Here is a 135,230-nt window from a genome sequence, read left to right as displayed (position 1 = left end):
TTTTAGCTTTTCGCTCTCCATCTAGAAGGCTAGTTTTTTGCCAAAACTTTTTTTGGCGTTTTGAGGTCTGAATCAAAAACCGTAGCAGTTATCAACATGCCGTCTTCAGTTTTATGCAGAAGAAGGATTTATCTACAAACTGAGCTTTAAACTGTTTTTCTACGTGAATGTATGCCAACACAGTGAAGCGCTGTTTTTTATGCTGTTTTTTTCCTCTCCCCATTCATTTCCTATGGGAATTTTTTGCGACGTTTTCGCTAATAATTCGCAAACCTTCGGACTAATGAGAAAGTTTTATACAAGCACGCATCGCCCCATTGGTCTCTACGCGTGTGCCAACTTTGGGCCCGATCCGACGAATGGTGCGTGACTAGTTACGCGCCGAAGTTTTTGGTGGCGAGGAGAACTATAAGCTATAATAAAAATAATACGCGGAATAAATATGTGAGATAGTAGTAGGTGGGCCATGCCTTCGGCATGTGGCCCCCCTAATAATACGCGGAATAAATATGTGAGATAGTAGTAGGTGGGCCATGCCTTCGGCATGTGGCCCCTCTAATAATACGCGGAATAAATATGTGAGATAGTAGTAGGTGGGCCATGCCTTCGGCATGTGGCCCCCCTAAATATCCTGAGTGGTCAACTTTTTAACCCTGCAATTTCATTGTTCAGTTTGCACTGCAGCTGAGTACAATAATTGAAAATAGCATTCAGTGTTCTGATGAAGATTCCCAGTCATCCAGGTCATAGTCATTCCGTAAAAGTTTAAAAAACAATCCACTGGACTTGGCTTCCAAGCTTTGTAGACGTTTCGCTTCCCTTCCAGGAAGCTTTCTTAATTCAAATGTCTGGATCCGCAGTGAGTTTTAGTCTTTATAGAGACAAGGCCTTGTATTGATTGGAAACATGCAAATGGAAGCGAATGAGTGGGTCGTTTGGTTCCATTGTTAGCCTGTATTATCTGAAACCTGTCTATGATTCTGAAGGTCAGTCGTTAAAGGGGGGGGGGGGTTGTCGTTAAAGGGGGGGATTGTCTCCTGTAATACCTGAAACCTGTCTATGATGGTTAAGGGTCGGTCGTTAAGGAGGGATTGTTCACCCGCTGAAGAGAGGAGGTACTTTGTTCCTCTGTGATGGGGTGGGGGGTGTGGTGCAGAAAAAGGGCAAGAAACAGTAATCATTTGTTTCTAATTTATAATGAACTATCTCATGTTCTATCACATAAAATTCCCATGAAAAACATTTAAATTTGTTATTATAAAGTTAAAGGTTCAAGAACGGTAAACACTTTCTAAAAGCTCTGTATGTGCATCCTTTTAATTTTGCTAACAGCATCACTTTATTCTAACGCCTTTACTTTTTTTTCTGCCCTGAAGTCAATTTTCTTTCACACAAAATTACCAGCAGCTGGACCCTAATTAAAGCTTTGTGGTCAGAGGATCTTCTTTTAACTTATGCCCCTAGTTCTCCTGAGCTCAGTGTATGTAGGTCACAGCAGCAGTGAACCTCAGGGTTCAGTAAATTGAATGCTTTAATGGATTTAAAGTATTTTTCTGATCATTTTTCACATTACCTTTATCCGTTACTCCTTTTAAACGTCACAGCAATTTGAGATCCTTAGCCCCCTGTACCAACCGAGACCAGCATTCTGTAATCTTCCCAAGAAAAAAATACCTTATAGCATCATCAATAACAATCAATCAATCCTATCGCAGGAAACATACATACATAATGGATTTCTCTGAGAGGAGCTGCAGGCTTCGACTAATTAGTGTTTTCTGAAACTCTACTAAAGTACATCTTATATGCAACCCTTTTTAACTGCATTGAATTCACTATCCCAGAGCTTTATGTGCTTGGTTATGGCTCCCTCCTTTTCTTCCCTTCAGCTCGTCGAACCTCAGCGCCCCATGGGATCAGGTGTGAAGAGTGGTAAATTGAAAGGTCCCAGGCAATCATCCAGCAGTGCTACTCAGCTCATTCAGCTGGGCAATTCACTGTGGGCCAGGATGAAGAAGCAAGCGGCCATACTCATAAGCTCAGGCTGCCGATCCCGCGCTGTGGCTATAATACCCCCTGCTGCTCCCATACATAGCAGTCTGTGATTGACTGCGCCGTCGACAGGAGCAGCTGCTCCCTCCTATACCGCAGGTTCCCATCCAAACTAGTCCTGTGCTATCCAGCTTAGTAGTGAAGACTGCTTTTTCCTTGGTTTTATTCAAGTTCTAATGTCCAAAATGAAATAAAAGAGTCAAAAATATTTTTTCTTCCTTTGCAGCTACGAACAATGGCCATAAAGCCATAAATAACAGGAGGGGTTCTGTGGAGGGGATCTGAAAGTGCAAACAGGCAAGCAGTTCAGTAAGTAAAGATGAAGCCTAGTATAATGAACCTGACTTGACAAGAGATGAAAAACAGTATTTACCCATCAGGATTGAATAGAAAAACCAAAAGATAGAACAGAAGAAAACAAAGAACTAATTGTGTGAAGAAAGAAGGTTGAAGCAATAATACCAATTAGATAACTGAAGCATGACTACAACTAACCAATAAATGGGAGAAGAAAAATATGATCAGAATAGAAAATGCAAACCAGGTCAGAGAAGGGCAGCTAGGCTGAGCTGGTCTTGGGGCATAGAATGTTGTCTTCTTGACTTTGTTCCACTTGAAAATATTTGCTGTGGACTGAAGGTGTAAGAATGGCCTTGGGATCTTATTCGGCATCAATAACGGGCAGTTGCAAATTCTCATGAAATACTAAGCAGGCTAAACCTCCCCTCTAAATTTAGCAAAATTATTGGTAACCATTAGACATAGATCTCCCCTCCGCTCTGCAGCAGCAGGACACTGCAGGTCAGCATCTATGACAAATGCCTATAGAGGTTTAAGCCTTACTCTACTGAGATGAGCATAAAGAAAGTAGAGCCCTGATTAGAAAACATGCCAAAATAATTCATTTCCTGTAAGGCTAAACCTTTCGGGAGGTCCATGGAGCAGGGTAGAGTGGTGAGGCTAGCTGCTCTATGCTGACTGGCAAACATACTTAAGAACAGTGGCCTAACAGCAAGGTCTTCCTCATCAGTCAAGAGGGAAATGCGATCATTCAGAGGAATAATTTCATTGACACTGAATTCATGTTGGTATCAGGTGACCCTTTTTCAACTACTCTGACAGCATCATTGTAAAGGGATTTGTCTCTTCGTCATTTAGTTGCCAAAATTGTCAAGGCTCAGAACAGGACCCAGTTTTCAAAGCAGACAGTTGGATTTCTCAACAACATTTATTTAGTAAACTGATCTGCAGTGAACAGCGCCGGCTTCTAAGACCGGAACCGCAGGGAAAGAACACAGGTTAGTGACCACATCTATCTGGCAGAGGATGATGATGAACTTGTGAGTCACTAACCTGGTCTTAAAGTTCAGTCCGAGCCCTGACAACAAGGTTTGTTCCAGCCTGTCCGTAGCTGACAGGACACGCTGCATGCTTCCCATAGAGTTCCAGACACTGAAGTCATGGAGGTCAGAGAACAGGCAGGAGATCCGAACCGAGCAGACTAAGGAAGGCAGGATAATCTAGAGGGCGAAGCCAAAGCTGGTGTTGAGGACCTACTCAGGAGTCAGAGCCAGGAGTTTAGAGACCCGACGAGGTACAGAAGAAAAATCCAGAACGTTGTCAGGAATCAGTTCCAGGGTCGGTAACAGGCTGAATTAAGCAGGATTCCGAAGACAGGTCTGGCAAACAGAACAGAACAGGAACAGGCAGGCTAAGAAGGTCCAAGGTAAAATGGGTCAGGCTTAGGCAATCAGAAATTAGATATGCTTGAAAACTCTCACCTAGGGCTTCAATAATTTGGAACTAAGGACTGGTTGAAGGCAAGTTAAATAGAGGCTGGAACAGGTGCATCAGATGAATATTAAAGAGAAACTGGGCGTAGCTAGGCAGGTCAATGAAATGAGTAATCAAGCCAGTCATCAGTGCCAAGATTATGACAATCTTACATTGTTTTTGTCCCTTTGGTTTACTGGTGTTATTTTTTGTAGCTGATTTCTCGCTAGATCTTTCTTAATTCTTCTGCCTCTTATTTATACCCTTTTAAAAAGCTTTCTTTTATAATCTGTCATCAAAAAGCCAAATGTTAACCACATAGGCTAATAATGAAACATACTTTCAGCTAAACAAAGATTTATTAAAAATATATTTCACATCTAATAGATGATTGTTTTATTGTGTGTCACAAAAAATGGTTGAGAAAGTCAATGGGATCTTTGGATAGAGTAGGATGTTAATGTTGTTTTTTTTATGTTTTTAAGGCATACGTCACTCAGAAGATAATAATCATAAAGAATGTATTCCTTGCCAGATGATTTTAGAGTGGTTTTTCATTATTAGGGAAAAGCTATGTTATTTTGGTAATAATCCTAATAATCCAAAAGTTAATAAATAAAATCCATATACAGTGTGTAACCCAGGCTACGCTGCCTAGATGTATGAGCAAACTTATATGGATGTAGAACTCCAGAATCTAGATGCAGTCTCTTTTAGACATCTTACCCCAGAAAGATCTGCCCTGCCTAGTTACAGTTGCTAAGATAGGATTGGAAAACCCCTTTTCCTGAGAGGTCAGGTTAATACGTTATAAGACTGTTGGTGAACAACTAAAGATTTGGAATAAGACCCTCATCCTTAAGGATCAGCATGCCCACTGTGTCCTGACAGAGCTCTCATTCCGACGTGGTCACTGAGCTTTCACCTCCCTGTCAGCAAAGCCTGATTGCTTTCTTGCTGTTGTCTAGACGAAATCATCTTGGCGCTCTGCCTGGTCACTCCCACAGGGCTGATGGAAAATGTGTTCATCTGGTTATTTGCATTTGCAGAACCTCATCACATTTCCACCTTTCTGTCTCTATAAATGAAGAATTAAAGATTTCTTCAACAAGTGACATTTTTAATGATTTGTATAGAATTCTTACTCTAAGTCCTTTATTTTTAAGATTGTCTTGTTTAAACAGTGTTTCATCCATAGCCACCATACATTTAAAACCATGAAAGAAATGAATCTGTAAGTGAGCTTTAGTCTAATAAAAAACTGATACCAATTTCAGCTGTTTCCCTGACTAAAAACACAAACATTAATCCCCCTGGCCCAATCTGCACTTCTGTTGTCACTAAAACACTCCTATCAGGGGCCTGTCCTTCTGGGATTTATTCCAGCTCATTCCTCTGCCACCACACATGGCTGCATAAAGCAGAGCTTCATTAACCCAGGGGATTTCTGACCTAGCGACTCAGACGGGTGAGAGGTCACCAGTGCTGCAGTTACTCACCACGCAACATTTGCCTTAGTTTTGGAATGTGAAAATTTAAACTGGCGCAAGGTTTATAGACCAGAGAGGCATCCTCACATACTGATGTAGAAGAAGCTCTTAAACAAGCCTATATAAATCTAACAAAGCTGTTTAGTCTAAAGCTCTGCACACTAAAACATGGGCTGAGCCAGAATGTCTTCATAGCAATCAACAGAAACCATGGAAAGCAAACATTTTCTGTATGTTATTTATGGACATTTTAAAGGAATTCAATTATAGTAATAGCAACATTATGCTTTAGGGTGCTTTACTTTGGCAGAGAATGGAAGGTGGATATGAGCTAAATACACAGTTAATATACATTAAAATAAGTCAGTGGGTTTAAAATGACATGAAACCAAAGTCAAGGTTCCGCTTCGAGCAAGATAACAAACCTTAACTCTCAGCCAGAGCTACAAATATGACCATGCCATCTTTATATATCACCTTAACTGGATACTGATCAGACCACTTTACATTGTTCCAATCTGTAATTCCTCAATTTTAACGAGCCATTGTGAATGGTTGCCTAACTTCCTTTCCTTAACTGAAAGTGGTCAAGTCTCAGATTGGGTATTTTTCAGTGACTGTTAGGGCTTTAACAAGTTATTTTTCAATTCAATTATTTGACAGAAAAGGGCAGTAAAAGGACAGTAAAAGGTTGTCTGCTCAGTGGCTACCATTGCTGCCTTGCAGCAAGAAGGTTCTGGGTTCTATTCCTGCCCCAGGGTCTTTCTTCAGGTAATTTGCATCACCCTAAGCATGTGTGGGTTCTCTCTGGGTACTCTGGCTTCCTCCCACAGTCTAAAAACGTGATTGTTAGGTTCATTGGCTTCTCTACAGTCCCCTTAAGTGTGAGTGTGAATGGTTGTATGTCCTGTTTGTCTCTGTGTTGCCCTGTGATGGACTGGCGACCTGTCCAGGGTGGACCCCTCCTCTTGCCCATTGACTGCTGGAGATAGGCACCAGCACCCCTTGGGATAAGCGTGCTAGAGAATGGATAAACACTAACCCTTAGCACTAGTCTTCTGGTTTTGTGTTCCTGTGGAGGGTCCACCACATTGATGGTCATCCCAAACCACTTAGTCGGTTGGGGCGAGTGGACCATTAAGCCCTTAAATACCAAGTCTTTATCAGTGTAGGTTCGCTTGAATTTTGCAGCGATTGTAACACTGAACTAATGGCGGAGGAGACACTGGCATTCAAATATAAGCTACACTGGTTTGCTGCAGCTTTATCACACTGACAGAAAATTACATTCCATGAAAAAGAACTCTTAAGGTTATCTAGATAAACTCTATTTCAGATGACTAGTCAACAAGTCAGCTTTTTGGTAAATGTCCTAGAGCTCATCTGCTTCTAGGTTGGCCATTGAAAAGCTGTGTTCCCTTTACCAAGGTTTTATTAAGTAGGTTTATTTAAAGAATTGTTGCCTTTTTGTCACCTCCAACCATTTTGCACATTTTCTAAACTCTGACATCCAACAGGCATCTTAATCCACACTGCAGTTACTCATTTAATATGTTCTTATATTTAGACCGCTCTATATAAACTTGAACAGAACCAAATCACAACAGAGCACTACTTTCTCTAGAAAACCTCAAATACCCCTGTACACACCATTGCAATATTATTACACCAGGTCTACATGCCTAAATGCATCACACTGCTGCCAAGTAATTGCTTGATTAATTTTTTTTTGTTATTAAGTAGGTGAAGCTAAAGCTGAGGTTTATGTATATTTGCACGTTTGCACAGCTCTGTCTGCATACCTGTCTGACTCAATTCAATTCTGTTTATTTATATTGTGTAAATTCACAATATATGTAATCTCAAAGAAATTTACAGAGACAATTCAACCAGATAATGTCGTCAGATTGGTTAAAAGTTTTCTATCTAAAGGTAGGCATTCACTATACAATTCTTTTGCCCTCTTCCGGCCGATTATCCAGTCGTACAAGCTTTACTTGGATCAGGCCGAGTTTCAGGCTCGTCATGCGTCCTGCGCCATATAGTATACAGGGGCGGTTAGCCTCCCGCGACCACCTCCTGATCATGAATCATTAGGTCAGGAGAAAATCATACATGTTTGAAATTCAGTCAGCCCTCATGAGGTGTTTGTAGGCAAATCCTGTTGTTGAAGCAGAGCTACAAGAGTCGATTTACCTAAACCTTATGGACTGCACATCTGCAAGTAAAGAAATTCTTCTTCTTCTCGATTGACGAGTCCGACCAGCACCATTGTGTGGTTTTTGGGCATACAGTGTGAGCCGCAAGATCACATCACAGCATTGGAGAGTACAGTGTTGTACAGTTGTGTTGTACAGTTTGTGCTGTAGCAGGGTACAAAGACTGAAAATATTGTACAGTGTATGCCCGCCTTAAGAAAAACCATCTGATTACATCAACTCATTGACTTGACAGCAATCCCTCAGACAACCAGGCATGCAGCAACAGTAGAGGGGAAAACTCCTTTTTAACAGGAAGAGAACCTCCAGCAAAACCAGACTCAGTGAAATCTGCCATCTGCCAAGGCTGACTGGGGTTCAAAGAGACAGAAGCAGAGATATAGAAAGAAGCAGACACACAAAAGACAACTACCCACAGGTGACACCGTCCAGGAAAGAGACAGCCATGCCGACGAGGTCTGCATCTCAGAGGATGAAAGGGAGCACATACTGTTAGTCAAAGGAATATACAAAAAAAATTTAATAAAAAAAAAAAATAAATAAAACAGGTCCAACTCCAACATCTATAAGCAAATGTATTGAGCGAAACAGGAGAAGCCAAGATCAAGCTACTATGAAGGGATCAGTAGGGAAAACATAAAAGTAGGGGTTGAACCAACAAATACTGCAGAATTGGAGAACAGAGATAGAATGAAGCAGAATGATGAAAAGTATTCTTATGTCCTCCAGCAGTCTAAGCCTTTAGCAGCATAACTATAGAGATAGCTCAGGACAACCTGTAGAACTCTAACTATAAACAGTATCAAAAAGTAAAATTTAAAGCCTACCCTTAAAAGTAGACAGGGTGTCTGCCTAATGGACTAAAACTAAAAGATCTGCCTCCCATTCTACTTTTAGAACTTCTAGGAACCATCAGTAAACCTGCAGATTGACAACAAAGTGCTCTGTTAGAAACATAAGGTTTCTTGGTTGTTTAGGGCATTTAGAAGGAGGATTTTAAATTATATTCTGAATTTAACAGGAAGTTAAGATAGGAGAGATATGAGCTCTCTTTTGAAAATTTCATCGGAACACATTTTGGATCCGCTGAAGACTTTTACCTACAGTTATGGACTTCCTGATTACAGTAATCCAGCCTTGAAGTAACACATGCATGGACTGGTTTCTGAGCATCACCCCTGCACAGGATATTTCTAACAGCACTTGCATAGCTAGGTGAGTTAGATACTTAAGCAACCATAATTCGTACCAAAGACAATATCTCATTTATCTTAATTTAACTGGTAAGAAGTGTCGGCTGCAAACAAGAGGATTTTTGATGATTGTTTATGTCCATTCCCCTTATTTTATTGCTTTTAATAAGAGACGTCTGGAGCTCTGCTTTCAACCACAACTGACTAGTTTTTTCTTCAAGTGGCAGCAGTTATGCGATAAATGAATCAAAAACATCTAACTGTGTACTCTGTCAATTCTGGCAACTAAAAACAACACGATATGCTAATTTAAGCTCCTTGTGTAGCTGACTTTATGCCATTAGTTGTTGGTTTATTTTTGTTCCAGGTAACACTATCACATGCAGTTAATGTGACACAGAGAGAAACTGGTATGTTTGACAAAAATCCCAGTATTAAAACAACTAAATTTAGCCTCGCTGACAAGAGGCCCTTACCTGTGTGAAAAAGCCCACTCTACTGCAATAAGGCTGTACTGGATAAAAGGTAAAAGTCTGTCTGTCGGCTTAGTGTTTTGGAAAAAAGATAAAAACTTTTCCATTTCGCAAGGTTTTTTTTTTTTAGCACTTGTACACGGTATTGGCAAGAACTAAAATGTCAATACTTGTTCTCCCACTCAATTAGAAGAAAGCTGGTATTGGAATGTCTCGGGTGCAAATGTTAAAACTTTGCAGAGTCTGACTTGATGTGGCAAACCTTAAATAAAGAGTAGCTGAAAGGACACACATAAATACCTGTTCTTTGTGAGGGAAGCAGCAGTGAGAGCAGAGAGACATAGTTTGTCCTTGTCTGTCAACTTGCAGACAGTGTCTGGAAATAGAGGAATAATTAGACAGTGACAAGGAAAGGTGTTCAGACATGTCCCATAACAATAAATGGGATAGGGACACAGCATCAGTCTGAAGGAGTGGAGAGACTGTCCCCCCTTGACAAGAACATTGATCTTCTGCTAGTTACATTTGTATCCTAAGAAAAGTTATAAAAAAAAAAAAAAAAAAATATTAATGGGCACCATGCCAGTTGTTAATATCAACCCTAAAATGAAAAAAAAAAGAATCCAAATGAACAGTTTTATAAATGGATTCTTTTAAATTATATTTAAAAACCACATGGTAAGCCTCTACATTTGAAGACCAGACTATGGATTTCCAGTATGTGGGACCTGTTAGCTGTGACACCTGATGACTGTATAATAATTGTGAGAGTCATAAACAATCATATTAACACTCCTAAAGAAAGGAATCTTGGACATTTTGTTTTGATTCATCCTTGTCAGAGAGAAAACGCAAAAACAAGGACATATTTTGGATTTGATCATCACTAAAGGTCTTGATCATCACAAAGAGACACCATTTTCAAGGTGTTTGTAACTAATGCTTCCCTATTCTACCACTTTTATGTTGTTTTTGTGAATATAATTTCGAATGATTCAGTCTGCCAAAGAGACATTATAAGAAAAATATTATTTAAGGATGGTGCAACCAGATTTATGCCTCTACCTCCACTTTGCCCTATAACTCTGTAGATGACCTGGTATATATCATTTATTCTAATTTGTAAGACATCATTGATTCATCCATCCATCCATTTTCTATCACACTTATCCCAAGCGGGGTCACAAGGGGTCTTCAGCTGTCTACGGGCAAGAGGCAGGGTACACAGTTCACCAGTCCATCGCAGGGCAACACAGAGACAAACAGGACAACAACCATTCACATACACACACACTCACGCCTAAGGAGAATTTAGTGAAACCAATTGACAGTCATGTTTTTGGACTGTGGGAGGTAGCCGGAGTACCGGGAGAGAACCCATGCAGGGAAAACATGCAAACCCCTTGCAGAAAGAGCCTGGGCCGGGAATCAAACCCACAAAATCCTTGCTGCAAGGCAGCAGTGCTACCCACTGCAACTGTGAGCACCCCCATCATTGATTCAACTGCAACAATTAAAAAGGTCAGTTCTGGGAGGAAAAGTCTACATAACGAAATTACCTGCCAGTCAAAAGGGAAAACGTGGGAGTATCGAAAGACTGAATAGAGTTATAGGAAAACTGGACTCCCAGTTTACTATGACATCTATAACTAAAAAAAACTGTAAGTAAAACAACTGAAAATGTAAGAGAATCATTCTTCTATGAGATCATCAACAGAAATATTACAATAATACTCCAACTTTGTTTGTCACTGTAAAAAGGCTCAAAAACCCTCCATACTATGTAGTATCTAAAGTCTACCAGTGCATGCAACAAATTTGCTAACTTTTACGCATCAAAAAAGCTAATAGATTAAAGGGGCAGTCTGTGAATCCATATCAAATTTAGTGCCAGAGTTGTCTCAAACCAAAGCTGATATTCAATATTTCTGATATCATCATTAAAATTACAAAGATGTAAAAGAAATCTCACACCAACTTAGCTTTTCCTCTTGCTCTGTTAAAACTTTTGAAGTATTGTAACCCAATGGAAACAAACTGAATGTTAAACCATTATACAAGACTGGACAGATGACTCAGACTTATGTTTATCCAATTTGAATCTACTCACTATTATTATTAACTTTTATAACAAAGAACATAATAATACATTTTAATTTTCCATTATAGAAAATCTTTGCAAAATGTGTTAGTCCCTAAATGAAACAGAAGAAAGTAGCTTTGCAATTATGCCAGTTATTTCCTTGGTTTTCACATAAACAAGCCAGTAGCACAAGCATAAGAGGCAGTACAATGACTGGGGCACCAAGCATGTGGTTTTAGACACAACAATGTCAACAAATCAGCACAGAATTGTGAAGATACTCTTTGGACATGTACACAGCACAGCAGGACATCTATTTCCACAGTTCATTTGCAAAAAAAAAAAAAAAAAAAAAATCAATTAGATTGAGGGGTGAGTAGGCTTAAGCTGAAAATCCAACTTTTATTTCATTTTATTTTAGATTATGTCAGCATTATCTTTTCTATTTATCTTTTTTAATCATTTTTACTAATTACTTAATTACCTTGATACATCTGCAATGTATGTTTTCCATTATGTCTCTCTTTTTTTATTCACAGCCCTTTGAATTGTCTTACTGGATTCAAGTCTTGCATAAGACAGCTGTCAAAGTGTATAGAGACTCTGCTGCAACATGAGAAACAAACTGCTAGAACAGGGATGGGTATTGGAAGATTGTAGAGGGGTCTCCAGAATTGCCAGAGGCACTTTAGAGGGGTATTTAGAAGACTTCAGTGATCAGTGATTACATCATAAGTGACAAAGCAGGACTAGTCATTGAGGGATAGAGTCAAACACAAAACTCCGGTGGTGGATTTGAGGTGGTTTAGTATCACCGTCTTAGTGTAATGGGGCTTTGTCTAAAGCAATGGTAGGGTGGTAGCAATATATCTTTGCTGTAAGACACACATCTAGTGTTGCAGTTTGGTCTTGAACACCACTTGAATGTCAACTAAGCTGTAAATGATGAAATGGCTAAGAGTATGTGATACCAAAATGTAAATTGTGACTGGAGTAGAATTTTAGGGCAGTGTTTCCTAACCTTTTATGAGATGTGTACCCCTTTGCAAAGTTTGTCGTACCATGAGTACCCCTCTCAGACAAAAGTATTGGTGATTGTTAAAAAGTTGAACAGACAATATTTATTATACAATAAAAACTATTTTACCTAATCTTTTAATTTGAGCATTTAATTCTTAGACATTTTGTAGTTGCCATCTCAAATAAAAGAATACAACATAAATATGTTGCCTGGAAGTCAGTAATGAATCGAAATAAATATAAAATAAAACCATGTTATAAACCTGTATTTATAAAACTAGAGCTCCCTTATAGTCACAATTAAGCTTAATAAATTAGGAACAAAATAGAGAACATAAATTATAGTCAGAGTGACTTAACTAGTTTTATTTGTTTTCATCAAGACACCTGAGCTGCTTTGATGAGCTCCGATAGCTCAGTGTGAAAAACAGATGATCACAGGCTGTTCTCTACATCCAGTTATCATGATCGATTTAAGAGATCTAACCCACATGCAGAGAACCACTCAGAGAACCAGGGGAACAATTTAACAGGTTAATTGAGAAGTATGTACAGGAGTAGAATCAGGAACTCAGAGAACTGGTGAACCGGAACTGGAAAATCTGGAGAGGAGATCACAGTGATCAGTTCAGGGGCCGTCGGAAAAATTGTCTGATTCTTTAGTACTGTGGAAGCGGGACTCACATTAGAGGGGGTTCTTATTTTTCCTTGATCCAGTTGGTGTGGGTTTATCCAGAGAAGAGGGAACTCGTTGGGGAGCGGACATGTAGACATTCGTTGGACCCTAAGGAGCAATGGAGCGGACTGTCACTTGGATTTCCGAAAGGGACTTGAACGGCTCGTGTGGATGTTTTCCTCAGCTCAGTGTGAACTCAGTTAATCCTTCCAGGGGGAGAAGGCCTGGCATCCAGTTACTCAGGAAGGCTTCCTGCCGAAAAGGCAAAGACAGAAAAACAAAGTTAGACTCAGAGAAACAAAGGCTTAGATTATACTCAGCTAAACTCAGCTTGGCTAGAGTACCCAAAACTGACAAACACTCTGGCGTCGAGGTAGTGGCAGTCCACCGCTCAAATACTCTTCAGTGATGAACCAACGAGCCACAGGTGTACAGGAAGGCCAATGAGAACAGGGCACCACCTGGTGGTGGAGGGAGAGAAAAACACACAAACAACCAATACAAACTGGATTCCTAACACCAGTCTGTTCCTCTGCTTGGTTTTAATGTTTGTCACGGCTGAAGGTGAACTCAAACATATAAAAAAACATACATTTTGGTTGATAAAAGCTTTTTTTCGATTGGGTCGTCAGTAAGCAAAACCGATCCCAATCATATTTTATTTTATTACCTAAGAAATTAAATTTTTTTGTGTGCTCCTTTGAAATGCACTCATGGACCACTAGGGGTACGAGTAGCCCCGATTGGGTATCACTGTTTTAGGGGATAGAAAATGACCTGAAGGAGTGAAGCATTGTCACTGTAAACTTTACTCTAAAGAAGGAAACTTTACATTCACTCTATTTCCAACCTATATTCACCCTCCTGTGTTACAGAAGTCATTTCGGTGGATAACCATTGTCTAACTGGACAAAACAGACACTGAATCTTCGCCTGTTTGCCTCTGATATCCACCATTATAAACTTCTGCAATCTTTATTTAAAAAAAATGAGGTTTAAAAGTTTCTCAAATTATCATTTAAACTATCATTTTTTTCTCGTCTTTGAACTTTTGTATATTCTTCTCCAAAGAGCTTGTCTGTGATCTCATCTTGTTAGAATGAGCCCAATTATAACTCTCTGAATTTCAACTTGAAAAGATCAGCATGTTCATCCAAAAAATAATCTGCTAATTGGCTTTTATTCTTCGACTACAGGGAGAGGATGTTTATAGGGTTAAGAGTACTGGTTTAGAGTTTAATTGAATACATTTCTTTTTTTAATTTAAAAGGAGATAAATGTTCTTAAAGACACCTTGGATCCTTGTGAGAAGTATATTTGCTCCATGCAATTATATAATAAATTAGTTTTTAATAGTTTTTCACAATCCAGGATGTAATTATCATACACCAGTGTTTTATTGTATAGCCTTTATTAAGCTGCAAAGAAACATATTCATACACAGATGTTCTTTTCCCTTGGTCCATTCTACAGTTCATTTTAATAACGGACGTTATTCGGTGTCAAAACAAGCAATTGTATCCAGAGTTGTGAGACAGACTTAGGATATACAGTAGTATTGCATTCAGGGCCATAACTACCATTAATGACACCAAGGTCATGTCTCTGGCTTTTATTAATTTATTGCTTAAATAATTTGATGTAGACTAAAATAAATTACAGTGAAACTGACTGTAAGACGATTATATTGGTCTCCCAAAAACTTTGAGGTGTTTTATATTTGAAGAGCCAAACATAGTGCGACTGTTTATTCACTGTAAGTCATCGTCAACACGCACTGTCGCTATGGTAACTGCCAAACACAACCTACCGCCTCCTCAGTCCGTCAGTCCCTGAACACAGCGAGCTGCTGGTGGAGAGCAGTTTGTTGATGATGAGAAATTAATGCATTTTCATGTGGAAAGATTTTAGCCCAGTCTCAGACAGCATGGGAAAACTGAACCAAAGTTGATTTAACTCTGTCGGTACCAGTCCTCCGTCAATTTCCAACGATAGTATTAACTTCATTATGCAACTGATATGTTAGCTATGTCTTCGGCTGAAAATGAAACCTTTATTCGGCAATGGTTTCTTAGTAATGGATGTTGAACTTCTTTTATATTTCTGCCGAATTTATAAAACAAGCAAGGCCACACGTAGCAAAAATAAAATTAAACATCTGGTCCATTTTCAAAATAATTATTTTCTGTGGTCAACTGCCCGTACTTCATGAGTCTCCATTGTTCCTAAAAAAGCCTTGATATCCCATTTTATCTAAAACTGCTGTAAAGTTGTAGACAGGTTCAGAGCAGTCCTTTGATCAACTAGAATGCCTTTAGAAATATTAGAGGGTTTTTTATTATTATTATGGCCATAATGAGGCACCTGACATGGCTTCTTGAACTCTTGTTGCTGGTGGAAAAGAGGACCATAATGTTTGGGATTTATTCTGCTTGTTAATGTCGTGTGGGTGGCCATGTTTTGTTAATTCGTGGTGACAAATTCTAGGAATATGCTACATTTTAGGGACTTAAAGGCACCTGTGAAGTCCAAAACTTCCCAAAGTGAAGTTATACCCCTTTCCCACTGGCCAGAAAAACCCGTTTAAACCCAGGAACAATGTAAAAAAAAAAAAAAGACTGGCAGTGGTAACAGCTCTCTGATGCATGTCTACTCCGGTCCAACAACTCGCCAAGTGACACGTGTTAAAATCGCCTCGGTTCTGATCAGTATACTGTTGGAACACCAGACCCGGGTTGACCCGCTTATTTATGTCTCACCATTCAGCGCAACCTACGGACATCAACTCAAGAGGCTCTAGGGTGAAGGTTAGGTTTCAGACTAAGTTGTTAATTGAGTTCAGGTTGGGTTTAGGGTTAGATATATTTTTATTAATTTTAACAGTTAGGCTAAGGATCTTGGCCATTCCAAATAAGGGAAAATGAGCTGAAGTGAATGGAAAGTTCCCAGCATGCATTACTGCTGTATATATATCTAAAAAAAAAAAAAAAAGGTTTTGATTTTAAAATTATTTCAAAGTACACATAGCCAGTAAATATTTATGTCACTGATTCATTTGGATGCGTTTGAAATTCTGAAAGGATTTATATTTCAATTTATTAGTTATTATCTGACAAATTAACAATGGCTTATGCCAGGCTAAACAATGGCCATTGTTAATAAACCAAAGGGAAAAAAGGATATAAGTAAGAAACTAGACACAAAAAAAATTAACCATTGTGAAAAGACCCAAACAACAATGACCACAAAACTGAACAGGGGAAGTATTTAAAGGCATTAATTAATCCATAAAGATCAGGAAACAAACAGAAAAGTACCTACTAATATAATATAAAGATAATACCTCTAAATGTCCATTCTAAATGTCAATAACTACTTGAGTAATACTACTAATGGACAACAACGGCCTGGCTTTATCCCCAAAGGGTTATGTGATCATTTATATTCATATAATCTCCATCAACATGTAGCTCTATTCTGTGAAGTTTGGTTCTACCTTGGTGCTGAAATCAGGGTCTCAGTGGAGTAATCCCTGTTTGTTCCCTGACTTTGGCCTTGCTCCATGACTCAAATATTGCTTCCCAGACCTATCCCTGCCCTTGCTTTTCATGTTACATTCTATCTAAAGTGTAATTGCAGTCTGAGCCTCGCCACCTGAGACTCCCTGTACCTCCCTAAGTACAAGAGTAGAGTGAACATAAGGGAATGGGATTTTTTTTTTTTCTTCAACTAAATCAGTACGTTGACAAGTAGGCCACTCAGCCAGCTGGTACATTTTTGATAACAGCTGAAATTCTAAATGAAATTTAATTATTAATTCAATCAACTCTACTGTTACCAAATTATTTCAACACTGACCCTTTTAAATGCCATTTTACATCCCATTTGTAAGCGATGATGATTTAGATCATACTAAGTTGTTTTAAAACTACATGTATGCATAAAATGAGACAGTTCTTTCTTCCTTTTATTCAGTTACCAATTATTTAATGATCATTTATCTGAGAATATGATGAAATCATACGTAGATACAATTCTCTTTCCTCACTTATTGATCCATTTTCACCTACTTTGTTAACCTTTATAGTATAACAGTGAAAACAAACTCCTTCACTCTAAAATAGACCTGTAAAAAAATAAATACTGGATTATATTATCTAGCCAAATGCTGGGTAATTAAATTTTCACCCATTATGAGTTATATTAACGGTAGTTTGGAAATTTTTATGGGACTGGGGTTATTTTTATTGTCCAACCCATGCTGTGATTCAAAATGTTTTTTGTTTTTTTTTGTTCGTGCTTTCAACTCATCGCCTGGAAAGACGAGCTCACACACAATGCCCATGATTGAGCCAAGATACATGCTCTATCAACTATTAACTCCCCCATTTGGAGCACCTGAATGAACATTTTCATGGCAGTTTATCAAGAAAAGGGTTGTGCACACTACATATCTAATTTACAGTGTCTGTGAAGTGTAACATATTACACAGTAAATTCCACAGTGTTAAATATGCAGTGTCTAGAATTATTATTAACAACTGGTGTAAGGTATATATAGATCTCCTCCCAGTCCTGGACTCAAGCACCGGCCAACTCCTGGACAGTCTGTGGTGCAACGTGACTTTGGTGGATGATTTGAGACATGATGTCCCAGATGTGCTCACTCAGATTAGATTAAGTCATCATTAGATGATATCAGGTAGATGAAATAACAAGTTATAAAGTTAAAACTATTGATTCAATCCTTCATTTGGGTAGAGGCTAATAACAAATAGGTTTTGATAAATGTATCCACATTTGCAATTAATTAAACTCATAATTTGGGTAGAATATCATAACCCATTTGTTGGGTTATAAAGGACCAACCAGTCTTGCTGGGTCAAATGAACTATAAAAGCCTGGTTTGGATTATTTCTGTCCCACTTGTAGGAAATCGATAAAGAAAATGACATCCCTGAACCATACTCAGAGGCATTAACTCTTAAGTTGAAGCAGGAAAAATCTTGAATGACCCATCTAGCCCCAAAAGAAACGTTACTCTCTACATAGCACATATTATCGTTTAAAGGTCCCATATTATTCTATATTTGAAAATAAAAAATATTATCATTGAGGCCCCCAGAGCATGTTTTCCCTGTTTGTGCAGAATAATTCCTCCCAGATTAGGCAGCTAGCCTTTACCAAAAAAAAAACTATTTAGCCCTTCTCTTGTCAAGCAGTTATGTCTTTCCACACCGCAGTCCTTTTGAAGCCTGCAAACCTACTACCCACAACCATGCAACCATGACAACTAGTCAGAATTCGTAAAGGTGAGTGGACTTCACACACAGGGTTCAGGACACGTATGACTGTTAGAAAATGTTTATTAAGTGATTCTTTTTTTGCATTCTATGGGTCCTTTTGTCATGGTTTTGGTTTTTGGTTATTCGAGCTGTTTGGTGAGAGTAACTCTAGCGTTCTGAATATTGCTCTGATTTTCCGGTTGTGACATGTTTTCTTGTGGATCCTGAGTTCTGTCCTGTCTGCTCTATTATTCTGAAATATTCTGGACTGATTCCTGGATTCTTCCTTCTTACCAAACTGTGACTGTTCTTCTGACCTCGGCTTTGATTCTCCTTCGGTGCCTCCTGAGCTCTTTGATCTTCTGCTCTGTCCTTCTGCTCTGTCCTTCTGCTCTGTCCTTCTGCTCTGTCCTTCGACTGCAGCTCTGGATATTCCCATCAGGATACTGTTGCTCTTTGGCGTTGACTGGCATCAGCTCTGCTCACCGCTCGGAGCTCTGGGAGCAGCACCCGCCGCAAGCGGTGGACAATCTCCCTCTCGGATTCATCTCCTTCCTCTGGGATCGGACTGAACTCTGAAACAGGTTAGTGACTATTGCTCTTATTAGTTATCAGCCTTTTATTCTGAGTCACTAACCTTTGTTTCTACTCCTACCGAGGATCCGATTTACCCGCCCCAGCTGACGAACAGCTGCATGCTTATTGTTTAAATAAAGGCTTTTTTTAAATCATCCAGATCTGTCTGCTTGAATATTTGGTCCAAAGTTTCGAGATTCTGACACACAATAAGTGTGGATAATAAAATAAAAAATATGAAAACATCCTTCAAATTGAATCTGAATTCTTGGTCATAAAAGGGATTTTAGGAGTTAAACTAAATTGTGGAAGCTTAATGGAAAGTTGTACTTTCACTTATCAGGGGAATCATCCAACTTGTAGGACAAGATTAAAAACAGTAATGGTTGCACGGGAAATTAACAACATAAGCTCGGTAGCAGATGTCTGGGAAAACTGACAAATCTTTTTTTCACAGACTCTTAAAATTGATAACTATTTTGGAAAAGTCTATTTAAGCGGGCAAAGTAACTTTTTAGCTTTGACCAGTGAAAGTATTCTAGATTTTTAACAAGATAGGTAAAATTCAGTCCTCAATTCCTTAAAAATAATAAAAAAGATTTGTATTTTTAGAAGCCTAGATGTGGATGCTAACATTAGCTCTTTATGCAGCAAACATTTGGTTACATGTGGCAATGTGGAAGTGGTAGAGGCTTTTTAACTGCTTGCGTAACCAATTGTAGTCTGCTAGCCTAATAAACATACTCTATTACTCAGTTAACAAAACAAGGCAATCCCAAAACTACCTCTCTTTTTACTTTAAACTAAAAACCTAAAGTAATAATGTAGATTTTCAAGCTTAAAGGCCCCAGGGCATGGAAATAATTTTTATTATCATAAACCACAAGCTTTTATGCTAGTAAAAAAAAAAAAGATGAAAAAACTCACATTTGACATAAATATGACAAAAAGGAAACATATTGGTTTAGTTATAACCCTTTCATATTTGCTTTGTGCTGATATGCCTTTTTGCTGCATTGAGTATTTACAGAAATAAATCATTTTACAACTCTACATCTTACTGGAGTTTCAACATCATATTTTGCTGATTTATCGCTTATGTCTCAATCTGCAGAATCAGAATGTGGCTTTATGACATATGGCTCTAAAGAAGGAATATATATATATATATATATATATATATATATATATATATATATATATATATATATATATATATATATATATATATATATATATATATAAGATTGAAAAGACACCGAATGATGAATTATATCTTTAAGATGCCGTAATGGATAGGGTTAAGGTCTGTAGGAGAGAGAGAAACTGAAATAGTGTAGAGGTGGATGTATAAGACATTTTTCACCATCAATGGTTGAGTATTTAGGAATTTCACCAAATAGCAAAATGGATACAGCATTATAGGCACCATATTAAATTGAGCAGAGGAGAATTTTATCTATCAAGATTCTGTTTTGTTTTTTTTTGGTTTATAATAAAATTAAAAAATAATGAAAACAGTGGCTATCCCCTTTAGAATACTGTTAGTTTTTGTAGCCAGGGATGTATCTTAGTTTTTACAATCTCTGACTTATTTTATGTTCCTTCATCGCCATACGCTTCTTTTGGAAGCGGGTCACGGGGGCAGAAGTTTCAGTAGAGATGACATACTTCTCTCTCCACAAACACCTCCTTAAGCTCTGCTGGGGGATGACCACGGCGCTCCCAGGCCAGCTGAGAAACAAAGTCTGTCCAGTGTATCCTGGTCGTTCTCTAGGCCTCGTTGTACTGGGGATAGCTTGAAACACTTTCCAAGGGAGGCATCTAGGGGGCATCCGTAAAAGATGTCCAAGCCACCACAGCTGACTCCTTTCAATGTGTAGAAGCAGCTCCACGAATGACTGAAATCCTCACACTATCTCTAAGGGAATGCCCAGCCACCCTGCAGAGACAGCTCAGCTCGACTGCTTGTATCTGGGATCTTGTTTTTTCAGTGATGATCCACATTCCATTACCATAGGTGAGGGTGGAAACATAAACCGACTGATTAATCGAGAGCTATGTTTTTGCTCAGCTCTCTCTTCATCACAACATTAGGTGCAGTGTTTGTATTATAGCAGCAGCCGCACCCATCAATATCAATTTCCCATATAATTCTCTCCTCATTCGTGAACAGAGCCAAACATGCTTGTACTGCTTCACTTGAAGCAAGAACTCTTCTCTAACCCTCTAACCCGAAAGGGAAAAGCCACCTTTTTATTTTTTATTTTATTAATTTTTTTTACAGTGTCCCGTCTGGCAATGTGGCAATAAGAATAATTGTCTTGATGCCAAAAAGAGCCCAACAGATTTTACTTTCACAAGTGGAGCAGTAGGGCTATCGCCATAGTGTTCCGCTTGTTTCATGCATATAAATTGCTTCATTATAATAATGCAGTGACTTTTACAGATTATATGGACACTGCAATGTAAATAGCATCGAAGAGGAAAAACTGAATAAAAGGAGAAAAGATGAAAGAAAGAGGAGATAGAAAGGAGATAATGATAAAACATTTTTAGTCTGCTTCATCACCTGCAACGAGATGTAAAAAGATCAGCACAACCGAAAGACATGGTAAGAGACATACGATAAAAAGTAAAACCTTGAAACTATCGCTAAGGTAGTATCATTTAATCTGACATGTACTCTGTGTTACCTGAAGATAAGAATATGGGCTTCCTGCATGGAAGTAAATCTCTGAGTACCTGGAACTAAGCACCTGTAGTTGTTTGTGAGAGTGTACTTGTGCATGTAAAGTTTATCCAAAGAAAAAATGCTCAATAGTGGTTGTGGTGAGCCGAAGACACGCCCCCCTAGAGCGCTGAGTCCAACGCCGGGAGACCCAAAGCCCCAGATGCTCAAAGGGAGCCTAAGAACGAAGGCACCAAGGAGAGGCCAGCCCAGGGAATCAGACCCCCACCAAGGGAGGAAGAGAGATGACATGGTGGAGAAAAAATATGGTCATTTTAGTTAGTTTTTTTGTTTTGTTTTGTTTGTTTTTTTGAAAAAGATGTCAAAAACTGTATTTCCTTAAGATGTGGTTACTTGCATGCATATATTCATGACATTCTACTCTTACACAAAAGGTTAAAAAGTGGCATTATTTATCACCTTCAGCTACAGCTTGAACTTTTCCTACAAGCTGTCTTAAAGGTTTAGAAGGTTCTTTATGGTATTTTTTAGTCATTTTCTCAGAGATCATAAGACATTGTTGTATTACGAGAAGGCTTGGGACCAGTAAGCTGTAATTCATCTAAAAGTAGCTAAGACTGAGATTAGGATCTATTCACGTTGATCAAATTATGTCACGTTGTACTTGGTTGTTATAACTTCATGGGCCCTTCTTTAAGTAAATTTTACATGATCGTTTTGGGAAATGAAGAAGCCATAACCAAAAAGTTTTTACGCATCAGGTGTATCCTGAAGGATTGAGAGTTGTAGTGAATTTAACAGCCAAGCCCAACTACTAATAAGTACAGTGGTAGCCATTTAAAACTTCCTTACTTTCCTTGATGGCGCCTTGGCTGGTCCTTGGCGGTTCCACTACAATTTCCTATTTAAACATCCATCTTTGTACTAAAATAGTCCTCCTGTCATAATTTGTGGACATTAAGATCTAAAGAGAAGCTTCATATTTTTGTCAGACCCTGTAATTCAGTAAAAGGATGAATTTAGAATTTAAAAAATGCACCCCCCGGAGAAGGCCAGTGGCTCGAAGTTGGAGGGGATTTTGCTTTACTGAAAAAAAGAATGCAACCGTTTTTTGTATTTACTTAATCATATTTAGTTACTTTAAAGCTGCAGTCTGTAACATTGAGAAGAAAGCAGACTTCGACTGAAAATTTGAAGAAAAACAGGTTTCACGCCACTCCCCCACCCTCTCTGCTTCACTCATGCCCCACCTCCAAGCTCCACCCCTCTCACAGCATCTGCGCGGCTACCGCATGCGACCAGAAGCGTCCAAGCAGCGTACGCGGCATGGAGTGTGAACCGGTAAGAGCGATAACACTCACCTCCAAGCAGCTAGATGCTGGTTATACCGAAGTTTGCCGTGTAAGCAGTTGTCGGCAGGGGCAGTAAGGGCAGTTTCTCTTTCGCTGGTTGGCTGTCGCTCCGCCATGACTTCCATGCGCGTCCTCCTGACTGCGGCAGCTGGGCGGCAGCGGCAGGTTAAGCCGTGGGGGGGGGGGGGGGGGGGGGGGGGGGGGGGGGGTCAGCGTGTGTGAGCTGTGATTGACACTCCATCAGACGCTCCTCTGGCTGTGATTGGTTGTTTTGACTCGTCCCGAATTATTCTTTCCAGATTGAAATACAGGCAGTATGCGGGACCAATTGAAGCAGTTTTTTTCACAGGTTACATATCACATGTACTGCTGTCTGGGCATAGGGACAGTTTTAGCCAATATGACAAAAAAGTGATTTTTAAAAACTTACAGACTTTAGCTTTAACATAATTGTTTCATGTTAGCAGGGTAGGACATAAAACAGTTGTGTTAAAGTAACTACAGGTGCTGGTCATAAAATTAGAATATCATGAAAAAGTAGATTGATTTCAGTAATTCCATTTAAAAAGTGAAACTTGTATATTATATTCATACATTACATACAAACTCATATATTTCAGATGTTTATTTTGTTTAATTTTGATGATTACAAATGACAACAAATGAAAATCTCAAATTCATCATATCAGAAAATTAGAATATTGTGAAAAGGTTCAAAATTGATGGCCCCTGGTGCCACACTCTAATCAGCTAATTAACTCAAACCACCTGCAAAAGCCTTTAAATGGTCTTTCAGTCTAGTTCTATAGGCTACACAATCATGGGGAAGACTGCTGACTTGACAGTTGTCCAAAAGACGACCATCGACACCTTGCACAAGGAGGGCAAGACACAAAAGGTCATCGCTAAAGAGGCTGGCTGTTCACAGAGCTCAGTGTCCAAGCACATTAATAGAGAGGCGAAGGGAAGGAAAAGATGTGGTCGAAAAAAGTGTACAAGCAAGAGAGATAACCGCACCCTGGAGAGGATTGTGAAACAAAACCCATTCAAAAATGTGGGGGAGATTCACAAAGAGTGGACTGCAGCTGGAGTGAGTGCTTCAAGAACCACCACACACAGACGTATGAAAGACATGGGTTTCTGCTGTCGCATTCCTTGTGTCAAGCCACTCTTGAACCACAGACAGCGTCAGAAGCGTCTTGCCTGGGCTAAAGAGAAACAGGACTGGACTGCTGGTGAGTGGTCCAAAGTCATGTTCTCTGATGAAAGTAAATTTTGCATTTCCTTTGGAAATCAAGGTCCCAGAGTCTGGAGGAAAAGAAGAGAGGCACTTCATCCACGTTGCTTGAAGTCCAGTGTAAAGTTTCCACAGTCAGTGATGGTTTGGGGTGCCATGTCATCTGCTGGTGTTGGTCCATTGTGTTTTCTGAGGTCCAGGGTCAACGCAGCCACATACCAGGAAGTTTTAGAGCACTTCATGCTTCCTGCAGCTGACCAACTTTTTGGAGATGCAGATTTCATTTTCCAACAGGACTTGGCACCTGCACACAGTGCCAAAGCTACCAGTACCTGGTTGAAGGACCATGGTATCCCTGTTCTTAATTGGCCAGCAAACTCTCCTGACCTTAACCCCATAGAAAATCTATGGGGTATTGTGAAGAAGAAGATGCAATACACCAGACCCAACAATTCAGAAGAGCTAAAAGCCACTATTAGAGCAACCTGGGCTATCATAACACCTGAGCAGTGCCACAGACTGATCGACTCCATGCCACGCCGCATTGCTGCAGTAATACAGGCCAAAGGAGGCCCAACTAAATACTGAGTGCTGTACATGCTCATACTTTTCATGTTCATACTTTTCAGTTGGCCAACATTTCTATAAATCCTTTGTTTTTATTGGTCTTCAGTAATATTCTAATTTTCTGATATGATGAATTTGAGATTTTCATTTGTTGTCATTTGTAATCATCAAAATTAAACAAAATAAACATCTGAAATATATGAGTTTGTATGTAATGTATGAATATAATATACAAGTTTCACTTTTTGAATGGAATTACTGAAATCAATCTACTTTTTCATGATATTCTAATTTTATGACCAGCACCTGTAAGTAATTGCAAAAACCTGTTGCATTCTTTTCTTCAGTGGGATTCACAGGGGAATAGGCTGCCATTCAGCTGGTGTTTGACTGGGAGGGGCCATTTTTAAGGGCTGCTACGGTGGTTCGACACTCAAGCCGTTAGCTTGGTGCCAACCACAAAAACCAGACTGGTCCTTTGGATTACCAGACTGATGGTTCGTCACTCCAGACCAAACATCCCCCTTCCTCAAGAGTTCATGACCTGTGGGATTTACATCAGCACTTATTACAATTTGCATTGCAGCAGCTCTATACACTGTTATGGAGCTAAACTAAATGTATGAACTCTGGAGGTCTACAGCTTTTGTATTTGCAATAAAAAAACAATATATGTGCACTTTGTGCCTCAATATCTGCAAATACTATGATTGTACATTACCTATCACTCATGGGGCAGTTACAGTCATTCCTTATGACTTCCATAACTGGTTTAATGGCATCCTATCATGGTACCACATTTTAATTCTCTGAGCCCATATTCTCTTAGAGTGACCTTTCCTTTTAAAAATGTTTGTTTCATAGAGAATACAAAATAACATAATAACTCAAAGTTTTAAGAAGGAATATCAAAGCATTAGGGTAGAATTATGAGGAAGAAGCTTTATATCTGTTTTAAGTTTCCCCTTCAAACATTCTTGCATGGGGGGGGGGGAAATGTGATTCAAATACCTGTCTCCCATTTATCCAGTTGGTGAAGGTTTCTTCATGAGCTCTCAGTTTGCTGCTTCTGAGCCTGCAGCAACAGTCTTTGGAATTGATTAATGATATTTGTTGAACTAGAGCTCAACAAGGCTGAGTAGGGCAAAAGGAGTAATGACTCCCACATGCTGGAAGATAACGGCAAGTGTCTCAATCAGTCGGGGACATAAGAGTCATTGAAGCACTGTGGTCATTATTGCTAGTTGTAAATCACATTTAAGGAAGGGATGGCTTTCTGCCTCATTTATGGTTAGTATATTAAAGAAGCAGCTTTGACATTCTGCAATGACATAGTGAAAGAATGACACAGGGTTTGGTTCAGCTTTTTGCAACATTTTCTCTCAATAACATTTATTAAATGCTGACTCACATTTAGTCATTTAGTCAAACATGTATTGTAAAGGTTCACTTACAAGGAAAACCGCAGCTACTCAACCTTGACACTGATTGTCCATTTCTCCAAATGAGAGACATTAGAGCCATGAGTCATTACAGGTGATCATAATCAGCCAGAGGGAGTTGGTATCAGCAGAGACAGAGGAAAAAAAAAACCTGAGCGAGATGAGTTAATGAGGGTCTGATGGGGGTGAGAGGCAGTGATAAGAGAGTGATCTCGGGGAGCATATTCCACCAACCAATGAGAGACATTTCTGAGGTAGAAGCTGGATGTGATGAGCCACATCCTCTCCAATGACCTGGACACACCGGTCAAAGGGCTGCTTGGATTTTCCCTTGCTGTCTGTCCCTGTTTGGGCAGGCAGAAATAAGGTGCCACAACCGGCTTTAAATTTCAAATTTACATGAGAAAATAATCTCAACTTTAGCACACAATATATTTCAAAGGTTGTCAACACTTTGGAGAAATAGGATCCCATAAGGCTAAACTATAATGGTGCCTTGGAAAACAAAATGCTATGATTGCACTACTAAAGACAGGAAACTTGTTGTCATAGTTCAACCAAACAATACCACTGGGTGCATTTTATCTGAGTTTTCCTGACCTTATGATGACAGCGCCAATACTACCAATTCAATCTGATATCTCTAAGTCAGAGCTAATGCAGCAGATAGCCTTCAGAAGTCATCTAATGGGAGGAAAAACTGATGCTACTGATTTAGTTCCTGATCTATTAAGATCCCCAAAAAATAGCTGAGTTACAGTAGTTCAATACAAAATAGCACAGGCTTTAGTAGACGTGTTGCGGATGATCTACTAAGATTTCATGTGTACTTTATATACAGGCTGACCTTTTTAAATAACAATATTGATTCTGCTGCTGCATATAGATTTATAAGATGTTGGGAGTGCAAAGTGAATATGTTATTGATGTATGAACTTAATAGACAGGAAAGTTTTCTCTTACCAGTGTTCATCATTCCTAATGCACAGCTCAGCAAATAGAACATTTAAAAGCCCCCAACACAGTCTGTGGGTTTTCAGCACCACAGTTGTGTGAACAGTTCCAATAACAGAGTTGCACACAGAGAGAACCTATTCATTATACAATATTATAATGCATTTTACCACTGATAAACACTGAGGAATTTCAACCCATCCCTGTGGAAAAAGGAAGTTTTAAATTTTATCAGCACCAGTTCATAATTTAAATAACTTTTTAAATATTTTTATTTATTTCAAGCTACTTGTCCACTTGATGGTTGTGGTTAAAAGTATGTATGAACAAGTGCAATGTGTCAAAATGCCCTACAGGTCCTTATGACTAAAATGCATCCAGACCGGGTGGAGAGCACAGCAGAGAAAATACCCCTGGACACACCATCAACTGATGTGCTTGAGTGATGCATTGCCTTCATGCAGAATAGGTGCTAATTATCATAACCTGTAAAATACTGGGAGGAAGACATGAAACAGTAATCATTAATCACAAGAGAATTCAGTGTTGCAAGGATGTGTTAAATAGGTGATATGGCATGGCTGCTACGTGTGACTGGTTCAGTGTCAGCCTTTTCAGCCATCTAGCAGCTCAAAAATGGAATGACAGGATAGGCATAACTCCATAATATGTACACTATTCCAGATAGCCTAAATCTGCGTATATACAATGAGAACTGTTCCTCCCCATTGTCTCTTGTCTGTACCTATTCCTCCTTATGGTCACAATGGCACCAGAGATGTGTTATTCATTTTGTCCTAGTTTAGGTTGCCAAATGATTCCAGTTGCATATCTTTATCTGCTTTAATCTATAAAAACACACATGCTAAATAAAAATGGCTGGTTCTTCTATTTTGAACATGTCACAGACACACTCTTCATTGTACCGGGTTGGTAGATCAACTTCTTGCACTATGAAGTTTACATGTGCTGTCTTACAAATAAATTTCATGTGATTTCTAAACTGGTGTGTAGCAATACAAATACCAATACATTTAAGTGAAACACACAAAAATATATATATATATAAAATGTAAAATTATATAACATTAGTAGGATTTTATTAGATTTCAAATTATACCAAAATAGAAATGATAAGAGTTGATCTTGAATAACAAAGTACCAGTTTGTGGCAGGATGTCTGCTATAAAGACTCTATTCATATTTGGGAACAGTTAAATGCAAAAGGTAAATAGTTCTAATCTCAAGCTTATGTTTATTAGTGCTTATGATGTTTAACAAATTATGCTCATAAAGAGCATGATTTAGAAATAAGCTACTTAGCTCATCATTCTGATGTACTGTACAGCGGCCTCATCATCACTGTAACTGATTGAGAAACTTTATTGTTATATGTATATATTCTGCACAGTTTTGGTGCTATTGTTTAAAGATGTCCAGTGAAACAAACAATCATGTCATTTAGTTCCTAAAAGGTCCTCATACACATCGGTATTAAAAAATCTGTATTCACAGTTGTTGTTAAACCTAAATGGTTATATCAAACTTTTTTATATAAATTAATTATACACCTGATTGTTATCTAACCTCAGAACAAATCTAGCTGTTTTATAAAGACCTCAGAGGTTTGTCACACAGCAGTTGTGAAAACAAAAGAATCATGAACACAAAGAAGAAGCTTTTTGCTTTTACATTTGGGAAGTTCTCATCTCAATTACATTTTTAGATAGGATAACAGATGCTGTTGTACTTGTCTAGAGCTGCGTGGGTACATTGGAGATGGATAGTTATTAATGATCTAAATATGAATGTTCTAAATTATGCCCAAAAGCACAAACTGATTAACCACATGTTGCCTACAAACAAATATGATTTTGCAGCAAAACACAAATATCATCAAAATAGGATCTCATGCATTCAAGTGAGATCTCTGCAAGTTGCAAATATATTTAAACACAAACTCACCGATGGGTAAATACCGGGGTACCTGGGAAAGGAATGTGCTGAGTAAGAAAAACTGTGAGTAAAACTTAGAAAGTGAATGCTGCTTTAAAAAAAAAAGCCCCTTACAATGCACGGAGGTTGGTTTTTTTGCAGAGATGGGTGTACTAAGATATAGCAGAGATCAGCAATTTTCCCTGAAGTTGTGAAATTCATTGTCTTTCTTTTTTTTATTGTTTTTTTATTGCTTTGAAGATTTGCAGTATGGCTTTGCTAAGCTTTTTTTTACAAACATTAGTTTATTGTAATGCTGGTGGTTGACACATATATTTTATCAATAACCAGTTGAAACCTTATAAGGAAAGCCATTATTAATAGCTATAGATAAATCCACCCTTATTCTTTCTTTTCTTTATATTTTTACATTTTCATCCTTGTGTCAGTTTATACGCTTCCATGTTGACTTTCACATGGCTCTTGGAGGCATACATTAAAAATATATTTCTGTTCTTTTTCATTTTATATTTCACAGATAGTTATTCAGTTCTCTATTTACACTCTCATTAAATGTTTTGCAATAGAAAAAAAAAATTCCAAATGCAAATTATATGAATCTGTGGAAACAGAAATGCAAATAAAGACTATAGTTTTAGATCAAACATACATGTATGAGCAACCACAGGTTGCAGTTTAAAGTATAAATTCAAATATGAAAATGTTCATAAAAAATGGGAGAGTAAAATTAGATTTTTGCTTGTGGTTAGCTAAAGAAAATCAGATCCCTTAAAACTGGGGGAGTATTTTCTTCTTTATTAGGGTGACTCTTTTACCGCTTACCTTGTTTTCTTTACAGATTTTTCAAACAGTCAGAGGGGGCTCCATCAAAGAAAATGATTTACTCCCATTAAGTCCAGTCTACTCTTAGTACTTCAAGTGAACCTTTTGTCTGTTATTCAAGTTAGCTTTAGACCGAACCTGTAATCACTAGATAAGCATCTAAAGGTCTCTCCCTTTTTTTTTTTTAAAAAGGTCTCTGCCTCAGTATATTTTCAAAAATACCTTAACTTGTTGCCATTCCTGAACAACCTTTGCACTGTTGGCAACATTTCCCCTCAACTTATCTATCTCTAAGAAACGGTCCTGACATTTGTTGTGCTGTGTTACAGCTGTCTTGCCAGTTATTTAACTTCTCCCACTATAGATCTTGATAAATTATTGATTTGTATCCTTTCTTTCTGGGCTTTCTGTTATTGACTGTGGAGTGGTTCTGATGCAAAGCAATGGTGACAGAATGATATTCTTTCCTTATAATTGCTTTTCCCCTTCAAACCTTTAGATCGTTAAAAGCACTCTAACAAGACAGTGTTCAAGGTTTTTGTGTTTAGGTAACATTTAAATCATTTTAAAAGCTTTAGAATTAGTCAAATTTTAGTTTATCGACCTTTATAACAACAAGCTGTCTGTGTGCTTTTGACCATGTGACATGAGTGTGACATGAATCTATACAGACAAAGAAAAAGTGAAAGAAATAGGGGCAAGATGCAGGAAACTGCTTGTCTGCTTTTCATGCTCAGATTTATTCCCCTTAAAGGTCCCTCAGGTTTTTTTAAGCAAACAGGAGAATTCTCATACCTGTTTGTATATTATAGTGGGACCATCCTCTCTGAAACTAAATGTTAGCTCACAGATAATTTATTCATACCTTCAGAATTCATTCAACTTAATGAAAGAAAATATATTTTACAGCCCAGTAGACTTATTTAAATGAGGCTCTGAGTTGGAGGAAAATGTATCCAGAATAAAGCTTTACCCCTGACTAGGAAACATTATTACTTTCCCTGGTAATGGTTTCATTATGTAACTCTGGCTGCTGCTTTTACAGTCCAATTGAAATTGTGCACTGTAGTAAAGGTACTCTATAAAGTTAGCCAGTAATATAATTGACATGTTCCCCTTTATTGCTCTACTTTGATGTGCTTTTGTGGAATAGACTGGCCAGTTTTTTTTTTTTTTTTAAATAGTAAAAGTTTGTGACATTTCCCACAATTGAAATGTCACATATCTGCTCCATCCTGGTTGATGGAAGATTTTTAAGTGTTATGTTTAATTTATGGATCAAACTTGAGAGGGTTCACATTTGACATCTTAGCAAACCTCATTCCGATATCATGCAGCTTATATTACTGTCTGATAGTCTGGTTTATTGTGGTAAATGTTGCGGAAGGTAGACCTTGTTTGGCCATGTTTTACAGCTTATTGCCTGTAGAACTTCTCAATATCTTAATGGCAAAGATTAAATGAGGCTTTAGAAGCATTTGCTGGAAATATTTTAATCTAATATGAATATGATCCTATTCAAGTTTCAATTCAAATCTGGTTTTCAAGCCAACCATTGTACTGAATTAGCACTATTTAAGGTTTTCATTTCCATTCTTAACCAAAGTGTCAGGATTTGGTTGAGGTTTGTGGACCCAAATTCAGAGGCAGGGAGGCAGAGGTGAGTTCCTTGATGATTTAATAATAGGTAAACAAACAACTGAGTCAGGAATCCAAAATTCAAACAACAAAACAAAGTGAAACTAATCAAAACAATGGAGACATCTGGGGGAAACAATCAGGAGGAGGAAGATTCAATGAGACAGTGTAGGAAGAAGTTTGACGAGGAACCAACACTGACCCTGAAATCCCACATACTCCATCAGCGCTCCGCTCTGTCCCGCTGCGCTAAAGACCGCCTGCGCAAAGCAAAGCCTACAGCCTCCACTGTGGCTCCCGTCCGCTCCGCTCTGAGTTCCTTGGAGATGGTAGAGGGCATGCGCCAGATGAACCAGGGTTTTATTAAAAATAATTACAATTCATTATTTTTTTTTTTTAATCAAGGCCTTAATTGGCACTGAAATTAATTAAATATGTTTATCGTGGCATTTATAATTCTTCAATAAAAAATGTTTATAAAAACAATTTCGTCAGATATATTACATCATGATTAATTTGCGTGGAACTGATCATAAAGCTGTATGTTCGGAAAGGAAGCTCGAGGCGGAGAAAAGGCTAGAAAAAAAAAAAAAAAAAAAAAAAAAAAATATATATATATATATATATATATATATATATACTGTATATATATATATATGTGTGTGTGTATGTGTGTGTGTGTTTCCATACATACAAGAGTCGTGGAACTGTGCTTACAGCTCCTTCATATTTCATGTACACTAATAACTTGTGTACATGGTACTTGTTGATGCCATTAAAATCATTTCTAATAGCATTAAAATAGCATTAAATTAGAGTCACTCAATCCTGTATAAACCCTGTGAACGCTTAATTTACTATGGCATATTAAAAAAATCCCATCATCATCCAGCATATGTTCAGTTTCTGCCCAAATATTTATTTATTTATTTTTGTTTTTGTAGATTTTTGTAACGGGGATAACTAGGATCATTAAAAAATTCTTTTTTTGAATGAACTTTGTTTTTTCTCTACTCCCAAACTCAGCATCTCTTCATCCATTCCTGTAATAAGAAGTTTCTTTTGAATGGATTTGATTAAACTTTAAGTCCCTCGGTATAAAATAAATATTTTGATGGAGATGAGTGAGTAAATAACCAATAGTTTGCATCCAATCATTTAAATAAACAGTGTTAGTTTTTTATATATATATATATATATGTATATACACTCACCGGCCACTTTATTAGGTACCCCATGCTAGTAACGGGTTGGACCCCCCTTTGCCTTCAGAACTGCCTCAATTCTTCGTGGCATAGATTCAACAAGGTGCTGGAAGCATTCCTCAGGGAGTTTGGTCCATATTGACATGATGGCATCACACAGTTGCCGCAGATTTGTCGACTGCACATCCATGATGCGAATCTCCCGTTCCACCACATCCCAAAGATGCTCTATTGGATTGAGATCTGGTGACTGTGGAGGCCATTTGAGTACAGTGAACTCATTGTCATGTTCAAGAAACCAGTCTGAGATGATTCCAGCTTTATGACATGGCTCATTATCCTGCTGAAAGTAGCCATCAGAAGTTGGGTACATTGTGGTCATAAAGGAATGGACATGGTCAGCAACAATACTCAGGTAGGCTGTGGCGTTGCAACAATGCTCAATTGGTACCAAGGGGCCCAAAGAGTGCCAAGAAAATATTCCCCACATCATGACACCACCACCACCAGCCTGAACCGTTGATACAAGGAAGGATGGATCCATGCTTTCATGTTGTAGACGCCAAATTCTGACCCTACCATCCGAATGTTGCAGCAGAAATCGAGACTCATCAGACCAGGCAACGTTTTTCCAATCTTCTATTGTCCAATTTCCATGAGCTTGTGCAAATTTTAGCCTCAGTTTCCTGTTCTTAGCTGAAAGGAGTGGCACCCGGTGTGGTCTTCTGCTGCTGTAGCCCATCTGCCTAAAAGTTCGACGTACTGTGCGTTCAGAGATGCTTTTCTGCCCACCTTGGTTGTAACGGGTGGTTATTTGAGTCACTGTTGCCCTTCTATCAGCTCGAACCAGTCTGGCCATTCTCCTCTGACATCTGGCATCAACAAGGCATTTCCTCCCACAGAACTGCCGCTCACTGGATTTTTTTTCTTTTTCGGACCATTCTCTGTAAACCCTAAAGATGGTTTTGCATGAAAATCCCAGTAGATCAGCAGTTTCTGAAATACTCAGACCAGCCCTTCTGGCACCAACAATCATGCCACGTTCAAAGTCACTCAAATCACCTTTCTTCCCCATACTGATGCTCGGTTTGAACTGCAGGAGATTGTCTTGACCATGTCTACATGCCTAAATGCACTGAGTTGCCGCCATGTGATTGGCTGCTTAGAAATTAAGTGTTAACGAGCAGTTGGACAGGTGTACCTAATAAAGTGGCCGGCGAGTGTATATATATATATACAGGAAAAAGAACATGGAGAAATTCCGGGGGTGAGGAACTGAACAGAGAGTGTATTTATGGGAGACTGAAACAAATAGAGGATTAATGAGCAGATTGGGAGCAGGTGTGAGCAGAGCAGAACAGGAAAAGAGCTAGGGAAAAAAGAGAAAACAAGAGGGCAGCAGAGGGCAACAAATAAAAACCTGAAAACTGAAAAATAACTAAAGAAAAGAGCAAAATAAGATTTAAACCACTAAAGCCAGAAAACATGGAGCAAAGTAAAACTGTAAACTCAAAAGAAAACATAACAGAACCAGAACGGTGACACAAAGATTATTTCTCACTGTGTTATTATAAAGCTGTTTAAGCTAAAAACGGTCTTTAACACAATGGACCTTAACTCAATTTACTATGTTAAGGATGTTGTTGAGTTTTTTTGCTTTTTAATGAATAAAGGAGTGATGTATCATTGTTTAAATCCAGTGATGTTCAGCAACCATGCATATCTGTCCTTAGACACATTATGTGTCTTATGATAATTAAATAAAACCCTGGACAGTTACTTTTTATATACAGATAAAGTTGAATCAAAATCTGCTGTTAATTTCTGATACAATTAAACAGACAAAAACCATTTCTTTCACTGCATCCTTTAAAGATCTTAATGTATGCTTTTAATGACTCAATTAGACTACCAGAGGCTCAATAAGGGTTGATCAACCCATAAATTCAAATACAAAATGAATTGGTATATGCTAAGGGGATAACCACATTTTAACACCTGGGAGCACATTAGTTAGTGAATCCATAAATAAATATAATCATATTTGAATACTATATGTTGTGTTTGCTTGTGTTACCTTTGATATCACAATAATTTAATGATCTGAAACATTTAAGTTTAAAGCAAAAGCAAACAAATCTTAAAGAAGCATTTATTTTATATCACAGGATTTTACATACCGTTAAAGAAAATTATAGGCTTAGCTTATATGTGTAATTCAAGGTGTAAAGCATTTAGACAGGCAGGATATAGTGCAAAAAAAGAGGCCATCATTTGAAACTTCTCAAATGAATTATTAAACAAGTGACCCCCAGGCTGGGATTTATGGGTCCTGAGACATGTGGACTCAAAATAACAATCAGACTGCCTTCTGCTTTGAAATGAAACAGAATGTGCAGATCTGCTTTTTATGAATTCAGCAGCTCATTCTAAATGAAACAGCTGAATGCAGGGCCTGTTCACAAAGCTTCTGCATTTTTATCCTCTCATAGCTGCCTCCAACACAGAAACAAATGCTACATATATACCGGTATATCTATATATATATATATATATATATATATGATAAAGACTCGTATTTTGGTATTTGCGTATGACCTGAATCAGGAGTGTCACCCTTCTATACTCTCATGCTGACTATGCAAACTCGGGATGATGGCACAGGTCCAGGTTTTATCCCTCTGCTTCTGTTGCTTGTCCCAATTCATTCTTAGACACCTCAAGCTCGAGACGCATGGGTCTCAAAGGTCATCACATTTGATGAGATGTGCTTCACACCGTCCTTGCAGTTTACCCTTCTAGAGCTTCGAGGCAGAATACGAGTGAAGGAGTGGAGGTGGTCCTCTCAAAGAGACATTCTGCACAGAGCGAGCCCTCCTATTTTCTCTTACAGCAATATTATAGATCATCCTGAAGGTGACATAGAACCTTGGATCAGGAAAAATAAGGCCCGGGGATGCATCCAGGACCAAACTGTGTGTCACAGGCATGATCTGTGGAAACAGCCGCCCTGTATCGATCATATCCTTGCCCCACAGAGGACATAAAAATGGGTGCACACACTCAGAGCAAGCAAGGTTATGAGAAATGCACCTGGAAGTTGCAGCAGTGAATAAATCACCGTTATTAATTATAATGATAAAAGCTGAACACTGAAAGAGAAATATGATGAGAGATGAAACTGGAAGACAATATAATGCTTTTAGGGATGCTGCAGCATAAAAATAATAATAAAGATTCAATCTCTTGCAGTATATCTATTTGGATGTTGATGTGTATAAATGGATAAAAATCTAAAACTATTTAATTGAAAAACTTGTAAAGATTACACCCCTCACAGGTAGGGAGGAAATTTATAGCACTAAGTTAATAGGTTTAGAAATACTAAGTTAATAGGTTTAGAAATACATTTTATACAGACTGAGGAAGCATGTGCCTATATAGATAAATAACGATGTATCAACTTTCTAAAAGAACCACAGATTATACTTATTAATTACACATACTCAGACCTCTCTTGCTGTTCCTACAGCAAATTAGCTTAACAAAAATTTTATTCCACTTTTAAGATAATTTTTTAAAGATATTTTTCTTCTGACTAACACATCTTATTGAAATAAAATTATATAAAGTATTGAAAATTATGGTCTATGAGCCTGAGATCTCTGAAATGTGCTTACTGGAAAAATTTTCTTGATTCTGTAGTTATCCTTTTGCTTGTTCACTTTCTTTTTTTGAGTTTTTATGGCAGTAGTGGCTCGTCTTTCCAATTGTAGGCTGACAGGAAAGGGGGGTATGAGAGAGGGGGAGAGACATGCAGCAAAGGACTACAGGTCGGATTCGAAACTACAAAAAAATTAAAATCCCTCTGTAAAAATAAATCTATTGTATTCAGTATATGAATGCTGAAATGCATGACCATTCCAGATATATTCTATATATTAAAGTGAAATTGTGCATGGTAAAAGTGTTGCAAGCAGTGACTCAAGACAGATAGTTTTATCACCTTGAGATACAGCAATAGTTTCTCCACCTTTGTATTCCTGCTAAGTATCACCATGACGCACAAAAAACTCTCCTTCCCACCTCCATTCAATAGCAGCAGCCCAGTTCCCCTGGTAGCAATTACAAAAACACTGGTCTGTCAGCTTACAGACTGATCAACTTTGGCTGTCAGTGATTAGATTCTCCTTCTTTAATACAGGTGCTGGTCATAAAATTAGAATATCATGAAAAAGTAGATTGATTTCAGTAATTCCATTTAAAAAGTGAAACTTGTATATTATATTCATACATTACATACAAACTCATATATTTCAGATGTTTATTTTGTTTAATTTTGATGATTACAAATGACAACAAATGAAAATCTCAAATTCATCATATCAGAAAATTAGAATATTGTGAAAAGGTTCAAAATTGATGGCCCCTGGTGCCACACTCTAATCAGCTAATTAACTCAAACCACCTGCAAAAGCCTTTAAATGGTCTTTCAGTCTAGTTCTATAGGCTACACAATCATGGGGAAGACTGCTGACTTGACAGTTGTCCAAAAGACGACCATCGACACCTTGCACAAGGAGGGCAAGACACAAAAGGTCATCGCTAAAGAGGCTGGCTGTTCACAGAGCTCAGTGTCCAAGCACATTAATAGAGAGGCGAAGGGAAGGAAAAGATGTGGTCGAAAAAAGTGTACAAGCAAGAGAGATAACCGCACCCTGGAGAGGATTGTGAAACAAAACCCCTTCAAAAATGTGGGGGAGATTCACAAAGAGTGGACTGCAGCTGGAGTGAGTGCTTCAAGAACCACCACACACAGACGTATGAAAGACATGGGTTTCTGCTGTCGCATTCCTTGTGTCAAGCCACTCTTGAACCACAGACAGCGTCAGAAGCGTCTAAAGAGAAACAGGACTGGACTGCTGGTGAGTGGTCCAAAGTCATGTTCTCTGATGAAAGTAAATTTTGCATTTCCTTTGGAAATCAAGGTCCCAGAGTCTGGAGGAAAAGAAGAGAGGCACTTCATCCATGTTGCTTGAAGTCCAGTGTAAAGTTTCCACAGTCAGTGATGGTTTGGGGTGCCATGTCATCTGCTGGTGTTGGTCCATTGTGTTTTCTGAGGTCCAGGGTCAACGCAACCACATACCAGGAAGTTTTAGAGCACTTCATGCTTCCTGCAGCTGACCAACTTTTTGGAGATGCAGATTTCATTTTCCAACAGGACTTGGCACCTGCACACAGTGCCAAAGCTACCAGTACCTGGTTGAAGGACCATGGTATCCCTGTTCTTAATTGGCCAGCAAACTCTCCTGACCTTAACCCCATAGAAAATCTATGGGGTATTGTGAAGAAGAAGATGCAATACACCAGACCCAACAATTCAGAAGAGCTAAAAGCCACTATTAGATCAACCTGGGCTATCATAACACCTGAGCAGTGCCACAGACTGATCGACTCCATGCCACGCCGCATTGCTGCAGTAATACAGGCCAAAGGAGGCCCAACTAAATACTGAGTGCTGTACATGCTCATACTTTTCATGTTCATACTTTTCAGTTGGCCAACATTTCTATAAATCCTTTGTTTTTATTGGTCTTCAGTAATATTCTAATTTTCTGATATGATGAATTTGAGATTTTCATTTGTTGTCATTTGTAATCATCAAAATTAAACAAAATAAACATCTGAAATATATGAGTTTGTATGTTATGTATGAATATAATATACAAGTTTCACTTTTTAAATGGAATTACTGAAATCAATCTACTTTTTCATGATATTCTAATTTTATGACCAGCACCTGTAGATTGACCTTCTATGGTGGCAAATTGGTCAAAAATAAACTACGGTAGATATCGAAGCACAGAAATGCATGGCATCTCTCTTAGATGTCCTCCCTTCCGGTAAAATTCAAAGCACATAAAGAAAGGTAGATTATTTAAAATCCTTTTGTAATTTTGATGTGAGATTAATTCTTCTAATTTAAGTGAGAAAGCAAACATAGTTTAGGGAAAATATACTTTAAAAGTGTAATTATAAGTGCACACACCTCTAAACCAAAACTTTCTCCAAACACCTAATTGTGTCTCAGCATTAGACAAAGCATTTTAGAGTTTAATTTGACTGTAACTTGTTGAATAATCAACAGTCTTCTGTTTTTAGTTCTGGCTCTGATTAGTTTTTATTACTTTTTTGGGGAGACTTCCGCTATAGAACACAAAGTCCATTCTAAAATAGCCTCTCAAATCTGGCCAGGTTTCCACATGGATCATTCTGTCTTTTTCAATTACTTTTTTTGACACTTATGTAGATAATATTCACCTGTTTATCTCCTCTAAGCTTGTAAGCTCCCAGTAAGCTTTGCTTCATTATCTGAAAAGTGCTTTAAATCAGTCATACCTATTGTAACCCATTCTCAGTCAGATCTCAAGATTAAGGAAAAGAATCAGAGAAAGAGTAATAAAGCTACAGCCTGTACACATGTAGTTAGCCAAGCTTTATCTGTCTAGATTAGGTCTAGGTAAGCAACTGTGTTTAGGGTCGTACTTGCTCAACTCCCCCATATTGCTTCTTTCTCTTTCAACTTCAAGCCTACTTTGTGATGCTGCTTCCCTGTGTATGGTGGTGCTATGTTAAAAATAACACAATATATGCTTTTCTTGCACAGGAGCGTGGATGACTTATTGCAAGAGTCTATGAGAAAAGATTAACTCAGGGCAGAAATGCATGACCAATCAGACAGCATCCCGACTGTAGCCAAGGTTTACTAATCATTTACTATAATATCATCATCTGTCTTGCACAACAACCAAAAATACATACCATATTTTTTATAGTGTTTATTCAATTCAGCTCCATATAGCTTATTTATATAATGCAAATTCACCAAACGTTATCTCAATGCACATTAAGTTTTTATCAATGAAAACCAGCTGATTGAATCTAGTCACTGTGTGGGCTGTGCACTCAGATCGTTGCGATATCCTGTCACAAACTCTGAGAAAAAATTTTTTCCATATTTGGTGGAGCCTAAATAATCTTTATTTTGGAAAGGTTGGTTTTAGAAATATTATAATTTTTTTAAAGAGAGACCTGGACCAATAATGGTCACTACAGATTGCAATTTCACTAGGTTTTGTTACATTTGTATAAACGTGTGCGTCCATTGTTGAGTATAAACTACTCTATTATATTCTACTGTGTTTCTACTGTTTCTATTAAACCAGTGGAGAGAGCCAGCTCCTGACACTCAAGACTGATAATAACAGGGGCGTCTCTAGGTTTAAGAGACAAGGGTGGCTCAGCCCCTAGAAGATAATGCGCGCATAGCACGCGCCGAATTTTTTCAGTGCACCTGCTAAGGCGTTGTCTAAGACAAGGGTGTAACTTTGTGTTGAAAGTTGTTGGGGACGGCTCATAAGGAAAGGGAGCTACCTGTGCGACGCCTTTTTTTTTTTGTTGGAAAGGATAAAGCCAAAAAAATGCGAATAACATTTATCAATTTAATGCTTACAGTTGAAAACATAACTGTTACAATATTCACTTATATATTTTGTGCAAAAAATATCACATAAATCTAAACAGACAGTACAAATCAAAGAAATCAAATAAATATATCAATTTTGTAGAACATTTATTGACAGTCAATTTTGGGTCACTTTTTAAAATTAATTTACTTTTAAACCAGGACTCGGACAAGATCTTATGGGACCTTAAGCAGAATATGATTGAGCAACTCCGTCTTTCTGTCAAGAACATCCACCAGCAGGGTATCCAGGGGGGGGATTTACCATTAGGCAATACTAGGCAGTTGCCTAGGGCCCCAAGTTCCTGGGGGCCCCATAAAACTCTGTTTCCAGTATGGTTAATACAACTAATCCTTATTTGTGCACATTAATTATGTTTTTGATAAAAATCCTTTGGCTAAAATGCCATCAGAACGCTGATAAATAGAGAGGAAAAAGGGACAAGAAGAGAGGGACAAAACCTAGAACAAATAATGGATGTCTATTCTATTAACATTTCTCTATCTGTAGAATGGGTCTGTTTTATGGGTTTACTTCTCAGGGGGCCCCCTGCCTGTCTTTGCCTAGGGCCCCAAATTTCCTAAATCCGCCCCTGAGGGTATCAATACTGATTTGATAGAATCTGGGAGAGCGGACTATGTTCAACCATCCATTTTCTTTACCCTTATCCCTCAGTGGGATCAGGAGGTGCTGGTGCATATCTCCAGCCACGTTCTGGGTGAGAGGTGGGATCACCCTGGACAGGTCACCAGTCTGTCGCAGTATGTTCAACCAGCTTAAAAGTAATCGGTAATCAGATTTATTGTTTGCACTTTTACTAAGTGAACTTTCTAACTCCCTTAAATCTGAAATTCCAATGCCAAAATTGTTTAAATCTTTTATCTTTGGACCCCCTGCAGAGTGACGTCACACCTGCAAGATCCTATCCTTACCTTCCTGCTAGATTGCAAAAAGCAGCTTGCTCATGAGTTGTCAACTTAACACGCTAAATCTTAAATGTACGTGTACATATAAAAGAAAAAGGGATGCAGTACTTGCTACTGAATGGCAACACTATTAAAGTCAGGAAAAAGTTTTAAGTAAAGCCGGGATTAAAACAGTAGCTACAAGAAGCTTGAAATAAAAGGTGTTCTTTATGTTCAACCTAAACACCAACTCCGATAGACCATCAGTAGAGCAGGTGTTTAAATTAATCAATCACTGCTGCGAAAGCTTATAGCAGTGAAAGCTAATATACCACAGCCATCACTTAATAAACGCAAAATAAACAACCCTCTAAAAACGGAAAACTGTAATGGACTGAAAGTCCTGTTTTTTATTTGGGAAATTATTTGCGTGTGTTTTAGTATAATTCTGATATATTGGCGCTGTTGTCTGTTTCTATGGCAACGATACTGAATGTATTGTAGCTTAGAGACCTGCATGGGTCGAGTTTTACCAACCCGCACCCGCCCGAACCCGTTAGGATGACTACCGAACCCGACCCGTCACCCGCGGATATCTTCAATTCAAATGTTATGGGGAGAGGGCGGAGGGGGGGTGATGGGGAGAAAGCGAGAGGCAACAGATTCTTTTTTCTGAGTTTTTTTTGTCGGGGTTTGTGGACGGTGAGCAGCGGGGAGAACTTTTTTTATTTTCTTTCTGAGGAGCGGCATGAATGGGGTTTTAATCAGATATACACAGCACCGAAAGCAAAATACGTGTACAAAATATTGGTGGGGACATGTCCACACCAGTCCTTAAGGAAGTTACGCCTATGATTGTTCAGATTAACTTGTCTTCTTTATGGCCTATATTCGGTGCTTTACTGCATTTGTTTTGGGAAAATATGAGGAAAAAATAAATACAGAAAAAAAAAATATATTTTTTTTTAAATCGCAAAATAATTATAGGGTGGCTAATGCCAAAGAAAGGGTGACTGAAGCCACCCTTAAATAGGTCTAACGACGCTTATGGATAATAACATGTTGGAAAAGTGGTCCCCATGTCTTCCAGCAGCTTAAACATATAGCAGCATATATATAGAAAATAGCTCAGGATAACCTTACTATTTTGGATGAGGTATGAGAAAGGTAGAGCCAAGGAGAAACGCTTTTACCTTGGTTTTGCACCCCAACTTAATTACCCCCTGGATGTCTGCCCAAATGTGCCAGACCAGAATTCACACATGGGTGGGTATCTTTATTCTCAGTCAGCATCGTCGTGGTTCACAGGAGACCCGCTCCTCATTTTCTCAATGGCATGAAGCTCAGATAAGGTTGAAGCTCAGATAAGGTTGGGTGTGTGTGGAGGTGGGAGTGGGTGTGTGGGATACATATGAGAGAAACTGCGTTGGAAGAGCAGCAGATGTGATGGTCGATCCGATGGAAGCAGACATTAATTAGCGGAGGGGACGTTAACGGGAATAACGGGATTATGAGGATTTGAGAGGAAGTCGCCTGAATCCGGTGTCACACACAGTGGGAGGTGGGTGAGGATTAAGTTCCAGGAGCCCTCACTCCTCTAACTGCGCTCCGACTGTCATGGGGATCGACCGGCGGCGCAGAGCCTCCCTGGCTCTCACCTTGAACTTCCTGGCCCTGTTGCTCGCCGTGTCGGCTCTCACCACCAGCTACTGGTGCGAGGGGACGCGGAAGGTGGTGAAGCCGTTCTGCACCGGTCCGGTCACCACCAAGCAGGCGTTTTGCATCATGTTCAACAGCTCCAACATCAACGACACGCGTCTGGTGCAATACATCTGGGAGACCGGGGAGGACAAGTATGTGATGAGGAGGTTTCACACCGGCATCTGGTTCTCCTGCGAGCAGAACATCAACATGACAGGTGAGCCCGTCTGGATGCGGCTGGATCAGCTGGGGATGGCGCGCGGGCTGTGCGCGCAGAGCGCTGCGTCACAGATCCTGGAACACAGCGGCAAACTTAAAGAAAACCATGTTGATCTTAAGTGGAACCAAAATCATTTTGATTTTAGAAAAGTTGAAAGTGTTAGAAGTGTATAAAAACTGATAACCGGACTAATACTAGTCACTACATATCCTTCTAGGTTTCGTTAAATGTGATCAAATTGAGTATTTTCTTTGTTCAATACAAACCTCTCCTTTATGTTCTGATGTGTCGATCTTATAAACTGCAGCGTGCTGGTAAATCAGAGGAGAAAACCCGCTCCTGACGCTCAAGACTGATGTTAACATGTTGGAAATGTTTTGGCTGACCTACAGTCTGAGATCCCAGGCAAAATAGAACTTCGACCAAAATCAATTAAATTACAAGCAATCATCCCGTAATTATACAAAATAGAGCAATATTTTAAAGAAGATATAATAAAGTAGTAATAAAGAGTCTATAACGAAGCAAAAATTTACAATTTGATGGAAAACAATCACACACACACAAAAAAAGAGAAAACAGAATCTATTAGAAAAAAAAATTAGAGGTAGTGGTGGTCTAGTGGTTCAGGGCATTGCACTTGGAATCCAGAAATTCTGAGTTGAAGCCCCCCTCCCACGGACTGACACTCTGGGTCCCTGAGCAAGACCCTTAACCCCTCACTGCTTCCAGGGCGCCACGCAATGGCAGCCCACTGCACCCCAAACGGATGGATTAAATGCAGAGAGTTAATTTCATTGCTGTGTACTTATGGCAGTGTAATTACAATATAAAGCTGGGGGGGGGGGGGGGGGGGGGGGTGAATAATTGGATTTTGAAAGTTGAACAATTTATTTATTTAGTGTTTTTTCACAATTCTGTTGAAAAATACATAGGAGATTTCTGAGGAGTAAAGAGCTACATGAGAGATAGTGTCAGAGTTTGGTTGAGGTTTGAGGACCCAAATGTTGAGACAGGGAGCCAGAGGTGAGTTTTTTGTAGATTTAATGAGAGGTTCACAAACAACTGGAGCAGGAATCCAAAAATCCAACATGAAAAAAGTAAAACAAACCAGAACCTTGGAGACATCAGGGGGAAAACAATCACAAAGTAAGACAAGGTATGATGAAGTAAGACGAGGAACAGCACTGAGGAACTGCACAGGGAGAGTATTTATGGAAGACTGTACAAAGAGAGGACTAATGAGGTGATTGGGAGCAGGTTTGAAGACAGGAGTCTAGAAAGGAGCTAGGAAAAAGGAGACCAACAAAAGAAGGCAACAGAGTGCAACAAATAACCTTAGAACTGAACTGTAACCAGAAAACATAAAAAAATAAGAATTAAACCAAGAAAACTGGAAAGTATTGAGCAAAGTAAAACTGAATACTCAAAAGAAAACATATCAGAACCAAGACTGTGACAGATAGATTGAACAAAAGCGTGTTCTTAGAAGTCAGGAGCAATTTATATGAATATATACTGTTGGAATAAACACTGAATATTGAAAAAACGTCCAACATTTGGTGACATTGGTTTAACAACTATTTTTAAATGCAAGTTTATCATGTAAAGTGAATTTTAAACGCTTAAAACATGTTAATCATCTGGACTTGGAAAAGCAAACTTAAAATTAGATATTTTGATAATTAATTTATTTCTGATAAAATGGTCATTAAACAAATGAAACCCTTTGAAGACAATTCTTACAGAAAATGATCTATGAAGGGCAAAGTAGCCCTATTCTTTAAACACTACTAATTTTTGGCCTCTTAGTTTATTGTTTGAAAAACAGAACCGTTCAACAGAGATTTGTGAAACTTTGATTATGGATCTGTCTATCTGACATTACAGAAAGCCTTTCTCACTTTAGATACCAGGAAAGCATTTATTTTGTCTTGACAATGCTTCTACTACAGACTTCCACAAAGGGAAGGATTGAGACAGAAAGCAAATCTCTGGACAAATTGGATAATTCTGAGATTTCTTCTTTTTTTGTTTTCATATCAGAGGTGTATCCCTTATGACACAGTCCACCTGTTTCTCCCCATAGCAATCTAGCAGGATATGCCAGAATACCAATGACTTCCCCGTTTTATTTATAGCTATATTGTAGGAATGTCTAAGCTGCCTTTGCCTGTCAGTTAAATGTCTCATTTACATTGTTTTTCAGGTGAAAAATGCCGAAGTTTCATTTATGTGGCACCAGCAAATGAAAGAGGTAAGTATATATCTTCCTGATATGTTTGATGTAACACCAATTGTTCAACACATTTTGAATTATGTGTAAAAATCAGACTAAGTCACTGTGTGTACATGACATATGATCAGCCAGCTTTGCAAGTGTGAAGGCTGATATTAGGACTTATGATTCTTCTTTAAATGACTGAAATGTTTTGTTGATCAGCTCCCACTGATTCTTCATTGTTTTGTGTTGACTGCTCCTACAGATTAGTAGCCCACGTTTTTATCCAAACCAGTTCTGGCAGTATGTTTAGAGTCATTCTTCTGTAAGGTAAAAACTTGACCCAGACTCAGGTCTGTCAAGGTTGTGTGGAGTTTTTTTGAGGACCCAAATGCATAGATGAGTAGGCAGAGACATACAATACTGAAAAAAAAATCAAGGACACGGGGAGCAGAGACGACAAAGCAACAAAACTACAACAAGGAACCAGTAAGTGACTGAACATGAGGTGTAAAAATGGGAGACTGAACAAAGACCAGACTATCAGCAGATTGGGAGCAGGTTTGGACAGAGGAGACTAGAAGGGAGCTAGGGGAAAAAAGAGACTGACACAAGAAGGCAGCAGAGGGCAAACAACACCTAAGAACTCAAATACTATCAAAATTCACTGACACAAAATGGAAATGAAACCAAAAAGTTGAAAACACAGAAAGCTATGAATAAAAGTGGAACTGAAACTGTTTTTTTATATTTTAAGGCTTGTCTTTCTTTCAACTCTATCCATTATCCCCATAAATATGACCCATTTTTCTATTGCTTGAGATATAAAGTATTCCTTCAGTCTGATGTTGCTGCTCTCTGGTAGTGGTATGGACGGCATGTTCATGGTGATCTGAGGTATTATAGTTTAAGTCTGCTGTGACCTAAGCATTACCTTCCATATGTGCACTACATGACCAGTGCCAAATTGCTAATAGGATATCATGAATTTCTTCCATGATTTTGTTGTCTCATCATTCTTCTACAAGGGTTTGATTCCCTGACCTGCCAAATGTGTCCCTTAGCCATTAAATGTTTGGGCTTTAAGGTTTTTTTTTGTTTTTTCTTTAGCAAACCTCTGTGATACTAAACACACTGTGCAATGGAATTAGTTCAGAGGTGTTCGACTAAAAAAAGGGGGTGAAACTTTTGTATACCACACGATTTATATGTATCCCAGATGATATTTTCCCTTCACCTCACAATGATGCACTGGTTTCTGTTGGTGTGTCACATTAAGTCGAACAATATAACTTGAAGTGTCAGGCATGATACTAGAACTGTAACCTTTAGAACGCTAAATGTTCACTTCCAAGTTATCCTTTTTTCCCACAGGACATTACAAAGACGCATTTACACACTGTGGCCTCAAACTATTATGAAAAGAATAAGCTCTTCATAAAGCAGGGAATCTGAAATCTAAAGGTGTAGCTGGATGTTATGGCACCTGCTCGATGTTGTTTCAGATAAAAGGTCATGCAACTCAGTGCAGTTAGACTGCTTTGACACAAGGATTGTAAAGATCATTTAGAAGAATCTTGTTGCTATAGCAATGATCAGAGATCTTGATGTAGCTAAGAAGGAACGAAGGATTCATCAATAAGAGGTTGGGATAGATTGATTTGTAGGAAACCTTTAATGACAATTAATGGTTTGTTAAAACAAGCTAATGTTTAATTTTAAGGTTTTATTGAGATTTATTTGAAAAAAAAATTGTCCCATATTAGCATTTTGGATTCATATAGAAAAAGGTTTCAACCTCTGTCTATCTCTTCATATATTCTCCATACTCTCACCGTCCTAAGGAACCTTGATGTAAGATTTCATGAGCAGATGTTTTTAAAGTTTTTTGGTTCCAGATGGGTGTTTTAACTGTGTTAAGTCATGGTTTTCAAATTTTGGCTTGGGATTTATTTCAGTAAACCAAATAAATCCCTGAATTGATTTTATAACAAACCCCATAGAAAATCTGACTGCAAAAATTGCATTCTCATTTCTCATGAGAGATAATATAGGGAGTTCTTTCAATGACGGAAAGCGGGTTGTTCATGGCATAGGAGTTAGCAGACAGAAACACTAACCAAGCTTCAGCCCTTCTTACCCTGACCATATCCTGAGACTGATAGGCTATATAATATTATAAGTATTGTGATGGGATTGATTGTTTGTGTGGGTTTTATGATCATTTAGGTATTAATTTGTACAGTATGTTAGCAATGTAAACAGTCATTTAAAGAGTAAATCATGTTAACTAAAAAGAAAATGATATAAGCAAACACATAATACCAAACAATGTTCTTTTTTCTTTGAAATTTTTTGTTTTTTAAAAAGTGTTTTTGCTGCTTGCGTTGTAGCTCTCACTCTTCAGTTGCTTAAAGGTATTAAAGAGGATTTTTCTCAGAAATTAAGTGTCCAGATTAATCTAAAATGAATTATTAGTTGACAATATAGACAATCCATTTTGCCTACTGTCGAAAGTGGATTGGCTAATCGTTTGTAAATCAAACACTTTCTATATATGCCGCCATGATGTTATTTATGGAAGCTCCAAGCGTAATGCATACTCTGTTTGGCTAGCGGTCTGCCATTACACTGAAGCATAGGAAGTACTCCCACGGTTGTTTGTTCCTTTTTTGAGCTATTTGTTCACTCTTTTGTGTAAACTGGAGCAAAGAAAGCCTTTTTTCGAAGCTAGGGTAATTAGCAAGACGGTCAGTATTAGCTATAAGGATCAAACTTTTCTGGTGGTAAAAACTGACTTTATGTAAATGGTAAATGGCATGTACTTATATAGCGCCTTTATTCAAGTTAGGAGACTTGACCAAAGGGCTTTACACTACATTCATTCAGCCATTCACACACACACTCACACACTGATGTGTGTCTCATCATGGAATGTTTTTATTACAAATATGCTGGATTACGTTTTATCCGTGGACCCTTACAGACAAATGGAATATACAGTAAACAATCAAAGATTGGACACCAAGTCTTAGCTTTATATTAGAAATTCTCATTTAACATGCTGTAAGATCGTTATTAATTGTGCTGTGGTTCTCATGTTGTCCGTATAATGAACTTGGCAGTTGAAGTGTGGAGAATCTGTAACGTACAGGAAATTGGACCCAGGAAACAACTCAGACAGGTCAGTGGAATGCAACGGATTTTATTAATGACTGTGTGGCACAGGGAGTGTGCAGTAGGGGTGTAAATCACATCCATCATGGCGATTCGATTCAGTATTGATTTCCTGACCCAACGATTCGATTATTTTCGATACTCAAGAATACACCACGATTCGATTTGATTAATCGATTAATCGGTTATTTTTTTTTTTTTTATTATTATTTTTTTTTTTACACCTTACAGGCTAAACAAAGTTTCAAGTTTGAAATAAATCAATGAAAGCTGTAATATCATTATGCATTTTCTTTAGAAACAACAGGAAATAACAGAAGTAGAAAAGTTGCATCAAAAAATACTGCAAAAATACTGCAAAAATACTGCACAATATCAGTGTAATGAGTTCAATGCAATACCTTGGCTCTAGAGAAACTGTCCAACATATTTTTTTAGAATGTAATAAATATACTCAGGAAAGAGAGATGTTGCTTAGAGAGTTAGACAGGAATAAAAATAAACTACATATAAGGGAATTGTTTCAAAGGTCATCTGGGGATGTAGTTTTTGGGAGTATTTTTAATTTTCTAAGAAGAACGGGTATTTTAGGGAGAATATAATAGTTTGTCTGGTCCATACTCCATTCTGGAAGGTGGCGGTAATGCACCTATAAGTTGTTTGCCAACCGCCATTAAAAAAAAGAAGAAGAAGAAGGCTTCAGAGTGTCGACGTCACCGCCCCCTTGAGAGACGCTCCGCTGCACCTCTCCCAGATTGTAGCTGACCGCAAAGAGTGCAGCAGACAGGAGGCCGGCTTGTTTTGTTTTTATGACCGAAATTGGGGAAAACAACTCGTGAAGTTTGACCCGCTAGAAGAGCGAGGTGCGCGAGAACGCTGGGACCCTTTTTCCAGCTGAATCTCCGCTCTTTTTTCCCTCCGTCATCGGACTAAACTCGCCCCCACTTCCTCGCCGCCTCGGCCGTATCTAGACCCACAGCGTGTAGCTCAGACCACGCTTCAATATTGAGCATAATTTAAAAATGTCTGTGTGAAGCTTGCTGCAACACACTGCTGTAAGAGTATAACCAGGAAGCGCGGTAGGAGGGCAAAATAGGTTTAGTGCCACCGCAGCACGGGAGGAGAATTACGCCCAGGAGCAAATGGATAAAAATAGACCGGAGGGAAAAAAAACATGAATCGAATATCTTGCGGACGTGTCGATGCATCGGATCGTCGGCTTTCGGATCGATGCATCGATACAAAACGATTATTATTTACACCCCTAGTGTGCAGGCAGCTCTCAGTCAGGAAATCCCCTGTGGCGGAGACAACAGGTTAGTGATCAGCAAGAGGAAAACCAGAGAAGGGGTGAGGCTGGATCACAAACCTGTTACTGGGTCTCAGAGTGGGCGGTTGGCTCCGTGTTGGGTCCGGGGCAGGAGTCCGTAAGAGGAAGGGGCTTGTGGAAGCAGTGGCCATTGAGCGGCGGATGGTTTGCTGAGGACTGAGGCCGATGAGCTCCAGAGACAGTTTACTGATTCCAGTGATCGGGTCCAAGCAAAGGTACAGAGGGGCAATCCAGAAGAGAGGTCCAGGTCCGATCCAGGGTCCGTTAACTGGCAGGTTCAGAGAAGCAGAAGGGGTTAGGCAGACTCGGTTACTCACTGACTGAGTGGGCCTGCCAGTGGGGCTCACTGGCAGGCAATCCAAGGCAGAACTGATGCAGGGGTCCAGAGGCAAACCTGGTTTGGATTCAGGGCAGGCAGACATGATCAGATAAGGGATCAGGCAGGCTCTGTGAAAAAAGGCAGAAAACAGGTCAGGCAACAAGTAGGCAGGCAAAAGATTGAAATGCTGAAAGGTACCGTATTTTCACGACTATAAGGCGCACTTAAACGTCTTTTTTTTCCCTCAAAATGTGCGGTGCGCCCTATGGTGCGGTGCGCCTTATGTGTGTTGTAACTGCGACTTTTGAGACCACCTCATTGAGGAGATGATGAAAGAGTGGCTGAATGTAAGGAGACCAGGTGTTTTTTTTCCACCCCTCACCATCGCTGTTAATATGTAACTCCATGCGTGCCCATCTCACAGCTGATGTGAAAAACATGGGGAAACAAATTAACGCTGCTCGACATCGGTGTGAACCGGACGCAGCAGGTGCAGCAGAAGCAGCGAGTTTACATGCAAAGTCAATGGTTGACGCGCATATAGGTGCAGCAAAAGGTCCCGCAGCGCATTTTGGTGCAGCACGTCGGGAGCGTTTAAGCATCTGAAGCACCGCCAACGCTGCTCGAGATGGAAAAATTGAAGTTTTGCTGCTGGACGCGCCGCATCAACCAATCAGAGAAGCTGATCTGGGAGCTGCCAGCGAGACAGACAGCGCTCTGATGACATATGATATTAACGCAAATGGAAAAGGCTGGATGGATGCGTGGCTGAGGCAGGTGTATGTGAGAAGACTAGGTGGTTTTTTCCACGCATCACCATCGCTGCGTGCCCATCTCACAGCCGATGTGAAAAAAAGGTGAATCAGATGAACGCTGTGCTCGCCGTTATCCCGGGGGTCTGACAAAGGAACTTCAACCGCTCGACATCGGTGTGAAGCAGCCGTTCGAAGTAAGGCTGCGAGCGGCGTGGGAGCGATGGATGACCGACGGAGACCACAGTTTCAGGATAAGAAGGCAGCGCCGGGCAGATTACGCCACAGTTTGCGGATGGATTGTAGATGCTTGGACTAAAGTGTCTGTTGGCTCTGTTGTTCAAGCTTTCGCAAAAGCCGGCATTATTTCTGAGGAGCTGCGCTGCACGGAAAGTGACTCTGACAGCGAAGAAGGGGAAACTGGCATGTCTGATTTAGCGCAGCTGTTTTATTCAGAAACAGAGGATGATGACTTTGATGGGTTTGATTAATACTTTGTAATAAATACATGAATAAAGCACAATCATACTCAGTTTTGCTCCCGCTGTATTTTTCTCCCTGAAAACTTAATTCAACAGCAGCCCCGGCGCGTCTCCTCCTCTTCATCGCGGTGGCTGGCAGGTGTTTTTTCATCTAAATAATCTAAATCTTGCAGCTATATTTGCTGTGATCAGTGGGAATAAAGTAGTTTTAATATGTTTTTAAGTGAGAAAGTCCACCTGAAAACTTAATAATTGCAGTCAGTTCATCCAGATTATCTATTTCTGTCGGAGGCGCTCAGACCCCCACATACCAGCGGTGCGCTGACAGCAGAAATCTCTTCATCAGCAGCCTGTAGGCTGGGCAGCCTGGGGTTCACCGCGGCTGCTGGCAGGTGTTTTTCATCTAAATAATTTTAGCTGCAGGCACCAGGATACCGGCAATAAAAGCGAACATATTCCGTCAGCAGGTTTCAGGATTTTAAGTTAATTTAGGAGTGACCACAGCGCTGTGTCATCTGCGATGTCTCTGTCTCACGGCCAGCTGCCAGGTTTGATTAATACTTTGTAATAAATACATGAATAAAGCACAGTCATACTCAGTTTTGCCCCCGCTGTATTTTTAAATACGCAGTAGAGGTATTTAAAGGTAGTAGAGGACATGTACCTGTATATAAAAAACGCGCCCTATAGTCCGGTGCGCCTTATGTGTGTGTTAAATACAGAAATGGGACACATAACTGAGAGTGCGCCTTTTAGTCCGGTGCGCCTTATGGTCGTGAAAATACGGTACTCAACTGTTGGTTTGAGACGATCTGGCACTGGGAACAGATCCAAATGAGGTATATATAGAGGTGTAACCAGTTAGTGATAATAGCAGGCAGGGTGGAGTGAGCAGGTGTGTCGAGTTGAGGATTAAGCCAGCACCAGTGCCGAGATCGTCACAGAATCTAGCTTTCTAAGGATGTATAACATGTGTATATTGGTAAAAGTTTAACTGGTGTTATTTTCAAGCATACTGCTGTAAATGCACAAAACGGAGCACCGGTATTATGGCAAGCAAGTATTTCTTGGCATTTATCTGTCCACTAAACTCTCAATAATAGGGCATCCATTCTTAAGAAATATGAAAACATTAAGAATATTTCGATCCGTTTTCTCATTAGTGTGCAAGAGTTATTTTTAGCGGGCAGGTATTTCTCAGCATAACACCAGCGGAGGCATTTCCAGCGTAGAGAACTATCGTGAAGGAATTGTATGTATGCATATAATTCAAAAATACACAAACAACTGTTGGACATATCTTCCACTACAGAATCCTCTTTCATGCTTTTAAGGGAATTTAGTGCAGATAATATTTAATATTTAGTATATATTGAAATGGTTATTAATGACACTGTTCAGACAAACTGTCCACCTTTTTGTGCTGGTGCCATTTTTTAGATTATACAGTAGACATGTATTATTAAGTAGTTCATTGCAATAAAGAAGTTGTGTGCCTAGGGCACTTTATTATAATTTATTCTTTGTTTGCATATTACCTTATATGTCTGCTTCTGTCTCCTTGAACTCCAGTCGGCCTCTGCAGATGGCTGCTCACACTGAGTCTGGTTCTGCTAGAGGATTCTTCCTGTTAAAAGGGAGTTGTTCCTCTCCACTGTCGCTACAAGCATGCTTAGTGTGAGGGATTGCTTTCGAGTCAATGAGTCGATGCGATCAACTGGTTTTCCTTTGATAGAAAACTTTGAACCAATTTGACTGTTTGATCTGGTGAACTGTAAAGTGTCTTGAGTTGACATGTGTTGTGATTATATATTAATAAACTGAATTAAATTGCACATCGTTTACAAAGGATTTTAAGGTGTACTTGGACAATTTGCTTTCTAAAAGAAGCAGCTGGAAAAAAACACTCTACTAGGAGCACCACCTCAATATCACTTGGGAGGAATGGTCAGTGGGCATCCCTTACTTTTATTCATGAAAGGTGGTAACCCTACTCATTGTTGTTTTTGAAATTTTAACTCATACCTTCACTACACCCTTAGCATATAGATTTTGAAACACATCTATTTTTCTGTAGTCTGGACATCAGCTTATATTGCCACCAATGGGCCACTTCATGTTGGATTTACAAGATGGGCAAAAGTAAAAGCAGAGCAGTCTCTCTTTTCTAGCTTTAGGTTATGTAGGCTTACTTGCAGCTTGAAGCAACTCATCCAATATTCAAATGATAAAAAAACATTACTTCTATAAGATTAGAGCCTTCACAAGAATGAGCAAGTTGTTTTTTGAATGTAAAGATCATTTATCAAAGTAAAAACGATTGGGTCCAGTTGATAGCGGTTTCGTCAATGTCCAGGTTTAAATGTGTTTGTGTGCACGATTCTTTGTAAAAAATTATCCCAGTGATGTAAGCACATATTTTTCAAACACAACATGTAACACCTTTGGGAGTATAATCCTGCCTACGCCTATTATAAAAGATTTGATTGAAAAACACAATTATAATCAGTTTTGAAGTGTTTTGCATCTATCATGAACAAGCCACAGACTAATTAGTTTGTGTTTTAAATATACAAGGAACAAATATGCTTTGAAATCTCTCACAAAGATGTTCTGATGAACTAAGGTGTTTCTGTGAAACAATGTGAGAAGAAGTTCATTATGGCACCACTATCCTTTTCATGTTATTATTCTTGAGCTTTGAGTGATTCAGAAATGGCTCAAACTTAATCTGTTCTAGAGAAGCATAATAAACCATGGTTGTTGAACCAGGAATTGAACCAAATTCATGATGTTCACTACTGAACTGAACCACCAAAAAAACTACACCTGCTTCCTGATGCTGGCCCCACTCTCCAAACAACAAATATCAGTGTAAGATTGATAGAAGAGGAAGAAAATTAGAAAACTGATAGAAAGAAGATTAAATGGAAAGGAAGAATCTATTTAGAGTAAAGCAGAGAGCAGGTAGAAGTCAGTTACAAATAGAAAATGGAGAGGAAAGGAGACAGAGAAGACTGAATGACCAGATGGCAGTAATAAACATTATCAATTGATTCATTTTATCAATCTTAGGAAATATGACAGGGTCATTCCTGGATTTTACACTTGATTTTTGTTGTTTAAATATTAATAAATCTGTAAAAATGGATGAAAGCATCACTGTCCCCCTTTCCTATTTTAATTCTGATTATGTCTTTCTTTGTATTTACGAGCTTGAAATGTCCCCAGATTCTATTTAAAAAATCTGGTCATCTTAGCTTTCAGTGTCACAGCCATATTTTTGTGATTGCTTCTAACTGTTTTAGCTAGCTTTTAGCCATAACTGTTAGTTTTTAATAAAGTTGTAGGGAAATCATATTTAAATCTCAAATCTCACTGGCTAAAACATGTATATAAATTTACTCTTTATCAGACTTTTCATATTGTCCCAAAATTTCTATTTAAAAAAAATCCTGTCTTAAAATATGTGCTGTTTTTTTTCATTATCTTATACAGGCCAGTTAGTTATACGTCAGCCTGTACACCTAAATTCGGCCAATCATATATCAGCGGTCATCTGTCAATCAAATTTTTTTTGGTCATAGCATCTTAATTCATATGTCGCAGCTAATTTACGCAACGGTTGAAATAAGAATGCTTAACTTTAGCATTGAGTTCCGTCCCAGTGTTCACGGGGATGGACGTCTGTGTCTTGGCAGGCGTATAGCTAACTGAACTGGCAGCGCTGTGAGGCAAGGGCTCAAACATGTATGGCTGTCTTCTGCCGCCCTGGTGTCCTCTTCCACAACAACTTCGTTCCCACGTTCCTCCTCTAAGTAAAAAATATATGACGGAGGAGGCTCATCCACGACCTCCAACACAAGCCTCTCCTCCTCTTGCATGTTTCCGCTGTCCATAGCATTCCTTGACAGTGTCGTTTCTAAGGCTACATTCACACTGCAGGCCTTGTTGCTCAATTCCGATTTTTTTGTGAAATCCGATCTTTTTTGCGTTGCCATTCACATTTTCAAATATATGCGACTTATATTTGATCTCCTGTGTGAACTGCAGTCATACAACGCAATTGAAGCAACGCATTTAAAAAGATCAGATTTGTATCGGATTCAGAACCCCATAGCCAAGCGGCCTGGGTTGCACTGGAAAAAATCGGATCTGTGATGTTCAGACAGCCATGAAAACATCAGATACAGGTCGCATATGGGACAAATTATCGGATTTGGGTCACTTCAGGCTGTAGTGTGAACGTAGCCTTAGTCACAAATTTAGTGCTACTTGGTCCCAATGTAATTTCCCATTAGGAACCTACTAGCACTAAGTTGCTAACTGGTTAGCAAGATGGTTCCGACAAACCGGCCGCAATCAAATGTGCTTGCAAACCTTCCACCACAACATCCCGCCCTCTTGATAAACGACCAATCAAATTCACTTTTTTCACACATGTAAAGTCGTGCACCACACGGGGGAATTCGCCAGTGCAACGGTTGGAACAGCCGCTTCCCTACGACTTTAACTGTTACCGTAGTCCTGCCTTTGAAAATTTGTTTTACCAGACTGATATGTCATGTATACTGAGTAATCCAGTCTAGCTTGCCAAGCTCAGTGATGTTAATACTGGAAGGGTGTTAACATTAGCCTGTCTAGCTATCACCACTTTCAATGACTATCTGTACCAGAACATTTGACCATGTTCAAACAGAAATTTATCTAGGTGACCATTAGATAATATAAATATATACCAAGAACAACTTATTTCTATCCCTAAATTATCAAAGCATACTAAACTTCATTGTCTAAAATATTAATAACAGGTTTGCTGAGACAATGTCGCCGCAGGCTACATCTACCTTCATTACTTCCCCTCACCAAAGAAATAATTAGAACAAATACCACCTGGAGTTTTCTGCAAAACATATTCACAAAATTACCAAACAACTTAAAAACATGTAACTAAGCAACTAAAAGATTACATCCCTCCAAAGAATACAAAAGCTGAGCTCTCTGGCATTTGAAACTACAGTGTGGATAACAGATTAATCAGTTGTAAAGCACTTGTATTGAGCCTAAGGCGTGATTCCATTTCAAAAGCATGGTGCATGATGTTTATGGTGTTTATAGTAACAAAATTCCTGTCCTGTAAGAACCACATTCAATCTTTTTTCATATGGCCCCTTTTAAAGTATTTATTTTAGAAAATAATTGAACTCATTTCACTGTTTAAATGTCTCTAAGGGATTTTATAATAACAGGCTATGGTTGTATTTCAAAAGCACTTTATTTTTATTTTTACCTGCTAATATCTCCTTATTTCTATCTAGACATGAGCTCAGGATGGGTTTTTTCTCCTTATATATGACTCTGTATGTCTTCCTTCTCTCCGTGAAGGTTAATGATATGGGTGAAGGAGGTCACTGATTCACCTTTTCCCTCTCATTGTTTCTCCCCATCCATCTTTGTATCCTCCCCTGTCCCCTACCTTCACCTTTGTTTAGGGATTTTTTTTCTAACTCCTGCTTTCTCGCTTATCACCCTTCCATCATCCACTTAACCCTGAGCAGCTAATCCCCACAGTATGGATGTGGGCTTGCTCTTTCTCTTTATTATTGTTTTTTTTATACTAACTTCCTGTCTCTGTAGGTGTTCTGTGGTTGTGCATCGTGGCAGAGTGCCTGTACATTCTGCTGCTGGCCACCGGAGGTATCCTCATGTCTTTAGAAGTGTGTCACATTGGGAATGTCATTGACGGACTGAAGCTCAATGCCTTTGCTGCCATATTCACTGTTCTCTCAGGTAAGATATTCTCATGTTTTAAACAAAGTTGAGATTAACCATCAAATATTGGATTTCTATCATTTTTTTTAAATCTTTTTTTGTTTTAGTAATTGGGTATTATGACATTTTCTGTAAGAAAACAAGTATGTTTTTATTTATTTTTTTTTACTTCCGAAAAAATATTAAAAGTCATCATCCGCAAATTGAAATTTTCATGTTAAAAACGTGTGCTGACATTTGGCTTCAGATACAACCTATTCCAGTGGCAACCAATTAAAAATCAGCAGGGTCCAAATAAAGAAAATCATCAACCAGTAAAGGTCCGGAGACATTTTTAATCATCAAACTGTTACTTTAAACAGAATTTAACACTTAAATAAAATGAAGTGTTTATGCATCCATGTTATACATTGACTTTTTAAATAAAGAGAAAATAGAAAAGAAAATTGAAAATGTTTCCATTTTAAAATCCAAAGTATTTTTTTTATGTAGAAAACAACAATCGTTCAGTTTGGTACAATTTCCTGATACACATATTTTATAAAACACCTGAACTGACCGTTTTGTTTTGTTGTTTTTTTTTCTTTTTTGTGGCTTAATGAGAGCAGTGGGCTTTATGCTGCCCTGCGAGGCGTTAAACCTGGGTTTGAATGGAGACAAAGCCATTCTCAAGCACATATAAAGGTGCTCATTTGTAAGCCTGGATCCATATTTGTTTTTTATTATGTTCATGGTGGAGAATCCTTCAGCTTTGAGCACCATTTCACTTTTCTGTCACCAGTTCACTGCAGTTCTTCCAGCAGTCCACACTTTCTGTGCTTTCTTTTTCTCATCATCATCTCCTTCTTTCCCATCGCCCGGCTTGCCACAGGTTTGCCTGCTGTGTCTAAAAGTAGCAGCAACCCAGACTGACAGCAGCTCATTGGCTAATTTGTATCACATGTAGCCTGGTGCCGGACACTCCGGAGGGCTTTACCATACAAACAGGAGAAGCGGAGCAAGTGAAGTTAGACACTGTCATTGGACAACATGTGGTAATTTTATAGATGTTCTAAATCAGGTTGGATCCGGACCGAGCTAGTGACCTCTGACTTATAGGAAAATCCGAAGTGTAAGAGTGGCATGGTTATTTCTTAAGATTGTATTGGTCCAATTAGATCAGGTATTCCCAAAATCAATCCCAAAGGGCCATTGTTCTGCATGTTTAAGATGTTTCCCTGCTTCAGTACAGCTGATTTCCATTGTTAGCAGAACTGCAATCATCAGAATGAGCTGTGCTGAGGCAGGCAAACCTCTAAAAGCTGCAGGACATCGGCCCTAGTGGACCGAGCTTGGGAATGCCTGAACTAACTAAAGCCCAGAGTATGCTCTCCTCAAAACACCGTTTTGGTCCTCCTTCAGTAGCGACACGTTACTTTCACTAGTTGTTAGTCAGTCTGGTAAGGCTCAGTACTATCCAGTCTAAAAAGTCTAGACTAATCACTGTGCATAAGCCATGATTGATGCCCATTGTGCGACAATGTTTTCCTATACCTGTAACAGTCAAGACTGCAGCTGCGACTGAGCAATGTTTTAATTGTGCCCTTCAGTATATCCCCAAAAAACTGTTTATATCGTTATACTTTAAACAAATGACTGCTGAGCTTTCAATGACAAAGCCATATTTTTCTGATTGCTTCTAACTATTTTAGCTAGCTTTTAGCTTTAACTGTTAGTCTTTAACTGTTAAGGGCTGATTATATTTCTGCAACCACACACATCAAATGTCACTTGAGTCTGGTCGCAAACCAGTTTTTCTAGAGATGCACAGCAGTTTCCCGCCAAAGCGAAAGGGGAGCCTATTCGAGGACTTGCGAGAAGTTCGGTGGATGGTCTCGAGAACTTCTTCGGCTGCGCCTGCGGGAGTGTTTATTTTCCAAAACAACATGTCTGAGGCATTGTACAAGTGGTTGTACTTCCGAACCTCCTCGATCAACCTTTCGTCGTGGTTATCCATTGTTGTTAATACTCCTCAGTTTTTAAAAATGGCCACTGCACCGAATAGAAAAGGACGACCATACAGAAAGCCGGAAAGGCATACCAAGGACCATCACAGCTGCTTTTTGTCTGCACACCTCCACTTGAGGTCTGCGCAGGTTTCCGACCATCCGACATGTAGTCAGGATTTTTTTGAGAATGCAGAACCTCTGCTTGGGGGGCGTGGTCGCGCACAGAGACAGATTTGACGGTTTCAGAGGCAACAGGGGCTGTTCCAAAAGAGTTAAACTATGACCTGGTTGACTGAGAATCTTCATCAGCATGTTTATCTGTTTTTTTTCTTTTTTTTTTATTATGATTATGCACCATATACTATACAGGCAGGATGGAATACAATCAAACCAAAATTGCAACAATTATTTACTAATAAAAAGCCAAACAATTTAGTGCTGAAAGTAGGGAAGGGGTCAACCAGACTGGATGGAAGTGCATTTATTCTCTCAGCAAAGTTACTGTTAACCTTTTGCACAATATAGTTTAATGCGCTTTTTGTAATCAGTGATACAATTTTAATCATATGTATGTTCTGGTGAACCATAAAAGTGCCTTGAGATTACATGTGTTGTGAATTGGCGCTATATAAATAAAATGAATTGAATAATTTCAGTCCTTTTTCATTAAGGTAGATCCTGGTGGCTCAGATGTATTTTGGCTGTGCATGTGCAAATACTGTAAGCTGATCGTGCTACCTGCACAGATCGGGTAGTGACACAGACTCCCATCAGCATTCAACCAAAAAGTATGATTCCAACAATCAGGGACTCACCTATATGCAATGTCACACACATTAGGTTTTAACTAAATGCTTAAATAAACGTAAACGAGCCATGGCAAATCTGCTAATGTTGCTTAACGTACGTCAACATAAACATTCATTCACACAAGTTAAATTCTCATTTGTGCCATCAGTAGAAAAAAAAGGAGTAGGAAAAGGGATTTGGTATAAGCTCAATTATTTATTTTTTTCTTAAAAGGATTAAGCATGAATTTAAATACAATTTCAGAAGGATTAGATTTGTGAAATACCAGACCATGACTCATTTAAAGCTATTGTAGAAAGGTTTTGAAGTGACAGTAGAGAAATGAAAAAGAAATGTATCATTGACAACCTGTGCAACTGATTAAAATTGTCATGTTTAATACGGTTTGCAAATATGAAGGTTTCACAGAAAATCTACAATTTCTCTCAAATATGAAGATTTAAACTAAAGATACATGAGTAGTTATCAATGTTATGCGACTGGTTTCACCTCTCAAATACGATAAAGTCAGATTCGATGTTTTGTTCTAGCAGAATACAATTTGATGCAACACTGTTTTTTTGGGGTGAAGCCACAAAGCGATGCCATTTGACTCAGTGAAATTAAAAAAATAAGCAATTAATGAAAACCTTCTCTTACAAAAATCTTATACAATAAATAAACCATATAATGTAATTCTGATATGTCACATTAAATAAGGGAAATTTACATCTTTTCCTAATTTTGAGCTTTCTGGAATCTTACTAAACATCTCAAATGAAGTAAAATATCTTGGTCAGGTGCTGAAATACTGTCTATCAAATGATGAGGACGTTTAACGTCAGGTTTGAATGTTATTTAGTGAAACTAATGTTCTAGTTTAGGAAATTTGGTTATTGCTCTGAAGTTAACCTGAACTTGTTTAGATCATATTGTAGTTCACTGATGGTAGTACTGTAAAAAAAAACAAGCCTTCAAAGATTGATGGTGGCTTATAATGATTCATTAAAGAGACATTTTATAAAAAGTATATCTAAAAGAGTTCCATGTGAAATGGATCCAACATAGCAAACAATTGAAGCGTTATATTCAAGTTGGTGTCGGAGTTTAGCCATTGGTGTCTCAACTCAGACACCAATGGCTAAACTCCAAGTAAGAGGAAAAAAGTAAAAAAAAAAAAAAAAAAAAACCTTGTTAAATACGAGCGCGTGCTACAAGGACAAGCAGAAGAGTGCTGCAGTTCTGCGTTTTGGCCACAGGTGGCAGTATCGTTAGAAAACTTGGTTTTTCTTTTTTAAGATTTTCGTATAAGAAGCCCAACTGGACAAGTGCCAGTGGACTGTTTGTGAATGTCAACTCTTTTCTGGCGGTCTTAAGGAAGCTTACTGTCGGTGTTCTGTCAGATCAGCAAATCCCGTCAGACCAGCATAGCCATAGTCAATACGCATGCACAAGACATCAGATTTGCGTTTATCCCTTTCGTTTTGTATGAAACTACGTCAATGGGAGTGTATCCCTTTAATCATGTCCCAAAAAAACAAAACGGGTTTTGACAATTGGTATGCTGATCTGACCAGGTATGCTCATCTGACAGAACACTGGCTAAATGATTCACATATTAGAATAATTTTACCGTTGACTTACATTAACTATAATGCAGTAAGCATCTGTGTATTGCCTCCTAAAAGATTGGTTTTAATACATTTCTTTTTTCACTTTTGATGTTTTTAATGGCTGGACTATGAGTCTGAAATAAAATCTATTTAATAATCCTACAGAGTTCTTTTAAAACACTTAGATCTTGTGTCGCATAAACAATACCTAAAAAAGCTGTTATGTAACAGAGAAGTTTATTAACCTTTAATTAGCAGTAAGCATTGATTTTTCTTTCTTTCTCTCTGCATAGAACTACTTAAAATATTGACATAATGACTGTCATGGGAAAGAGAGTTTTTGAAATAGAGATTCAAATCATTTTAAAATGTGGCAGAAGACTCCAGAATACAGAACAATAAAATGTTTTGTGAGGATTAATGATGGCTCCACAGGATCATGGTGAATTAAACTTGAAATACTTTCTTGTTTGTTATTTTGTAATAGTTTCTGCAGGTTTCACAGATCTATTTTCATAAGTAATATTTATTAAGCTCAAGATGAAGGTCTAACTACTTAAATCAACATGCTAAAAGCACATTATGTTGTGTGCCTACAGCCATGCATTGCTGTAGGGATGACATTTATACGACTGCTTTTCCTCTTTAGGAATTATTGAACACATAAACATTTCAAAATTCTCCTGTAGGATTTGCCATTCTCAGAAACAAAAGAAACCACAATAAATTTCCTGATTCTATTTCCCCTTCAGAACAACGCAGTGTTTAACTCTATCTCCCCTGCTGGTGTCGGCCCAGTCACACAATAAGACCAGATGCAGAGCCACAGTCCCTTTGAACATTTCCAGCTAGTTTACAGGCTGTCTCCGCCTCTCAGTAGAGGAATTAAAAATGACCTTCTCTCTAATCTACTTTGGGAAAGTGATGCTGAGCACCCGTCTCCGAGCAGTGGATCAGCAATGAAAGATACATGGCTTTATACCTCTGATTCATTCAGTATTACACTCCTTACAGGTCAAATTCATGAAGGCTCTAAAGGAGCAATTTCCTGAAGGGCTGATCTTATTTTACATTTTAGCAGTCCTCAATGATTAGTGTTTTCATTTTTATAAATAATAATTATATCCACTCCAAATGCTGAAGTAAATTAACTTTTCCCTTTATACATCCAATACTGGAATACATGAAATTTCCAAATTTATTCCCCTAAATCTTCCCATTTTCTCACATCGAATCCACACACTGAAGTACAATTTATTGGGATTTATGATATCGATAACTAAATAAATTTTTACAGCCCTCTGTACTTTAATACATTAAGCTCAAATTCAATGCAATGTCATATTGACAGAAACTGGAATCAAAATGGCTCAATTAATCCAGAGTTTCTTAAAACTGGTCCTCAGTAGGGGGAGTGTTAGCATGGGTGTTGCAATACTATATGTGTCACAATACTTGGGTCACGATACGATATTATCACGATATTGCAATATCACTATTGCAATTTTGTGATGTTTTTCCTAGCAATCAGAATTGGCCCTGATGACTGGCTTGATTGCTCATCCATTCACCCGCCTAGCTCCGCCCACTTTCTCATTAATTAATCTGTTTCACCTGTTCCAGTCTCTAGGTTATTCAAGCCCTTGGTGAGAGTTTTCTAGCGGATCTTATTATCTCTGATTTCCTGATCCTGACCCGTTTGCTTTTGGACTTCTAAACCTGCCTGTTCCCGTTTCGATCTGTTTGCCTGACCTGTCTTCAGACTCATGCTGAATTCTGCCTGTTTACCGAACCTAGAACTGCTTCCTGATACTGACCTGGATTGCCCTTCTGTACCTTTGATCTTCTGGCACAAACTCCTGACCTCTGTTTTCTTCCTGCAAAGGTTCCTGCCTTAGACACCCTAGCTGTTCTCTACAAATCCGTCATTTCTAATAAACGCCTTTTGAGATATCATACTGTCTTTCTGTTTGAATGCTGTGTCCTCTGTTTCTAGCCTTGACACTATTTAAGGAAGTTTGCTAATCAAGCTCAATAACATGGAACCAACTTTAATCTTGCCAGGATGGAAAGACCCTTCTGCTGTTGCCTCTGATTTAGAAGTGTTCTTCTGGTCATTTATTTAAATTATTATAAAGGCCGCTATAGGTTACTGTATGGCTTTTGACAGATTTATTTATTTTAAGTTTAATTGCACCTTATTGGAAGTTATTTTTATGTCCATTAAATTTTGGAAAGAACCCACTTGTACAGAAAAATAAACGTTTCAAGAGAAAAGCAGAGCTGATCAGGTCGCAGCACATACAGAACAGCTGGGAGGGTGTTAGCTATAATGCTAAGCTTTAGTCCAATTTGAGTAGCTTAAAGGTGATGATTTAAAAAAAAAGATTAATCTTTCCTGTATAACATCAGATGAGCTGTGTTTGTGCCTCCCAGATGCCTCCTCTGCCTTGTCAAACCAAGCTTTAAAATTTGACCTTTTGCAAAGATCCATTTCTGAAATTAAAATAGAGACTTGGTTTTTCATCAGAACCTGACTGAATATAAAACACCTCAAAATCTTTCTCTGCAAGGGTAACCTTTCAGCTAACAGCCATCACCGTCTTCAGGACCATTATATCATGACAGCATCATCTACTATCCTTCACTCCTCCTCTTATGGTCGCAGACTATTCATCTTTTCATTTGGAGCTGACAGAAACTGATCTCTAAAACTCTCAGATAGACTTTCATGGCCGTGCTTTGGTGTTTTGAGGTTATTTAAACCAGTCGTCTGGAAAGAAGGAGGAGGCAGACCCCTTAAGGTTAATAAAAACAGTTGTTTTTTATCCTGCAGGAGAAAGAAAATCACTTTGTCAGTTCATTGTTTAGAATATGTCACTGCGTTTGCCTACTAAACAGCTTTTAAGGCTAAGCTTACGAGACTGCAGAGGGTTTAGTGCACTTGTAAAATGTTTGAATTAAGAAACGCTTCCAGGAGCCATTTTCCTCCAGGAGATTGACTATGGTAATGAAGTCTAGAGGAAAGATACAAGGAAGCAAATTAGAGTTTATTGCGGTTGTCAATCATGCATGATATGATAAGAATACATCTGAGTTTATTGGTGAGGTGATGAAGGGAACAAGCCTGTGGCAGGTGAAAAAGGAGATTGTTGGGGGGTTTTTTCCCAGTCGTCAGAAGGGGGTCAAACCCATTAAAATTATCAAGCCATCAGGTTGAAAAATGTAATTCTACAGCTAAAGAAAAAGCCTGATGCTGTTTACTTTCACAAGTGCAACTCAAACAGATTTGTGTGTGAACTTGGCAGGGAGTTTTCACCACCCTCTACGATTATTAGAATCACTTCTAAAACTTGACAAACTTCTTAGAAATAAATGGTTGTTATGGAGACACGGTGAACAAATGGCCAAGTTCTGCTGCAGTACTAGAAGAGAGAGTTATGCAGAGTTTTCTTTTTTGCACAGATGTCTAAGCAGGGGACATTTCTTTTGAACGTCAACCAGATTTCTTATAGTTTAACCCATTTTGAACATTACCTTTAAGGATGTGGGCCATTCACATCATATCCAGGGAGACAGGAAGTCATTTAATGCGAACATGTGAATATTTTCTCCAATAAACAGATGTATGAGAATCAAAGATTATTTTAGTCAATATGAATAATATATTTTGTTGTTTTTTACAGATATGTACAAGCAGGGCTGGGCAATAAGCCGGATTTTTACCATTACAGTCATTCACTACAATAACGGTGACAAATTTCCCTTGTCGATAAAAGAAGTAAACTTAATTCTGCCATTTTTCTCTGTGTGTAGAGTGGCATTTTTAGGTTTGTTCATATATAAACAATATACAGACACGTAATTCTAAGCATTGATAGGCCATAAAAAGAAATATAAATGTCAATATGTTAAATTTTTAGCAAATGTCACAGAGGAGAATAATTTTGAAGAAGCATAAGAAATAAGTAAATACAGTGGCATGAAGCATCTACTCTGGGAATCTTTGGTGTTGCTGAACAAACTGATATCAGCAAACTGGTTTACATGCAAATGAAAACTGAGGCAAATATTTAATTGAGTTGTCACCATCCATCCAGCGACCTGTCACCCTCCTCCACCTTCTCATATGTAAATCCCCACTCATAGAAACCCATTGCCAATTTCTTCTCATCCTATTTTATTTTAGTACCTGTAGGTCCATATTTTTATGTCATAAACTTCTGTTGTTGCATATTATTCACCCTTTCTTTTCCACTCACTTTGGTTCTGATCTTATTCATGTCGGTTAATGAAATATGAAATCAAATCATTAGTTATTATTGGAGTCAAACAAAAACAATTATAATTTCCTCAAGCAATGTTTCCAGGGTAAACAATTTTTCAACAGCAGGTATAATTTGGTTTTAAAAAAATCATTAGAAGTATGCGAAATGGCAAAGGAGTGACCATAACCCACAGAAGAAAAGCTGGCTTTAAATCACGATTAGCTAGCTCTGTAGGACATTATATGATTTAAAAAACAAATATGTTAGCATTTGCTGATGATTTTTTTCCCTGTATTTAAAAGCTGCAGGTTACGCCGAATTTGTCTGTCAGAAGTCAGTTTTAATAGTATACGAGAGAAAGAATATTGCATTTACTCCAGTACATATAGATGATAAAATAAACGATAATGATAATAATAAACGTTTTAACACCGTTCCTTTGCAACTATATCATTTTTGTCTGTTTGGAAATGTTTTCCCGTGAAAAAAAACAATCAGTCCTTGGAAGGAAAATGGCAGGAGCGATATTAGGATCAGAGATTTAGGGGTGCTGAGCATCCAGGGAGCTGTCTCGACAGGCCAGATACGTTTCACTGTTTTCTGCATATATATTCGACACATCTTATCTGAGACTTTTGTGTTCTGTCTTTCTGTGTTTTTGTCTTCTTGGACAAGCTGTATCAAAACTTACCTGGTTTTTCCTGACTTTCCACTTTGCTCCTCTCCTTCCCCTTGTAAACCTCTCCCTCTTTGGACTTGAGTTCCTAAAGTTGATTGTATTTAACAGGGTAAATATAAACAGTGGTGCTTGAAAGTTTTTGCTTTATGGTGTGGAGTGTGTCTCCTTAAAGAAAAGGATAAATTCACAACAGTAATTCTGATAAAAAGAAACTGAAAAAAATGATAAATAAAAAACACAAAAATATGATTTGATTAATTGAGATATTGATTTTGAATTGTGATTTTAAAAATACTAATGATTTAAAGACACATTAGAACGACTTGCTCATGAACATTTCACCAACAAACCATCAACAGGACAAGAAATCTGACTGAACATTTAAGAAAACTCCTGATTGCAGTGATTCACTCAACATTTTGATTTAGGAGCTGCATTGTGCTGGTTTACCTGTTTTTTGTTTGTGTGTGTGTGTTTTTTTTTTTGTTTATTATTAATATTTCTCTTGAACCACAATTCAATATTAATAGCAATATTTTCATTGATTTTTTTTCTATTTCTCTGGCAGCTGATTTTTTTCCATCTTTAATGGGAGAGTATTAATACTTCTTAAATCATTTTTTTTTTTTATCCAAGTACTGTATAGTTTTTAGACTGTTCTATATTTAGTATGTTTTTGTTTTACTTTTCAATTTAAAAATGGATTGCAATATAAAAAAAAACAATCTATATTTTAGGGGTGTATTTGCTATGATGCAATTTAAGGGTAAATGGTAAACGAGTCTCTAACTTCACACCAATTAGTGTAGCGTTATTTGTTTGAAATCAACTAGCAACATCTCACCACAGCGGACTGCAGGAATTCTACCAGAGCAAATGGTTTGACTAATTAACCAGGTGAATAAAACGGTCATCCTTTTTTTAATTCTATAAACAACAAAACAGAAGAAAAGTATAAATTTCGGCCTAATAGGTCGTTTAATTGTGCCCAAAATAACAAACCTGTGGTGCTACCAATACCTAACAAAAAATATATCTATTAGTTATTACTGCAACTGTAAAATCTATACTTTATATAATTTCCACAGCAGTGGGAGTGATTGTAGCTATTTTATTTGACATACAATCATCATGATCTTTGTTCTTAATATTTTTTTAAACGAGAAACACATTGTATGCACATAATAGTGCATTTAAATGCACTAATAATAAATAATGATATAGAATTTTTCCAATATCTGTAAGTGAGATACTTGATGTGTGTTCTGGTTTTACTGATTTGATTGGATCTCCAGAGAATTGCCCCAAATACACAGTATTTTCTGCAACAGAGAGCTCAGTTCCTGCAGAGCATTTCTAACCCAATCTGCAAAATGAGTCACCCACTCCTGCACCTACGGGATTCCCATGATTAGACTGTGAATACAGTTGACTCACATAGTGCGAAGGGGACAAAATAATTAAAGATCTTCCCAACATGCAGTAGAATGTTTGGTTATTCAGGTCATGACAGCCTGGGCTGCGACTGTGGAAAGGAGGCTGATGCTTTGATCACCGTGTCCATGAGTGATTGTGGTTGTTATGTCCTCCCACCTTAGTGACCAAGGTAATGCTAAATACTTAACTTCAGCTTTCAGCTGAGCTAAGTAGGAGGCTACGATTTCTTCCACAAATTGTGTTCATTTGCAGGTCGAGAATAAAGAGGAGTATTACTTTCACATTAGAGGGTGACCCGTAAATGATTAGGAGGTTAAAATCATTACTCACAGGCTACACCATTAACTATTAGCAGCATAATGCAAGAATACTTTTTAGAGATTCTCCAAATTTTGTCTTGTTACAACCACCATTTGCACCGTCTATCACTATCACTGTCTATCACTGTATCTGATAAACTAAATAAATGTAATGCAGACATTTGAGACAAAGGGAATTGTTTCAGGGTGGCTCAGTGGAGCAGTCGGTAGCACTGCTGCCTTGCAGCAAGAAGGTTTGGGTTTGATTCCAGGTCCAGGGTCTTTCTGCATGGAGTTTGTATTTTCTTCCTGAGCATGCGTGGGTTGTCTCTGTGAACTCTGGCTTCCTCCCACAGTCTAAAAATATGACTGTTAGGTTAATTGGCTTCTTTAAATTCTCCTTCGGTGTGAGTGTGAGCATGAATGATTGTTTGTCTCTGTGTTGCCCTGCAATGGACTGGCGACCTGTCCAGGGTGGACCCCGTAGACAGCTGGAGATAGGCACCAGCAATGCTTGGGATAAGCGTGATGAAATAGTTTCATGGTATTTAAACTTTTCTGCAAAATAATCTAAAAAAGTGCATCCAACTTCTGCCTATCGGTCAGGGTCACAGTGGGGCCGGTGCCCATCCCCAGTGATCTATGGACAAAAGCCAGGTACACACTGGACAAGTCATCAGTTTATCGCAGGGCAACACAGAGATATAGAACTTTCCTTTGACATCCATTAATTTCTAACCCATTTCTACAGCCTAACAGTGAGCTTAGCCTTAACCATTACAGGTTCATACATTACCCTAACCCAAGGGCGTAGGTTTGATTTGAACTTTGGTAGGGACACTATTGGTCTGGTGTCATTGGTGCTATGCAATATGCATGCCCTTTTTTATGCTCGATGTGAGCATCCGTACTGATAAGAGGAATTCATTGTTAAAAGAGAAAAGCAACATTTTGCTCCATTAATAAAAATGTTATAAGCACTACACTCATTAGATGCTGTTTATCAATGTTTGAAGTATCACCGGCTCTGATGAATGTGGAATTAGGACTGTTTTCCACTTTGAAAACGGTTTCATTTGACACACTAAGAGAGAAGGTAAATACAGTATTTTCTTTTCAAGATATAGAATTGTGCAGAGTTAAACCCCACTCTAATATTTGTACCTACTATTCTCTCTCTGTATCAAGCAAAATAATACATTCATTAAAATATTAACTTCACTATAAAAGTTGAACATCTGGGCTGTAGTTACTCTGTGTAGCCAATTTCATGTATTTCATCTGGGGCTGAAAAAAATGAATCATATTAATTGATTATTTCAATAATCGTCAACTAATTTAGTAAGTGATTCATCATTAACTGGAGTATAGAGACTTTAAAACATACAGTAATATAAATGTAAAATGTGCCTTTCCCCACAGAGCAACCCACTTAGATCAGTTATTATATCAAAATTGTAAAAATAAAAACAAAAAAATGAAAACAGTAATATCAACTAAATATCGGTAAAAAGGAAACCCTCACATTTTCTTTCTTAATTGGCTGTGGCTAAGAATCAGAAATGTTGATGCTTACAGCCTTTATTTGCCCATTTTTCCAGCAGTCTTCAGAACTCCTGGCTGACTCAGAATATTTCGTTTTATAAAAAAAAAAAAAAAAGGTTTTTGTTTTTTAGTGTACATGATATTCATTTTTTTTTTATCGGGACTAGTTTTGTAGCCTAATATTAATTGTAGTAACCGCTGCATTAAAGTGTGAATACATTTTCAATGTTGTGCTCCAAGCACACGCGGACTAGAAAACAGCCAATCAGAGAGAGAGAAGGCGGAACTTAAGGCAGAACAACCAATGAGAGTGGAGTTAAACAGCGCAGCACAGTTCCATGCGCTGCTACATGAAAGGGACAGGAGAGAACAGGCAGAGGAGCTGCGAGAGGAAAAGAAGCCACTGCTGCAACAACTACTGCTGTAAATTATAAACATGTTGGTCACATCCAATTATTGGTAGGGACAATTAGGTCGGTTCAAAATTTTGGTAGGGACATGTCCCTATGGTCCCTATGCAAACCTACGCCCATGCCCTAACCCCAATCTAAACTCAATTCACACCAAAACAGCAAAGGCATGGGGCCCAATGAGCAGTATCACACTATCCTTGTGGGGACTTTCCATTGACCTCCATTCTTATTGCATTCGTTTCTATGGCCTAACCCAGATGCTAAGCCTAACCATTACCAACAAATTAACCCTAAACTTAAACTAAACTCGATTCACAGCCTAATCCTAACACTAACCTTCACTCCAAGAAGAGGGACCTGAAGGGGACTAGTTAATGGTTGCAACACCTACAAAACCCGAAAATGTAGCACATTTTTGGGAAATTGTCTCTACCAGGTTACAAATACCTGTATTTGTCCAGTGTTGCATTGTGATGGACTGTCGGCCTGTCTAGGGTGGACCCCGCCTCTTGCCAGTAGAAAGTTGGAGATAGGCACCAGCACCCCTCACGACCGCACTGATAAAGCATGTCAGAAAATGGATCGATGGATTAATCTGTCAATTATTTTTTCGATTAATAATCAGATTGCCAAAGGTTCCTTAAAGTAGATCTTTTGCACAATTAAACCAGGTGAAACTAAAACTTATCCACTTGAGGAATTCTGGATTACGGAAGCCTAGAGGGGTCGTACTCGACTTTTTTTTCCCTCTGCCTTCTAGACATAATGATATAACTATCTCATTATCATGGCTTAACAATTAATTGTTTTCTTGTGATAACAAGATAATTATCTCGTTATCATGAGGAAACAGTTATTGATTTCTCGAGATAATGAGATGCTTAACCTGTATGAGTAATGAAGAAGCTGGCAAAGAGCCCTGGATCCCCAGTCCATCCATGCCTGTGGTGCCCGTAGTTAGTTTCCTTTTTCTTTTCAGTCATTGTCAGGTCGTGGTGGATGATTGGATTGTATGGAATACAGTAGAATCAAATCTGACAGTTTTTTTAATGAAACTCTTTAATCTGAACTCATTCTGGGGGTTAATGCATCTTATACCTGTTCTAGGCGTAACAGCGGGCTGTTCAGAAAACACCCGGAGCTAATGCGCTGGAGGCATAGGTCTAATCTTATAAAGCATATCATCAAACCAACAACCTTGTCTCGTTACCTGAAAGTTAAACACAGGATTATATACAGAATTATACATAGGCCGCCATGACTTATACTCATAAATCCTCTTCCGCTGTTGTGGTATTAAAGGATGTAATCAGCTTAACAAACACTAATCATCTCGTTATGACGAGAAAACAGCTTTTGTTATCTTTAGATAATGAGAAAATTTACTTGTTTTTCTCAAGAAAAGCACTGAGAAAAAGTATCAAAGGGACACAATCGCTCTTGGCTTCAATACTGGATAGAGCGTATTGACAGACGCAAAAGTTTTTCTATCTTAAAAGCAAAATGTTCATATATTTTTTTTTACAATTTTGATATAATTACTGTTTTAATTGGGTCGGCCTGTCAGCTAAAGGCATGTTATACGGTCTCTGTACTCCATTTATTAATTAATCAATTAGTAAATTAGTTGAAGATAATTTCAGTAATCAGTTAATCACGATTAATCCGATTTACTGTTTCAGCCCTAATCCTAACATGCATCAAGGATATGAATACAGGATGCTTGGTGTCCAGGTTGTGTAGGATCTGCAGAGATATTATTGGGAGGGAAAGTCATCTTTAATTAACATCTCTGCAGGCATTATTGTTTGCTGCAGTTTGGATCTGTCCTATTTCAGGAATGACTCAAACTGTGTGGATAGACTAAAAAAAGGACGACGTATAGATCTTCTGATCAGGATTCACCCCAACTTTACCTGCTGCAGCTGCTCAGTCAGGAAGCTGGGGATCCATGGAGGTGAACTTGGTGAGCTTCCAGTGGATAATGTCTGGGTTGATGGTGCTGAAGAGCCATGCTAAACTCCACAAACACAATCCTAGGATATGTCCCTAGATGGTCAGAAGGTTGCAGGATGAAGTTTAGTCTCTAGTTAAAGGAATCCTCTGCTGACCTGTTTTCCCAATAAACAAACTACCTAGGATCCAACATGCCAGGGGGGCTATGAGCTCTTTCAAATGTTAATTCAGTATCTCATGCTGACTCTGCTGCCATCTAGTGGTTGATAGAAACTTTTGCTAGCAGTGTTACTGTAGCAGTGTCTCCTGTGATGGCAGAGGAGTTAGTAGTAATATCACATACCTGAAACTGTATATATTTGCCTTTTTACACTGAATGACAGTTACATAGTTCAAATGGAAGAATTCTCCCATGTGTGTACAGACAATGTTTCTTCCACATATGCAGGGAAAGGAAATGTGTCATTCATCCTGGGATAAATCCTTCCCTGATCTACATGGCATTATGATAATGTTGCACTGGGATATTTTTGGAATAAACAATACCATTGATAGGGATGAGATGGGACTTTAGGTGGGGGTTTTCTGCTGAATGTGGTTTAGTCTTGTTCAGAGGATGGATTTACGAAGGGGGTGGGGGGCAGCTTATATGGTAATCGGATTTGAAGGCTCCACTTGCTTGTTTTTATGCCTCTTGTCCTCCACAGGAGATGAAGGATTCATCTGAAGAAAGGCTAGATTTTTTTAAAAGAGCTTACAAAAAGAATTTCTTTTTTTTTTTGGATTCCTTTTCCTTTTATCGTCCCATAGCTTCTTTAAACTTGTCAGATAAAGCCACATATTCAGTTGTATTTTAAACAGAACCAGGATTTAAGAGAAGTAGAAATAATTCCTAAAATGTGACATTCATCTATATTTTAGCCCACCTTACTCTGATACTACTAATTCAAATCTATTCAACTGTCTTGTCTAGTTCACACAGTATTTAAGGAATAGAAGCAAGAAGAAAACCACTGCATACAGAAACCGACAGGATGTTGTGTTAAATTTATTCACCAACAAATATGGGACACAAACATGTGGAAGATGGCTGTCAGATACCAATGTAGAACTCTCGATAATTTTCAAAATGCTAATTATGACAGTTGTGGGAGTTTTCGTTTTCATAACATCCCTGTAGGGTAGCATGGCTTTGGCAGCATGGTGATGTGGAGATATTTAATTTATTAGGTGTTATGGAAGATGCTTACATGGGAAACCTGAACATCTTTAGTGACAGAGCTTCATCTATTAAGCTAAAACGTGAAGTTCAATCAATAAATTATTCATTGGAAAATTTGAAACTTTATTGTACATTTGCTCCACTTTCAGTCTGACGTAGCTTGAGCTATTTCTTAAGGATGAATTGGTAATAATTTAAGTTTATCTAAACAGTTCATGTAAGTTTTGCTTTTGAAGAGTTGCCTATACATACCTCAACACTTTATTTGTATTCTTTTCAAATGGTTTTTAATAGAATTCAATTCAATTCAAAACTATGTTATAAACCCTATGGGGAAATTAAATAATTTGTTAAATAACAATTTATTAGGAATAGATAAACAGAAACAAGTCATTCAAATTTAAATATTTATAGTTTTAACAGAAACATACTATTAAGAAAAAAAAACTAATTATTCACAAATTGTCAATTAATACTAGAATTTGCTTCAGGAACTTTGGAGGCTGCAAAAATATAAATGCAACACCTATCTTTTAATGTATTTTATACTTAAAACCCCCTTTTTTGCATAAATGTTTTATTTTGATTTATAATCAATAGCTGAACATTCAAATTTTGTTGTGATTTTTAAGATATCTTCATCTACGAGAACTCTTAAGTTAGCAGATTTCTGAATGAATGTGTAATGTTTGCCTCCCAGGTTTTCATTATGCAACGTTGACACCTAGTGGAGCAATTTGAAAACTGCATTAGTTACTGGGTATGATAGCCTGTTTTAACTAAGCCCATCCTCTCTGTGTGAGGCAGGTCTCTTAGGTATGGTGGCCCACATGATGTTCACCACAGCCTTCCAGCTGACTGTGAGTCTGGGTCCCGAGAACTGGAAACCTCAGACGTGGGACTACAGCTGGTCGTACATGTGGGTACAGTTTGTTCTCAGAAACCTTTTCAGTGAAGTTCATAAACTCTTCTCAGTCTGACTTTGTTTAGTTTAAAACTGAAAACAAAAGCATGAAGAATCTCATTTATAAATTAAACAAAATCAGCTGTTGATTCTGCAACGTAGGGACCAGTCAGTCCTGAATCTTTATCTGCAACTTACCATTAGAAGCCGAAGTTATCTTCTGGACATCATTATGTCAGCAGTTTTTATGTTGTTTGTTTAGCCTATTGGCCCAAACTGACACCATTTGGTGATCAGAGCACCTTTAACTTTTGATTTTGGTTAAAAGTAAACCACTATCATCAAAAAGAGTTTCACAAAAAGTGACAAAATTTATTCAACTTTTTAAGAATACTCTAATATTTGGTAATTTTTGGAGGGTTACTTGTATTTCTTTAAACATTTCTTTCACAAACCAAGATGTTTCATTACATTTATACGCTGGTGAAGATTCTCCTTCATCCAGGTCATAGTCATTCCAATAAAGGAAAATTGAAAACAATCTACTGGACTTTTTTTCCAAGTTTAAAGAGGTTTCGCTTCCCATTCGGGAAGCTTTCTAAATTCAAAATGCCAGGAATAGCGTTGAGTTCAAGATTAAGAAGGAAAAAAAACAACGTTAAACAGAAGGGATAGACTCAGGTTTCAGCTTTCAAAAACCTACAATGCAGCAATTGAGTGAATCCCTTCCCGCTATTATCGCAACTCCTGTACAGCATAGCGGAGAACCTCACCTATTCAGCCAGGACAACAATTCCCTTAATGACCCTCTTTAGGACACTTAGACGGGTATGGGACATTGCAGGCTAACAAAAGCAGCCAAACAACCCCCATCCCAAAGGGGGTGGATCCCTTCATCCTTTTCAATTTGCATGTTTTTTAAAATTGAGAAAGCTTCTAGGAAGGGAGACGAAATGACTTCAAATTTTGAAGAAAAAAAACGAAGTCCAGTAGATTGTTTTTAATTTTCTTTTTTTTTTTGGAATTACATTTATAGTATTCTAATTGATATTTATTCATTCATTATTATCCAAAAATAAAGATGCTTTAATAAATTCTCTCTTTTTTCACAGATTGGCGTGGAGCTCTTTCACAGCCTGCATGGCCTCCTCTGTTACAACCATCAACCGCTACACCAAAACCATCCTGGAGTTCAAGCACAAGCGCAGGAACATTGAGAAGAACCTGAAGATCAAGCAGAAGCTCCTGGAGCTGGATTCTCCAGAGCAGGTGTGGGACATGTACATCAGCTCTGTCCCGAGCACCGCTGAAGAGCTGCTGGACCTGTCGACGAACGGCCGCAAACTGTCCAACGCCTCCATTTTCCTGGACCTCAACGACCTGCCCGATCCGCAGGGAGAGGAGTATTGCTAGAGGAGCATTTGGAAACAAGGATGCTGTTTCCTGTGTGCTACAGTGTAAATACAGGAAGAATCCTGCTGAAAGCTTTATACTTTTGTTTTCATCATCCGTCTTTATTAACTTCCTGATGTGGTTTGCTCTCCAGGAGCTCTTAAGATGTAAAGTAGGATTTTTATCCTACAGATTTAAATCAGGATTCAACCGGAAGAATTTTAGAGCTAAATCAAGGTTGGACCCGCCGTGGGAGCAACTGATTGATGAGGATTTCACCAGCATTGCACATCAAGATTAAACCATCAGCTCTAATTGAAAGCTGTCTTTTCTCATGTATACCACACATATAACAGTACAGTTCTGAAACAAGATCTTTATAGACCGTCTCCTGGATTGGACGGACATATTTGTTGTGTTGTTTAAGTTTTTTTTTTTTTTTTTGTTATTGATCAAATTTTACATGAATTTTTAATTTAATGGAACATTATTGATCTCACATTGAAGAACTTTACCTCTGCATTTAACCCATCCCCTTGGGGAGCAGTGGGCTGCCATCATGGGGCGCCCAGGGAGCAGTGTGGGGTTAAGGATCTTGCTCAGAGACCCAGTGGGAGTGGGGCTCGAACTCAGAGGCTGCCACTCCCCAACTGAAATTGGATGGATGTAAAACAACTAACTTTGTCAAACTTCAGAGCTTTAACACAGGGTAAAAAGTCGTCTCTTTGTGCTTTTCTAGGTTATATCGCTATGAAATAAAGAGCTGCTGAGTTATTAACTAAATGAAGGTCATAATGATGACAACTGGTGTTTTGAAATATCTGTAACCATTACCTAAAACTGAATTTCCCATCGATGATTAAAAAGGTATAATTACATTGCATTGAATTGCATCAAAATTAGTCAAATCGAATTGAAAAGTTAATCTAGCATTGCATTCTATATTTTTTATTCTCGTTAGCCACCTACGCATTGTAACATCCAAACCTGCAGAGTTAAGATGCTGGTTGGGAACTTTTATTATCCTGCTGATGAGTTATTGTGTCAACTGCCTAAAAGACAAAGAAAAAATGTAGTTTGAGCTGTAGCCTACAATTTAACTATGATTCGTCCTTATCTTTCCTCCTGGATATAGTTGAAAAAAAGATCAATGCTTTGAAAAAGTCTCTTTCTGCTAACAAGTTTATTCTCCTTAATCACATTTTAAGTCCAGACTTTGACTAAGCCACCTCATAATATTGGTTTTCTGTTTGAGAAGCTCAGCAGTGAATCTGCTTGCTAGGTTTGGATCACTGTCCTGCAGCCAGGGACACTTGTTCAATATTTCAACATCCATGTTTGCCAACTGATTTAGGGCAGAACTCTTGGCTCCTTCAGTTATTGGAGGTTCTTAGATGCCAGGTGGATGCAGCAATTTGCTCATTCGATTTTCATCCATAAATCATGATTAGTCACCTTAACTAAAGCAACTGTTGTCTTCAGAGTCTTAATTGTCTTTTTCTGTCTTCTGGAGTCATTTCAGCAGGTTCACCTCTAAAATGTTTTACCTGCAGCTAATTGCTCTGACTGTGGTCCACTGGAGTTTCAAAGCTTCAAACGTGGCTTTAAACATAACTAGATTTTTTTTTTTTTGGTCACATCAGCTAATGATGTTGCTTTTGAGCACGTTAGATCCTGCTTTATTTTGTCACACAGGTGTTATTTAATTGATTTATTGATTATTTAGATCAGGCAATAATCAGGCCTTGGTATGGTAACAATTTAAATTATTGTTTAATAATAATTTTACTTTATTGATCTCACATTGAAGAACTTTACTTCTGCATTTAACCCATCCCTTTGGGGAGCAGTGGGCTGCCATCGTGCGGTGCCCGGGGAGCAGTGTGGGGTTAAGAGTCTTGCTCAGAGACCCAGAGTGGCAGTCTGTTGGAGTGGGGCTCAAACTCAGAACCTCAAGATTCCCAGCTCTATGCCCTAACCCAGGCATTCCCAACCTCGGTCCTGGAGGCCCGCTGTGCTGCAGGTTTTAGAGGTTTCTTGCTCCAGCACAGCTGATTTTAATTGAAAGCTGATTAATTTGTTGCAGTATTTTGGTGCAATCATTATAATCAGCTGTGCTAAAGCAGGGGAACCTCTAAAAGCTGCAGAACAGCGGGCCTCGAGGATCGAGGTTGGTGATGCCTGCCCTAACCACTAGGCCTCCACTCTCAGCTACTTAAACAGCTTCCTATAATTCCTTGTATTCCTTATGTTACATTTTATATTTTGTTTAATGATCATAAACACTAACTTTGACCGTTAAGACTGAAGAAATCTGTAAAGGGACTAACTCATTTTCAGAGCACTGTATGTGGGATCTCTTTAAATAACACAATATAAATCTGCTAGGACTTCAATATAAGCTCCTAAACACTTCACATTAATTCTCACCAAAGTAATAAGCTATTATAAGCTCTGCTAAGAACCATTGCTAAGAAGGGAAACAACGCATTTCTTAATGGTTAATGAGAAAATGAGGTCGTTGGAAAAAAAAATGAAAGCTTGATTTTCCTTCTTGGTCAACATAATATAGTGAAAAAGAAGCACATTCACCAGGTCAGATGCTTCACCGATTATTAGAGTTTTTTTCATTGATGTAGTTTTGGAAAAATGCTGAACAAGTGACTTTGTGACTTTTGAAAGCTGTACATGCTGAATTATGGCTTCCCTGGTGTTAAAGCCGTCTATTTAGGGCATTTTTGATGGACTAAACTGTCTAATTTTTCTCAACAATTGAATCATGTAGCTGTTTGACACAGTTGTGCTTTGATGAATGTTTGTGCTTTATGAGACATACTTGGGACTGAGCAGACATAAAGAAAAGCTAACTGGAGGATTCTGCTTTTTCATGCTCTGAGGCACAAGAAGTTGGATTAAAAAGAAGATGCTAACGCGGATGGCGGATACCTAAAGGAAACGCTGAGTGCCTTTACATCCAGAAGCATGCGTCTGATCACACAGCATGCTCAACAAGGGCAAACATGACCACTTCCAAAGCAAAGAGTTGCTGTTTGTGCAAATAGCCAAAACTTATATTTGGAAGAAATGTGCATGTTTCTAAGGTTTTTGTTTGTATTTTCACATTAATGCAAAACTTGATAGAGACGCAAGAGAACTAAAAGCATTTTAATGTGCATTTGGGCTTATTTCTTGTGGAACATCAATGACTATTCAACATATTTGGTTTAAGTTTTAACTGTTTTCCCCAACCTGTATAAGGCTAAAGCATGAATCTTTTGTCTTTATGTGTGCTTTATAACTTACAATATTTACTGTGTCTCTTTGTGTGTGTGGAGTGTCTTTGTTATACTTTTGTGGGTGATTATTGCAGGCTAATATAACAATAGCATTTATGAACAGATTTTATTGAAAGCTAAATAAAAATCATACATAGTCTTAAAGAATAATGGTTTCAATATGATTGCATTTTCCTTCCCTTAGATTGTTCATTTAAAAACCACAAGATGGCAGTGTTGCCTTGCTTATTACGTGGCTCACAGGCACAAGAAGAGGAACTTTCTTCTAATAATTAGGGTTAGAAAAAATGTATATCATTCAAGTTTTGAAATTAAAATCATTATTTTTATGTTTATGGGGAGTGCAGACTTTCAACATCTCACAACTTAGATTATTTGTACTCAATCATCTCTAAAGTTAAGAACATTGCTATAAAGAAGCATCTCACTCCTCTGCATCTTATATTCTTAAGATTAAATTATATATTTTAGTTAAGTTAATTAGTTCTGTAAAGTTATCCCAACCAAATATAAGGCCATTATTAGATAATGAGCTAGCTGTTATTAACAATGTCTTCTTATTTTAGTTTTAGTAGCCAGAATAAGTCCTGATTAGAACTGATCTGCTAAACTATGACCTGTCTGATAAAAAGATGTACACTAAAGGGAAAGCAGGACACCATTTACAAAGATGAAAAAGAGATGGTAAAATAATGACTTTAATATGTCTGTGTGTAATGGCCTTACAAATTGTTTTTTAATGCAATTGGACTCATACCAAGGTGAAACCCTCATGGTGCAGATGTGAGTATTTTTAGGAGCATCCAAAGAACCAAAAATACCCAAAAAGTGCCTCTACAAGTCACCCTGGAGGATCTCCAGCGCTCTCTTGACTTAATAATTTAACTATTAAAAAAAACACATGAAAAAAATGGCGTCCGTGGGTGGGTAACTAGATGAAAGCCATTGCTAGCCAAAAAAAAAACTTGGTTCATATTTTCTGAAAAACCTGATTATAATAATCAGCAGCTTTTTGAAAATATTCTGTGGAGTACTAAGACAAAGATTTCTGTATCATAGGCTGCTGCCCCATGAAGGTACTTTGTGGGAAGCGATCACTCTTTATATCACATTTTCAACAATACTTTTTCTCATAGTAAACAACTCTCAGACAAGACTTAGAGTTTAACATTATTTAATCTAAACAGAAAAATGGTGAATTTACATTGATGTGGCTCACTATGTCTAAAAGGAATCATAATGAGCCAAGAAAAGAATTTCCCAGATCCTCCTTATAACTCAGTGTACCCTGTGTCTACCAGGTGGGTGGTTATCTCTATGTCATCGTTTGACAAACCCTGCCTTCTTCTCCCTGCTGCATCTTCTTTGCCTCAGGATATAAGCATAAGTTCCCCTTAACAAGCAGGTCTTTAGAAAAGTAACTTTATTATGTATTATCAATACAGGCTGTTATATGTGTTTAGGTTGTCAATCTATCTGCCCACTTTATTACCCTAAACTTGTAACATAATAAAGGTAAATCATTTTATCCTAAAGAAAACAGATCTCTGCTTCTTAGGGAGACTATACGAATCTTATACTGTGGGTAATTATTACTGTATTATATATGGAGAATCATAGACATATATTTAACAAGCTATTTTTTTTTTTATTATTCAATTCAATTCAGTTTATTTCTATAGCGCCAATTCACAACACATGTCATCTCAAGGTTATTTATAGTTCACCAGATCATACAGTCTGGTTGATTCAAGTATTTCTATAAGGAAAACCAGTTGATTGCATCGACTCATTGATTGAAATGCAATTCCTCACACCCAGCATGTTTTTAGCAACAGTGGAGAGGAAAAACTTCCTTTTAACAGGAAGAAACCTCCAGCAGAACCAGGCTCAATGTGAGCGGCCATCTGCTGAGGCTGACTGGGGTTCAAGGAGACAGAAGCAGAGATACAAAAGGTAACTGTAAAAGGCGGCCCTGTCCAGAAAACGCACACTAAGGCAGATGAGCTCTGAGCCAGCTCCCATGTCAGAGGATGAAGAGAGCACATCCAGCCAGTCACAGTCAGAGAAACAGGACTACACTGATCTCGAACATCTATAAACAAAGGTGTTGATGGCAGCACCAGCCTCCTCTCCAGGTTGGTGTCACAGCCAAAGAGGATTAGGGTTTAACAAGCCTTCTTTATCTCAGTATATTAAGATTTTAGGCATAAATTGCAATATTATGACAGACTTAGAGGGCACTTACTTTTTCCTCATAGGGTCAGGACAGGTTCATAACTTTTCCCTCCCTCTATTATTAAATGAAACAACAAATTGGAAAACTGATTTTGTACACCCTCATGTTATACTCATTTGATGACCTGAAAGTGGGACTAAGAATACCAATAGAAAGAATCTATCAGGGTGCCAATACTTTTCCTTTGTATTGTATATTTGAAAAACCACTGCTCTAATTTAGTTTAAGATGGATTGATGTTAATATTCAGAACAACGATGGATGTTATCAAAAAAGGGAGAAAAAAAAGTTAAAACGCAATGCCTTTGCTTAAAAATATTTTTTATTTTTGTTTCCAACTAGTGCAAATACATGCAAACAAAAAAAAATGTCTGTAGAAGCAGGAAAGGCTTGATACATCACATCCACAGGACTGGCTAGTAACAGGCAGAACTTCCTGGTATTGATCTTCATCTTTTCTGTCCCGTCGCCCTCTGCTGGTCCGCTCACTCTGCTCTAAGCACAGTAGGCTGGTTTTGCACTCGCTAACCTAAGCAAAGCATACAAATGAGCCAAGTGATCCATACCAGTTCCCACTCCATCCATTTAACCACATTCATTATTCAAGGATACAAAAGCACTCAGTCAAATCTGAGCTCATACCCCCCACCCCCCTCTGCTGCTTACCGCATGAAAGATTCATTCCAAGCTTTTTTTGGAAACAATGCTTGCAGAACATTTTTCTATATACAAACCCCAACTGCCTTTACACTCTTAAATTAATACTTGCAGATAAAATGGGGAGCAAAAAAGAAGGAATTAAACCAAAATGTGTTCATTCTGTTGTTTCCCTACACAGCTTTGAAAAGTCTGGAAAGTATGGATTTTGTTTTTCTCATTCTCCAGTATGGTATACTAAAGTAAGAAAAGAAATATAGAAAAATTATTGATTTACTAGCTTCTAAAGGCCAGTGATACCTAAAATGCACCTGGATTTCTATGAAATGTAAATGATTAATCGATAATTTACCACATTCCAGCTTGATTTCAATATTGTACCTATCAGTTATATGTTTGTTTACTTCCTGTTTGAATGTATTCTTATTGCGAAATCATAAAGGGCCACCTCACTTTTTCTGTGTTCTTTAGAAAATGTTAAACTTGACCTTTGGTTCTTGAACGGGACCCAAAATGCTGAAAAAAAACCCACCAAAGATGCTGTTACAGGAAAACTTTTACAAACAAAATAAAAGTTCCTACATACTTAAAATATTTGAGAACAGTCTAACAATTGAATCATTTGAAAGAGTGAACAAGTTCAGATACAACAGACCTTGGAAAGACATTGAGAAGATGATATGATTTACATCCAAACGAAGCCTATGTTTGGTTAAAAAGTGAGCTGTAATTTTCAGATTGTTGAAAAGACGTTGAACATTCAGTTTTTACGTCTATTATCGGACTAAAATGGGACAAAATCTGATCAACCAAACAGCCCAGTTGTCAACAACAATTTCTGGACTAACTCAAGACTAATACCCCGTTTACACTACCCTTAAAAAACTGAGCCGAGACCGGTCCGAGCTCAGTAACTGAGATAACTTGTCGTGTGTGAACGGAAACAACCTGAACTGAACCGAGATAGACATAACCGGACCGCGCTAACTGCAGACCAGTTCCCGAGGTGGGTTCGGCTCGGTTTTTTCCTGGCTCGGTTCTCTGATAACAAGAGTGCATGAGCAGAACGCGTCATCGCCGACTGGCTGAACATGCCGATTCACACTCCATTCCAGAAAGTCGGCTTCCCAAAAGCCGACTTTCTCAAGTACATCCGCGCAAGGTTGCCGTCTTCGCCTGACCCACCGCAAACACCGAAGTACAGCAATAATAATCAAGCATAACTTTCTGAATGTGACGGGCGCCGCCATTTTGATTTGCTTGATTCGCTCCTCCTTCGTCTTCTTCTTCTTGGGTTTTACGGCGGTTGACAAACAGCGTTTGGTGCATTACCGCCACCAGCTGCTTGAGTCCCTCCTTCAATCCTAGCAGTAATACCGCACATCGTCACTAGGAGGCGAGGAGTCGAAATAACCGAGATAAGTGTGACGTGTGAACGGTCGTCAAAACTGAGCTTGGCCTGGTTACCGATCCAAGCTCGGACCGGTCTCGGCCTGGATCGGTTTTTCAAGGGTAGTGTAAATGGGGCTTATGATAAACCGACCAGCTTCAACCTAAAAACCAATGTCTAAATGACATGTAATGTTCCGGTATGTGGGAGGGGGGCACTCCAACTACACACTCCATAGTGTCGTTACACTGTTTGGGCGATCTAAAAACATACACAAAAAAAAATTTGGATAACAATAACTAACAACTAATTAGTGAAATCCAAAGTTAATTCATCACTTTTCCTTTATTTTACCAAAACCAAACTTTACTGCCATCTAGATCTCATTAGCAAGAGGGGCCTGGACAGAAAGTCCACATCATACATAAAAAGAGTCAGAGAAAATACAATCAAACACTCAAAGCAGTCATAAAATGTTGAAACTAAAAGATATTATAGTGATTTTAGAGCCCTGGCACGGATTTATAGATTCACATAGCTTATCATGTTTAAAATTTTAATCTATATGTTGATTATCAATGAAATCAATAAGCAATATGTTGTAAAATCTACAGAAAAACATTGAGCTGTGAAAAGTCTGAAATGTATAGAAGAAAAATTGCACAGACACTGAGTTTTAGCATCTTTGTACAACTATAACAGCTTGTAAGTCAGACACTGAAAGCTTTTTTGTTTATACCAATCATCATAAAACCACACCCTATACCAACCACAGTCTGAATGCATCTTTCGCAGAAGCACAAAGCGGTATTTCTGACATGTCAAGATGAATGGCTGATGCAGACAGAATGTATTGACACTAAGATTTCAGAAAGAGGTCTATGGAGATTCTCCTTGGCTGGAGACATTATTGACTGTGTTTAGCGCACTGAGTCGTTTCATCTGTCTCAGTCAGACAGAAGATTTGCACTAAAGCAGTGCCAACTGAGGCGTCTAACTTCATGCAGGTAGAGGATCAGTGCCATCCAAAGTTTTGCCCTGCAAGCTGGTAGAAGCGCTGGTTATGAGGCTTGTAGAAATCCCTCAGTTTCTGAATCACCTCTGGGTCTATGGAGACATGTGTCCTCCCTTTTGTCTTTCCCAGACAGTGGGGTTTACTGCTGCCCTCTGGTTTCTTTAAGCAAGGAAATCCTTTAGTTTTGTTGAAATAGAAGTGTTTGTCTGTGACTATCCTCTGAAGACCCAGAAAGTCCTGGACTTTCCCCAGTTCTCCAGCCGGGTCAGAGATGAGCCTCTCCCCGCTGACCAGATGGATCTGACTTCTGGGGAACCATGCCAGCCAACGCTCCATGTGCTGGGCATAGAGGCCGATCCACAACGGGCTCCACAGAGAGTCAATCTGACCTAAAGAGACATGTAGAAAGGAGGATGGTCATGACTTCTGCATAATTAGGACGGGGACACACTACCAGAAAGTGAATACAAATGTTCATGGCATGTTAAATATACATGATTCTTAACTATTTTCTATAGAAGCTATTTAAAGCCCCATAATATTCTTTTCACCTGGGTAAAAAGCAGTTTTGATTGCTCTAGCAAGCTTCAGAAAATGAATATAGATCTGTATGTTATTCATCCTAATGATGTGTGGTGAAATTGTGAAGATAACTGCACTACACCATGAGTCCAAACATTGAAGAAGAAAAGCACAAAGGGAAAAAAAAAATCTAGCTATTTTAAGAAACAAAACCTTTTCTGTTCAAGAGCCAGGATAAAGAAAATATTTTAAATCATATCTATATAAATCTGCATTTTTGCCCGAAAAGTTGCTTTTAAATCTGCTGGATTTATTTGTTTATTTACAGAAGCTAAAAACATATTATTCTCTAAATTATTCCGAATTTATTGATAGGATCAGATAAAAAAATATATATAATATAATATATACATTTCTAAAAAAAAAAGAAGAATATATTTTATATTTTGGTGAATGCAGTATATAAGTACAAACAGTAATTACTAACTCTTTCTTATAGTCCCTTTCACACTGAAACCCCACGTTTTTAAAAACCGTGTTGACCCGTTAAATATGGGCTTCTGGCTCTTTTCCCATTAGACCTAAAAGCTAAGTCTGACCCCCTGCTGAAAAGCTGCGTGGCCACTGTCCCTCACCACTGCATGTCCGACGGAAATCAGGGAGGTAAACAATGGAGAGCAACACGGATGGGAAATAGAGTGTAATCAATATTCCTTATTATTTCACTCATATCTGTCCAGATGCCTCTTAGCAGTGCTGCAGCGAGTTTATCGAATGTAAACAGAGTTGTTTCGGCTTCTTAGATCAGACGTGGCTGGCGTTGTGTGTTGATGTCCATATGTTTTGTTCAATGGTGTCATGTGAATTAGTGTGTCAACCCGGGTCTGATGTTCCCAATTCATCCGATCAGAGCCGAGGCGATTTTGATGCGGATCACATGCCGACGGGAAAGTCTTTTCAAAAGACCTGCTCCTAAACCAGGTTATTCTACCCAGCAATGGAAAAAATGTCTATAGGAGATTCTATTTGTTATTGTCTGTGAGTTTCATCCCTTGTCGGAAGTGACATGTTTTTAACACAATTTAGAGAACTCAGATAATTTCTGTCCACATTAGTTTGTGTCATTTGAAACTTATTGGCGTTTCAGAGGACCTCCAATAAACGCTCAAAGATCATATTCATTACAATGAAGGAATTTCCTCATCATCATATTGACTCAACAAAGCAATTGGTACATGCAAAGCTAGTAAGGTCTGCTTATGGCAATGGTGATAGAATCTTCAAACAAAGTTGAAAACAGGATTTAATTTATTGTCAAAGGTTGAATACTAGATTATTCTACATCAGATTCAGCTTCAAATATGGTGATATTATCATTCCATTTCCTATAGAGAACATAGCGAATGTTCAGCTGTTGGTCAAACGTCTTGGAACAAAAGTGCTCATATTTCCGCCTATATTTGGTCAAGTCTGAATAAAGCAAGATGAGAACAAGCTGTGAATATTTACTGTGGATGAAATGCAAATCAAATCAAAATGGCTGAAAGACATTTTTATGGGCAGCAAAGGCATTGCCATGTGAAATGAGGTACCTGTGGTGCGGTTCTTGAAGGCCAGACTCTCAAAGGGTGGGATGTCAGGCGTCTTGGAGATGATCTGCGTATAATCCGATATGGCTCGTGTCACAGGATCACGAACAACCACGATCAGCTTCACATCCTGAGACATGGCATGGACCCGTGCTGGTGTGTCCACTGTGACAAAATACCGCGGCGTCTTCTCAATCACTATTTGTCCGTCAAGGGCTTTGGGCATCATACTCCTAGAAGTATAGAATAAAAGAAGTTCTGGTATACAGTGGCTCTCAAGAGTCAAAACAATACTGCCTAAATAATAAAAAATGAACAGGGTTGTACATTTCAAAACTAATGCTTTACTACAGCATCTTTTAAAGTTTTTCTTAGCTAATGTCACATCTAAACATGACATAATTGTAAATCTACCTTAACTGATTTTCATGAGAGGATTTTCTTTGGACTCTATGATACTCAAAACATTAACTCAACCATTGCGACTTCCTCCACCTTTACAAAAACTCTCGCCTGAATAACAGTGACCCCACTGCATGATGCTTCCACACTAATGTTTCACTAGGAATCCATGTGATTATAGCTAAATATAAAACACCACAGCACTTTTAGGATATTCCTGTTCTTGAAACACCTTAAAAATTGTAGTCCTGTCTTTTCAGATAAAAATTCAAGAAAAATGTCCAGTTTTCATGATGTCGACCTCTATGTTCATCAATCATTAGTAACTAACTTAAGTTTCTCATATTGTATAAATACTTCTCTGTAAACCCTCTTTCTCCTGACTCATACCTTTGATCATCGTATGCCCTTGTTCCACTCAGTGGGGTGTGACCATTTTTACCACAAGGTTAATTTCACATTTATCCTTGCAATTTTTAAATAAAGCATACTACAACTCCTTAATTATTCACCTCATTTTGTGAAACTATTTTTACCATCCTACAGAACAGGGGTATGGATAAAGATCAGATAGTAGTGGTAAATGTGTTCAGTATAGGATGATATCATTCGCAAATAGTGGGAATACACCCACCCACAGCCTCAGGCTGCCTCATACAACCCATTACTCACTCTGACATTCATCATATAACAGGCATGGTAGCATGAGCGGTGACGAAGCATCGGCACAGTAACCTCCCAAAGATGCAGACCAGCCATTGAGGTGCAGCTCAAGACAAACACAAGAGTCACTCTCTGAATGTGTATCAGCGCTATGCTCCTCAGACTCCAAGACAAATCCCAGCAGATGGGATTCATTTAGAGATAAATGACTCCAGAGGCCCCCCAGGACCAGCTGGAGGCTCAGAGACATCTGCTAACACACCTGCCACACACCTAACCGACTGATGGAAGAAACACGGCTCTGATTCAGCATCTTAGCTCGTATTAAATGCCTCAATTCAAACAAATGCTCAGTTTAAACATAGGATAGATGTTCTGAATGCAAGGTTCTAACTTTAGCAGAAATTGCTTAAAGATAAAAAATGGGAATACAATTACTTAGGGGTTGGGGAAAAAAATGTAATCTTCTACAGATAGTCAAGAAAAAAAATAGCGATGAACAAAAACAGCAAAAAGGCAAAGAGAATTGCGATTATTGAAAAGTATCCATTCAGCTACATCTGCAGTAAAACTGACTCAGCATTGTGCTGTCATCATGCTGACAGTCAAACAGGGTGGTGGTCATGTCATGGTCTGATGCTGGTTTGCCTCCTTAGGAACTGCGTCTATTATCATAAATGATGAAAACAAGAAGTCTCTATCGGTTTCGCTAGGGGAGCACCGATTGCAGCTTTATGACCGATCACAGTTTTAAAAAGCCTTATTTTTATAACTAACACTGTCACTTAGACTTTGACAACTTTAATTGTCATTATGTATACTAAGAGTGTATACAGAATGAAATTTGGTTTTGTACAACTCTCATGACATTTCCATTTCTTAAAGTGTGATTTTTATAAGATCACAAGACATTTAAATCTATCTTAATGAAAAAATAAGAAATCTGAACTACTCTCATACATAGATTAAAGTTTAAGGCATTGGCAGTAGGTGGTTTTCGGACCTTTACAGAGGTAGATCAGATTGGTGGAAAAGATCAGTTTCACATCCATGTATTGTCCGATTACTGATCTCCCAAATTTAACTAAATTGAGGCTGATCAATCAGCCGTAAGATAAATCAGTGCAACCCTAGTTACTGCCGGGCCATGACTAAAAGGATCTAAACCTCAACCTCCCTTGGTTTATGGTTTATAAGGTTATGTGAGTTGCAGAGTCAAAGTCTGGATATAACCCTGAAGTAATGCGGTGGTATTACTTCATGTTTGAAAACTCTCCAATAAGCTGAATTAATTCATTTAAAACGGTCAGTGGTAACAGAACCAGATTTAGGTTTACGGGGCAATTTGATTTTCCACATAGTTATACAGATTATCTTTGTCTGATATGAAAACTTGTATGATGATATAAAACATCTATGTGTGGCAGAAGATAAAGCAAAACAAAAAATCTATAAGGAGAAAGTTAATTTTCACAGCACTTAATATGATATAGTAGATTAGTTTTTACAGCATTACTGACAGATTTGCTCTGACAATTACACAAATAAGACCAGGATACACTTCATGGCAGATGTGCAAACCCTTAAGTCCATCAATTTTAAATTGCGCTTTTACAAAAAGTTTTAAAAAAATTATTAAACCAACACACATTTACTTTTTTTGCTGTTACATTTATAGAGATGAGTCTTTAATTTTCCTTAAATGAGTTTCCCCGGTTTCTTATTTCGTACAGTTAGAAGAGAAAAAGTTTCCAATGAGCTTTGAACGAGGCATTAATAACAGAAGGACGTGCAGAGAGAAATTACACACATGCAGCACACAGCTGATAAGAGTGAGGGCAGGATGCTCCAGCTGTATTCTTGCATAGGCTCAGGTTTCAGGTGCTCCTGAAACCCAAACCTCCTATCAATACGACCTCTCCCTTCAGTCTGACAAACTCACATACACACCTACAGTCACACGCGTGGCGATTTCATTTGATCGGATGAGTGTGAGGCAGTTTTCACCGCCGCTTAGCCTGAAGACTTCCCTTTTAACTCTAATAACCCTGAGCAGCAGGAGCCGTGCAGTCTGTTACACACAGAGACACAAAGACTCGTGAAGGCATGTGCACAACACACACACAAAAACACTGCAAAACACAAACATACACTCATTATTCACTCATTAGTCAATTGCTCACTATCATGCCTCTGCTGTCCCCGTGGACCCAATTCTGAAAACCAAAAACACACACACCCACAGAGGAACAGACACATTTTATAAAATCACAGAGATTCTGCACACTTAACGGGTGGGTGTGGTGGATTTAAATGCAGTGTGTGTGTGTGTTTCTTTTAAATGAAAGGGGTGGATGACTGATGAAGGAATGATGGCGGTGGACGCAAACGCGCCTCCATTAGCAATCTGTCGGTGAATAGCCTCAGAGCCAAGAGCCCCATACCATTACCTAAGCACAAAGAGCTAATTACTGCCCCTAAGAGCGCCATCAAAAGAAAAGATCTCTTATAAACATGTTTCTGCTGCAAGCTTAGCGAAGACCCACTAATTGACAGACAAAATAGCCGTTAGCTTCTCTGATAATAAAACCTCTCCCTTGTGCTACTTCTGGCATACAATTCCAGCGACCTTGAGGATAGCTCTATAACTTCAATTTCACTGAAAGAGAAACATTGCGTAATATGTTTTCATTAACACAGTGTTTGTTTGCTATCATTCTTTTTTTCTGCCTTGCAACATTTATAACCCATTAGTTCACACATTGTTCCCTTACAACGTTAAAATTTGTTTTCTATCATGATCTGATATGAAATACCAAACTAAAGTAATGGCTTAAAAGATAATTATAATTGATTCTCATAATATCACACACTAATACCAGAATTTACTGTAGTATTTCTCTTTCTATTAATAAGCAATATCCCCTCATGTGTTTCATTAAATCTCAGCATATAAATGCAGCTGTTCTGTGAAGGCCTGAGAGGTTTATTAGAGAACATTAAGGGACATAAACGGGTCACAAAATGATTTTTTAAGAACTTAAACCAGGGTTAAGTTGTAAAAAAAAGATCCCAAGCTTTAAATATATCAGCTTTCTAAAATCTGGAAATTCAATTTATTTCAATTTAATTGAAGATAACTTTATTAATCCCAAAGGGAAATAACATGTTGCTGTATCTTACTATAGTGAGCTGTTTAAATGTAAATAGCTGCAGTTGATCCCAATGGAAAAGCATTAGAATCATTTGCAGTGAATTCAGTGAATATCATTTTTCCCCATGAGGCCTATGGGTTTGTAACCAAATCTTTAGTGACCTTCTTGCAATGTTTTTTTTTTTCTGCAATAGCGTATTTTGTTGCCATTACTCCAGAAAGACAAAATTTGTGAAGAAAATAAGTAGTATTCACCTGACTGTTTTAGTGTAATAATCTACCATTCTGGACTTTTTAGTTCTGTGTAAGTTTTCATTTTTGGTTCTTAGTTATGCTTTATTTTTATGTTAGTCTGAATTATGAAGATTTATATCACTTTTGATTTCTTAGTTTTACTCTTCCTTGTAATCTATTTTCTGCATTTTTGCTATTTTATAATCCTTGGTCTGGTTTTAGTTAGTTAGTTCAAATTTTGGTTATTCCACATTTTGTAGGCATTTCCTATTGCCTTATTTAATTATTTTCTAGTTAAACCCTGTTTTCCCTGGTTACTCTTTGTTAACCTTAAGTGCTCCGTTCCCTTCCCCTTAGCTCCTTTCTAGCTTCTTCTGTCCACATCTGCTCCCAATTAACAGATTACCACCAACCCTGACATTAAGATGCTTCAAATTATTGCTCCAAATAAAAACTATCAAAGTTTTTGCTTCCAACTCATCAAAATGCATCCCATCAAATTAATTTTCCATGATTTTTTCCAAAGCTTAGCATGAAGTCGGATGTTGTCGTTTTGCAACATTAGCCTTTTTTTTCCATGTAACAAAAATGTGAAATTTAGGCAAACTTCGAAAAGTTAAAAAAAGAAATCCGAATTTGTTGTGTTTGCATCTTTAATTAAGTAAATTAACTAAGCACTGCAAAGCGTAAAGTCAAACATCGTCGATATTAAGTCTTTGCAGATGGCCATAGTAAACAGGAAATAGAGGCTGCATTCCAGCTCTGTCTGGTTCTGCAAAAGAAGAAAGTGTTAATGAATGTGTTACTATTGAGCATTTTTTTTTACGTTAACATGTCAGCTGGTAACGGCGATGCTGCATCCAGCCATGCTTCACATGCTTGAGCTGACAGCAGAAACACTTGGTCTGTCATGTGAGGTAAAAGTTCGCTACATCGGACCCGATTCAAGAAAACTGTTTCCATCTACCCCTTTTCGTAAAACAACGCTAAGTCAAGCGTAAAAATATTTTTGTGTTGTTTTTTTTTTTTTTTATGCACATAAAAAAAGCTGATGGAAACACACTTAGTAGTGGTTCCCCTGGATGGGTTAGAAGCCTGTAAGGTAGGAGGGTGGATTAGAGGTAACCTCTGTTATGTTAAGGCCAAACACTAACTGGAAACACAGGGGATCTGGAGGCACCATGTGTTGCAGATAAACCCCACTTCCAAAATGTAATTAATTGGCAGTTTAAAAAATTCCACTTTTAGCTAAACCTTCATGGTGCTCGTTTACTACTTAGTGTAAGATCAAACGTACAACATGATGGGCAGAGGGATTATCCAGCAGCTTAGAATAAGCCTCTGCTTGCCTTTGAGGAACATCTCCTTTTGTCGCTTCTTTTCCAATATTTCACTAAACCTCCCTTGTGAATTACTATTACTATTTGCGAGCCAAGGCCATGGGCTATTGATCCTTCGGGTGGGGGTAAAAGAAACTCTGTATAGGTAGATCTGGGTGGTGCACGGCCAGGAGCGGGGGGGATTAAATGTCTTTATACTGGGAGCATAGTAATGGGGTGTAGGCTGTGAGGAGGTGTTAGTGATGATGTTAATGTGGCAGTGGGGCTCAGCTGGGACGGAGAGTGGCAGGTGGAGGCTGAGGGAGCCAGAACCCTCTGGAGCCCCATCAGCAGCATGCTGTGTCATGTGATGTGTGCCGCGTCTGTGTCTGTTAAAAAATGTGAAGCAATTACTTTGTTCATCACAAAGTCCAGCAGAACACGAGCGACGCAGACTTCCGGGATTCTGTTTATTAATGGCGTTTGTGTCAGAAATGAAACAACAACCAATCAAGTTGGATTTATTCTCCACACCTGACGGCTGGTTTCTGAGCCAATTTTGAATTTTGGGTGTTTTTTGCATGTTCATGCATTTGTATGAGTGTGTTATTGGGGGGTCAGTCATCCATTCCCCCTATATGGGGGATATTAGAGAATCAGTCCATTGTGGCTGTGCCCTGTCCACTTCCAGGAGACATCCATCATAGAGGGGCCCCGGTACTCACCCAACCCCCTGCACTTTTGGTTTCAAAGCCCCATGGGAAGGTCTTAATGAGGGCCGGAGAACTCCACCCATCTGAGCCTTATGGCAATCACCCTCAGTACAGTATAGAAACACAGACAGCACCTAAACACCATCATGCAACATCATATTTGCCATATAGGTTGAATCATTTGAAGAATTATTGAAGATTTTTTAGTTATTTATTTACAAGAGACTTAATATGTTTCACCTGGCTAAAGACATGCTGGACATTTAGTGTTTTGGTAAATCTTCAGTGATTTGCACGGTAATTGCAATCTATTGTTCAAGCACAAGAAAAAACAGAAATGACACATGTTGTGTCATACAAGAACAAGGCCATCAATGTATTGCTATGAATTCAGAGGTCTATATGTGCTCATTATAAACTGCAAAACCTTCCACTGGAGCAACTGAAAATAGACTTTTTTATGGAACTGTGTTCATAGAGATAAGGTCCTCACATCGGTGCCGACTAACCAAACAAACAAACTGATGCTTGATCAATTCAAGTAATTAATCTGGAGATTATCAAATGCAGGCCAGACTCAATGATAAAAATGCAAAAAAAAAGCCCTCAATTTTTAACGCTATATCATAAAGTTTGGTCAATTAGCCGATCATTTATAGTTTTTCTCATTTATCTCTCTCTTATTTTGTTCTTTATACTTCAAAAAGGCTGTCAGACGAATAGTTTAAAAACATGTTGATAGCCAGCCAAATGACATCAATGAGATAGTAGTATTAAAAAAAGCTCCTATGAGACGATAGCTGTGTTCCTCTATTAACAGTTGTTCTTCATCCCTGGCTGATTTAACTGGCTGTTAAATTGTCGCATTCGTTTCCCAGCTGTAAAAGTAAAACCTCCCTCCATTCATGTTTCCCTATGTTTCCTATTTAATTATCAAATGTTGAAAAAGATCACACTTAAATAAAAAAAATTTTATAATAAAATTTTATAATCAAACATTTTTAATTGACATGAGCGCATCAGAGAGCATTAGAGCGAACTGGAGCGGAGTGAAACCCTCGCTCTTGCCTATGTGCTCCACCATATTTCTTCCACTCCACCGCCCCATTTAAACTTTTGAAACCTTGCTGAGAACACTCCGAGCATGTTAAGTGAAAAATGAAACGCCAGTTAACTGGACTGTACCAGATACAACCAAGCCGTGCTAAATCTAGTACTAGTTCAACAGTAGGGCTCAGCACATTCAGCTGGTGCTCGGTTCTCTGATAACAAAGAGTGCATGAGCGAACTGCATCATCTCCTATTTACAGCTGACTCATTTTGCAGTTTTTCCGAAGTGTTTGCAATTAAAATATCTCTTCATCTGTTCACAATAAATGGCATCAAAGAGCGTGGTGTGACCGGGGATGATGCCACGACTAAGGATCCCATTGAATTTTGGGTGGATGACGCTATCCAGGCACATAAGTTCCTGAATGTTTTGGGCGCCCCCATTATTATTAGTGTGATTCCAGCATTGAGAGCTGTAGTATCATGAACCGCCCATAGCAGGCTAGGAACCGTACTTGCATGATGTGTAAATGGTTGTAAGAACCAAGCTCAGCACGGTTAACTGATCCGAGCTCGGTCCGAACTTGGCAGGGATCTGTTTCAGAGGGCATAGTGTAAATGGGGTAATAGCCAACTACAACCAGCAGCTGTGGAACTGTAAGCCACACCCCTCTGATTCCACTATCCCAGCATTATGATCTGAAAGCACACATGATGATCTTGGTGAATGAACTTGTGTGCTGTAAAATTAAGTTGTGATCTTTTTTTTTTCTTTTGTGGAACTATCGAACTAACACTCTGACATGTGGTTGCAATTATTGATCCAACCCTTTATTGCTTTCGGCCCACTGCACATTACTTATAATGAATAGCGGCCTTTTTTTTTTAACCAGTTATGGGAGCCTGTTAAAGTTTCATATTTAACCTAGATATCTTCCAAGAAAAAACATTATCAAAAAGAGGTTCTAAGTCTTGAGTTGTTATTTTTACACACCTTCTGGTTTTATTTTCCTTCTATTTTTATTGTTTAATTCATGTAAAATGCTTTTTACTTTAGCTTTTGCCTTACCTACACACTCAAAGTTACAGTGAGATTAAGGTTCTCTGACTTATACACATGGTGCACTGTCATCTCTCCATGTAAAATGAATAATTTATAACTGCTCTGTGTGAGAAAGGTACCAAAATAGAGAAAGTACTACTGCAATACCTACTCATAATATACATTTCACAATCAATATTGGCTGGTCAGAGATTTTGTAAAAGTATGCTTGGGGGAAATATTTCCCGTATCTAAATCATTACATAAGAATGTTTTCAAGTATTGGCCTCATAGCTGTCAACCTACCAGACCTTCAAAGACAGACTTTTCTTTTAATCTAGTTTTTGCAAATCAGTCTGGGTAGCGTAGAGTTTTTAATGAAATGGTATGAAATCTTTAACTGTTCTAGACAAGGAGAAACAGAACTGGTAAAAAAAAAAGTAAAAATACTTAATAAATTTCTTTTTATGATATGCTCTAACAGAAGGGATGATAACTGACTGGCCTCTTGGACCAATTTAATATTTTACTTTTTCAGTTTACTGAAAACTTGACTCAAAGACCTTTAAGGGTCTTTAAGACTTTTTATAAAGCTTTATATCGTCCTACTCAACAACTTTAGCTTTGGGGGTCTCTCTATCTCTAGCTGAAACTAGAGATAGAGACTCAGACGAATGACAGGACAGCGGGTGAGTGTTACATATTATGCATAAATATGGTTTGAAAAAAGCCCAGACAGCTAACATTGGTAATTAGTGATAGCAGGTGGTTAGAATAGTGTAAAGACATGTCATTTGACTTAAGACAAATTTAGAAAAGACAAGTCAGAAGTAGATTAGGTCAGTTAAATAGATTATTCTTACTGCTTTACATAGTCTCTTCTCATGGGCCTATTCTGGTCAAGGAAGCTGCTTAAACAGAGGGCTGCAAAATAATAATGAGATTATCAGAGAACTAAGTTTGAAGTGATAAATGGAGCCTAGGCGGAAGTTTAACTGAAGAAACTGATTGCTCTCCTTCATCCACCTGTGACACAGCCAATCAGCTTTGAATCACACCTCCACGAAAGCCAATCGCCATCTAAAGGTCATCTTAAAAGGCCTCCAATACGAACTTTTCTGCTCCTGTGCGCAGGCGGCAGATGCGCTGTGTGACTTCATTCAGTTGACACCATTTCAACCCACCTCCACCCCCTCCTCCACCATCGTAGCTAAAGATTCATCAGTGTGTAATTCCTCCTGGACTCTTACTGCGTTCCCTATCTCATCTCAACCGGTCCGGCAGAAGATCGTCATGTTGAGCCTGGTTCTGCCAGAGGTTTATTCCCAACGGAAAGCTATCTGTCCATCCAACCATCCCTGAATCCCGGAAATCCTATTTTTTGGTATTTCAACCTTTAGATTAAGCTTAAGATTGACTCATTTCCAAGAAAGCGTGAGCTTGGCTTGGTTGACCTTCTCATATTAAGTGTCAGGTTCAGTGGAAGTTAGAAGAGGAATCAAATAAAGAGATGAGGAGGCAGAGATGATTTCTTGCAGATTTCATTTAGATGTAGGTGGAAAAAGAAGCACGAATCCAGGAATAATAAACAGGTAACCAAAAATACGAGACGACAGGGAGAGACATACATGAGGAGTGAAGTAATGAAACAAATCGGTTGGCAGAACAAAGAATGGGCTTATTAGCTGACAGGGAGCAGGTGTGGATAGAATTAACTAGAAGGGAGCTAGGGGAAAGGAGACTCACACAAGGGGGCAACAGAGAGTAACTCAAAAAATACAACACTTCTTAAAAATAGCTAGAAAACAACTACAACGACACAAAGTATAAAAGAAATCAATGACCAAGAAAACACAGAAGGAGATAAATGAAAGTGTAACTAAAAAACTCAAAAAAAGATGCAAACAGAACAAGTCCACAACGGGCAGAATCATTTTGTTTTGGGGTATTCTTCAAAGATTTTTTTTCACTGTGTCTCCTTCATAATAACAGTAAGTCAAAGCTGTGTCTTCGACTTAGAGTCAAAAATGTTTTGATACCACAAGAACAGAAACATCCGCCTGAGTTCTCCTTAATATGAAGGATCCTAAAGAAAAAGCTCCAAACACTCACACTTTAAGGAGGTCTTTTTGTTTGGACAATTTATCATTAGTATACAACCTAAACTGAACCCTAAACCTGACGCCAATGGACTCCATGCCTTACGCCTAATCCAAATAATAATAATAATAATAAAAAAAAGATCTTCATCATCTGGTCCCCATGGACCCTGCTGGTCCTTAAAAGGTTGGTGATTATTCCAGTAAAGGTCCTAAAAATGCACAACAACCACAGAAACACACTGAAACACACACACACACACATCGAGCGGCGGCTCTGATGACAGTCCCCCAGGTTGAAGCAAAGGTCAGCAGAGATGTGTCAGATTGTAGTAAGACATACTTCACCCGTCTCACCCCCAGTTCACCTACGCCTTATCTCTCCTCCCTCCCCTTTCCTGACCTTCTTCACCTCGGTCACCTGTCATGTCATCCCTGAACAGGAAATCATGAGTAAGATGTGAATTTTCAGTTGAACGGTTTCAGTGAATTCCTGCGTAACTGAAGTAAAAGGCTATGAGTAACATGAGCCCGTTGGGCCGTTGTGAGGGAGCCGGGGGCGGTTATGCCAACTTAGGATAAAGCTTCCTGCTAATTGTAACAGAAGCCGAGCTGACCAAAGCTAGCCGTCCTAATGCTGAAGTCACCCCAAGGTCAGCATGAGGAGATAACCCAATCGATCCCAGACAGAAGGGGAAGAAGGAAACTTCGAATGCATCTCGGAGCCTATCCTACTACTCCTTCAGATTAGATCTGGGCTTCAAGCACCATTAGTGAATCTTTGTCAGAAGCTTTGATCTCCATTGCTCTGGTGAGGCCAAATGTTATTTTACTCTCATAGAAAAGAGAAGTGATTCAGGGAAAGATACACCACTGGCCTTCTTTAATTTAAAGCAATGGGATTGCAAGAGTAATTATTGGCACACGAAGTTCAATGACTCACTTTGCTCTATAGCTGAACTTGAGCCGACCTTTTTATTTCTGCTCCCCCAATGATCCTGTTTACGTATAACAATGTTGCCTTTTATATATTAATCTGTCATAATCGTATCTACTTTTACAATACTAGAGAATCTTGACATAAATAGTAAAAAGAAACTTAAATATTTCAGATACAGAATATAACACATTCAGTGATAAAATCCATAACATTAAATATAAAATTCATACCGATTCAGCACTAGCTGGGACACATAGGACAGGCTTAAAAATGGTTTATGTCTGGACACACTGCCCCTGGACTTTGTACACAGAAGTACATGAAGCACAAAGTTGTTGGATGTTTTAGCTGATTTAACTCAGGCATAAACCAGAAGCATCAGATGACTCTCTAAATGATTTGGGAGCTACTGTCGAACCTCATGAACCCTGATGGGCTATAGTAGGAAGCAGGGATCATCAGCCTCCACTGATGCTCTAAAAGTTAGACTAGAAAGTCATTTTTTATAGCATATTGATGCTATAAAAAGTATTGATGCCTCGTAATCAATAGAGATTTCAGTATTGCAGGGATTCAACATGTGAAAGTACGAATCTTCAATGGCTAAATCTGAATAAGGATATACCCCAGAGATGGACCACAGGTCTATTCTAGTCGGACTACGCAGCAATTTTATGAGTATGACAGGAAGAGAGACGCGGTTACAAAGTAAAACACATCCTCTTTGGGGGAAAATACAAAATAAAATATGTTAATCGCACGGGAAAAGAGTCAGTTTTGGAGTTGCAAAAAGAGTATATAGTAAGCAGGACGGACTTGGAAAAAAAACAATGAATGAAACATTAAAATAGAAGACTTTAACCATGATAGAAAACGATGAGGACAGAAAACAGATAAAGTAATGATCCTTTTTGAGCATCTCAAAAAAGAGGTACAATAAGCCCAGTTTATCGATGTCCTTGAAAGAAATAACTTCAGGAGGAGAAAAAAACTGATGTAGTAAAATAGTGATCCCCTTTTAGCCTCACAAAAATAATGCGGGGCAGACAGAGCAGGTAAGCGGTGCGTATCTCTCACCTTTTTATGAAAAAAAAAGAAAGAAAAAACATGGATAAACTTCTTGGATGTCTCTCTGAGAATCACCTCTCACTGCCTCAGTCAGCATATTAAATGTCCCACAATGTTTATTGCTGTTTTTCTTTTCTTTAGACACAGATCTCATTATGTATTTCATATATTTAGATTCTCTATCTGTTCTGATTAGACATGCTGCAAAGACTCGTTATTTTTATAACTTTTACTAATCTGTCCAAGTCAAATGTGGGAAGTTGTTTTAATTTGTGTATAGCACAGAGACAGGAGAGAAAAAAAATCTGGGAAAAAAGTTGGATCGCAAATCATTTTTTTCCCAGACAACAGACAATATTTTTTTAAAATTGGTTAACTAAAAGATATCAGAAACATGCCCAATTTAATAAATCCAAAAAACATTCTTTGCTAAATGCATCCAACCTCCTTTAATCTGATAATGGCTTTAGGCCTGGTGTATTACATAAAGGTTAAATAGGTCATTACATGTAGGTGTTGCATATTAGCTGCTACTAAAACCTTGTAAAGCTAAGTCAATTAGTTAACACTGATTTAAAATAAAGCATGACAAATCTAAAGATATCATAAAGATTTCACAGTTTGCGAGTCATTAATGTCATTGTCTTTACCACAATAAAAAAGCGTTTTTTTGTGTGTTGTTTATTTTTTTGCATTTTTTATTCTGGATGTTTTTTATGTACAGGTGCTGGTCATAAAATTAGAATATCATGAAAAAGTAGATTGATTTCAGTAATTCCATTTAAAAAGTGAAACTTGTATATTATATTCATACATTACATACAAACTCATATATTTCAGATGTTTATTTTGTTTAATTTTGATGATTACAAATGACAACAAATGAAAATCTCAAATTCATCATATCAGAAAATTTGAATATTACTGAAGACCAATAAAAACAAAGGATTTATAGAAATGTTGGCCAACTGAAAAGTATGAACATGAAAAGTATGAGCATGAACAGCACTCAGTATTTAGTTGGGCCTCCTTTGGCCTGTATTACTGCAGCAATGCGGCGTGGCATGGAGTCGATCAGTCTGTGGCACTGCTCAGGTGTTATGATAGCCCAGGTTGCTCTAATAGTGGCTTTTAGCTCTTCTGAATTGTTGGGTCTGGTGTATTGCATCTTCTTCTTCACAATACCCCATAGATTTTCTATGGGGTTAAGGTCAGGAGAGTTTGCTGGCCAATTAAGAACAGGGATACCATGGTCCTTCAACCAGGTACTGGTAGCTTTGGCACTGTGTGCAGGTGCCAAGTCCTGTTGGAAAATGAAATCTGCATCTCCAAAAAGTTGGTCAGCTGCAGGAAGCATGAAGTGCTCTAAAACTTCCTGGTATGTGGCTGCGTTGACCCTGGACCTCAGAAAACACAATGGACCAACACCAGCAGATGACATGGCACCCCAAACCATCACTGACTGTGGAAACTTTACACTGGACTTCAAGCAACGTGGATGAAGTGCCTCTCTTCTTTTCCTCCAGACTCTGGGACCTTGATTTCCAAAGGAAATGCAAAATTTACTTTCATCAGAGAACATGACTTTGGACCACTCACCAGCAGTCCAGTCCTGTTTCTCTTTAGCCCAGGCAAGACGCTTCTGACGCTGTCTGTGGTTCAAGAGTGGCTTGACACAAGGAATGCGACAGCAGAAACCCATGTCTTTCATACGTCTGTGTGTGGTGGTTCTTGAAGCACTCACTCCAGCTGCAGTCCACTCTTTGTGAATCTCCCCCACATTTTTGAATGGGTTTTGTTTCACAATCCTCTCCAGGGTGCGGTTATCTCTCTTACTTGTACACTTTTTTCGACCACATCTTTTCCTTCCCTTCGCCTCTCTATTAATGTGCTTGGACACTGAGCTCTGTGAACAGCCAGCCTCTTTAGCGATGACCTTTTGTGTCTTGCCCTCCTTGTGCAAGGTGTCGATGGTCGTCTTTTGGACAACTGTCAAGTCAGCAGTCTTCCCCATGATTGTGTAGCCTATAGAACTAGACTGAAAGACCATTTAAAGGCTTTTGCAGGTGGTTTGAGTTAATTAGCTGATTAGAGTGTGGCACCAGGGGCCATCAATTTTGAACCTTTTCACAATATTCTAATTTTCTGATATGATGAATTTGAGATTTTCATTTGTTGTCATTTGTAATCATCAAAATTAAACAAAATAAACATCAAAAATATATGAGTTTGTATGTAATGTATGAATATAATATACAAGTTTCACTTTTTAAATGGAATTACTGAAATCAATCTACTTTTTCATGATATTCTAATTTTATGACCAGCACCTGTAAATGATTTACATGTTTAACTTCATAGCTATGTTTTATTTTCCTATATAATTTGAGCTTTTGTAAGCTTCTGTGAGTTTTTGCCAACCAAAAGGAGAGTGAAGCCTCTGCTGATGTTTATTAGCGTCGTTATTATCATCATGATCATCATCATCAAACAGATCAATGGTAAAATGTAGGAAAATGCTGCTTACAATGCTGATATTTCCATAATAGAAATAGCAAATATTAACAAAATGTTTAAAAAAAAATGATGTCTTAAAAGCTCTGAAGATCTTTTTTTTTTCATCTAAAATTCTCCACATGCAGCCAAAATTATACTTAAATGCAAAAAGATCAGACATATAGACCTGGTTAGTCTTAGTCTAGTTTTACAAAAAAATCACACCCTACTGCAACCTTTAAGAACCGTACAGGAAGAGCTATGAAGAGGGCAGGGCTAGGCTGCCTATAGATCAGATAAATGTATCGCTTAATGCATGCTAGAAAATTAGAAATAGTAGAAAATGTTATAAAAAAAGAAGAGTGAAAAATAATAGAAAATTATTTGTTTTATAAAATATCTTCAATTAAATAGTATTTTTAAGGTATTTGTTGTATTATTTGGCAAAATTAAGTCTGTCTCTGGATTAGGGCTGAAACAGTTAATCAGATTAATCACATTTAATTGATTATTGAAATAATTGTCAACTAATTTAGTAATCGATTAATCATTAACTGCAGAATAGAGACTCTAACACTTGGCTTTAGCTCACAGAGAAACCCACTTAAAACAATAATTATAACTAAATTGTAAAATATATACATATATATATTCACATTTTGCATTTAAGAACCCTTTCGTGCATAGTGGTCACTACAGTGGACAGTTATTAAATGGTTGTTTTCTCTTAAATGAACATGTTTTAATGTCACATTTGCACATATGTTACTACAGTGGACGCTAATGTATCATCCTGCCACTTGTCAAACTGCCACCTACTCGTCAGCCTTTGCAAGTGACTTTTTTTTCCTCAAAAAAAAAAAAAATGGCCGACAGAGGAGCACATGGGTTGTGAGGGAGAGGAATATCTGCTCATTCCTTATATTCTAGGCGATCCTTGCAGGTAAAAAAAATATGGGGACATCAAGTAACAATAGTTTTCTTTAAAACAAAACAAAACAAGGTTATATCAGTTGCACAAATGCGCATTGTCCACCCAAGTGGACATGTTACCAACTCCCTAAAGAAAGTATATTTTTAAAAAAAAAATTATGAAAATGTTTTTTTCATTCCTAAAGAGTAATAAAAACACTTGGTAAAAAAATCATAACATATACTATCATAATTCATGCATGAAAGGGTTAAAAAAAAACTTTTTGTCTGTTGGTATGCTCTATCCAGAACTCCTCAAATAGAAAAGTTTTAGTTTCACCTTTTTAAATGTTGTAAGCACAATCTTTATGGAACCTTCGGCTATCCAATTATTAATCAATTAATCGAAAAAATTAATACACAGATGAATCAATTTGAAAAATTATTGTTATTTGCATCTCTACTCTGAATCTTTAAATTCACTTTATGTACCTAAACTCTGTTTTCTATAGTAGAGGTTAAAGCCAAATGTAATTTTTAAATATTTTGGTAAAAACTACAACATTGTATCCTGAAATCTACTATTGCCAATAAAATACCTTGTGTTTCTTTTAAACTAGACAAACCTTATGTTCTTTTATCCTTTTCAATTTAATTATTGTGCACAATTAATAAAACCAAACTATATAAAGTCTACTTCACATTTAACCATTTTATAAAACAATTTTTTGACTGATATTGATCATTTTTACAAATACAAACACTAAAAACAAAACAATTTGTGCGACTTTGACACCATGAAAAACAAAGATGTCTGCCCATTATCTGTCTGTGTGTTCATGGTGTGGACCTTGTGTTATGAAGTGCTGTGAACACATCATTAACTCCCAGCGCAAAGCGACCTGGGGTCAGAGGTCAATTGACAGAGCTGACAGTGATGTCAAGTGGTTCAACGCTCAAACGACACCCATCTGGCCCGAGGGAGAGACGGGACAATCTGCTCACACTCACACATGCATCACATGCCGGACGACTAACCGTTGTTCAATGTTTGAGATTTTTGAAAATTTCAAGAACATTTTCCTTTACTTGTATATTATTGACTGAGAATTTAGTTCTGGTATTTAATATCTGTTAATACAGTAAATCGTAGGAATCAACTCTAAAGTTTTAAAGGTTTTCTGCCAAGAAAAGTACAAACACTGTTTAAAATTGTACACAAATTTTACACTAATTTCTATAACTACACTTTTTCATGAAGGATGCTGTGGTAGATTAAAAAATGTCAACATAGTCAAACATGAGATAGATCTAGGAAGTATAAACTTTGAGTACATTAGTCACAACTAAATATCTACAGGATCCCAAAATGTTTATGACTTTTGGGGTTTATTGTACTGTTGGCATCTAGTTAACCAGATCAAAAACTCAAACCAATGCTTAAGTAACGTCCAATTGAAATCTAGTTATTTGATTCTGGATTGCATTATGTTGTTGCATGTTGTTCAAGTTCAGACTCACTTATATAAATGAAAGTATGTTTATTTCTGTTTCTGGGCTGCAATTGTTTTAACATGAAATTGAAAAGTTCAGATATTTCTTTGCAAAACTAGTGCTGAAGCAATTCATTGATTTAATCGTGATTAATCTGTCATGATCGTGGCGCTGATTTCTGGTCTGATTACTCATTTCATTAACCTGCCAATCTCCACCTGGTTCTCTTGAGCTACTGTTTAACCAGCCTTCAGACCAGCCATCAGGGCCAGACTAGTCGAGCCTGTGGTGAGTTTCTTCTAGCGAGTAATAATGATTTCTGATTGCCTGATCCAGACTCGTTCTGCTTCCGGACCTCTGAGCCTGCCTGTCCCCGTTATGATCCGTTTTCCTGCCTGCTTTCCTGACTTTATGACTCCTGCTGTATTTTTGTCTCTCTGTGAACCGAACCTGGAACTGTTTCACAGCGATGTTCTGGATTTCCCTTTAGCACCTGTTCAGATCTCTGACATCCTGGGCCTGACTACAGGGCACACCTTCGACACCAGCTTTGGCATCGCCCTCTGGATAATCCCGCTTTCCTTCTTCTGCTCGGTTCTGATCTCTTGCCTGTCCTCTGATCCCCGAGCCATCAGCATCTAGGACCCTCTGTGTGGCTCCCACTGGGTCTTGTTGACAGCCGACCAGCTTGAACCAACCTCATCCTCTGGGACTGGACTGAACTATAAGACCAGATTAGTGACTCACACATTCATTATCATCCTCCTCCAGATAGAAGTGGTCACTAACCTGTGTCCTCCTCCTGCAGAGGTTCCTGCCTTAAATGCAGATGCTGTTCACTCCAGTTCTGCTTCTAATAAACGTTTTTAGAAACCTGTTTGTCTGCCCTGAATACTGGGTCAAATTGTTCTGAGCTTGACATAATCAATTATTGAAATAATCTTCTACTAATTTAGTGATTGACTAACATTTAATTGGAGTATAGAGAGAGGAAAGTATGCCTTTAGCACACAGAGCAAGTACATTATCCAAAGTACATTCAGAAAAGGCTACAAGGTTATAGATGCTGACCTACTGAGGTGTCAGTCTGCTCATTAAACTATGTCATAAAAAATAAAAAGGCAATTTTAAAGGTCTTTTTCAGTAAAAATGTAACATTTTGTCCTGGAAAGCAGAATAGATCAACATCCCAGACGCACAAATCAAACAATATTTGACTGCCAGTATAATGGTCCTATCATATACATTATGTAACCAGATACTTCGCATCTAAGATGTTCAACATTTAGCTACTCAGTCCCCCAAATATTTCCCCGTACGGAAAAGTTATGTAAGCTTCAGAGACTTTGCCATAGAAAAGTATTTTTTCTCTTCTTTCTTTTCTATATCGCCTTAATTGCAGCTCATCTTCCTACAGGAACAAAAAATGTGAGCAGCGATAGCCTCTCGCTTGCTTACTCTTTATTTTACGATTGATTTGAAAGTTTGATGGCTGACTTATAAGCACTTAACAGACAGGGAAGCTGCATCTTTAAGAGTCCTCTTGATCCTATTTGTTCATAGCCATAATGGTGAATGGTCTGTATTTATAAAGCGCTTCATCAGGTCCGGGAACACCAAAGAGCTTTAGATTACATTCCATCATGGTGGCAAGCTACACTGTAGCCACAGCTGCCATGTGGAGGCTGGATCTAACAGGCATCTATGGGCTCTCTGCGGAATGTCGATGAAGAGCCTTGCCCCATGACTTGATAACTGAGATGGGAAAAGCTGGGGTTTAAACCGGCAACCCTCCAGTTGCAGTACAAATTCCTTTATTGAACACCACTCACCCTAATCTGAACCCGATGCCAAGTGGCCTCTACCATGGGCTTTACACTACCACTACACCCTGTACTCACTGGCTTTTAATACATTTTTAATACACAACATTTTTTAATGTTGCGGTTGTTTTAAAAGTACGGTCTTTTAATAAATTTGGACATCCCCCTTTAATCCTCCTTAGTTGTAGACTTTCATTGTTTTCTATGAACCTCAGGTCTCAAAGTTGCCGTAAATGTCAACGCACCAGCAAAACTTAATGTGTGGTTGATAACAAACAATCCTTTGCAGACAGCTTGACTTTCAGACCAGGAAAAATTATAACTAAAAATGTAAATAACTACATAAAAAACTGCAAAAAATATATTTTTCATTAAAATATTTTTGAAGTATTGTGGCCAACCCTTGGCCTTAGGCTGAAGCCTCTGTAAGACCTTTTTACAGTCTGCCACTGGTTACATTTACAACATGAAAGATATGCAGAACATTTCCTTAGACACTTAGGCCTGTTGGCCACTGTTAAACTCAAACTAAATTGCATTTCCCCCAATTTTAGTTCTAAAGAAAAGCTGGCATGTTAGGTTTTACTGCCAGGCGGCTTTAAATCTTTCAGAAGCCATGATCTGCATGCAGTTATTCAGGCCCAGAGGTATGTAATCCTCCAGTCCACACAATTAAAAAAAAGTTTAATAAAGCACATAAATCTGCTAAGAACGTTTTTATATCTCAGTGATCCCTCAACTAGTTCAAATGAAAACTGGTTTTCTTTGTGTGTCCTCAAAAGATTTCCAAGTTTTGAGGGAACAGGCCGGGAGTAGAGCCACATGACAACAGTAACATCTGGCTCCGGCTCCAAAGATGATTACTCTGCTGCACTCGGAGAACTCATCCTATAGGCCTGACTCTTCGGCTCTCTGTCTTTCCACACTGTTCAAACAAGTGCAGGCCGCTCAGCAGGCACACACACACACACACACACACACATAGTGATGCACAGATTGGCACAGCCAGATGGCCGAGTCTCCTCATCACCTAAACCACAATAAAAGAACTGTTAACATGTAAGGGTGTTTGTTTCCACAATAGAAATTTGGATGTAGCATAAATAAAATATAAACAGCGAAATAAAAAGTGCTCAAACCTTTATTAAAAGGTGTATACTGCTTCAGTTTTATATACTGCTTCAGTTTAAGCAGCAGCCAAACAACCCAGGACATGTTAGACAGAGTACCTTCCCACCCAATCAAAACTGAGCCTTGTGCACAATATTTTAAAGTAAACAACAACCTCAATGACTCCCCATTACTAAGAGGTAGACCTCTTCTTCCGGTTCAATTTGCATATTTTTTAAGCCATAACAAGACTTTGTCGGGCTACTCTATGAAACTTGGAACTCAAAGCTATTTCTGGCATTTTGAATTGAAAAAGCTTGCAGGATAGGAAGCGAAACGTCTTCAAACTTGGAAAACAAAGTCTAGTGGATTGTTTTGTGCCATTTGGCCTCGGCAGATGGCCGCTCACACTGACTCTGGTTCTGCTGGAGGTTTCTTCCTGTTATAAGGGAGTTTTTCCTCATCACTGTCACTGCAAGCATGCTTAGTTTGAGAGATTGCCTTCAAGTCAAAGAGTCGATGCAATCAACTGGTTTTCCTTAGATAGAAAACTTTGAATCAATTTGACTGTATGATCTGGTGAACTGTAAATGACGTGATGTGAATTGTTGCTATATAAATAAACTGAACTGAATTGTTTTTTAACTTTTTTGGAATGACTATGACCTGGATGAATCTTCACCAGCAGTATTTTTATGCAATTTTATACATTTCAGAGATACCATAATATATTAAAAAAAGTATTTATTTTCCATTTGTATCAGAATCTGAAATTCTTTAGTAACCCCTTGTGGGAAATGTGGAACTGTGGTGCTCATGATCATCAGAACTGGAACATAAGAGATCAGACATCTCAATGCAGAAGAATGTGGTCCTAAGAACAACTAAGATACTGCAAAGGACCCTCAAGATCTCAGATAAATGAGTTTATGTTGAGATGGATGGATGGATGGATGGATGGATGGATGGATGGATGGATGGATGGATGGATGGATGGATGGATGGATGGATGGATGGATGGATGGATGGATGGATGGATGGATGGATGGATGGATAGATAGATAGATAGATAGATAGATAGATAGATAGATAGATAGATAGATAGATAGATAGATAGATAGATAGATAGATAGATAGATAGATAGATAGATAGATAGATAGATAGATAGATAGATAGATAGATAGATAGATAGATAGATAGGGGGAAAATGTAAAAAGAATCTGCCACCATCACCACCTACCAGGTTACCCCTTAAAAGTTTTCCTAGAGCCACCCCTGCGTTTCAGCCTTCTTTTTTTTGGATGAGTATATCTATCTATCTATCTATCTATCTATCTATATATATATATATATATATATATATATATATATATATATATATATATATATATATATATATATATATATATATATATATACAATAATCAATTACAGTTTTTGTCTTTTTTATTTTATTTATTTATTTATTTATTTTTTTTATGGATTCCTTGTGTTTTGCCAGCATACCTGTACCAATCCAGTCCCCGTGCGTAATGCCGATCAAAGAAGTGCGGCTCGGACCCCAGGGCGCGGATGTCCGGGTGGAGCCGCAGGAACTCCAGCAGAGCCCTGGTGCCCCCTTTCTTAACCCCGATGATAAGAGCCTGGGGCAGCCTCCGCGCGGCTGTCCACTCTTTCCCCGAGCTGTTGCCCTCCAGCGCCGGGTGGCTGCTGCCCAGAGCATCGGTTCCGTTCCCCTCCTGCGCCCATCCCGACCCCCTCACCACGAAGTCCCGCGCAGACGGCTTGATGTCAGAGTTCTCCGTGAGCTCCGACTCGCAGCCTCCGGTGAGGAGGTAGACCAAGGAGAAGCAGAGGATGCTCAGAGAGGAGGCGATGGTGAGTCGGTGGAAAAGCCGGCGGAGGTCGGTGGTTGGAGGGTGGTGGTGTTGCTGGTTGAAGTAGTGGTGGTAAAAAGCTCCCATCCCTCGGCTGTTGTCGCCACATGGGTGGCCATTCTACCACAACTTCAGTTCACATCCCGGAGAGGCGTCCTGTCTGTGCGCTCAGCTCCTCTCCACCTCCTCCATGCTGTGCGTCTGGAGCGCACCGGAGCGCACCTCCTTCTTTCTGCCCACAGTCAGCTCCAGCAGAAAAACAGCCAGACTAGTTGCTGATTTGTTTTATTTTGTTTGGTTTTTTTGTTTGTTTGTTTTTTTTTGCTTTTACTGACTCGCTACAGTAGCCGAAGAGAGAGAAATAAAACCCTGATTTCTGTGTCTTTGCACTTCACGGGACCTCTCTGTCTAATCCCAGGAAGATCCTCATTCAGGGATCTCTCTCTCCCTCCCTCCTATGAGCTTTCATTCCCTTCCTCTCTCTCCACTCTTAGATATCTTTCATTGGGGGGGTCATGGCCCGAGGCGAGTTTAAGTCCATTATTATAAATCGGAGGATCCCGGAGCTGAATGAACCTGCTGCGCAAACAAGCTCAGATCTGTTATATAATGTAAGGGGCGTCCGGTGTTGTTACCATGTAATTACCATCTCATATTTTTATTGTTATTTTGTTAATTATTTATTTATTTTTTATTTTGGTTTTAAAGACTTAGGGAAAATGCTTTTTTTAAATGTGGCATCTCATCCATCGATTGTACCAAATCTCTGTAACTTGGGACATTTCTTTACGCACATGGAAAATGTTCAAAATAAAAAAAAGTTTTAAAAAGCTTCAGAGCAGGAAGCCTCCACCATCATTATGGTAGTTGTTGCGAAATAGCAAATACGGTGAACATTGGGTAAAATTTGCAATACATTACTGATATGTATTTTTTCATATGTATCATTAACCTTTTGACCTTTTGGTGTTTTGGTGATTCATTTACTTTATTATTCCAATTGAGCAATATGACATTATCAAAGTAAAGTTTTATGCAATTTAAAATAAAATCTTTGGATAATAAACCTAGATTCAGACACTACGACAAATGTTGCTTATTTGGCTGGAGCTGCTGAGCTGCATGGTGGTACACGAGGCGAGGGGAGCGGCAAAGTACTGCGACACAGACACAGATTTTGGTGAATCTGCTGCAGTCAGTGCACCTGGGAGAGAAAAAAAAGTATCAATATTTTTACATGAGTATTGGTCAACATCAATGCCAGTGTTGGTATTATCACTAACAGGATTGATCCTCCCACCTCTAGTCTAGTCTATTATAGCTCTGCATTGGTTCAAAAGCTGGTGTACACCCCCTTAAATTCACTGGGAAATCTGAGGATTTTTTACTTCAACAGCTTTCAAGCAATAGAATACTATATCGGCCTGCCTAGGGTCCACTTTTGCTTAAATGATTTTAGTTTCCTGTTCAAGAAACACATGTTTTTTTAAAACTCCTGTTTCATATTTGTGATCTGCATCCTTTTACTAAAAATTGACATGAATTAAGACATTTGTATCAATTTGATTAGAATCAGAATCAGACATACTTTAATAATCCCAGAGGGAAATTACAGAATAATCCCAGAGGGAAATTACAGTGCGTTGTATTACTGATGATATTTTGCAGTAAAACATGATTTGAAAAGTGATACATAGATGATGTTACCTACTTTCCAACATCAATCTAACTCAATCAATCTAACTTGGTGGCAGGAACCTCCACAGCATGATGCTGCCTCCAACGTATTTCAGACATGGGGAAACAGTTTTTAGGGGAATGCTCTGTGATACTTGCTGCAAATAGCATTTTGCATGCAAAAAAAGGTGATTTGAATAAAATGCCAATGAAAAAGCATGTTTAATTAAGATTTTCATTTGATATTGTAATTTTTGGTTCAAATTAAACAAATATATCAAAGGGGTATAGAATGATCTCATATCTGTGTCTCATTAAAGCCCATGTTTTAACGCTGTGTATGATAGATGACCACAGAAGTACCTACGTTCATGCGCCATTATTGGTTTAAGGTTATTAGTGTCATTTGGACGTGGGCTTAACGCATACAGCTGACACTTTGCACACTAAGACCATAGCATAATTGGCTTAGTAATCAGACAGTATTAGTCTCTGTAGTCCACCTGCCAACTGTACTCTAATCCTGACCTCAAACCACCCTCTGCATTGTCCCACATTAGGTAATCATTGAGAAAAGTCACCAAACAACATCACAAGAAATGATTCAACACATTCCTCTGTTGTGGTGAGAAAATTAATTCAAGTTGAGAAAGTTTTACTGACATTAATCCAGGTTTGCATATGATAAGTGTTTGCTTTAGCACCTGCATCAGGAGAGGAGCGTTGCAATACTCTGAGTGGGGAGCTCTGCAATGTTGCTTTTTATTATTGCAGAGTGTGGAGCTAAGGTACGGGTAATAGCTCATAGGAGACTCATTAGTTCTCCATCCCAGAGACACACACAGACACACACATACTCATTCTGCAGTCATAGTGAGGACCATGTGTTGACTCCCATTTTCAACCCTTTCCATGCCCTAACCCTAAACCTAACCATTACCAATGCATACCTTACCCTAACCCTAACCAACTGACACCTTAGCCCTAAACCTAACCATTAACAAAAAAGCATGTGAGGACAGGCAAAATGTCCCCACTTTGCAACAACTGGTCCTCAATTTGATGGTGAAACTGGAAAAATGGTCCTCACTCTGAGGGCTAGACAGGTACACACACACACACACACATATTTTATGTTCCATTTGGCCTACTGCTGTCATTATCCCAGAGCAGATGTGACCCATGCCGTAAAACCACTGCATTGTCCTGCAATGAGTAAACAGATCCGCCGCTCATTTCCTAAAAACATATAATGCTTTATGATATTTATCATCTCCTTCATCCTGTTTGCCGCTGCTCAGGCAGAAACAAATAGCTATCTCAAACGATGAGATCTCCTGGTAATGTGCCACATTTGCATAACGACGCAATCAATTTCTTGACAAGGAAACAGAATTTGCATCTTACAATCGTGCCTCTCATACCATAATAACTTAGAAGAGAGTCATCTTACGTGATCTGATGCAGAGTTCAAGATATGTGAAGGTTTAGATATGTCAGTGAAGCAGATTCTCTCGGATGAGCGTTGGATCTTTGGTGTTGGTCACTAAGTGTGGTCTAAAGATGATCCAATTCAATTATATTTAAAGGTGATTAATAGCAGCCCTTTTTTGCTGCTATTTCCAAAAAGAAATGAATATGTTTAGTGGTATTGTTGTTGAGGCTGTTGCTTACCACCTTTGGCTTATTTGATCAACTTTTGGTAGAAACGTCTTGTCCTGATTAACAGCTTTTAGAGTTATAGTCTGTTTATCTTCTGTGTCTTTTCTGTCTGCTGCACGCTCCTCAATAATATGATCAAATCTGCTTTAACATTAGAATCAGAATTCATTTGATTGTCATTGTGCAAAAGAAAAACAACCAAATGAAAAGACAGCACCTCTCAAGGGCAGTGCAAATAAATAAATAAATTGTGATCAAGGTTGCATTGCGTTGTTCAGGGCAACAAAACCTCTTTGGCAGAGACAGATTTCTAGGCTGTTAGTTCTTAACTTTATTGCCCTGGAACGCCTCTCTGAGGAGAGGAGTTTGAAGACGTGATGGCCGGGGTGGTTTGGCTGCCCTGTGGTGCTGTGGGCTGTCCTGTCGATCACCTCCAGAGATGAAAGAGAGCAGCCAATCAGTCTCTGGGCATCTTTATAACCCAAACTTTTTTTGTATGTTTTGTTCTCATAAAACTAACTGCAATGACAATGAGACATGTTGTTGACTAAAATATTAAAACATGCTAGAGTTAACCTAGCTGCTCTGCCTTACCTCGACAAAGAAGTGAACGTGAAGCTACATAGATCATGGTTCCTGCTCTTAATGGTCGTCTGAACACTTGGAAAAGGAGTACCATATTCTTTGCACTATAGGTTGCACTCTCAATGAATTGCCTATTTTTTGCATTTTTTCATATATAAGGTGCATAGAATAGAAGCTACAGTAGTGGCTGGGGTTGCGTTATGCATCTACTAGATGCAGCTGTGATGGGGGGAGAATGTCAATAAAGCAGTCAGATAAGTATGTCAAACTTTATTAATATATTACGGTATTTACAATATGACCAACCTTCTTCAGCTATAAACAAGCGCTGCCTCCCGTCTTGAAGAACATGTCTTCGCCTCATGTCAACCACAGCTTCCACGCAGTTCGCAGTCTAGCTTTGAATGCCCTGTTGACACCAATGTCTAGTGGCTTGATTTCTTTTGTCAATCCAACCTGAATTAGTGGTCTTTACTTGTTTTTTTTGACAGCATCAGTCAGATGAGACCGCATTGAGTCGTAGATTAATAGGGACCGGCACACCGGATTATAAGGTGCACTGTTGGCTTTTGAGAAAATGTAAGGCTTTTAGTTGCGTCGCATAGTGCAGAAAATACGGTAGCGGTTAAAACATTCCAATGCAAACGGTGGCACTCCATTGTAGAGCTGATTCCAACCAAAAATCGGATCAATTTACACAGAGTCCTCCACACTTATTAACATTCCTGGAGAAGAGGCGTAAAAAGCCTTAGAATAAGGAATTTTTCTTTACATTCAGCAGCAGATGGCTCACAATACAACTCTTAGAAAAAATCTTTTTATTTCTATAATTTTTATTAATCTCTAAAGAGCAGAAAAATCACAGATACATTTTTTGATTACCTTTATTTCATTAGTTTTTTTTTATTCATAAATGTACCTACTTTTCTGTTACTATTCCTAAATTGATCTGGAAAAACAGGGTGACACCATGGCTCTGAAGGCATTCTGATCAGGTCAATTCCAAAAGCTTGAATTAAGTGGAGGGGCAGAGTTTATGCAATATTTTTTTAGGAAACACTTTAAAACACACACCTGGTTCCTCATTGGGTGCTGTTTCCACATGGCTGAAGGAGGAGATGGGAACTCGGGTCCTGTGATTTAGAATTGAATTGGTGTTTAGCCTGGATTTGATGAAATCACTAATTACTTTGAACTTCTGCTGCAGTTTAAAAGCAGTAACTTCACTTTAACTTGATCCCTTTGACTTGACTTGATATCAGATAAAGAAAACGACAAAGAAAAATAGATTTAAAACAATGAAAGAGTTGAAAGTCCCTATCCAGTCTGCTGCACTCCCAACCCTCAGCGCCCCATTTCCTCTTAAAGCGTTCTCAACTTAGGCTGTATATACAATCCAGATTCTCATGTATATGTATAAATATATATATATATATATATATATATATATATATATATATATATATATATATATATATATATATATATATATATATATATATATATATATATATATATATATATATATATATATATATATATATATAGTTAAAGATTTCCATTTGTTTTATGTTTGTATTAAAAAGGTTTTCATAAAGAGCAAATTAGAAAAAAGCCAACTTCCCTGTTTTTGTACAAAAACCTGGCTTTCTTCTTTTCACTTCATATCCTCATCCTTCCTTCCTTCCTTCCTTCCTTCCTTCCTTCCTTCCTTCCTTCCTTCCTTCCTTCCTTCCTTTGCTTCCTTCCTTCCTCATGGTTTTTTATCTTTATCTCTCTTCATCCTTCCATCACATTATCTCTTCTTTTCTCACTCCTTATTTCCTTCCTTCATTCCTTGTGCCATCCCTTCTCTCTGTAACTCTGTTAATCTAAATGTTGACAACTGTTTCTCTGTTTGTCAAAATTGTCTAAGAAACCTGGTTGTAAAAACAAGCCATGTTAAATTGAGCGATCTTAAAAAAAGAACTTAACAATGATCATTCCTACCAGCGCTGTGTGAATATCCTCCTCCTCTACAATGTGACATTTATGACTTTCCAACTTTTTTACATTTTTTACATCTATAGATTTTACATCCAATTATTTCCTGTTTATTTTACTCCCCAGCCTCCCTCCATGGACGACAAAGCAAGGTCATCAGGTGAGGTTGTGGGTCTTTTGTCTGCAGTCGCCCAGCAGATCGTTCCGTGATGAAGTGGTCGTCTATAAAAGCGTGACCCCGAGGTCAGGGCCGGGGTCCAGACAGTGATTCATTATCTGGCACGGGGACAGAGTGAGATGATTAACAAACCCCAGCATCACAATGTGTGAAATGAAGAGCTTTAAAGGTATTCATCAGGAGCGACGATCCTGATTCCTCTCGGCGGATGTCCCGACTGTGATGCTTTAGAAGCGTTGCTGGAGGCTTTTGTCAGCCGATGGATTTGTTGAACCCTTCATCCCAGCTTGTATTGACAGTCTAATTAGAGTTAAAGTAATGGTGTGTATAATCAAGGTGAAATTACACCCATTAGTCACTCAGTGGAGGACCTGCAGGCCAGTCCTAAAGAAACACTTCTGACCCCCATCATAAATTTCAACTCAAAGAGATTAAATCAACACGACTTCTGTTTAACCAATAAAATCCTTTACTACTAATTTGTAAAGTATGGCACCTTTTTTTAACATCTTTAGACTAGAAAAAAAAACTAATGTTTCTGATAACCAAGCATGCCAAAGGTTTTTGTGAGTGCATCATCAGGTTCCTAAGCAACAGCATCGCTGAGGTGAGCGTCACCAACAAACCTGAAGGCCTAATAAACGGATAAACAGAGCGGTGTGAAAATAATGGATGGGAAATGGTTCTGTTTCCCCGAGTAGGAAACACGCCTGTTCACCCAGGGTTCACCCTTCACCATTAGCACCAGCAATCTGTTCAGGGGTTTGTTCCCCGCCTCGTTTATAACAAAATCCCAGCAGAAATTGCTGAGAAATGAGTTTTAACATAAAGAGCCACTGGAACGTTTTCATTAAGTCCTGAAAAGTTTAAATCAATCTTCACATTTGAAAAAAAACACCTATACTCTATCTTCTGTTACCAGATCAGAATTTTAAAACAGGAGATGTGATTTTAATTCTGCTGAAGTTATTTCCTCTACTGACGCGTTGCCAAATTAACCAATATGAAAACATGTTACATGTATAACCAGAGTGGTGCAGAATTGGACTATTCTGTACCTAAAAGTGTGGAATGGTCGCACCTTTAGGCACTAATTTACCCTGTGGCTGGTTGCCCAGGACACTAAAATCCATCCATTTTTCCATCACGCTTATCACAAGCAGGGTTGCGAGGGGTGCTGCTGTCTATCTACAGCTGTCTAAGGAGAATTTAGAGAAACCAATAACCCAACAGTCATATTTTTGGACTGTGGGAGGAAGCTGGAGTACCCGGAGAGAACCCAAACATGCAGAGGGAGAACATGCAAACTTAATGCATAAAGACTAGGGGTGGAAGGGTTCACAAAATCCACGGTTCAATTTGGTTCACGGTTTCGTGGTCATGGTTTTCGGTTCGGTATATGTTGATTGTTAGCCTGACATGTCGGTTGTGTTGCTGTTAGCATAAACAAAACGTGTTGCAAAATGCTTGCACACTGTTGCACTTTTATCCACAACTTTCTTTCCGCCGTCATCGTAGGTCACTCTAAATGCAAAGTGGTCCCATACAGCAGACCTATAAAGTGCTGCTGGCGCATCTTCCCACTCCTGTTCTTTCCCACTCGCCATACCCACACAATTCTCCACAATTTTTTTTTCCCTGCTACACCCGGCTACGCTGCTTCGCTTCTTCTTCTTCTTCTTGTTTACTATTGGTGGTTGGCTTTGTCGCAGTACCGCCACCTTCTGCTCTGGAGTGTAAACGCTTCGCCTATGAGAAAAAGGAGCAGCGCATGAACCGAACGAAACACACGCGAACCGAACCGAACGGTTCGGACGGTTTTCATAAAGTCCCTGGCCGGGAATCAAACACAGAACCTTTTTGCTGCAAGGCAGCAGTGCTACCCACTGAGCAGCCCTAGCACATAAAATAACTAAATATAAGTTCTATTATTCTTAGCTAGTCCATAAGGAGTTGGTTGAAGCAAACACAGAGAGCCTGTTCTACACACTGTATGCAGAAATCAACATTTTGTCCCCAATGACAATATAAACTGACTTCTTGTAATTAAATCTGCAGAAGGAGGTGCACTCTGTGTATGAGGACCAGATAAGCTTTTTCAAATTCGTAGATGTCTAATGCTTGGCTTTGAGATACAAGGCATCCAACATATTTTTTATTTACCACAAAAAAGATAATGCAAAAACAAATTTTGGTGAGTTTGGGTCAATTTATTAATTTCTTTAACCACTTCCATGTCCAGATATTGACCTTACGGGACCTTACAAGTGAGCTGCTATTGCTGTAGAGAGCTGTAGAGATCATGAGAACATATCTTAATTCTTTCTAAATTGTGCGTTTTGATTATTTATTACTGAAGTAATCCAGCCATATTTGATCTGCCTGTTCTTTAAGAAATTTTCACAGATTCTCAGCAGTGAAAGCATATCATAACGTGAGGCAGTTTTCATAACCTGTGGATGTCTGGGGTTTATTTGTTTTTACCACGTGCACTACGTAATATTTATAAAAGGGAAGTGGATATGAGATTAGTTACTTCATCTATTTGCAAACAGTTTTGTTAAAAAATAACTTAGATCTTGAAATGCGTGAAATAAAGAATAGTTACATGTTAATAACTTGTATTCCTGTAAATTTGCTAAAAAAAATATGCAAACAGTGATGTTTTTTTTTTACTTTGACCCCAGATCCAGTTACTGATCTGTGTTTGCCTATTTTTCAGACTCTGAATCTGTAACCAAGGCTTCAGGTGAAAAGTCACATTTTCTTGGTCTATTTGTAGCCCTTCTCTGATCAATATTTGAAAATTAATGTAGGTAAAATGATGTTAAATTGCTGTATATTTTTTTAAGTTTCCGTAGTAACGTATTCATTTGAAGTGGCTCCATTCAATGTCCCTCAGCTGGTCCTGTCATGAACAAAGTAATGAGCTGTGGTCTTAATGACTGTGATTTTTCTTGATGTCCTGTTTGTTCTCCCTGGACTGAAAGCCTGCTGGGTCACAGAGTCCTGCCAGAACCACACCCTTATCAAAGCACTGCACCTGCTGCTCACCCAGTACCATCCCCACCTGCCATTGACCCACATGCTGGCCAAAAGAGCACATTGTGCCGCCATGAAGGGCGAGCAAGCGTGTGTGCATGAGTGTGTGACCCACAGGGTGAGCAGGGATCAGAGGTAGGTGCCAGATCAGATCAGAGCTCTCCAAGAAAGGATAAGCTGTGCTTAGGCTGCTTTTAGAGGTGGGGGAGTCTGGAGCATGTGTGCGTTCATTTCTTTTGTGTGGCCCCCTCCCTCAGGGTTTTTTTTTCTTCTGTGTATGGTTTTGGTTTTAATGAGCAATGTGCTTGTTTGACCCCATCACGTTGTAGTTGCGATGAGGTTATTGTGAGGCATGAAATGCAGGTCATGGTCCACAGGGTCGCTCAGCTCCTTCAATTAGGGGACTCTAGGTTATGAAAAGTTCCTCACACGTACAGTGAATTGCTCCTTCAGAATCGCAGAAGTGAGGCAGAAGGCAGGAGAAGTTCTGCCATCTCCATCTTCAGTTTAATTAACCTGGATTGTCAGAGAATGAACACATGTTTTTCTTAAATCCTAGAGAGAAATAAACCTTTGATGTTTCCTATTTGTTTTGAAAAGAATAACCTCATGAGTGTAGTGTGTATTTGTAGTCACCTCCTCCGTTCTTTTAATGCTTTAAATTAATAACTGATGGGCTTCGTCTTCAGATCTTCAGATATTTTGGGGATTTTTAATTACCAGCTTTGTACAATCAGAGGCTGATGTTTTAATTTCTTCATCTTTGAAAAATGGATCAAACTCAGGCGGCATCTGTGACGTTTTATTCTAAATCACTTGGTTTTAGTTGCAGGCTTTACCTGGACCCTTGTAGGTCAGGCTGTTTAGTATCATTGTTCTCTGGTCGGAGGACTTTTAACAATAGAACACACAGACTGGGTACGACTTTTTAATCTCTAATCTGATATTTTTCCATGTCACACTGACTGCGTAAAGAGAGGCTCCGACTAGACAGGATGGGCAAATCTGTGCAGTTTGCATGTTCTCCCTGTGCATGCGTGTTTTGCTTTTTCCTAGCTTTTGCAGCACTAGTGAAGGGGGAGAGACATGCAGGCAAAGGACCACAGGTCAGATTTGAACCCGGGTTGGCCGCGTCACAGACTAAGGCCTCCGTACATTGGTTGTGCACGCTAAACGCTGTGCCACCAAAGCATGCCCAGCAAGTGTGGGGTCTCTCCGGGTACTCCGGCTTCCTCCCACAGTCCAAAAACATGACTGTTAGGTTAATTGGTTTCTCTAAATTCTGCTTAGGTGTGAGTGTGTGCATGAATCGTGTTAGTTCTGTTTGTCTCTGTGTTGCCCTGCGATGGACTGTTGACCTGTCCAGGGTGTACCCTGCCTCTCGCCAGTAGACAGCTGGAGATAGGAACCAGCACCCTTCGCGACTCTGCTTTGGATAAGCATGACGAAAAAATTGATGGATGTTTAAAAAATAATAATTAAAAAAAAAACTGGCACTTTCCAAACTGCAAAAACAGTCCAGATATGACTCAACATTTCTTAAATAAAGTGTATTTATCCTTAATTTGTGTAAATAAGGTAAATACGGGGATCTGCCAAAGGAGTGAGTATTTTTACTCTTAAAATAAGGTTATTAGATAATATGCACTTGAAATAAAACAATTTTAAAAATTGTTCTTGTTTTAAATATAAATTGTCTCGTTCTATTGGCAAAGTGTCTCACTTACCTCTTCAATTAAAGAAAAAATGCAATTATTTTGGGTAAAAGTGACTTACTATGATTAAAATATTTTGCAGTGTATAAAGCAAAGCACCACTTAATGAATCTGTGCAGCATCTCTAACCAGAACAGATAGAATGTTCATATGCCTATATTAAAAACATAATAAGATCTACGTTTAAAGAAAAGAAGAACAGCAATAAATGCTGTGGGACGGTTTCTATGCTGACTGAGGCAGAGAGGTGATTCTCAGAGAGAGATCTGGAAAGTTTAAGCTTTTCTTTCTCTTTGCATAAAGAGGTGAGAGAGATACACCACACTTACCTGCTCTCTCTGCCCCTCATTATGTTGTTTTTTATGAGGCTTAAAGAGGATCACTACTTTGTCCGTTTTCTGTCCTCTTGTCCTCCTATCATGGGTAAAGTATCATATTTTTTAATGTTACATGTATTGTTTTTGCACATTGTCTTCCCCGCTTACTATATATGCAGTGTGAAACTCCAAAAACTAACTCTTTACCGTCCGATTAATAGATTTTATTTTGCATTTTACCTCAAAGCGGATGTGTTTTAATATGTAACCTCGTCTCTCTTCCTGTCAGACCCATGAATTTGCAACTAAATCGCTGCATAGTCCGACTGAAATAGACCTGGGCTCTCTCTTAGTCAGACCTACACAGCCCCTTTGCGTAAAATCGATTCGGATATGATCATCCCCACTGACTTTCATCCGACACAATTTTCAGTCGGATTGCACTCAAAATCGGATCCGATGTGTTTTGGCCTTTACAGCCTCAAATTCCATTTGGCTCCATACCTCTTCCCAACTTTATAAAAGCCTTGCTGCTCTCGCTAAAGAAGCATCCCCATAGGTTAATGCTGCCACCACCATGTCTCACTATGGGCTCCTTGAGGCTTATACCTCAGTCTTTTGCACGTTGGTAGAAGAAAAGCTTAATTTGTTCTAATCAGACAAGAACTACTTCCTCTTCACTGTGTCCCCTACATGAAGCTAGACTTCCGTCCATCAATAGCTTTCTTCTTGGCAGTCTTCTAGAAAGGTCAGGTGATGTTTGATGTATTACTAATAGATGTCATATAGACAGATTGTCCGCCTCAAGCTGCACATCTTTGCCGTACTGCTGCATCTCTGATCAATGCTTTCTATTGAGTTTACAAAGTTGGACGTATCTTGCAAGGTTTGCAGATACATCATCCTCATGGGATATTGTTTTATACCCCATCTCTGCTCCTCATCTTTCTCCCTGACATATTTTCTTCATAATAATGTTTGTTCCTAAACAAACCTCTCAGGTATTCAAAGGACAGCTGAGCATACTTATCACACAGGTGGATTCCTCATATGTATGTTGCAACCTCTTACCCCTTGCTCACACTGGCTCCGGTGCAGTTACCGAGCCGACGGAGACCGCAACTCCCGCACACCCACTCTCACACCGCCCTTTTGACTACGGTGCGGTGCGGCTCTGCGGCTCCGGCAACAGGTCCGGAGATTTAACAGAAGTTCACTTGAGTTCACGTAACTTCACGCGATAACACGGCCCAAATAAAGGATTTTTGCGAGAGCTTGTTGCGGAGGGCTCCGGCACGCCGCAAGGATAGCTTTCTTGCGGAATTTTCTGCAGCGCCGGAGTGTCTCGGTAACCGCAGCCGGACAGCTCAGCAGCCGGTGAGAGAGGTTTACGTCTTTTTAATGACTTGGAATCCTTGCGGCGCCGCACACACCGCACCGCAACGGTAAGACCGGAGTCTGTGTGAGCCTGGGGTTAGGGGTATCTAACAGCAGGGCTCTGGCAGTACCACTATTTCCAGATTTTTAATTTAAACATTTTTTCTTCCTATTTACAATTATGCATTTCCTGTTTTTTCTGTTTATGATGTAAAAACCCAACATTAAAGGGTTTATGAGGTCTCTGTTGCTAATCATCATCACTTAAAACTTGTCAATTCAAACATTATCAGACCTTAACAAGGTTGCACACTAGCATTGACATACAAGCTTTTTGTTTGTATCAGAGTATTGGCTAGATGCATAGAACAGATCAGTACATAGATATGCCATAATGTTCTCCACTGCATAAAAACAAAACCTCAAAGGAGGAGAGATCCAGATTTAGCGCACAGCTTCAGCTACTACCCATTGATTTGGGATGAAACCAGCAAAGTGAAGATGTTCATCTACAGCAGATAAGCAATAAGGATCTTTAAAGAAATAAAATCTCTAATATTTTTCTAAATGACAAAGATGGGATTTATTTGTGACTATTGGTTTGTGATCCAATCTGCCAACTGCTTTGGGCAGAATCACACTAATCAGCAATCAACCACGGCATTGCTTCTTTCTTGATTGCTCTTGACACTAGCCGTGTTTCCATCCCATTGTCATGCGGATTCTGAGTGTTGAAAAAAATAAAATGCAAATTAGACACGTTTCTATCTATTGTAGCAAATTAACCAGCAAATGCAAAGTGTTTCCCCACATTGTTGTTACGTTTTGCAGTAGTAAACAGAAGGTAGAGATAAAGTAGAAAGCTGACACAGACGTAAGACCAGTAATGGAGCAAGGATAGAATAAAAGTTGTATATACTTTATGATGATAGCTAGTTTATGGTGGTGTCAAAACTACACACATTTGTAACTTAAGAAGAAGTATAGATACTGCAGTTTAAAAAGACTCTGGTAAAAGTTGAAGTATCAACTTGACCTCTTTACTCAATTAAAAGTGAAAAAGTATGTGCTCCAAAAAATACTTAAAGTATAAAGTAACCTTAAAAAAGAACAGCCAGATGCCACTATATGAATTGAAAGCTCATTTTTTTCAACTATTTCGAAAAATTCATTGAGATAGGGCCAAGGGTGGGGGAGGTCTTGTTGATCTCCGTCTCCATCTCCTGATATGCTCTCGCCTGTGTCCGACCTTTCAGACATTTCAACATTTCTTTCTGAATCCGACATTGTAGCATGGCACCTGCTTGCTTCTGATGATTTCCTTTAGTTAACCAATGAGTGTTTGCGTTACAGTACATGACTCATCCAATTACACTAGTTTTCACTAGATGTGGATGGAACCAATGATCTGCATTGGATGACGTACATGACTTGAAATAAATATTTATAAATATTAAACCGAAGCCAAGAGTAACGAGTAACATTTGTTTTAAAAAAATGCAAGGAATAGAAAGTACAGATAATTGTGTGAAAATGTAATGAGTAGAAGTCAGAAGAAAAATAATTAATGGAGTAAAGTATAGATACTTAAAAAGTGTACTTAAGTACAGTAACGAAGTATTTGTAATTTGTTACACCTCTGCTAGATTAGTGATGGTCAGAGGTAGAAAGTAACAAAGTAAATGTAGTTCATTACTGTACTTTATTTGAGTAATTTTCTGGGGGGTACATTCCACTAAATTTCTAGGAAGTTGCTAGTTACTTGTCTTTTTTTTGGCTCAGCTTAGCTTTTTAATCCACTTTTGCTCTTTTTCTTCCTTGAAATGCATTTTCAACATGTAAGATCCCATAGGACTGAATTTGGACGCCACTGTTTTACATGAAATTCTCCAAATGAAACTCAGGGCAGATATTATTTGTAGTTTATAAATGTTATTAAGGCATTTGTTGTTGCTGTGTGGCCAAGTTGTTCAGTAGGATGAGTTCTCAAATCAGTCAGGGGCGGATTTAGGAAATTTGGGGCACTAGGCCAAGACATGGAGGGGGCCCTCTGAATTGAGAAAACAACACATAAAAAAGACCCAGTATACAGATAGAGAAATTTTAATAGAATAGACATTCATTATTTGTTCTCCATTCTTGTTTTTTTCCTCTCTGTTTTGTACTCAGCTGATCTTTCATGCTGTCTCAAAAGGAACGAAAGATTTTTTCCAATCATTAAGCTCACTGAGCTGATTGCTCCTGAGACACACTTAATATTATTAGCATTCTGATGGCCTTTTAGTGAAAGGATTTTAATCAGAGCATAATAAATATGCATAAATAAGGAATAGTTGTATAAACTAAAAATGTAAACAGAGTTTTATGGGGCCCCCAGGAACTTTGGGCCCGAGGCAACTGCCTAGTATTGCCTAATAGTGAATCCCCAGTGATCAGAGTTACATCGTTTTGTTTGTTTGTGGTAATGGATTAAACCTTAAACCTCTAATCTCTATTCAAGACTCTATTCAAGACTCTCTTGTTCTCATTTTGGTTTACGTTTACATGAGAATTAATAATAATAATCAAAATGATAAAAAAAAAATAGCTGCCATTTTAAATTTGAAGTTTGGGATTTGTAGCATTGTTTCAATGCATCAATAGATGCGGTAATTTTTGAAAGTTACAAGGTTCTTAAAAATTACTCTAAAAACTATACAGAAAATATTATGATATCAGAAAATTGTATTTTTATTTTTTAATACTCAAGTACTTTTAAATCCATGTACTTTTGTATTCTTAACCCTGTAAAACTCAAGTATAAAAACACACAAAAAAATGTTCAACCACTTCTGTTGTAGGAGGCCTTTGAGGCTGTAAATGAAGTGTTCTTAAAAATGTTATGTTTTCATAAGTTTTTAAAGAAATGTTGTAATATTGCAACACTGGCTAAATGGGGAGCAGAATTTTCTGTATTTGTACTCATTGTCTGAACAACAATATAGAACTACGATTCATGTGCAGGGTTTTGCTTTTGTCTCAGAACAGTATAACATGAAAAATAATCTATCATGTTATTTTGAACTTTTTTATCTATTTATCTTTCTTTATTCCAGCAAAGAGAACTTTTTATTTACAATGATAATCCGAAAAAAATTTCCTGTCCTCTGAAAAATAGACACTTGCTGCAATGGATATTCATATACGCTTTATTGCAATGTCTGCAGCATCATGGGGAAATGTCCAGTGAGGTCCTTGCACAAATGGAATGGGGGGTGTGCACATGATTTCTTGGAGGGACAATTTTGACTCCCAGCATCTGAGAACGGTCTCTTCCTAGCAGTCAAAGGACTCCTTGCTGCGTCGGAGCTCCCGCAGCCTGATGATGGATGCCTCTCTTCGGAGGCGTGAGTGTCCATATGATTTGAAAAGAGAAGAATCAATATTAATATTGATAATCAATTCATGCACATGTGAAAAATGCATGAAGATATCGCAAAACACAGCAAATAGCAGAAATAGATTCTTACCAGGATGAGAGGGGATGCTAGCTGTTCCTTTTATTTTTACAAAATTGAATACTTAACTACTTTAACTTGAGTAGATTGTTGACCGAGTAACTTTAATCTTGTAGTGGAGTAAGATTTGACTATGAGTATCAATACTTTTACTCAAGTACTACTGTTGTGTACTTCGTCAGACACTGGGGATGGTACAAGCCATCCAAAGAAGTGAGATTAATCCAGGACACTGGCAGCAAAAACAGCTGATCATTCATGAGCGGTATCTAGTACTGTAGCTACGTCAGAACGTATTCTTGCTTCTATTCACTTGTTTTTGAAAAAGTCAAAAACCGCCTCAAGTGAGCATAAATTGAGCAAGCAGAGTCACATTTTGCTGTTTCCGTCAAGCTCTTCTAATGGCATATATAACTGACTCACAAAAGCATTGCTACAGAATGCTTCCTCCCTCTGAGGCCTTACCCTGACCTGCTAACCTGTTGTCTTTCTCGTTGGTTTGAGTGGAACCAGACCTCCTGCAGAACTCTAATATAGTAAGGAGGGTTTAATGTGCTGACTAGGCCGACCCCAATCAGCCTTAATGCCCTGCTGCAGGTACTAGAGCTACTATCAGCATAGCTGCATCTCCACTACAGTAGAGTGGGGCTAATCAGCAAAGCCATGCCCTTTGACCTCTTTATACTGCAAGATTAACGCATTCAAAGGGATGAAGGTGTTTTCCATATGGAATGATGAACAACATTCTTCACTTTAGTTTGCAGCCCTCCTCTCCCCTTTTATTGACAGAAGTGTTCCTCTATGGATCCTAATGGAATAATAATGAATTGTAATTGCAAAGAGCTTCTCTCTCTGGGTCTTGATGCATTTTTGGTATTGACCCGTCTGCAGTGAGCTGGAGCATGAAACACCCCACATTCCGTATTGATTGAGTTTCTACGAGGAGAAAGTATTTTTACTGCCATTAAAACGTATTATTACACACATGCATGAACGAACGCTAACAGGCAAGTCTGATGGCACGTCTAACCGCTGGACTCGCCCGAGACAACAGGTTAATGTCCTCACACTCCGAGAAAGAGAGTGCACAGATTAAGTGTATGAGTGCATGGTAGACCAACAGAGGCCGATCAGGGGAGGAGAAAGAGATTAGGACTACCTGCTGGAAAGCTTGTCCTCAATTCCACAGGCTACCAGACACATCTGCTAACATTGTTTAACATCCCTGTTGTACTGAGAGATGGATTACTGCTCCCCCCCCCCAGTTCCCCGAGGAGGGGAGACCATGCAGCAACACGAATGTTATCCGAGATAAATCTGTTATCTGGAGGTTTTTGTCTGGATATTTCTCTGCTGGAAGATTAAAGACGAGAAGAGAGGACAGCAATATGGGAGTAATCCCATCCAGTTTCCTGTTTCACCTTTTCTAAAACCTGCTGCCTGCACACAGTTTGAAACCAGGAATAAAAATTAATCCTGTCCACCACTCAGAGGGTTTCATTTGGATTATTAAGCCTGCTGTCGATGGATGACAAATGTTAAGTGTGGTTCTCTTTTCTCACATCTGTTCTGTTTATTTAGGCCACTTTTTATTGCTGTTTTATTAAAACCCGGATGAAAAAGCTTTCAGAACCAGATGCAGATGCATTGGAATGAATAACAATTGATGAAAACTTTGTTCAATTCAACTTTAGAAGCTCACATATATCATTACACACAGACATTTATAAATATATGAGCATTATTTTGCTTAATATGGATTGTTATGAACAAAAATAATGAAATAACACTTACTATATGGTAAAAATGTGCATTGTAAAGTGTATACTCTTTATTATTTAAGGAGGCTTTAGCCTCACATGCATATATTTACAAAAAAATTAATATATTCATCAATAAAGGTAATAGTTTGAGGAAAGGAGCTGGCTGGATTAGAGATTACACTTTAGATAAAGCCTGTTGTAATACAGGAGAAGCTCACACTGCAAAAACTCTTCATAGAATAAGCAAAAACATCTTGATTCAGTTTACTTGGCCTTAATTTGCACGGGTTACTAAGATGATATGGGTGCATTTTCCCTGAAAATAAGATTATCAGATATTATGCACTCAAATTAAGATAATGGAGTTTTGTTTCCCTTATTTTAAACATAAATCATTTCATTCCATCTGAAAATTATCTTATTTACCTGCTGGAAACAAAGGAAAATGCATTTATTTCCAGAGACAAAATTGACCTACTCAGACTGCATGCAATGTTTGCAGAGTAGCACAGTTGCTGATTGTCTGGTGTTGGTGGGTCTGCAGGCAGGGGAGAAGGAATCTGATCAAGGAAATGCCAAGGAGGAGGTACCTCTCCAGGTAGGTATTACCAGGAATAGAATGGATTGGTCTGTTTTATCAGGACTTCATGGGAAACTTGATCAGGGAACTTTAGGAGAACATGTTGTGTGAGTGCTATGACCGTGGAAATAAGATTTTCGGGAGAATTGGCTTCGCTATGGGTCAACAGTCGTGCAGTGAGAGGCTGGCAGTTCCTTAAATGAATGTATCCTATAAGGAGAAGAAGAAGCTCAGGTGTACTGGGTGCTGCCTGCTGGACCACAGACCCTTTTCATTATCACTGAAGAGGAGAAAAACAACACAACAGCATTATGCCTCGGAAACATGACACGCTTGGTCAGGCCTCCTTTTGCATGAAAATCACAGGTTGTGGTGATCGTCCTGCGAATCTGCAGATGCATAGAGAAAGCCCAAGTTTCTTTAGTCTGATTTAGCTTGTTTGCAGCATCTTCCACATGATAGTGTTTCCTATATCTGAACCTTAGCAAGGTTTAGCTAATAAGTGTTTGAAATTATTGTTTTTATTGGTTGGATGTTGTGCTTAAATGTTATGAAAAACAAAATCCATAAGTTTTTAGGAGCTTAAATTTATAAGCATTTAAAATTAAAATGTTGAGAAAATTGCACTTTTTGAGGGTATTACAGTTGTTTTTGACGTATTTTTTTTTTATTATTCATCAATTATTCTTTTCACCTTCAACATCAAACGGGATCCAATCCCAAAGGCACAGCCCATTTCCTTTACATTAGGAAACAATATTGACAGCAGATGGAAAAACTGAACAGCAATTATGACAGGAACATAGAAAGATGTTCCTTGGAAAATAAAAATCACGTTTGATTAAACTTTTCATCAATTATTATTCATTCCAATTCATCTTCTCTGGTCCTAAATTGCTTTTTCTTAAAAAAAAAAAAAAACTGAAATGTTAGAACTGTAAATTTATAGTAATATGTTTATATTACTGTTTTTATATATTTTTTTTACTATTTTTCAAGGCTGCACTAAAAAAATGAAATTGTCCAGAGAGCTGTTCTAAACGAAATTTCTTTTTGTTTTAACAATTGTGTGTAAATAAAATGACAAACAAATCTAAGTCTAGTCTCTAGCCATATATATATATGGCTCTATATATGTATATATATACTGGAGCAAATTATATATATATATATATATATATATATATATATATATATATATATATATATATATATATATATATATATATATATATATATATATATATATAGTTATAATAATTTGCTCCAGTTATTATACAGTAATCTACTAACTATGTAACTTACTGATTGATTAATTTGTTTCTTTTAGCCGCCCCATCGATGGAGGTGGATTTTTTGAGGAACTCAAACCGAACTCTTACGAAAAGATTTGCCCTCCTGAGTGGAAAGCCTTTAGTACCAAATCCGCCACAGTCCCTCTGTGTTGAAGACTTCTGCTCAACAGTAAATCAAACCTATCAATGAAATTCATACTACACACCAATGATAAGGTACAAACATTATCAAACTGGGAAAATACACAAGGAACCAGACAGTGGGACCCAAAATGAGAAAGCTATCATTTGTTTTAAATACAGATCATTTTACATTTTGCACAGCCTCACGTACCCAACATAGATGGAGGTATTTAACTAACATAGAAATTGAACAAAATTGTAGATTTAGGCTCAGATGATAGACAATTGTAAATCTTCAAAGGGATTTCTAGTAGATTGAACAGGTGTTGGAGCAGAAACCTGATTGTATGAAGCTTAGAGGAGACTAAGGTTAAAATGAAAAACTCCAAAAGTAAGGCATAAGTTGGCTCTCTGAAGGTTAAAAGCCCAAATAACAAAGTGGCAGGATCTGTGGAGTTTTGTAGAGCACCCAAAATGCAGAGACAGAAGCCTTAAATGGTTTCTTGCTAATTTTAATGAAGAGGTAGATGGTACAGATGTATTAATCCTGAAATTACCAACAAGGAACTCAGGAAAACTAGAAGACACTTGGGAGAAACAAACAGAAAAATAAAGAGAATACAGCAATGAGGAACTGCAGAGGAGGTTTATGTATCTGATCAGCTGATAGGGAGCAGGTGCGGACAGAAGCAACTAGAAAGGAGCTACAGAAAGGCGACAGGAAAGAGACACCTGGGCGGCAACAGAGAATAGAGGATCTAACTGTTACTTAAAAATAACTTAAATGAAGCTAAAGGAAAATAAAACTAATGAACACAACCAAAACTAGACCAAGGAAAAAATAATACCAAAAATCCTGAAAAATTTAACTGAAAGAAATAACAAGGCAGAGAAAACTAAGAATTCAAAAATGATATAAATCTTGACAAACACAGAATAATAAAATATGGCATAACTGAGAAGCAAAAAGAAAACGTAAACAGAACCAAAGTGTCCAGAAAGGGCAGATCGTGACTCAAATTTAGACAATTTTCCTTCAGTGTTCTGTTGCTGAAATTAAGGAGCTGAAAAATAGTGGTTTCCTCAACCTTTCTCCTTTTATTCTGTTATCTATCATCCACATCCCACCAATCTCCATCACTCCCCTCTTCTAACCTCCCCCTCCTGAGAGCGGCAAGTAGAAAGAGACTGATCACCCAGTTCATTTACCCAGTCCCTTTGGGGATTTCTCTCGTTGGTCCATGTAGAACACATATGGAGACACAGACACACACATGCATACAGTTCAACATCATTCATGACCCTGTCAATTTTGATTCATACTTGTTTCATTTTTGATAAATTCCATAGGCCTTGTATTCTGAGCTGAATAGCCCTGGAGCTTCAAACAGAAGTAAATTATTATTAAAGATCAATTAGAATCAAATGTTAAAGCAAACAATATATAATTAGCCTTAAAACTCAATGGGCTACAATATGCTCTAGAAAAATTTTATATGAACTTTATTTGTGTCACATCCATTTGCATGTAGTTATAGTTTACAGCAGTGTGTGTGCATCCTGACTTCCACTCTTTTCTTATGCTTCTTGGCATCCAATATTTTTATTGCGCTTTTTCACACTAGATTGTTCTCTCACCTGCTCCATTTCCTCCTTTTTTACTCATTGCCTCTCTGCTACTGTATGTATTGTATCTCCAATCAAGTGCTCTTGCTAAGGTAAGTATACAAAACACTTACATTTACTAACAAATAGGGAAAAACCACAAAAATAAAACATATTACACCCACAGGGTTCCATAATTTAATCAGAGGGTTTTTGTATGCAACCAAAGTGAGCTATTGATATAGACATTGCTAAAGTCTTTGTATGTGATGAGCAAACTTGCAGTATTATGAAGACCAAGACACACACCAGATCGGTCAAAGAAAACTATTGTGAAGAAGTTTATTGCAGGGTTGGGTTAAAACATTAAAGCTTTAAACATCAAAAACTAGCCAATCTATCACGAAAAATGGTGCAGCTGTATTTCTACTAAGACATGGCCACCCACCTTAAATAACAGGTCAAGCAAAAGGGGTATTAATCAGAGAAGCAGCTGAGAGACCCTTAATAATTGGAGGAATTAAAGAGCCAAAGGTGCTGTAGCCATGATTTGTTATAAATGTGACTGAAAGCCTTAGTGTTCATACCTTCAAGCTTTCTCTCTCTGATTCTTTCCTGCAAGAGATAAATGGCAATATCAGATATATTAATTGACCATAAAACAAGATGGCAGGTTTAACATAGTAAAATCTTACTCCGACTATAGAAATTTCTCAGGTCCCATATGACAGGCCTTATCAGGCTCAGTTCTTCAGAAAAGGACCCAAATAACAGTTAAAATAAGGTTTTAATAGATGGACAGAGTCACACCCTGCCACATCATTACATCATTACACCATACATAAGTTGTTTGTAAATGAGGACATGTCACTGGCTTTTGCCATATCAAGGTAGCACACAGTGTTGTACTGTAGATCAAGGACAATCTGATGCAAACTAGCAGAGCTTTGTTAAGATTTAACAACTCTGCTTTTGAATAAACCCATATTCTTTATAATGTTAAACCATGGGTAGTTGTCTTGATGCCAAAAAGAGAGCCCAACAGGTTTTGCTTCACAAGTGGGGAGCTGCGGCTATCGCAATAGTTGTCCGCTTGGTTTATGCATATAAATAGCTTTGTTATTATTCATACAGAGAGTATTACAGATTTTATGGAAACTGCAATGCAAGTAGAACAGGAAATAAGAATAAACAGAATAAAACAGAATAAAATGAGAAAAGATCAAAAAGAGTAGATAAAAGGGAGATAGTGATAAAACATCTTCACTTTAAAAAGAAAAAAAAGAACATGGGTAGAAAAATTATTTTATACATCTATTGTACTTAACAGGTAGGTATATCAGGGTTTAAAAGCGCATACATAAATGGCAAAGAATATTCCTAACATAACCAAGGTAAAACTGTTTAGCTGATAGACATTTTTTTTCAAAAATTTAAAGAACATCAAACAGCTCTGTACATTGATTTGAGTTTAGATCGATGCAAACACTTAGAAAGGCGACACTTGTAAATGAGGAAGTATGTAATATGCTTATAGCTGCTCTCTTTGAAAGCATCTTGACACATCTGTAGCAGAAACTGAGAAGCATATAGTGTCGTTGTTCCATGGCGGGTGCTGCTTCATTGATAACACAAGCAGCTGAGTTTGGGAGCAGCTGAAGTTTATTGATAGATTTGTGTGTTGGACCAGAGAGAAGAGAATTGCCTCTTAAAATACAATACTATAATCGATAAGGGAACTACCAAGAGGATAGATTAGAGTGGCTGTGCTGATGTCCTGTAAGTAGACTGCTAATATATTCCTAACAAGTGTGTTATTAAGGATTATAGAGCGGATCTTAAGACGGACTATGTATTGCAAAATCTTCAACTGGGACTAAAATTATGAGCCTGTGGTCTGTATGGATAGTGGAAGCATAGCATATACACTCATGATAAAAGACTGCTGTGGCTTTGTTTTGATGTGCTCCATAGCAACATCTAAAAATCCAGCTGGATGAACTCGCGGTCCTGATCACTAACATCATTTTGTGGAAGCGAAATAAATCTTGCTGGTGGATTACATATCTGAGTTAAAATCCAAAGAAGTGATGGGGTCGGACTGCTGCCAACCATCGGCCAGTGAAGCAAATGATATAGAGACTTACTGTACAGTAGTAGCCATTCAAAATGTCCCCGCTTTCCCTGATGGGCCCTTGGTCGGTCCTTGGCTGGTCCCCTACAATTCCTTTTAAACATCAATCTTTTTACTAAAACATTCTTTCTGTCATGATTTGTGGACATTAAAATCTATAGAGAAGCGTCATCTCCTGGTCAGACCCTGTAATTCAGTGAAAGTTGCTGGAAGTTGGAGGGGATTTGGCCGGGAGTGGCAGGGGAGTAGGCTGCTATCGGCTGGCTTTAGACTGGGAAGGGCCATTTTGAATGGTTGCTATTGTATATGGTTGATTGTTTACTAAAGATTCTCTCAGATTAGGAGAAACATAAAGTCTTTCTGTTTAGGTGTAAGTAGATGTGACAGGAGCAACTTTTTACTTCCACTCTTAGGTGGTTTTTAACTTCCTGACATCGGATGGAAGGTACAGGCTCATCCATACAACAAAGAAAATATTTCATTTTAGTTCACGTCCCTGATATTTATTGCATTTTGCATCTATAATGAGAGGTTGCAAGGACAGAGCCATTGGTAACTCTTCTGCTAAGGGTTATTTTGTTATACAACCACAGAGTTTTTTAAACACAAGAAATGGGATCACCAGTTTGCATTTGTAAAGAGATTTTCTCCTACTCATAAATTGTCATGAAACAATGAAATATTTGTAGAAATGCAATTAAAAGGTTTAAATAATAAAATACTTTATGTTGGTTAGTTTTCTTCTTTGAGAATGATTTCCAGTAATTTACTTCACAGCGACTAAAAGAAAAAGATCCTATTTTTAACATGTTTGGCAAATTTCACGCTACAAATCCTCTTTTATTAGGACTTTTCATTAACCCCCAATGGTCCAAATTTTATGTGACACCCTGTCGACATCTAATTATACCGTGAAAACAATCCCATCTTGTAATCAGTTTAAGCTTGAGGGACAGCTTTACACATCTTTTCTTTAGTCGTTTGCATATGAGTGTGACGTTGTGTGAGCGTGTCCTCTGTTCCCATATTATGAGTATTCCCACTGAGACAGAAGCCCATCTGACTAAGCTGGGACATATGCTGCTCTCTTGTAGCGGGCCCCAAAAAACACACACGCAGATGACTGAGCAGAGTACACATAGAAACTGGCAAAGGGCCTGATGAATCCTGGGCTGATCTGAACTTTATATTTTCTTAATGAGCAGCCTTATTCACAGGTAGAAAGAGAGCAGGTTTCTCCGTGTAGACTGAATTCACTGTGGTATCACTTCTTTACACTTTACACCTTCTCCCTGTTTAAAACTGTGTTCAAATCTTGAAAGATTAAACCTAAGATCCATTAATTGTAACTACCGGTACCGTAAATCCTCTAATATAGGCCCGGGCCTTTATTTCACTCAAGTGCATCGCGGTCCAGGCCTTTATTGGAAAGAGGCCAGAATTAGAGACAGGCCTCTATTGCTATTTGAGCAAAACAGACTACCAGTGGAATGAATAAAAATGAGATTTTGTGTCTATTTGAAGCTATAAAACACTAGGTTCATTTATTGAAAAAGTACAGTTACCATGTCTCGCTTGGTTTGAAGTAAAAAAAAAATAAAAATCCTTCAATTCTGTTTAATCCTCCTCCTCACTTTCCTCCTCCTCAGTTTCCTCCTCCTCTTCATCTCTCCCTTTAATCTCCTCATCACTCGCGCCAGTCTCAATAACAAGTTCATTATTGTACAGTTCCTCTTCGTCCTCCTCATGTTCTGCTGCGTGTCTGTTCTCTTCCTCGCGCAGACGGGCAGCAGTCAGGGCCTGTCGTTGAGCAACACAGGGTATACTTGTTATACTACCACAAGTATAATGTTGAGATATTCCCAGAAAAAACGTTTATAGCCCCGGCCTGTATGAGAGACCGGCCATTATTTACCTCCTCTGACAGCGAGACCGGCCAATGTTAGAGTCCCGGCCGCTAATGGAATACAGGCCAATATTAGAGAATTTACGGTATTTGAATTTCAATGGTATGGTTTTGCTTCCTTCTCTTGAGATTGAAATTAAGATGTCAGCTGGGTCAACAGTTGGGTCCACATATGGCATGTTGTTTGCTAGCTGGTTCCTTTGTAAACTGCACTGCCAATTAGCATCTCGATTAGATTTGCAGAGATATAATGTGGGTGTATAAAAGACTATACTTCTAGAAGAATTCATGGTGACACGCAGCACATAAAACTGGTTCACCTGTTATGATTTTGGCACTGATGAATGGCTTCATGGTTTGTTCCATTCACCTGTCTACCTCTGCCCATTTTCTCATCTCTGTTCATCTTATCCACCTGCTCCAGTCTCTATTTAACCCTTTATAGGGCACTCAGTGAAATACTTTAAAAATACAAATTTCAAGCCAATAGTGTTATTGGAATCAGGACAAAACCTTATTACCTTTGTAACATTCAAAAAATATATTTTGATGACAAAATTTATGTCAGTGTAATAACAGGAAATGCCAACTTGCCTGAATATATTAAGAAAAATAGAAAAAGTGCGTCTATAAGAAATTCATGAAAGAAACTCTGAGAATGAAAGGGACCCATTTTTTTGGTCCAACATAACCTTAGAGGCCTTAAAGCTACAGTGTGTAATAATTACAGGGATATACAGTCAGAAATGTAATATATTATACATAACTATGTTATTTATCATCATCTACGAGCTCAGCCTCTTAACCTTAATATTTGCGTTGCCTTAGAATTCGTTATTTATAATTACATAGGAGCGGGTCTCGCAGCCATGGAGGCAGACATCTTTGCGCTACGGCAGCGCAGAGCCAACAAACTAGTGATTGCGAGATCGCCCATTACGCTCGAAAGTAACAGCGGCAAGTTGAGAGACGGTATACCCTACACAGACTAATGAAATACTATCTGTAAAATTATCTATGTAAACAAACCTCATCACTTGAGAAGGTAGGTGATGCGGACGTCGTGGAAGA

At 38.4% G+C, this 135,230-nt stretch overlaps 2 protein-coding genes across 2 annotated transcripts; one reads left to right on the top strand and one right to left on the bottom strand.

The window, feature by feature from the left end:
• Positions 1-42,496: 42,496 nt before the first annotated feature.
• LOC119796025 (germ cell-specific gene 1-like protein) lies at positions 42,497-77,414 on the top strand. The gene is made up of 5 exons (XM_038304325.1): positions 42,497-43,054; positions 45,267-45,314; positions 56,976-57,128; positions 74,127-74,238; positions 75,336-77,414. The coding sequence occupies exons 1-5, from the start codon at positions 42,754-42,756 to the stop codon at positions 75,634-75,636; spliced, it is 915 nt and encodes a 304-aa protein (XP_038160253.1). The 5' UTR covers positions 42,497-42,753; the 3' UTR covers positions 75,637-77,414.
• Positions 77,415-83,523: 6,109 nt separating this feature from the next.
• hs3st3l (heparan sulfate (glucosamine) 3-O-sulfotransferase 3-like) lies at positions 83,524-109,189 on the bottom strand. Its single transcript, XM_038304365.1, has 3 exons — positions 108,350-109,189; positions 86,327-86,556; positions 83,524-84,601 (listed from the first exon to the last, which is right to left on the bottom strand). Exons 1-3 carry the CDS (start codon positions 108,805-108,807, stop codon positions 84,213-84,215), a joined length of 1,077 nt encoding a protein of 358 aa, XP_038160293.1. The 5' UTR covers positions 108,808-109,189; the 3' UTR covers positions 83,524-84,212.
• Between the last annotated feature and the right edge of the window lie 26,041 nt (positions 109,190-135,230).

This window comes from Cyprinodon tularosa, unplaced genomic scaffold, assembly GCF_016077235.1.
Source record: "Cyprinodon tularosa strain WSP-4 unplaced genomic scaffold, ASM1607723v1 ctg531, whole genome shotgun sequence".
In the NCBI taxonomy this organism is placed as follows: domain Eukaryota; kingdom Metazoa; phylum Chordata; class Actinopteri; order Cyprinodontiformes; family Cyprinodontidae; genus Cyprinodon; species Cyprinodon tularosa.
Note: the sequence above shows the minus strand (reverse complement) of the source record. Positions and strands in the feature narration are given on the sequence as shown.

Coding starts and splice junctions, on each gene's coding strand:
- LOC119796025 (XM_038304325.1), top strand. CDS start 42,754: ATGGGGATCGACCGGCGGCGCAGAGCCTCCCTGGCTCTCACCTTGAAC. Junction 45,315..56,975: donor GGCACCAGCAAATGAAAGAG/GTAAGTATATAT, acceptor CTGTCTCTGTAG/GTGTTCTGTGGTTGTGCATC. Junction 57,129..74,126: donor CATATTCACTGTTCTCTCAG/GTAAGATATTCT, acceptor TGTGTGAGGCAG/GTCTCTTAGGTATGGTGGCC.
- hs3st3l (XM_038304365.1), bottom strand. CDS start 108,807: ATGGGAGCTTTTTACCACCACTACTTCAACCAGCAACACCACCACCCT. Junction 86,557..108,349: donor CGGGGACTGGATTGGTACAG/GTATGCTGGCAA, acceptor CTATACTTCTAG/GAGTATGATGCCCAAAGCCC. Junction 84,602..86,326: donor CTTCAAGAACCGCACCACAG/GTACCTCATTTC, acceptor ATGTCTCTTTAG/GTCAGATTGACTCTCTGTGG.